We start from the raw sequence: 144,179 nt of genomic DNA, 5'->3' as shown, positions 1-144,179 counted from the left end.
AAAGTCCCCTTCAAGAAATGACTTTAACAATCATTACTGGCTTAAAAATACGAGTATAGTAAGGATATTCGACATACTTAAGTTTTAATGGAATCAAAATCTCTCTACCAAATTTTATGTGGATAGGTCTACAATTGACCCTACCTCCCATATAAGGTCCCCTTTGAAAAATGACTTTAACGCTCATTTAACGCATTCCTTTAACGGCATACAGTTTGATGGTGGGTATATGAGATTCGGCACAGGTTTCTTATAAGCCATTGATAAATTTGATATGAAATTATACAACAAACCTAACAATACTAAATGAAATAGTGCTAAAACCATAAATTGAAAAAATATTCATATATTTTATCCAATGATCAGCAGCAATGTTGCCTGCAAGTGCTCCTTTTTAATTAATTATATAAATAATTTTATGCCAAAAAGCCTTAAGGTTTATTGGCTTTTATAAAACCAAACGAGCCATGACTATAAGTGTATAAATATTTTAATAATACTTAAAAAGGATTGTTATAGCGGCTCTAGGGTAGAAAATATTATTTCATATGCAAAAATCGCTTAAAGAGACGCAATTAATAATTAACAGCAATAATATGAACATATTATGACGACAGTTATTTTCAAAAAAAAAATAATAATTACTTGATCGTTTAAGTGGTTAAATAAATTTCTGTCAATTCATTTATCACAAAAAACAGAAGAAAAGAAACCATTACAAATACAAAAAAATTATATATATAAAGACATTTGGTAATTTATTTTTTTTGTAGTTTTTTTGTTAACCAAAGTGAAATCGTGTTAAAACAGTACTCATATGCATGAATTATAATTAAATGTTGATTTTTTCATTTAATTTTACTTGCGAGTACTTAACTACATTTACGCACATATACACATATGTAGCTGCTACAAAACACACATAGATACTTGCATACATCTACAACTACAATGTTGACTTAAAAGTTGGCTAAAAGAGTTTTAAAAACGACAACATAGTGTTGTGGTATGAATACCAAATGGAGATTATGGTGTCTTATTCATGTGAATGAAAATAAGCCAAAGCCAAACTTTGCCATAGAGTGATTTCTGTTTTTTTTTTTTTTTAATTTTAGTTTTTAAAGAATGTTCCCGATAGAGTTATTAAATGTTGGGGGAAAACTTTTCTATAACATTTACGTTATTTAATATTTTAAGACACTGAAACTACATTTAATAATATTTAAAAGTTTTTGTGTAATAACACTTGAAATTCTTCGAAAATTTTCATAAATTTTTTTTATGGAAAAATGTTGAAATTTTTATTGCTGCTCAGTCTTTTTTATTTATATACATGAATGTCCGGGATAATATGTATAGACAAGCTTATAATAACTAAATATTATATTTTAAATATGGCATCAGAAACCCAGTTAGCTGATTGTTTATTTACTCTTTCTTTCTTAATATTATTTCAACAATTTTAATTTTATGTTGCTAGAGTATACTATGCGTGCGACATAGTGTTGTCTATAACATTTATGTTTTTGCAACAAACTTTATCAACTACAAACATAGACACATACATACACACATACTCTGTATGTACAAACAAACCAAGAAATCGAACTAAATGAACAAACTCAACCAACATGTTCTACTTGATTTTATGTAGTATGTATATGTGCATTGTTGTTGTTGTAGTTTTAATTATATTTCTTACTCTATGACTTTTTAATGGATCATCGTTAGACATATAAATATACTTAGAAAATTTTATTTACCTAATATTTTCAAAAGTTGTGGTACAACCGCACAGTGGTATAGGAAAAAAAAAGAGGGAAATAATTCGGTAACTTCTAAACGGTTAATCCGATTTTAATGAAATTTGGTATGCACAAAAAGGAGGTGTTGTCGAGTTTAGGTTTTGAATTTGGACCTTATAGGCCAACCAGGGGCCCGGCGGGGGGTCCTCAAATTAGGACACCTCGGCTATGTTAAATTTTTAAAACGATCTTATTTCTTCATTTGAGTTCCGATTTAAAAAAAATTTCGTATATAGAATCTTCTCATCGAGCACTATAAAAAATGTCGTCGTAGCAGTAAATTATCTCTTATAGTTTAGGAGATATTCGCATTTGAAAATTAAAATTTTAAAATTTTTACCGTCCTTACTTTAGTTTTTTGATAATAGCGGGTCCAAATATTCCCGATTTTCGCCATTTTTTTTTTATTCGCTTAACAACAAGTCTATATATCAAGCAGTGAAAGAATTATGTAAAAATCATGACTGAGTCCAAAGTTATAGGCATTTTAATTTAAAAAATTAAAAAAAGGCGATTTTTTGCCATTTTTTTGGGAAAATAGTATCTTTTTCTTTTTAAGTTATCTAAAAATTTCTAAGAAGATGTATATAGAATTTATACTTTTTGAAAAGCTGACTTTACACAAAATACGATAAATGAAACAAAACCTAAAAATTTTTGATACCGAGGGGACCAGATCCATCCAAAAAAACCCTATTTTTTATATAAAATTCAATTTTGAGCAAAAATTCTCAAATCGCATAGTCGATATCAAATTATAGTGACCTGTTTTATATGACCCAATATGTTCTTAATCATTTTGTAACGGGTTTCGATAACCCCGCCCCTGGTATGGATATAATAGGCAAAAAACCAAAAAATCCCATTTTTGGGATTTTTTAAAACTTTTTTGGGAATTCCGGGATTTCTAATAAGAAAATTCGAAATTTTTATTTAATTTTGGATTTTGAGTAAAAAAATCTACCTAACTGTAAAATTTCATCAAAAAATATTCATAAATAAAATTTTTATTGCAATTTGAAAAATTTGTATCTTCGCAAAAACTGAATAAAAAACATTTTTTAATTTTTTTTAAAAAAGTATTCCGCGAATTTTTTAATTTTCAATTATATACAGTTTTGAAAAATAGACAAAATTACCTTTCCATTGATATATAACATGCCTACCTAATGTTTTTTAAGTGACAAATTAATTAGGGAAAACTCAACATCTTTTAGAGAATTTACCTAGTGCTATTATTTTCATCCATACATTTGTTAGGCATGTTTTACTACCTAAATTTTTATGAATTTTTACAGCCACTTTTTACGATTAATCTTTTATTCTTTATCCCTAAAAAAAATTAACAAGTATTTATTTTATATAAAAATAGTCTTTATTTATTTTTTTTTTTATAAATTAATATAATTTTGTAAAATAATCGGTATCACAGTAGTCCATATCTAAAAGATAAAGTAAATCTTTAAATTCATGAATATTTTCAAATGCTAACGTTTTGTAGCAAATCCAACGTTTCCTTATAGTAGATAAAACAGGATCAGAAGATAGAATCAGATTATTAAAAATATCTTCATTTTGAGACTGCCTAGAACACTTCCTTGAGCTAAACTGATGAATATGCTTAAAGTCTCTATTCCTCGATTCTTGGGGTTCTTCTGTAAGCTCTCCTAAAGGCAGAATATTATGTTCTATGATGACCTTTCCATGACATAATATCTTGTGAACTGTAGGTGTCATTTCTTTCCAGGGATATAATTCCAAAAGTAATTTAGAAACTTTTGTAGAATACTCTCCAAATTTTGTTGCGTTCACTTTATGCTTGCTATTTATCGCCATTAGAATAATATTGACCTTTTGCAGTAAATCCATACTAATTCCGGTTATTTCGGAAGTAGTTTCAAAATGTTTAAAAAAACGTCTAGCGGTATTACCATCGTTTGTGCTTCCATATCCTGTGAGTGGTTTATCAATATTTAATCCCATCCGCTTTTTAAATTCCTCTTGAATTCTTCGTTTCTCACTGGCTCTCATTTCCATTAACTCCTTATTGTTATTTGCACTTTTGTTTGCATTTTCCGGTATGCTTCTGTACTTTAAATCATATGCTAAATGTAGAAAATGTTCCAGAAATTGTATGCGAGCATGTAGGGGGGATATTCCAAATTGTAATGTTTCCTCATTTATTGATCTTTGCTTGGAAATATTCGAAAATTCTGATTTTTTATCACCACATATGTAGCAGTACCAAGTAGATGATGTTCCTGTAATGGCATTTCCAACTTTCCCATCAATCATTGTAAGTTTTAAATCATAGGACATGTTAAACGAATAATTTTCTATTTCGATTGTTATAGGTTCCAAGTTTTTAATTTCTGCTTCAATACGATTTATCAAATCTTGCGTTGTTGTTTTGGATTCCTTTATATACTCAAAGCTTATTGGCCTACAAAAAGCTTTGGATCCTGGAGTCGAATTCTTCCAAATATCATCGAAACTGGTTGATGGAGAATCGCTGTCAGCATACTTTCGAATTTATACTCGGAAGATGATTCACTTGTGTTGATTTGTTTATATTCCGAGAGTGCTGATAATCCATCACATCCCCACTTACAAATGAGTTGAAGATCACAAGAATTTATTTTTTTTAGTTGGTCTGAAGAAAAGTCAGAAGCAATCCTTAAAGCAGTATTTTCGAGTAGAGCGCCGAGTCCAATAACAGCCTTCCGATCAGTTATTTCAATAGGAGGTGGTATAATGCTTTTCTTCTTTTCATTTATTTTGTCATATGATGGTAAAACATCCACTCCTTTTTCAGATAGCGCCTTTCTTAACGTTATGTAGTTATCACGACTTAATCCCAGCTGCAACATAAGCGCAATAGCTTCTTCCTCAGTGAACGTTGTATCAGATGATGGTGTGGGTATACTCTTTACAATTCTTTTCAGTCGTCTTGGTGATGCGGTTGGAAGAATATTTGCAATTTTTATGGCATCCAAAGGCTGTTTTTCTTTTCTTAACATTGCTTTAAAAGTGTCCGAAACTTCTTCGTTAGATAAGGTTTCTAGTGAAGTTGATAACCTTTTCCTCTTAGATTTTAAGCTCAAATCCTCATACTGCTTACAGGGAGCACCAACAGTTGATACGCAAATAGAAACTTCTACACATTCATCCAGCCAATCAGAAAATTTCGATCGAAATTTAGCAATGGAATACCGAACACTCTTCAGTTTTATATCAACTGATTTTATAAAATTTTCAATTTTACATATATCAGTTTTATCCACTTTATTTTTATGTGCAGTTTCAATATATTTCAATAAGAAGTTCACTTTATCTTGAAAAGGAGCTGAAGAGTGTTCAAATAAAATGGAGCACAAATCATTTTTTTTTAGTACGATCGCCATGGTTAGAAAATTACAAATAATTACAAACAGATATAAACCTGTCTTATATATTAATTACAGGTATTTAAATTAAATTATTTTTTAAAGGGTTATGATATTCTACCTAATATGTCTAACGTATCCTTATGTAATGAATTTTTCCTCAATAGGTCACTTTAATAAGCTACCTATTAAAGTGACCTATAGGGGTAAAAATCATTACAGTTTAAAAAATAATACCTGAAAATTTTTTAATATATGTAACAAATTTAAGAGTTAACGTTATGGATGAAAATAATAGTGCTAGGTAAATTTTCTAAAAGATGTTGAGTTTTCCCTAATTAATTTGTCACTTAAAAAACATTAGGTAGGCATGTTATATATCAATGGAAAGGTAATTTTGTCTATTTTTCAAAACTGTATATAATTTTTGAAAATTAAAAAATTCGCGGAATACTTTTTTTAAAAAAATTAAAAAATGTTTTTTATTCAGTTTTTGCGAAGATACAAATTTTTCAAATTGCAATAAAAATTTTATTTATGAATATTTTTTGATGAAATTTTACAGTTAGGTAGATTTTTTTACTCAAAATCTAAAATTAAATAAAAAGTTCGAATTTTCTTATTAGAAATCCCGGAATTCCCAAAAAAGTTTTAAAAAATCCCAAAAATGGGATTTTTTGGTTTTTTGCCTATTATATCCATACCAGGGGCGGGGTTATCGAAACCCGTTACAAAATGATTAAGAACATATTGGGTCATATAAAACAGGTCACTATAATTTGATATCGACTATGCGATTTGAGAATTTATGCTCAAAATTGAATTTTCTATAAAAAAATAGGGTTTTTTGGATGGACCTGGTCCCCTCGGTATCAAAAATTTTTAGGTTTTGTTTCATTTATCGTATTTTACGTAAAGTCAGCTTTTCAAAAAGTATAAATTCTATATACATCTTCTTAGAAACTTTTTAGATAACTTAAAAAGAAAAAGATACTTTTTTCCCAAAAAAATGGCAAAAAATCGCCTTTTTTTAATTTTTTAAATTAAAATGCCTATAACTTTGGACTCAGTCATGATTTTTACATAATTCTTTCACTGCTTGATATATAAACTTGTTGTTAAGCGAATAAAAAAATGGCGAAAATCGGGAATATTTGGACCCGCTATTATCAAAAAACTAAAGTAAGAACGGTAAAAATTTTAAAATTTTAATTTTCAAATGCGAATATCTCCTAAACTATAAGAGATAATTTACTGCTATGACGACATTTTTTATAGTGCTCGATGAGGAGATTCTATATACGAAATTTTTTTTAAATCGGAACTCAAATGAAGAAATAGGATCGTTTTAAAAATTTAACATAGCCGAGGTGTCCTAATTTGAGGACCCCCCGCCGGGCCCCTGGTTGGCCTATAAGGTCCAAATTCAAAACCTAAACTCGACAACACCTCCTCTTTGTGCATACCAAATTTCATTAAAATCGGATTAACCGTTTAGAAGTTACCGAATTATTTCCCTCTTTTTTTTTTCCTATACCACTGTGCAACCTAGTGGAAGGATCTACCAAACAAACTCACTATAACACAAGAAATTATAATTGGTCATGACCGACCATATGATACTCTACACCAGTTTTGAGTTTAAATGTTGTTTGATATACATAGGTACATTAGGGCTACAACATTTATACAATTTTTGGAAATTTCAAATCGGTCCTATCCATTCCACAAAAAGCATAAAAATATACGTCGAAATGTTTATTACTTTTTCCCGAGCGTTAAAAAGTTTCCGCGGCAAATGCCTTGAAGTTTTCGATATTTACTCTAAACAAAATTAAATACAAAACTGCAAATTTTCGATATAAACAGGTGTCATTATTTGTCTATGACATCTATACGGAGAAAAGTCAAGGATAGGGGCACGAATGTCGAGAGTTTAAAGTGAACACCTGCCATGACGGCCTAATTTTACGGTGGTCTTTTTCATTCACTAGGTAGACTAGAGACGGTCTACCACGCGCCCCTGAATTCTTCAATGAAGAACACCCCCCTTTTAAATTAGCTTCCAAAATGTATATTATATACAGAGGAAAAAAGAAATATACACGCCTGTTACCAAATTGACACCAAACTGTTTATAATTTTCCAATATTATTCGTTGTCAAAGTATATACATACATACGTACGACAACACTATTTAATGTTGACAACATTGCAACAATTCGTTGTCGAAATCTAAATTTTATACACATCCGTTGTCCAAATGTTAACAAACGTGGTAAGCTCACTATTGACAAACAATCCGTCGTTATTGAAAAATTATAGACTCCATCCATAAATAATGGAGATATGAGCAAAAATACGAGTCAACTTCTAAAAATTTCATCAAAAAAAGACAATTTGTTGCATGCATTGACAGCAAAGCAACAACAACATTGCTTATTGAAAAAAACGTATGTTTAAACGTGTGTTGGTTTTATAGCTTTGGGTATTTTGTTTTCTTGTATGTTTTGCTTTGTTTGTCGTTGTTGTTTTGCTTTCTTATCGCTAAAGTAATGGTAGTGTCGGGAAAAATGAAATAAAATGTATCTTTTAAACACACTATGGTGAAGGGTATATAAGATTCGTGAAATGCAAATATAGGTACCTGTCACAGAATTCCATTCCAATCGAAAGTGGAATTATTTTTCCTAATTTTCTTCTTTAAAAATGGAAAAATTACAACTTTTCGGAATGAAAACACCTCAAATTTCCAACGTGGAGTTGACAATAGTTTAAAGCTATTATTTTTTAAGTTTTTATCGAATTATTTACAATAATTACTTTCGATCGCAATGGAATTCTGGGACAGACCTGATAGACTCCTTACTTGTTTAAAAGGGACTTTTTATGGAAACTAGCTTCAAACATGGAACAAAAATCAGTGAAAATGTGCCAAATTTCGTAGCGATGGTAAAGTCATTTGTATGAGAAAAATCAGCAGTATGAGTGTGAGTGCTCCTCGATTTTTGAATACTTTTCGATAAATATAGTTAGCACATTATTGTTTTATTATTATTATAAGTATTATAATAATTATTATAAGTATTATAATCAAATCGTTGCAAATTGGACTTTGTCAAATTTATCAGTCTCGCTTAAGCTACATCTCTCATAGTTTAAACTACCTGGTTAAAGCTCATTGAGCTTTCTATCTTAGAATCGAAGGGGCACTTTCTACGCTTCTTATATGGATCGGCAGGGTCCTAGCTTTCTGATTTCGAATACCCTACCGCATCCCTCATCCATATACATAACTGATTAAGTAATTTCAATAAGTAAAGCGGGAATGGGGACTCGACATCTTTTCAGAACTTTGAGCAAAATATACTGGTTCCAAGGCTAAAATTTATGCCATCAAAATGGCCTTGAAAATAATCCACTTACATAGTCATGCATCTATCTAGGCTCTCAACTATATCGAAATAAGTAGATAATATCTCCTCAATTGAATTCACACCCTGTATATGAATTATACGTATGAAATTGTTTCAGAAAGAAATATTAATTTGTACGCCCCTGGACGCGTCATAGACGTTGTGCGACAGAAGTAAAATGAACCACGAATAGTGTTTCGTTTATAATATTTTGTTACGATTTTATAACAAAAAACAACTTGTACAAGAACTTATGAAAGTATTAGGAATATACATACATACATATTTATAGATTTAAGTATATACACTGGAAGTTTGTTTTGTTACTATTTTCAAGTGTTAGTGTTTGTATGTAATTACTTTATATAAAATCGTGTCGTACATTAGTTGGTAGTCCTGTTTATACTCCTAAATAATTCACATCCACACTTGCTTAAACAAATCCACACATGAAATACGAGAGGTTTCAAAAAATGTCCTTTGAAAATATAACTTTTTAGCTTAATATTAGGACGATATTTGTGATTTCCAGAAATGTACGTCGAGCTAATTTGAAAGTTACCCAGCAAAAACTGGGTAATAGCTTTCAATTGTAACTACTTACCTAACAATATACTTTTCAATGACTACTACATATCGTCTGGATTACATAGAAGTAGTCTAATAAGGCCTTACTAATAATGTATTATATAAATACTTTCTAAATCATAAGTCATCTTGCCAGTGAAGATACAGAAGCTGTATACGTTTTTTCAGGCGATTTTCAATGACTACTTTTTCACCGTGTTAAAATAATGACTTAAAACGCTATTGTGTAAGTAAATTTTGGCATTTTAACCGCTTACATGGTAATGAAAGTTTTTACTGGGTAGTTACCTTTCAGGGGTCGGATTAAATTACATTCATTACATTAGATGTATGTATAAAAAAGGGTAATTTGCCTAAATAAGTTTTAAATGACTTTTTCATTTGCTCTCGTACCAAACAAATATCAATTAAAAGTTTTATGTGCGACAATAAGTGTTGATGATGATAATAATAACAACCATTATTATTAACCAGGCAAAAGACGTCTACTTTCTAAAAGAAACAAAAAAAAACGCAAATAAGAAAAATACACTAAACTAAACTCAAGAGTAAACGAGAAAACGTAAAAAAGACTAAAAATCATTATGTGTAGTACGAATAGTCTTTTATTAACAGATTTTAATGTGGATGAAAATAAATATAAAAAAAAATTCAATTAAACTATTTTAATTACATCTTACAGTAATAAAAGTCTTTGTAAGTGTTGAATAAGAAGAGTTTATTTAGGTATTTTATTTTCTCTACATACACTAATAATAAGCATTTTATGTAAAACCATTATATATGTATGAGTATTTAAGTAGTTACGATATAGAAATGTTTTCCCTTTATGAGGGTTGATCTTAACCAAGTGGAATGAACTTTAAACCTTAACACACTATTATATTTAAATCGGCTTAATTAAAGAGATAACTGCAGTTTAAAGCAATTGTTTATATAATTTAAGTCTACAGAGGTAAAACAACAGTAGTAAAGAAATACATATAGAGAATATTGTAATTTTTCTTATACTTAGAAGAAGAAGGTCTTATGATATAGCACATTATAGAATAAGACTTATTGTTACCCCATAAATCCCCGATATTGTGGCAGTTATAACAAGAAATTTAATTATTATTTAATCTTTGTTTAAAAAGGAAATCTTTAATATAAAATCATCAGAAATTCTTTCATTATTCCACACATTATAAGGAATTATTATCATTAAGTCTGCAACTATGAAAACATACTTAAGTATATTTTCAATATGAAAACTTTAAAAATAAACAAACAACAGCTTAAATGTAACATTATTGTATCAAACAAACAAAAGAGCTCACAATAAATTGTTAAAATGGGACATGAAATTAAATTAAAATGCAAAAATTTATAAAGAAACGATGAATAAAGTAGAATAAACACATTCACAAAAAAAGGCAAATTGGGAGGAATATGCCACAATATTCTATTGAAACGCAACCATAAATAACTGACAATCGACCCAACCGCCCACAAATAATAAAACATTAAGAGACAAACACACACGCACGCACACACACACCTCACACGTAAGTGAGACGGCAGTCATTAGTGTCAATACACAACCAACGTCAATTACAAGAACTGAAAACCAACAACAATAATAACGAATGCAATGAAATCAACAATAATAAAAAAAAATTTAAAGTCACGGTTCGAACCGCAACGTTTTACGAAAATGTTGTCGAATACGTGAAAAAATTCATTAACGTTAAAATAATATTGGTAATAAGATCCAACAAATGCTGTCCAAAAATTTTCAGCTAAAATATCACACTGTTCAGTTTAATAATCATACAAAATTATATACATATGGGGATTTTCATGTCAAGTGACCCAACTCAAAAAATCGGTTTCTACGAAATTTGCACTAGAGGAAAGAATGAAGAAATAGCTATTTGAACTTCTTTGGACAATTTATGCTAGGACCAATAGGTGAAAAGATACGCTCATTTCAATAAAACCCTGTATGACCAAAATGTCTAACTTTGACCCCCTCTGACTCCTACAGTTCTTGACCGATAGAGCTGAAAATTTGTGTCCGACCTACTATTCCATAGTACGAAATTTCCCATATGTATATAAGTATGTATGAATATATATAAAAAAATGTGCGGATACAGAAACTCGAATTAAAGAAGAAAGAAATTTTCCATGTTGGGTTAGTAAAAGTGTTCATAGTAGTGTTTGAATAGGAGGCAAATGTATAAACAGGATAACAGTATGATTGAAGAATATTTTAGCATATTTAAAGGGAAATTCTTTAGAATATTCACTTTCAACACAAGATAAATTTATTCGAGAAATTAGGTAAAATGTTGAATTTATAGAATATTGTGAAATAAAATTAAATAAAATTTATATAAAAATAATGTGAATAAAAGCTTACTTCACGATTTGAGGATTCTAGCTCTAATAGTTTTCCAGATAATGATGTTTATACCCTACACCACTTTAGTGGGGAGGGTATATTGGATTTGTGCTGATGTTTGTAACATACAAAAATATTCGTCCTAGACCCACCTTAAAGTATACCAATCGACTTAGAATCGTTTTCTGAATCGATTAAGCTATGTCCGTCCGTCTGGCTGGCTGGCTGTCCATGTAAACCTTGTGCGCAAGGTACAGGTCGCAATTTTCAAGATAATTGGATGAAATTTGGCACGCACGGTTTATTTGGCCTAAGGACGAAGCCTATTGAAAATGGTTAATATCGGTTCATTATTTCACCTAGCCCCCATACAACAGAACCCCCCGAAAAGGGCTTCTGAGCTCATAATTATGTTAAATATACAGATATATCGATAAAATACGGCACAACTAAGTTCTATAGAAGTCTTGATGACCCTGCCAAATTTCATAAAGATCGGGCCACACTTGACCCTAGCTCCCATACAAAGTCCCCTTCAGAAAATTACTTGAATGTCCCAAATTAGCTTATAAACACAAATATCGCGATGAAATTCAGCACAATAAAATATTATGTAAATATAAATATATTCACAAAATTTTATCGGGCTTGGTCCATATTTGCCCCTAGCCCCCATATAAAGCCTCTGTCAGAAAATTAGTTTTTCATCCATAAATTGCTTAAATGTATCGGAACAAGGGAATATTGAAGATAAATGCTTTATTATGAAAAATAAATCACATTTAATATTCGGGCCACACCCGACTATACTTTCTTACTTGTTTTGAATTAACTTCTCCCACTGTTGTAAGTTCGCTTTTTTTTTAAACGTAAATTTGAATAATCTAATAGTTTCCAAGATATACGAGTTTTCTCCCAGCCCCCTAATAAAAGCTCCACCATTTTCCACAAAATGTTCAGATGGATGTTAAAATTCTTTGTGTTAAAGTTTTAAGCCCATATCGGAGGTGCCGCATACCTATTGCTAGTGCGCCCATTTTGTTTGTCTTAACTACTAATCTTGATAATAAGGTGGTTCTTTTAAGATTTTCTTTGTATATGGGATGAAACGACCATTATTCACACTGTACATGGATAGATTTTGGATTTAAACAAAATTTAGATAAAATTTCATTTTTATAGAAACATAGCTATGTCCAGAGCGCTTCGCTACCCTAGAAACAATATAAACAAGTAAGAGTGCTATATTCGTCTATGCCGAATCTAATATACGCACCATCAAACCGTATTGCATAAAAGGAATGCTCTAATATAAACATCAGGGTCATATTACTCATCAAATTTACTGAAAAGGACCTTATATGAAAGGTAGGGTGAATTATTGACCGTTTTTATATCAGTTCCCGACATTTTCCGGATTAAATTCGGTTCACATACAATTTAGTAGAGAGGTTTTGGGTCGTCATGGATTTACTTAAGTCAATTTCATGACTATACTCATATTTATTAAGCCAGTAATGAGCGTTAAAGTAATTTTCTGAAGGGTCAATTATGGACCGATCCACATAAAATTTGGTAGAGAGGTTTTGGATCATAAGTGACTTACTTATGTCAAATTTCATTGCTAGTATTTTTAAGCCAGTAATGAGCGTTATAGTCATTTTTGGAAGGGGACTATGGCCGATCCACATAAAACTTGATAAATAAATTTTGGCTCGCATGAAACTTAAGCGTGTCGAATTGCGCCGCTATATTAGTATTTTTAAGCCAGTAATGAGCGTTATAATCATGTTTTCAAGGGGACCTAATATGGGGGGTAGGGTCAATTATGGATCGATCCACATAAAATTTGGTAGAGAAGTTTTATATCATAAGAGACTTATTTATGTCAAATTTCATTGCTATACTAGTGTGGGGGGTGGCGTAGGTTCTACTATGGACCGATCCACATAAAACTTGATAAAGAGATTTTGACTCCATTAAAACTTATGTGTGTCGAATTTCATCACTATACTCGTATTTTGAAGCCAGTAATGAGCGTTAAAGTCATTTTCTGAAGGGGACCTTATATGGCGAGTAGGGTTAATTGTGGACCGATCCTCATAAAATCTGGTAGGGAGATTTTGGATCACATGAAACTTATTTGTGTCGAATTTCATCGCTATATTCATACTTTTAAAACAGATATGCCCGTTAAAGCTATTTTTCGGGGGTCTACTTGTATGGGGGCTATCCGAAAACGTGGACCTATATTGCCCATTTTCAATACCAAACAAACTCATTCAATCTAGCTCATTCCGTTCGGACTCAATCGTGCTTTCAACAGACAGAAAGACAGACGGACGAACAGACATGGCATGATCGTCTTAGAATTTAATAAGGACCCAGAATATATATACTTTTGTGGGTCTATAACCAATATTTCGATGTTGGTTTTGATGGTGGGTATAATAATATCAGAATTTATTTATAAGGGAACATTCCTCTCACGGTATATGATTTGATGGTGGGTATATAAGATTCAGCATAGCCGTATATAACACTCTTGCTTGTTTTTAGGCTCAAATCATATCCTTTAAGAGCTTTGTGGGATGTATTTGTAGAATTTTGGTATATGTATGCATATTAAAAAAATGTTGGAAACTGGTTGCGGCGTTATTTTAGAAAGATTTGGACCTATATATGTTCAATATTTCGTTACGATATCTTTATCCGTCGTTTAAATTTAATTATTTGTATAAAAAATTTCTTTTAAATATTAATTTTATAAAATTTTCTTTTGGTAGATTTTTTTCGAAATACTTTTTGCACACACTGTACAAATCCACAAACATACAAACATTTATGAACAAAATTTACATTTAAACATATCCAGCCACATAATGTGAAACGATAGTAAACCGTACAAGCGGCAAAAACATACGAACAAATGAATGGATACATGGACGAACCAATGGTCATACATATGTACGTATGAGTGTGTTCACACCAAAATGTATAACCAAACTTTGTCCATACAACAGACTTTACGACCATTCGTTCATTCATTCAGTTATTCACTAGGCGAAAAAAAAAATCGGCCCATGACAATGACAGTGTCAGTGACGACAACAACAACAGCAGCAACATCCTCAACAGCAACAACAACAGAAAATGAAAATAGCCTGGACAACAACATGTACACAGCAATTGCGGTAACAATTGAAACCTAATTTATTCATATTGTACGAATACAGTAAAACTTTTTTTTTTACTTTTGGCTTATTTTGAAAATACTTGTTGGCTTAAAAAGAGCTTTTATAGACATTCGCATTTACAAGTATTGACATTTGGCGCTAGTATCGGGTGCTGTTGTTGTTTTTGACACACGTACAGGGAGACATGCATAATATACATATGTATGTTTGTATATATTTGTAAACAAAATTTTAAGGGAAAATGTGATGTAATTAAATTTGGTAGATTAATCTTGAATAGAACATGATTTAAGTATTTCACTTAAAATGATCTCATTTAACGATCATAGAATTTTGAGTATCAAAACTCACTTTAAATATCTTTAAGCCGTTACTTATTTAAAAAAGAAATGCTTAAAATAATTGGGTCATTTAACCAGACGTGTGTATGGGTAGAAAAATTTAACTTCCAGAACAACACAAAAGATACCAAATTTAAACGTACAACGGCATTTATGTCCATATAAATATGAATGTTTGTATTTTAACTATAAAGTCATGTTCAAATAACAATACATATTTACAAGTACTATTTAGGTACAACAAAAAAAAAAAAAAAAACAATAATAAAAGCGTTGGTATATGAAAATGAAATTAACACCAAATAATATTCTAAGCACAGCTTTGTGGTATGGCATGCCCAACTGCCATTTGGCTTTCCAACACCGCAAGTGTGCGTGGATATATCATATACAGTCAACCAAACTTGCGTATAGAAAACCAGACATACCTACAATGATACATACCTATAAATTTGAATTATTTATTTATTTACATAAATAACTTAAAAACCATTTTTGCATTTAAGTGTTTTCATTTCATATTTACTCCGCTCGATTCGGTGCTGGTGCTGCGTTGCTAAATGCCAAATATTATTGGCATTATTAATTTAAAGTTTTCACTTTACGTTCCTAAAATTTTCAATTTCCTTTACATAATAAATACAAATCTATATACATATGTACATACAAATGTACATTCATTATACATACGTGTATAATGAAAAGAAAGTTTTGGAATTTTTTCATTGATTTCCATTGAATATTTTACTTTTATTTCATGATTTCCATTTACATGACATATATATACATACATATATTTTTGTTCATCGAATTAACATTGCACCCACTAATTAGAAACCTCTAAAGTAATAGAAACAATAAATAAAATATTTTATATGTTCGATGATGTCTAAAGCTTCTAGCGTTATGCAAAAAATACATATATGTTTTGGCTTGTTTGTGGCAATGTGATAATTACATGTTAAGTAGTTTTTAGAATACGCAGGATTTTGGTTTTTAGTTTTAAATTGTTTTGTAATAAGCTGAACTAGGTGTAATTAGTTAGCTTCAAATATAAGGACAAATTATGTGGACAAACTAGGTTAATTTAAAAAAAAAAAAAACTATATGATACCCTACCCTATTTTATAATAAAGCATTTAAGTTGTTTTTTACTTACATATATTCCGAGGACTTTGTATTGGCGTTAGCTCTAATGCCTTGTTATTATATAAAGTACGGTTGTATTGGGGCTTCGTCGTTAATGTGCCATATTTCATTAAATTAACTTTAAAATGACGACGGATAGACTGATATTGCTTAATTAATTCAGAAAGTGATTCTTATTGTATACTTTAAGGGTTTTACAAAGATCAGTACAAACGAATAACAGTTATAAAAAACAAGCGAAACCAGTCTGAGAACTATTTTTTTACTCTCTGCCTTTCGCTGCTATAAAAGCACATAGGGCTATTTGTTCGAAACCCAGAGCCTTTTCAATTATCGACGTAACATGATGTATAGTAGTCATCGTATAATTGCCGGATTGGTAGGCAAATTGAATCCGGTGAATTCTGTTCATTTGAAGATAAGTTTCCCTAATGTAATTGTCAAATAGCTTTTTTATTGTCTTCAGGAAAAATAAGCTTAAGCTAAAACAAGCTTAAAGCTCCAGTTCCGTTCTATTTTAGTTCTAGTTAAGTTCTAGTTCAGTTCTAGTTCAGTTCTAGTTCAGTTCTAGTTCAGTTCTAGTTCAGTTCTAGTTCAGTTCTAGTTCAGTTCTAGTTCAGTTCTAGTTCAGTTCTAGTTCAGTTCTAGTTCAGTTCTAGTTCAGTTCTAGTTCAGTTCTAGTTCAGTTCTAGTTCAGTTTCTAGTTCAGTTCTAGTTCGTTCTAGTTTCAGTTCTAGTCAGTCTGTTCAGTTCTAGTTCAGTTCTAGTTCAGTTCTAGTTCAGTTATAGTTCAGTTCTAGTTCAGTTCTAGTTCATTCTAGTTCAGTTCTAGTTCAGTTCTAGTTCAGTTCTAGTTCATCTAGTTTCTAGTTCAGTTCTAGTTCAGTTCTAGTTCATACTAGTTCAGTTCCTAGTTCAGTTCTAAGTTTCAGTTCTAGTTCAGTTCTAGTTCAGTTCTAGTTCAGTTCTAGTTCAGTTCTAGTTCAGTTCTAGTCAGTTCTAGTTCAGTTCTAGTCAGTTCTAGTTCAGTTCTAGTTCAGTTCTAGTTCAGTTCTAGTTCAGTTCTAGTTCAGTTCAGTTCAGTTTCTAGTTCAGTTCTAGTTCAGTTCTAGTTCAGTTCTAGTTCAGTTCTAGTTCAGTTCTAGTTCAGTTCTAGTTCAGTTCTAGTTCAGTTCTAGTTCAGTTCTAGTTCAGTTCTAGTTCAGTTCTAGTTCAGTTCTAGTTCAGTTCTAGTTCAGTTCTAGTTCAGTTCTAGTTCAGTTCTAGTTCAGTTCTAGTTCAGTTCTAGTTCAGTTCTAGTTCAGTTCTAGTTCAGTTCTAGTTCAGTTCTAGTTCAGTTCTAGTTCAGTTCTAGTTCAGTTCTAGTTCAGTTCTAGTTCAGTTCTAGTTCAGTTCTAGTTCAGTTCTAGTTCACTTCTAGTTCAGTTCTAGTTCAGTTCTAGTTCAGTTCTAGTTCAGTTCTAGTTCAGTTCTAGTTCAGTTCTAGTTCAGTTCTAGTTCAGTTCTAGTTCAGTTCTAGTTCAGTTCTAGTTCAGTTCTAGTTCAGTTCTAGTTCACTTCTAGTTCACTTCTAGTTCACTTCTAGTTCACTTCTAGTTCACTTCTAGTTCAGTTCAGTTCAGTTCTAGTTCAGTTCTAGTTCAGTTCTAGTTCAGTTCTAGTTCAGTTCTAGTTCAGTTCTAGTTCAGTTCTAGTTCAGTTCTAGTTCAGTTCTAGTTCAGTTCTAGTTCAGTTCTAGTTCAGTTGTAGTTCAGTTCTAGTTCAGTTCTAGTTCAGTTCTAGTTCAGTTCTAGTTCAGTTCTAGTTCAATTCTAGTTCAGTTCTAGTTCAGTTCTAGTCTTTAAGATTTTGGCAGTTGTTCAGATATGCCACCGGCCTTTGGTATTATGACCACTTTAACTCCATGCCATGAGTTTGGCACATACCCTTTTTGAATAATCTTGACAGCTGTGCTAAAATGATGACAACAAATGTTTGTAAAAGGCAAGGGAAAATGCCATCAGGTCTACGAAATTTACATAGATGGGCTTAAAGTCTAAAGTACCCGTGATAGCCTTTCTACCCTGAATATTCTTTCAGCCAGACCACTTATCCCTAATGGTCAGCAAAGGTAACCAGGAAATTTATGGAGTTATATTTTCTGGTCGAGAACATGGAAAGTGGGTGTCCAATAGAAGTTTACAGATCTCCACCGACGATTCCGAGGCGGTACCTCACTCCATTTGCCCCAAAGAGCGACAAAACGATTTTAACCAACAATCAGTTTGATATCAGCATCTAAGCAGTGGCTATCATATGAAGATAAAGTTACAACAGATAGATGTGGTTGCTTTTTGGGGAGAAACATCCTGTGTGACTCGCACTTAGCTGCTTCTAGCTGACTTGCATTTCGTAATATTGGATGTGTTTGTTCTCGAAAATTTCATCCAAAGAGTTTCTCAAGTCTGTAATAACGCAATGGTATATATTACTACTCTCGACAAAATTCCTTTAACTTCAACTAGATGGTGAATAGTTAATATCCCGATATCTGGTAAAAGGTAGTATTAAAGAAGGCAAAATACCAAGTTCAACATTCAGTGCCTATTTTATTTTATCATCAGTATCGGCTGAGATAGCGAGAGATTTTGATGATATTTGCACCAAGGTTAGTACTATTGGATAATATGCCAGACACAAATTTCAGCTCTATCGGTCAAGAACTGCCGCAGTCGATTTTTTTAATGTGGGTTACTTTGTGCGAATAATCAGTTACTAAACTATGTCCTAGGATTGAAATAATTTTTATTGAACATAAGGTTTACATTGTCCAGATACGCATTTCCAGCGTAACGAATAAGTAGATTCGATTTTAATTTATAAATCTTTTTCAAATCAAAAGTTTTTTATTCCCATGTAGTGGTAAAATTCCCTAGTTTTTTTTCTAAATATTTGTCTTAAAATTCAATTTTCAAACCAAAAGTAGGTTACATTGTATATCTTTTTTATAATAAAAAAAAACAAAACGCTGATTTGGCTTAAAACAAATCACAGAATAAAATTAGTTCTTCTTCCCCAAAAAAAAAACTTGTTTACGAAAACGTTAATACGAAGAAAAAAAATTAAATAAACATTTGTATGCTGTAACTATAGGCACATACCAAAACTAATCATGCACTCATAAAAAAAGTGACCATTCAAGAATCAATAAAAAGAAAAAGTTGTTTATCAAACACACAGATACACACATCCACAGACAGACATCTGAATACACTTTAATGACGCTTTTACTTTCAACGGTCAATATTATCACGAATTAAAGTTGAAAAAAGTAAATAAAATTTAAAAAGAAAAAAATACAACGAATTCAGCCTAACCCACTAAATCGAAGAGACACGAGCGAGCAGCACAGGAAGGGAAAGCGCTTTTTATAAAAATTTATTTTCGTTCGCTGTAGTTGAGTATCTGTGTGTACGGTTGAGTATCCGTTTGTAAATGTGTGTGTGTGTGTGTTTGGGCAATTTGTTGTTAAACTCTAGTCAGGCGTGAGTTACAACTTAAAGAAAAGCAAAAGTTTCTATAAAAAATTTCTGTATTTTTTTCGTTCGTTTAAACATAAAAACGTTCGAGTTATAATCACAATAAATTGACATTCTTTACACTTTTTTTCAAATTTTTTTTATTTCATTTCTTCGATTGAAGTAAAAACTAAAACTTGCTAGGGGCACTTTCTCTTTCTTTATGTATGTGTTTGTGGGTAAATTAATATTTTTATATATGCCAGTGTATATATTTTATCATATATGTATGACTTTTTTTTTATTGATAAATATCATCACGATGTTGATAATGATGATGTTGTTCATCATAATTATTAATGTTTAAGCTGTTTAGTCTTCTTTAAATTTATTTACTTTGATGCTGCCTCTGTTGCTTTTTAATTTACAGATTTGTTATTTGTGAGTTAAAAAAAATATAATCCATTTATTAAATGTGTTTTTGTGTTAAATCGAAACTCTTCCATAAAGTCTTGTTGTTTATTAACAAATTTATCATAATGTGTAATAATAATAAGTAGATGTATATTTTTGTTTTATTAGCTGATTATTTTGAAATAATAAATAAACGTTGTTTCTTTGGAAATTAAAGCAATATCGTCATTTATACGTCATCGATTTTTTTTGGGGTAAAATTTGTATTGTTATAATTTTTATAGATAATTTGGATATTGAATAATAATTAAGATAAAATACCATGAATCATGTTATTCAAAATGATCGATTTTAAGATAAAACCACAAAATTTTGCAAGTATTTGTATTAATTAATTTTGGAAAGCAATATTTAGTTTGATGCTGGAAGTTCCGAAAACTACATTTTTTTCTAAGAATTATACTCATGAAGGTTGATTCAAAATTTCTATATACAAAAGAAGCCTCTCGGATTCTCAGAATTTCGATTAACTGAGATTGTGTATCGCTATATGTAAGAGTTTATTTCAGTGCTCTGTCTCTTTCCGTTCGAACCCTATCATCTTTGAATATAATAAGGACCATGAATAAATATACTTTTATTGGTCTCAGGCCAATATTTCGACCCACTTTACCTACCACTTAGGGTTACACCTAGTCACCTACTATCCAAGTGACTAGCTATTTTAACACGTGCCTGTCCTACGATGAAGCCAATCGTCAACCCATAGATTACAAAGAGACAGACAAAAAACTTACAAAGGGGACACTGAAGGGACGATTATCTTCACCCTCGTTTACAAAGTGTACATCCGTGACGGAAGACGAATTAGAGCCAACCAGGTGGTTAGACCTTTATGGAAATTACTATCTTTTTCGGATGCATTGACTCTTTGTCGAACTGCTGGGGATGTGTTAGAAATGGAATGACAAAATCAATATTCCACTATCTATTTTCATGGTGGTTAATGATACGTTTGTATGGGGGCTAGGCGAAATAATGGACCGACTTTAATCATTTTTAAATGGCTTTGTCCTTGAGAAAAGAGTATGTGTCAAATATCATCGAATTATCTCGACGGACGGACAGACGAACGGACGGACGGACATAGCTTAATCAACTCTGAAAGTGACTCTGAGCCGATTGGTATACCTTGTAGTGTAGGAACAATATTTTTGGATGTTACAAACATCAGCATAAAAGTATAATACTTCTCTCTCTTAAATATTTCATATAAAATAATAATGAAATTTAAAATTTTCTCAAAATTAATGATTCATTTTCCTCGAAACAATTTAAATTATTGGCTAAAAAAATATATACATATTGTTATTAATTAGGTATATTTGCGGTTCATTAATTTACATTTATAACGGTCTATTTGAAATTTGTTATTTATTAAGGTTTATACAAATTTTATACAAAATTGTACAAACATATATAAATATTTATAAAATCACGTGATATTATAAATGGATGGTTGTTTCTAAAGCTTTATTTACGAAAATTTTATTGACGTAAAACAGCAGGACAGCAAGATGTTCGAACTGACTAGTGGAGAGATTAACTTATGAACTAGGCTAATTCTAGTAATCAAGTAAACAATTGATTAGATATCACATAGAGGGAAGTGAGATGAACAAAACTTCGATTGTTTGGACAGTTTGGTTTCTGCTGGTGTTACAATCGATAACTCCTATAATCAGATTAAATTCCATAATGTCAAAAATAAAGTATATAATTCATAAGTTCTTATATGAATGAAAAAGATACGAACACAACTATGAGATAACACTGGCTTAAGTGCTCTTGGATTGAAATGTGGGATTAAAATGTTTCTAGCACGTCGAATTTTTGCCGCGATACCTGGTCCTGGTGCATTTATTGAAAGAAAAACTTTTGGATCTTCATTGCATTTTTTACAATTTGTATACAAATATGGACATTTTTTTTTCTTCTTTGAGTGTTTATACCTTCCAGATGGAATCACACTTGGTCTTGAATTTTTTCAGGTATATACCCTTAAGTGCTATAAATATAATAACATCAAAAAATAAGTAAGAATTTAAAGTCGGGCATGGCCGAGCCTGTGATATCCTATACCAGTAATTATGTTTAAAATTTGGATTATTTTTTTTACCCTCCACCACCATCAGTGGTGATAGAGGGTATATATAAGTTTGTCATTCCGTGTGTAACACATAGAAATATTCATTTTGACCCAACAAAGTATATATATTCTTGGCCCTTATCAAATTCTGAGTCAATCTAGCTATGTCCGTCCGTCCGTCTGTCTGCCTGGTTAAAATACGCTCAACCAAATCAACCAAATTCACTGAAAATATTCATTGTTGTCCTAAGCAGTCTGGTATTGAAAATCAGCAAAATCGGTTCACAATGTTAAATGTTATAAGTAAAAATTTCAGACTACCTCGAAAAAATTAAGACTTTTTCGTTTTCTCAGAAACTATAAAAGATAATTCGATGAATTTTGTCATACATTATTTTTTTATGTGGGTATTAATTGTGTTGAAAATCAAAACAATCGAGTTAAAACTTTCCATAGCCCCCATACAAAGGTACATATATCCGGAAATGTATTTATGTAAAATTTTGCACATATCTATATAATATAAACAGAAATCATACTATTAACGTAGGTTTGTATCGGTTCACAATTGGTTATAGCTCCCATATAAGGACCACTTCCGAAAATCACTAAAACGTGCATATTTCAGTGATATATAAAGCTATCGAGATAAAATTCGAATTGAATATGTTTTGTATACATACAAATCACTCTACCAAATTGTTTCCGGATCGGTCCATTAAGGTCAACTTCTGAAAATCACTTAAAGGCAAATATTTTATTAACTAATAAAGCTATCGGTCTGAAATACGACGTGAATATGTTTTATATAATACAATAAAATATTAAATATATACAATATTTTTCCCGGATCGGTCCATAATTGATCACACTTCCCATATAAGGACCATTTCCGAAAATAAATTAAATGCATAATTTCACATTTAACATATTTATGAGCTCGAAAGCCCTATTCGGCGGGTTTGTTTGTATGGGGGCTATGCAAAATAATAGACCGATTTTAACCATTGTCCTTGGGTCAAAAGAAGAGTATATATGCCAAATTTGATCAAATTATTTTGAACATTGCGACCTGTAGCGTAAGCACAAGGTTTACATGGACACACAGACGGACTGATAGACAGACAGACAGACAGACAGACAGACAGACAGACAGACAGACAGACAGACGGACAGACATACAGACGGACAGACAGTTAGACATACGGACGGACAACAGACGTAGCTAAATCGACTCAGAAAGTGATTCTGAGCCGATTGGTATACTTTAAGGTGGGTGAAGTTGGAAATCAATCAAACGTAAGTATATCTAAAATCGGTATTTATGGAGAGCTACACACATATATGTATGTGGAAGCAATATTTCAATATGGATCTCCAAAATGTGGTAGATATTGCATGAGCCCTCGAATTAAGGAATTAGAAAGCAATTTTAAGATGTTTAGATATATGACTCCTGTCATACATGGTGAAAATATATAACCCTTTCATTTTTAACTCGAAGAAAGATAAAATCTAGCAAATTAAAGATATATATTTATTTCATAGAACAACATGTTTATATTATTCTGCTGAACCTCTCTAATATTTAAATAATATATTGAACATGTGTTGATCTATTAATTGTTTATGCTATCAAACATTAATTTGTGTTTTAATTTTAAATTCTAAATAAAAGATATTTCTAGCTAATTAAGGTATTTTGCAAAAAAAAGTTAAACTTGTTACCATTAGAAATTAATATTTATGATCTTAATGACAAATGTTTGTATAATTAGGCATTTAACAGAATAAACTCTCAAAACTTCCCGTTTTTATGCAAAAATTTGCAAGGGTCAAATAAAGTCAAACTTTTAAAGATATATTAAGTTGAATTTTGTTTGTTTTAATAAAAATTATTTTAGAACTTTGTTTAATATGGGAGAAGTAATAATTTATTTAAAACATTTGAATAACTATACTATATTCTTACAAAAAATAAAAATTCTAAAAACCAAAATTGTACTAAATTCTACTTGCATTAATAAATGTTTGTAATAATTTTCAATTTCTTTTCTAACCCACAAATTTAATGCTTAACATATATAAATTTTAATTAATTTAGAAACACATTTCTTTACTAAATATTTTTCTCTTTATTTTATTATAAATATTTGCATATTAAATTACATACTTTTTTGTTATTTCTTCATTTTTTTTTTTCAATAAACAAATCTAGTTAACAACAAGAAATAGAAAAAAACTTTTACTATTTTTACAGTTTGAATTGCTATTGCAACAACAATAACAGTGAACACAGTTTCAAACACAGCTACTATAGACCCCACCTTCTCGGTACTTCGTTTACGAGTATTCTTTGGTTTGTTTTATTATTCTTCAACATTTTTGGAATATTTTTTTATTCATCATAATTTCAGTACAATAATGGTTTGGTTGGTGGCATAGATTTGCTTTTGTTGTAATTTTTTTTTTAACTTATTTTATATGGATAACGTTTGTATATCGGTTTATGAGTGAACACTGGGGGTTCGTTGAACGGGTTAATTGATTTGGTGAATGTTTAAATGGTTGATTTAGTAAGTAGATATGGGACCTGTTCGGAAATGCATCCCAAATGAACTATTTTTTATGTATTTGTAGCTGCTGAAACTGAATCTGATATATGTTTTTTATATAACCCACCATTTTTTTTCGCAAAATGGCATTGAATATTTTGTTCATATATTACGGATATTTTATATACATAATTTTAAAAATATAAGTACGTTTAAGGGTTAAATTCATTTTTTCGATTTCATTATAAATATAGGCCTTTATTCTATATTTTCCAAAGTTTCTTTTAAATCGGTTGAAAACAAAATAATATTTGATTATGGTTTCAACAGAATTTCCCAGGATTGCATAGCATAAGTTTGACATTTACAGTTTATGGGTTAACAGTATTCGATTTTACTAAAACTTCAGATATACCTATGTGTCATATTATCTTAAATTCTATTATCTGAAATAGTTTTATATAAAATGCATAACAGTAAAGAATAAAGACTGTTTTTCAAAAATTTTAACAAAAAAATATTTTATCCAAAATCCTCAAAATTAAAATCGTAGGTACCGCTAATATGTGAAAGTTATGACCTGAAAATTTTAAAATTTGCTTAACAAAATTGCTAAAAGTTTAAAATTGGATTTTGAAACTGCCGTCTCAAGGGTTTCCCATTGATGACTATACCCCAAATACGGTTTACGCTATTGAATGAGGATAAAAACTCTCATTAAAGTTAAAACGAATATATTTAATATAATGATATTATTAGAATATTTCCCATATTTTTATATTTCTCATTTAAGTGTTTTGTGACACTAAATCGATCGATCGAGGTTCCACGCCTACTTATTAAATAACTATTAAAAGTCATATATCTTGGGCGTGGCACCTTCCATATTAAGAAAATATTAAATCAGTATATCTCGGAAAATGTAACAGTTAGAGCCCACAAATTTGGTCGGAGCTACATAAGTCTCAAAATAATTGGTTAGGATAAAAAGTGGGCGGACTAGCAGCAGCATATGAATTAAATACAACAAAATATTTTATCTAAGAAACTAATAGAACTAGATTCCTAAAATTTTTCCAAAAAGGACTTTCATATTAATCTGAACATTTTGGGGAAAAAAGCGGACTTTCTATAAGGGGTGGCTTGGAACTCCCATATGAATTATATAGAAACATTTTTATATCTGAGATACTGTAGAAGGTAGAATCTTCAAATTTTACATGAAGAACTTTGAGGGGGATTGGCCCCTCCCATATGAATTAAATACAATATTATTTACATTTTTCATAGCATACATTAAAATCCTTATTATCGTACGGAAAAATTGCAAACTTGCAATAATTTGAGTGGCATCTCCCATGTGTATGTGTTTTTTTTTTTTTGCTTTTAGGGTAGCAAAGCACACTGGGTATAGCTTGTATTATATAAATATAAATACATTCAAAAAACTTTATCGGGTTTGGTCCATATTTGCCCCCAGCCCCCCATATAAAGCCTCTTTCAGAAAATTAGTTTTTCAGTCATAACTTGCTTAAATGTAACGGAACAAGGTAATATTGAAGATAAATGCTTTATTATGAAAAATAAATCTCATTTAACATTCATAACTGGTGTAGGGTATCATATGGTCGGTCACGCCCGACTATACTTTCTTACTTGTTTTTGAGATCCATTTAAAAAATTGGTGATATGGACAATGGACAAATTATACTGAAGTCAGGATTTTCAATCGCTGGAAGTGAACTGAAGACCATTTTGATTAATCGATTTAGGACTGCTTATTAGATTTAACCTTATAACTCATAAATTGATCTTCTCAGGGAAGTCTTCTATGTGGTAATTTAAGTAATTTCAGAGAAATTTTTACCAAATCTCTCCGGCCGTTAAACTTGTCATCACTTTATAACTTTTGGGCTTGGAGTTTTAAAATTAAAGGTGGCATTTTTAATATTTCTCTTTTCTGTTTTACGTTAATGTATTTTCAATTCAATAAATATGCAAATATATTCTTAAAATAGCTCAAAAGAAAATGATAAGTATTTTGTATGTATGTAGGTGATAGTGTTGTGTATAGTTTTTATTTTTCATCTACAGCAATAGTAACCGAAGTAATGTCTATGTCTTCTACAAGTAAAAAGTTATGAATCAGAATGTGTTTATATTTCTATACGTTAGATAGAAGAATGACCTTTATTTTTATGCTTACTATCTGATATGTATGTATATAGTTAAGAGTGTACAACTTGTGCCAGTAACACAAACACTTGTGCTTTATTTTTACTTTTATAAGTTATGAATATCTGTGGTAATGCTGCAAAATAACCTAAGATGACTTAAGTGATTTTTATACCCTACACCACGGGTATAAAAAGTATAGTCGGTATAGGAAGTATAGTCGGGCGTGGCCGACTATACTTCCTATACCGACTATACTTCCATACCTTGTTTCTTATTGATTCATTCTTCGTTATTTGATACATAATAAGACTTCTAGTGTTTAAATCTTATTTGTAAATCCTTAATAGTTTATTAACTTAAGTCAACTTAAGATCATTTGTGTTTAGCTAAAATCAAGAACTTTGAAATCGTAAAACTAGAAATTTCAACTTAAGTTATTTCATTATACTTGCACAATATTCATATAGTTTTAGTATGCAGGTACTCGTATACTTTAGTGTTTCCCTATATAGAAATATTTTGTAAATTCAAAGTACTTTCATTTTGAATTTCTTTTAGCTGATTCTTATACGTTATGAACATATTGATTTTTATTTACAATAAATTCCCATTCAATAGAATTAAAAAAAATACAAAAAAGCAACAAGAAAGAAAACAAAAATAAAGTAAAAATTGAAATAATGAAATTATTCCAGCAGCATATAAAGTTAACGACCAGGGGAATGATATTTAGAAACAGTCGATATTATGAATAAAATCAAATTAAGAATCAGTACATTTCTTACATTATTATTATTTTCAATTTGATTCTCTTTGATGCATACTAAAAAAAATATTCAATATCAAAAGTATAGATGAAAAATATTGAAGTGTAAAAGTGTTTTCATAACTACATAGAAATATATACTTCTATAACCAGGTACATACATATATTGATATAGGTATTAAATTTGTAATTTGTCAGTGTATCTTATGTTCCCTACATAATGTACACAAGGTTACGACGATGGATTTAAAGACATCTACCAAACAAAGACTTGTTAACTATTAGCATACTTTTCATTGTCTACCACATATCGTCATATTATGTGGTAGACAGTAGTAGTTTAATAACGTCTTATTAATAATGTGTTATATAACTAGTTCCTAATTCATTAAATCTTCTCAGTGAAGCTATAGAAGCAGTACACGTTTTTTCACCCGATTTACTTGTAATGAAATCATTTAGTTAGTATCTACCTAACTAATGACATCTTAAGGCTCAAGATCCATCTGTACATGATCTTTCCAGGGACGAAGCCTATTGAAAATGGTTAAGATCGGTGCTTTATTTCATCTAGCCCCTATACAACTGAACCCCCGAATAGGGCTTGTATATCTTGTAATCAAACTACAGGTAGCAAATTTGGAGATTATCCAATGAAATTTGGTACATGATCTTCTATGGTACCGGAGATGAAAATGGTTAACATCGGTCCATTATTTCACATAGCCCCCATACAACTGAGTTATTTAGTTAGTTTGAAAGGAGGATGTATATACATCAAATCCGAAGAAATACACCTAGGCCTCTATCGGGCCTGTTGTGCGCTCCTTAACCTCAGGTGGGAATCGAACCCACCACCTCCGGTCTACCAGACTAGAACACTAACCACTAACCTACCGGAGGCCCCATACAACTGAACTCGCCGAATAGGCCTTTTAAGTTTATGATTATGTTTAATATACTCCTATCTCGACAAAAAGCTGTAAAACCAAGTTCTATACTAGTCTTAATAACCCTCATGAATTTTGTAACTATAGGGCCTCATTTGACCCTAGCCCCTATAAAAAGCCCCCGTTCAAAATTTGACTTAAATGTTCACAATTATTATTCAATGGCTTAAGTATATCTGAGATATATGAAAACTAAATAACATTTTATTTTTGTAACAGGTGTAGGGTATTATATAGCCGGCTTCGCACGACTATAATTTCTTACTTGTTTGGCCATGAAAATTTTTTTCTTTTTGAGAATATATTTTCTAATTCACACAATTTCTCTTTTGAAGGCCCTTCTTACCACTGTTATTGGTTTATCGAAACTACTTATTTAATATACATATTCTGATTCTAAACTTTTTTCGGCCTCACCTATTTTTGATCATGATATTTTGCATAATTTCTCCTCCTCCAAGACTTACTGTAATCGTTTCCAATCCTTATCAATATCATCTATCATCTCCGGAGTTTTTGATATATTCGTCGATAAATTGGTGTGAAAGTTGACTGCGATATTCGGGTCCTTAAGTCTTTCGTTGTCCCATTTTCATGCTATGCTTATTGGCAACGGTGGAGATTCTCTGTCTTATTTGCACTTTTACCAGGTAATGGTCGCTAGCAATAATCGCGCTCCTGCACGTATAAACGTCCATGATCGAGGTCATCCCTCGTTTGGATATTAGAACGTGATCAATTTGGTTCGTGTTGTTCGTTCCCGGTATTCTCTATGTCCCTTGTATTGATTCCACAAACACAGGCCGTTATCGGATGATATACTGTATAGTGAATGTTAACCACTGCCACTTTCCGGATAAACACTTCCGCACCAATTTTGGCATTGAAATCACCTAACATTATCAAAGTGTCGTAAGGAGCAGTATTCATGAAAAGATTCTCTAAGTCATTGTAGTTGCTGCCCTTGATCAAATCATCACTTTCCTTTGTCGGGGCGTATACTGATATAAATGAGATGTTGTTAAATTTTCCTTTAATCCGAAGTTTGCACATTCTCTTGATACTAAGAAACCTGGTACATTCCATCATGATGTCAGGCTCGTTCCACTGTAGAATAAACTAAAACAATCTTTCCTTATTTCACCGCTAACGGCCTAGCGTAGTTCCTTTATTGCGAGTGTATCCACGTGCAGATTCTCCATCTGTCGGGCAGCTTCCTGCATAGACCCTGCCCTAAGCATAGTTCGTACATTCCATGTTCCAGTGATTAAATCATTAGTTCTTTTTCGTTGCCTTGGTCTGCATAGGGTATTCGTGCTAGTTCTCTTTATATTTTGATCGTTCTGAACAGCTTATATAAGTACTTACAAATAAGAAGTTAAAAAGTTGTTTTGCTTTAAAAACAAAAAAATTGCACACACAGAATACGAACCTGCAAGTGCGTAATACAATAAAATGTACAAATAGAACGGGAAAACTCGAAATAAAGTATTTACTTATCCGATTATATGTAAGTCATTATAAGAGTATTTAAAAGTAATGCAGACGTTTGGTAGTAGTCATTGAAAACTAAGTGATTATGTAAGTACAAACCATTTTTTTGCTGGAAATAAACATTACAAGATTATCTTAATGTTTACAAGGAAAAACAATATACAACATACATATGAACTTTATGATAGCTATAGGGTACTAGATGTACAATGATCTAACCGATTTTTTGTATAAATATGTTTATACTATAAACTTTATATGGATTCTCAGTGCACATTTGTCTATAAAATAATCAAAATGTTCAACTGTTTTAACACAATAATTGTATAAGTGTGTTTTGTCTGCATATCTAAATGAAAATTTTATTTGTTTTTAAATATTAAATAAATATTATAAACATATCCATTCTGACTTAAATAACGTTGACCTTATAGATAAATATTCTACATATAAAATAATAATAAAAATAGACATATCTATTATTAACTTCTTGTATTCTTTACACACGCTTAAACACTTGAACTGAATGAAGAATGTCTGCATTTTTGAAATGGATAGTGTTTTCTTTACAAACATTAAATATATCTGCATATAGCAGATGAAGTCTTGATACTTGTAATTTGAATCTTATATTTTTAAAGCATATGTTATGGCTTAAAGAAAAGAAATATATGTATATATTTCGGAGTGTGTTACCAGACAATTAAATGAAATTAACAATTAAAATCCCACAGTAAAATGTATACCGAATGAACTAAACAAACTAGTCCTATGACTAGTGAAAAAACAACAAAATTATTGTTTTAGAAATGTGGTTACTACCTTGCTCTTCAGAGTGGTCTTCACTACAAAATGATAGAATTCATTTGATCTTGAAATTAGATAAGGACACTAGATTACTTAGTGTTGACCGACTAATCGCTAGATTACTTAGGGAAACTAACATACATACACACCCAAAAAATGTATGAATTTGATTCACCAAATGATTAGAGTGATACATAGTCTTCCTGAAAAACTGTTATATTTAGAATTAAGACACGAACATAACAATTCAATTGAATTAATTAGTAAACAAGTGTGTATGGCTTTATTCAAATGTTTATGTTTTCTCTCTGTAACGTTAGTAAAATACAGTTATTCGTCATTATTTTTTCTTTGTTTCCTATTATCAATAATAAGGGGAAATAAAGTAGACATTGGTTCAATGATTTTTGTTTTCTTTGAAACATTTGGAAGATTAAACTGTTGCTGTTATTGGCAGATGACATATTAGAAATACTTCCGAATGAAAAAAAAAATTCTTTGAAAAAATGATAAAAAAATTTCAAATTTTCAAAAATGTTGCAGAAAATTGTTTTCTTATTTTAGAAAAATCTCCAAAATTTCTCTTATAGAAAATTTATGAAAATTTCACTTTCACAAGATTTTCGAAAATTTTTACAGAAAATTTTCAGAAATTTCATTTCTTTAGAAAAAGTTCCAAATTTCACTTCTTTTAGAAATTTCTCATTTTATATACAGTTTTGCAAATTTCTCTCATAGAAAAATTTAAAAATTTCTTTTAAAGAAAATTTTCAAAAAATGTCTATGAGAGAAATTTTGCGAATATTTCACTTATAAAAAATTTTCCTTTTTATATAAAATTTTCGAAAATTAAAAAAAAATATTTATTTAAGAAAGTTTTATATAATTTCTCTTCTTAACGAAATTTTCAAAAATTTTACTTTTTATAGAAAATATTCGAAAATGTCTATTTTTATAAAAGGTTCGCGAAAATCTTTCTTAAAGAAAATTTGCAAAAAAAGTCCCTGCTTATAGAATATTTTCTTTTAGAAAAATTATTTTTATAAATTTTTTTCTTAAACAATTTTGAAAGATTTTTCTTACAAAAACCTATGTTTTCATAGATAATTTCGAAAAATATTCTTTCTAGACAATATCTCACTTTTTCATATTATAAAATTTGCATTTCTACATTAAAACTTTGTTGAATATATTATTTATTATCCAATTGGAAGATTTCAAATTATTTTTGTATTCGAAAGACTATTTAACAGATTGAACAATTCTGGGTTTAGGTCAGTAACATAGTTAACATATATGTGTATATGTGTGTACGTATGTATAAATTTCCCCATTTTCTCTAAGTATTTTCTATATTATTGATTTTTCTTCTCATTCACTTATTTAAACATGCTGAGTAAATAAATAATAATTAAATCAATTTCTTTCGTTTTCTTCCTGATATTTTGATTGAATTGCTTCCATGTGTTGTGGTCGAGAGTCCAGAGTGAAAAGGTCATGTTAAGAGCATTACGTACATAAGGATTATAACCTTATGTTAAATTTAGATTGAAATATATACTCTAGAGTACATACTGAAAAAAATATGCAGACAGTTATGTATAAAATAAACATACAAATACACACTTACATACATAGCTAAAAAAAAAACACATATCCTTTGAATTTTTGTACACCTTGAATTGGAAGTGAATGTACTTGCATATATGCATATGTATGTGCATGGATATATTGACTATTTTTATAGCAATTTTACCAGGTTTGCTCTTATAAAACCTTTTTCAAAAATATTTTTTTTATTCATATGAATATTAATATATTGTTTGGGATAATAAGGTCCACAGAATAATCAACAGAAACATATTAAATCGCTTCCACAGACTGCTAATAGAGTAGACCAATTATTGGTCCATATACTGTATTAAAAGCTGTATCTGGACTAGTCCATTGGGTATATAATAGACCATAGAATAGTCAATATACAACTCTATAGGCCTGTCAATGGACTAGTCTATTGCTTATTCCCCAGACTAGACATTGGACTATTCCACATACTAATAGACGTGTCAAATTTTCACTAGATTATTGCATAGACCAATCATTATACTTCACGATAGACCAGTTAATGGACTAGTCCATAGCCCAGTCCATATACTAAATTATTGACTAATCAACAGACTAGACCACGAACAATTCAACAAACTCGTTCACAGCTTTTCCTTAGACTAGCTTTTAAGAAACTAGTTGACAGCATTATTCTTAGACTAGAATATAAACTGGTTCATAGGCTAGTCTATAGACTAATCATTGGACTAATTTATAAACTAATCCATTGAATTTTCCATAAACTAGTTAATAGGCTGGACTGTTTCAAGGAATAGATAATACAGTCGCTAGTTATGGTAGTCACCATGGTTTAACATGATAATTCCCAATACTAGTCAGTATACAACTTGATAGACTAGTCAATATACTATTCGATGGACTAATCATATAACTATAGTCTGATGGAAAAAAAGTGGAGCAGGCCACCACTCCACCACTTCTCTGGACAAACTTTATCGTCTCGTCTGGGTCTCTATTACGGGGCCATGAGAACATGTCCTACATATGTATGTATGCCATTAGGGCTATTCTTCACATACTACCTTTGGATATTCTGATGTTTCTCCAGTCTAAGAACAGCTGACCTGAAAGGGCATATAAGTATATTCAAATTATTCATCAACGACCAATATATCCGCGTCCATGATTGTGGGTCACCAACTTTGGTTTTTGACCGTTCCTTCGAGGTTACGATAACTGAAAGGAACAAATGGTCCAATCAAACATGGTGGAAGCAAGATGTTGATCTAGTATGGTTTACTGACGGGTCCAAAAACACAGATGGTGATACTGGAGCAGACATTTGTGGTCCTAACTTCCAGAAGGCAATCTCCATGGGAAAATATCTCTCAATTTTTCAGGCGGAAATCTATGCGATCTTCATCTGTTGTAGAGAGTGCGTGAGGAGAAGGTTGAAGGGATCTGAGTATTTCATAATGTCAGACAGCCAAGCAGCACTCAAGGCCTTACTTTCGTATGATGTTGGGTAGGGTGTTGTGATGGACTGTGTGTCCTAATTGAAGAAACTGGTTAAACACTGGTTGGGTACTCGGTCATGAAGGTCATTTTGGTAACGAACGGGGGGACTGCTTATAGAGGCGCTTATCGCCCACTTATCGGCCCTGAATCTTTCTTTGGTATCCCACAAGGTTACGTCAGACAATGATGCGTATAGGGCTTAGACAGACAAAGAACGGGACTTCTCACGGGATACTGTGGTATCAGATATTATCAATTCATCCTAGAACACGCCATATCGAAGCTATGCAGATTTTGTGGCTGTCAGGAGGAAAACTCTGAACAAATGTCTAACACTAAGGACTAGTCGAGAAAGAATCTTAGGTGCTACAAAAATAGCCCCGAAGGATATATTCAACCTCTCGCCAATCAAACCTGTTATTTTCATATGTATGTGAATTAAACCTGTTATGGTAAACCCATGGGCTTCACAAAAGATCCAAAATAGGGTCGCATTGCTTAGGGCTTTCTCTAATCTAAATCTAATCATTAGACTAGACAAGACCTTTAAAATGATATGAATATGTCACGATCCGATAATTTTTTTAGGTGTTTTCAAATTTGACACAAACATGCACTTCGAAAGTAAAATCGTGGTGCCTGTGTTTTCAATAACCTTCATGGCAAAAATTAAAGGTTAATTTTTAGAAATACTCTCCCCCGCAAAAAGCAACAATTACTACATTTCAATAGAAATTTCAATTTAAGTTCTTCCTGCATTTCTCCCCATGGAAAATTTTGAAGTTACAACATTTCTAACATTAAATTATCATTATAAGTACTTAATACAAGCTTACGTACATGTGACGGCCTTTTCACGTAGGCCGTTATGGTATGCGTGAACAGTATTTGTCTAATGATGAAAATATTTTGCTAAAAAACGTAATTATCTTGTGGATTTGATTATTCCATAATTATTATTAATAACAATTTTTTGTTGATTATGCTTCGTAAACACTCAAGTTCTACTTTATTATTTTTTGTTGTACATTTCATAGCATTTGCCTGGCAAACTTATTTTTTTTTTCTTGTTTATTCGACTTACTATTTCAACATAAATTCGTAAACAATGTCCTTTATCCGATGTACATCATTTAAGCTTTACGTTCGTTCGTTCGTTCGTTCTCTAATGGAGAAATAATTTGTTTAGGGAATTGTTTAGTTATGATAAAGTATGTACATAAAACTCAAGTAAATTACGGCTTTTCATAGCTTAAAATCATTTTGAGTGCTATCGATGGACGTTTACTGTAACTGAGGGTTGATATTTGTTACAACACACAAATCAAAATACACGGGCACGTTTTAGTTGTGGTTTGGGTCAGTAGAGTCGTTTAAGGAATCATTTCAGTTGGAAATGATTTTGTTGAGAGTTTTTTTCTTGATTTTGGCGAAATGTGATGGAAATTTGTTAATGTAATAATAAAAAGTCCTAAATAGAAAGAAGAATGTTTATTACCACTGAAAGGGAAAATATGTTTTTCTATGATTGATAGATGTAATGGTAGAGGATAAAAAAAAAACAAATGATGGCCTTGGTTTGAAAACAATATAAGTCATATTAAAAGTCAATTCTTTTTAATTCGAGAAGGTTTGTTAGTCATAAATTAGGTTCGAGAAGTGTTAGGTTACACAGGGCCGAGAGGCCTGAATGTTAACCCGGCGAAGGCGGAAATCTTTTCAAAAGAAAGACACAAATTTCTACATATACTCAAGCTTGCTTCCTGGACAAGAATATTCTGGTGACAGACAAAGTTAAGGTGTAATCCATGACCGGAAATTAAAATGGGATCAACAAGTCACATCGGTGCTGGGCGATATGTACGAGAACTATAGGCATGAAATAGGGTCTTAGTTCTACTGTGACAAATTGACTTTATAAAAGTGTAATTAGACCAATTCTAGCTTATGCTTCAATAATCTGGGGGACTGCTTTAGACAAAAAGTATAATATCAAACTACTACAGGGAGTTCAGAGTACATGCTGCTTGGGTATAAGTGGTGCCAAGTGTACTACTTCAACCAAGGTTCTGGAAATGCTGCTAGATATTCCACCCATTGAAACATATTTAAGACATGTGGCGGCGCTTACAACCGAACGGGTCTTTACTTTAGGCTGATCTTTACTGGACACATTGGAAGGTTATACATAATCAGCGGACGTGCCTGATCCCATACCTGACACAGAATATGTCGAAAACTTTGAAACCCTGATCCCAGATAGAATGTCTTGGTCAAGCGGAACATTAGAGTAAATACCAGTAGGAATGCGTTGTTACACGGATGGCTTTAAATTGGGGGACAAATTGGGGCTGGGGTTCTATATTGAAGACCCAGAAACAGAAATATACCACCGTTTACCATGCAATTAGGGCGATATCAGGTTATAGTATTAAATCTAAGACCGCATTGGATTGTAAGAAAACATTAACTGAGGCCATTCGGTAGTAGTCAGCAACGAAAGAGCGAATGTAATAGATTTAAAGGGAAGGGCGCTCGAGGCAGCTAACCTGACAACCGCAAAACCATTCGACGTAACAAAAGCTGAATTAAAAATATGGATGAGAGAATGCCATATGGCCTCTTGGTTTAATGAAGTGGTGGGTAGAACCACAAAGACCCTATGGGGTGACCCTGATGAGAGCAAAACGAGAAATCTCCTCAAATTGGAGTTGAAGTCTGCAGTTAGTATGATGGTACGTATTTTGATTGGACACACAGGATTACGAGCACATCTATGTAAAATTGGACGTGCGGATTTAGACGAATGTAGAGCATGTGGAGAGGACAGTGAATCGCTGGAGCACTTTCTTTTCCACTGTCATGGAATTCGTCGAAGTTAGATCCAAGTATCTTGGAAGTGAAGTTATTCCGATAATAACATGAACATTTTTTTCATGAAAAGGAGCACACAACAGGCCGAATAGTGGCCTAGGTCCTATCAACCTAACCTACAGAAATTTATCTTCTTATAGAAAATTTTCCAGTATTTCTCTTTTTATAGAAACTTTTTCAAAATTTCACTTCTTATAGAAATGTTTCTAAAATTTCTCTTATTATAAAAAATTTACCAACATTTCTCTTCATATAGAAACTTTTCCAAAATTTCACTTCTTATAGAATATTTGCCAATATTTCTTTTCTTATAGAAACTTTTCCAAAATGTTTACTTCTTTTGGGGAGTTTTTGCAAAATTCCTTTATTATGGAAAATTTTCTAAAAATTCTTTTCTTATAGAACATTTTCGACAATTTATTTGTTTTCATGTTTCCTTCCGAAAAAAAGTGATGTTGAACGACGACAAACCTATTGGCCTCTAGTGTTGGTTACCAAAAGCAGATGAAGATGACATCGCTTTAAATAGTTTAAATCATTCTGCATATAATTAGATCATACCATTACAATGGTATATGTTTTATTTGTAATAACGAGAGCCATAAAAAAGTGAAACAATGATTATTTTTCCTTCTCTTAATATTCATCTTCCTTAAGTTTATTTGGCTTTGTTGAATTTGGTCGTATTAATAACTGTGTGTTTGTGTGTATTTGCATTACAGAAACTAAAACTGTGTAGAGTATTCATTGAATCTGTGGAGAATGGTGGCATAACAAATGTTATGATTATGAGATTTCATTGGAGACATTTTTTTTTTTTTCATTGTTCCTTTTTGTAAGTGTGTCCTTCTTAACGTTGATTACACATTTAAGGCTCATTGTTAGATTGTCGCAATATTTTGCCGAGTCAAGGAATGTAATACGAATGTGTATGGGTGTGTGTGAGTCTGTTTGTGTGTGTATTTAAACATTTAACTTGTGCGCGCCATTTTTTTTCGTTTTTGGTTTCCGTTGAATTTCCTGCACTTTCAGTGATTTATTTAGGAAATCTTTAAGGATTAGTAATGTTTTCGTTTAACGTTACATTTTATTTTTTTAATTTTTCAAAAATGAAAACTTAGTTTCCGCGGTTAGTGTACTTTATAATGATTTTCTTTTTAAAGCGACATTACGTTTAAATTGCAATTTCCGTGTGATTAAAATGTTTAGAAAAAAATGAATATTATGTTTTCTTAGTTCATGCTTCAGTTACATGAAGTGATTGCTAACGAAGAAATTTATCAGCATTGTGATTTAGTAATTAAGACATTATTATAAAAAATTACAACAAATGTTGCAAATACTTGTTTCTTTTACCCTCCAATATGAAATAGATAGATTTAAAATTTCATTAATTTTGTTTTTGCTTCACACACAAAAGATATCCATTATTAATCAAAATAGAATTTTGTTTATCGAAAAAACACATTGTACTTTTTTATATCCAGTACTTTTTTTCATACAAATCCTATTTATTTAACAACAATGGGACTTACACATGGATACCTACTTATTTATGCAAATGTGTTTGAAATACAATTATCTATGTATATCTGATTTAAAATCAACTGACAGTTATCAAATAAAATTTAGCTTAAATTTAAAATGACATTTCTTTATTAAGTTAAATGTCAACGTATTTTCAAGATGAGTTTTACAACTGAATGCCTAGGAAAAATTGGTAAAAAAAGCTTAAATGGAAAAATCAAATGATAGGTGCGAGTGTTTAAGAAAATGGGTTTATAATATGATTTATTTATACCAACTATGGAAAAAAGAGTTAAAGTTCATTTAATTTGTTAATTCATGAGAAATGTATTGTTATTTTTCTCATTAATATCCAAAAGTATAGACAAATGTTTTGTAATAGAACATCCTTAAAAATTAAACTGTAGCTTTACTAATCAAGTAAAATTAAATATTACTCATACGTATAGTACCTGACATACTCCGTGCTACTTTGAACACATTTATAAATTTTAACACTTCATTTCTATATTGAAAATAAGAGTTAACAATAATTTAAATACATATATAGAGTTCGTGTTTATTTGCAAACTATCACCACGTATTTAGTGTCCTTTTATTTTCCCGTTTTCCACATTTTTTACTATACAAAATTAAATATTTATTACTGCAGTAGAATCAACAATAGGTCAGTCAACGGCAATGGCAGCAACTACAAAAACAACTATGTACAACAAAAATGACACCAACACTAACAACAACAATAACAAAACAATAAACACTTGACATTTATTTGTTTAGCTATATGGTCAAATATTTTGTTAGATGAATGTCCCCTTTGGCAAATAAATCAATTTGGCATGATTTGGGCTAAAACTAGAAATACAAAAAACCAACCTAGAAGCCATTTTATACTTCTATTCATATGTTTTTAAACTCCACATGCAAAAACTACTGCTAGCAGTTAAATATACTACTAGTACTACACTTCCGTCCGTCCGTCCGCCCGTTCAAATGTCCATCCTGTCCGTCCGTCTGTCCATCTGGTTAGGACGAGTATTGTCCAATTTAGTTCATATTCATACACATAGCATAGCATAGTTTAAACTGCAGACCAACAAGTCAATGTTAGCCATACATACTCATACACATAGACATTTACATCCTTAGTAATCAGTTCAGTTCTGTTCACTAGGCTGGATAATAATCGCACCAACTCTGCATGTTTAAGTGTTAGTTGGTGTTCGGTTGGTATTGTTTTAAAATACCCAAATCCCTTGAGAAGCATTTAGGAAAAAATAAAACTTTTGTTTTTGTTTTCAGTTTTTTTGCTTTTACTTTTTTTGTATAGGCTTTCAAAAAGTCAAATATATGTGACAACCTTACGAAATGTACTTAAGTGACTGGGCAAATAAAATTCAATAGTGTCAAAATACTGTATGTACCCTTCTCTTTTTCTCTGCAATATGACAGTTTGTTAGTGTATGGGAACTTTTGTTCTTCTAAACAATTTTCCATTTGAACTTAATTTTTTTAGTTTTCTTTGGGCTTACATTACACGCAACTTTTATGTCCGCTATTGTTATAGTTGTATACTATTATGTGGTGACTGTTTGTATTGTAGTAGAACTTTACATATTCAGAATGTATGTAGGTATGTTGCTGTTACATATACATTTACACAATGAATGTCTTGAGGTTGATATGCAGAATGAGCAATATGGATATGAAAAAGGGGGGCCAAGTTTAAATAGGTTTCACTACTTTTTAATAACTAAATAACTAACTAACTAACTAACTAACTAATCTAACTAACTAACTAACTAACTACTACCTAACTAACTAACTAACTAATCACTAACTAACTAACAACTAACTAACGAACAACAACGAACGAACTAACTAAAACGAACAACTAACGAACGAACTAACGAACGAACGAACGAACGAACGAAAGAACGAACTAACTAACATAACGAACTAACGAACTAACGAACGAAACTAACTACTAACTAACTAACTAACTAACTAACTAACTACTAACTAACTAACTAACTAACTAACTAACTAACTAACTAACTAACTAACTAACTAACTAACTAACTAACTAACTAACTAACTAACTAACTAACTAACTACTAACTAACTAACTAACTACTAACTACTAACTAACTAACTAACTACTAACTACTACTAACTACTAACTAACTAACTACTAACTAACTAACTAACTAACTAACTACTACTAACTAACTAACTAACTACTAACTAACTACTAACTACTAACTAACTAACTAACTAACTAACTAACTAACTAACTAACTAACTACTAACTAACTAACTAACTAACTAACTAACTACTAACTAACTAACTAACTAACTACTAACTAACTAACTAACTAACTAACTAACTAACTAACTAACTAACTAACTAACTAACTAACTAACTAACTAACTAACTACTAACTAACTACTAAACTAACTCCTAACTAACTAACTAACTAACTAACTACTAACTAACTAACTAACTAACTAACTAACTACTAACTAACTACTAACTAACTACTAACTAACTAACTACTACTAACTAACTAACTAACTACTAACTAACTACTACTACTAACTACTAACTAACTAACTAACTAACTAACTACTAACTAACTAACTACTAACTAACTAACTAACTAACTAACTAACTAACTACTAACTAACTAACTAACTAACTACTAACTAACTAACTACAACTAACTAACTAACTAACTAACTAACTAACTAACTAACTAACACTACTAACTAACTAACTAACTAACTAACTAACTAACTAACTAACTAACTAACTAACTAACTACTAACTAACTAACTAACTAACTACTAACTAACTACTAACTAACTAACTAACTAACTAACTAACTAACTACTAACTACTAACTAACTAACTAACTAACTAACTAACTAACTACTAACTAACTAACTAACTAACTAACTAACTACTACTAACTAACTAACTAACTAACTAACTAACTAACTAACTAACTACTAACTAACTAACTAACTAACTACTAACTAACTAACTACTAACTAACTAACTACTAACTAACTAACTAACTAACTAACTAACTAACTAACTACTAACTAACGAAAAACTAACTAACTAACGAACTAACTAACTAACTAACTACTAACTAACTAACTAACTAACAACTAACTAACTAACTAACTAACTAACTACAACTAACTAACTAACTAACTAACTAACTAACTAACTAACTAACTAACTAACTAACTAACTAACTAACTAACTAACACTAACTAACTAACTAACTAACTAACTAACTAACTAACTAACTAACTAACTAACTAACTAACTAACTAACTAACTAACTAACTAACTAACTAACTAACTAACTAACTAACTAACTAACTAACTAACTAACTAACTAACTAACTAACTAACTAACTAACTAACTAACTAACTAACTAACTAAAAACTACCTAACTAACTATACCCTCCCCGCTGTAGTGGTGTAGAATATAATTACACACGCCGACAAATTTTTTACTCCGTGTTAAGATGTTAAGCCTGTATTTTAAAGATGAAGGAATGGACTTTCAGATAGCATACAACATTTTATAAATAAAGCTGTCTTGGCGCTGTTATAACGTCACAAAAAGGCCCAAGATTGCATTTTTTCAAACTTCAGGTCGCGATATCTCAAACCCCAGATGTTTTCAGAGTCGGATTTAGCGCAGCTCAATTCTTTATAATACTGCAACTTGGACTCATGGTTTCACATTTTTGAATTTTTTCGTTCTTCACCAAATGCGAGCCCAAAAATGATTGCCTATGCATCAATTTAACTTCAAGAATATGAATCCTTGAGATTAATATCCAAAAAACGATCAACAGAAAGATTTTAGTTTGACCTGTAATATTATTTTACTAAACCTATTTTGAAAAACTCAAAGCTGAATTTGCTCTAGTGCCAACAATGGCACATCACTTTCATTTCATTTAGTCATTTCTAACCAAAAACCCCATTTAGTAAGCGTTTTTTTCATTTGGTGTTAGTATTTAACTTCAAATACATGCATAAATACATGTGTATAGTATGTATATGTATGTATATGAATGTATATTTACTTCATTTCATACTTTTCCCAGCTGATATATTGGCTTGACCCTTGTCAAATAAACATATCAAAACACATGATTTTCTGGAATACGAATGTTTCAGAATTTACTGTTGTTGTAGGATTTTGAAAAAACCAAAATTAACAGAGCCCAGTAAACGTATGTATGAGAGTATGTGTGTGCTAGCACAGACATTTAGACATTATGACTCCACAGCAAGAATAATTGGATTTCAAGTGCTAATATTATTAGGATTTAGTACAGTGGGCAGGCGTCGACTTAGTTTCTCAGATTTCTGACAGCATATGCTACCCCAAAGTGATTTATTGCCATATGAGTATTTGTGGCAGCAGCATAAAACAATAAAATGTAAGTATTTCATTCTTAAACGTTTGTTGTTTCTAAGTGACTGAATGCGTTTCATTTCATTTCTTGACTTTACTTTTCTTTTCTATTTCATTTAACACTTTGATTTGGGTTATTAATTGAAAATGTCCAAAATATATTGAAAACGTATTAAAAGTTAAACATATTTTGTGCAAAGAAAAAAATATGTAAAAAAAGGAAAAAGAAAACTTTGTTTTAAAGTTTGTAACATTTGACACTAAATAAAATTACAAAATGAAATTTAAAGAAAAATAAAAACTTAGCTTTTATTTATTTGAATGTAAGTATGCTTGGGTGTCATGAAAAAATTAAATAGAAGAAAGTTTGTTATTAAGTTCTTGAGTTGAAGCAACACACATACATACATATTTATATTGAAAGAAACTTGTAAAATTAAATAATTTGATTTAAATAAATAAAATAAAAGAATATTTATTTATCTATCATCGTATTATCTGATTTTGACACCCTACTCAATTAGATGTGTATGCTTATTTCCGAATCTCACATATTAGGGCTTCGGGGCTAAATATTTTCGTCATGATATCACATAAACCTGATGTGATGGAAAAATTCTGATGAGGATTTAGCTATTTACTTACTTAACTATTCAATCCTTTAGAAAAGTATACCTTGGTCTCTGGCTCTCAATACTGAAGCCAGTGAATGCTCACCAAAGCTTAGGGTGAATGTATTCCATCGATACATACATCTCCCAGATCAACCGTAAATTAGGTATCAAACGAATTGAAGCAGAGAGTCCTTGAAAATTGTTTGTTCATGCCCGAAATGCAGTTTGAAAGGAATCGTTACTTGCGATAAAAAATAATCCATTACGATAACCCGAAGAGTAAGAGATTCTATGTGGCGCCATGTCGAGCAGCCGATTCAACACCAAACTAAGTCTTTATGGCTCAAAGGTAATGCTCTGTATTTTGTGGGACCAAAACCTCTCGTTGGTCGCAACCTTCCGCCATCATAACTTTATCAACCACCTCCTGTGAAGACACACCTTGCTTGCCCTTAACCACCAACAGCCAGAGGTGAAACAGCAGCAGGAACGCTGTCGGCACTGCTGTCAGTTGTGTTGGTTGGCCACCATTCCCCAAGACCTCCAGGATACCCTTTATACGCTCGTTCTCCGCCATTAAGTTGAAGTCTAACGCCTCAAATTTCGCAGTATTTTCCAACCCTTTCTTAGTCAGAATGTGATCGACGCCGTCGAGGTCCATTATCGCCTTAGCATTGCAGGCGGAGGAGCCGAAACTACTCGCAACAGTAATTACCTCGCTCAACTTAGGCACACCCGATACAGTACTAGCAACAGAAGCGGCAGCAGCAGAAGTGGCAGCCCTTGCCAGAGCTACTGGCCATCTCCTCCATCTCTGTGCTGAACAGCTCACTATTAGTATGCTGACCCTACGACCTCCCCCGGGTGTTACCTTGGTGAAATCTCCATCTTGGTGTTATTGCAATATCCCGGGGAAAAGAGGTGCTACCAATACCTCTAGTCTGCCGGGAATATAAAATGTTAATGATCAAATGTATCCTCGGCCTTACCTTGGAGTGATTTGACATGAGGTCTAACCAGAGCACCATATAATCCGGCACTACGGGTGGCCCGCAGGACTTGTCCTGGCCAGCCGGTTGAGGTTTCTTCGGGGAGAGAACGTTTGCTCATGGACCGAATGCCATATATTTCTGGATTCTCTCTCCGGTGCTGTTGCCATCTCAACAGATGTCAATGGGTGATGTGACAAAGCAACTTATGCTGGATTCCTGAACCCGTTGAGTATCTCTTACTCTACTCGTAGTAGTGCGCCAGTATACCGTAGATCGTTCTTTATGGTCTGAGAATGGAACTGATGTAATTGGTGAACGATCGGGAAAGACTCCTCTGCCTAAGAGACTAGTACTGAGTTAGTAGACCTTGTACTTTAGGAAAGTTCTCGTTGCTGTTGCCATCTCAACAGGATTCATATTGTTTCATGCTACGCGACTTATGGTTTAGGTCCGATCCCTCAACTCGTCGAGTCTATTATTAGGTTCGAATTGACTTTGGAAATTCCTACATCTTTTGTCATATTATCTGACATACAGAGGGATCCTGATTTATTGTCATGTTAAGCACTTAATCATCTTGACCCTACGACCAGACCCCGGTGGATCCACATTAACTGCCGTCGTGTCCGAAGCATCATTATGATCAGTTGAAATCTTACCAAACCAGATAGATTTTGGTCCATTGCGGAGCTAAGACCATCTAATGGGTCTATTGCATTGTATTGCATTTCCTAACTAATACGTCTCCCATATTATATAAATCGTTGGTGTTGTGTGTCTTTATATCGGGCATGTTTATTCATTTTTAAAACCTTTAAAATATTTTTTACTAAAGATATATTTTATATTCTAATACCTTAATAATCAATATAATATAATATTTATGTTCTTCAATGTTAAGAAATACTTATTATTTATTTATTCCATTTTATGCGTATGACCATATTTGACATTTGTCATAAATCAAACTTTGTTATTCTCAATAGGCAAATTCGATCAAGAAATAAAAGATAAGAAACAAAACCAACAAACAAGAAGAAAGTTTGACTTCAATTTAAACATTGAAGTTTTATACGTTTTTTTTTCGCCATACCGGACAAAAAAATGTTTATGATTACTTTAAGCCCAATGCTACAGGTTAAAACTTTTAGATAGATTTATTCTTTTTTTTTTTCGTTTTTATCTTGAGAATGAACATTGTTGTCTTGCTTACTACATAACGAGCTGATAGTAACATTTTGTTGTTGTATTACTTAATCGTCTTTAGAACTTTTCGCGGAATAAACTAGAAAATTACTTATATTTGTGTGTATAGAAATATATATTAAGAAGTAAACCTTTCGATAGCACTACGAGGACTATGGAAGTTCAAATATGAAACTGTTTTTTATTCGCTGTGTTTATCCATTCACAATGTTAGAAGTTAGTGGTGGTGCCCTTTCTATAGACGTGAAAAGTTTTCCTTTTTTAATATTTTTCTGTTAAATTGCCTGTTGCCATTAAATGAAATGAAAAAAGTAAAAACTCAAAAGTAGCAACATTTTAGCCGTTCAAAAATGTACAGATGAAAATATTTTGAAAGAATTTTAAAGGAATTAATTGTTAAAATAAAACTTAGATCTTTTGTATTTATGTATTTGATCCATTTGAATAATTTTCCCAATTCAATATTGAATTCCACTAAATTATCGTTTAAAATACAACGAAAAACTTTTTTATCTAAATTGTCCCATTGATAAATCTAAAGAGATCTATGAAGATATATAAACCGGATTTAATGATCCCCTCGACTAAATGACACAGCACAGCACCTCGACTAAAAGACACACACAGCACAGAAGATCAGCATTTGTATTGATTTGCATTAGAAAAAATTAGGGTTCTTGATAATCACCTCGATTAATCAGATTGCACTTCTTATAAGTTTAGTTTATTGTAAATTATATAAAAAACGATTCAATTCCTTTAAACAACATTTTATCCCAATACGTTCAGCATCACAAATAAACGTAGAAAGTAAAAAGAACAGGAAAATTATATAAATTTAAGTGGTTAAAATATATTGGCGCTTGGGGCATACTTTCGGCTTGTGTTTAACGTTTTTATTTTATTTCATTTCATTTTTTTTACTCTTGCCATTACTTTAGGGTTTTCAATAATTTTTATCTAATTGAAAGTTTTCCGCCTTATTTCAAAAGTAATTTTTTGTAAAATCTTTGTACTTAATAATTGTATCTGTGTTTATGTGCGAAAAAAAAGAATTACAGTTTTCAGTTCAACGTAAATAAAGATTTAAATTATGATTAAAACTACAAAAAAAGAGCAAAATGAAATAAGTTAAAAATATTTTTTAAATGGTTTATTTAATTTCTAGTTTTTGAAAATTATGCAGCAAAAACCAAAGAAGACCAAAAAAGTTTTGATGCAAAATAGAGAAAAAAGAAAAAAAAAAAGAACGTATTTTGAAAAAAACATCATAAACACAACAAATTTACGCCAAAAAAACTACACAAACTTGTATACAAAATATTCTATCTGCCCTCAAGGATTTTATGCAAAACAAGAATTTTGACCTAATTACATAACTATGTTGCTCCTCTGCCAAAGTACAACAAATGCTCCTCTATATACCCAAAAAACGCAATGCAAAAAATTAAATTTTCGTACCCAAAAACCCAAACAACTACTATGTATAATTGCATGTAGTATTTATGTATGAATATATAAATAAATGAATATGTAGTCGTATGCTAAAAACCTTTATTATTATGAGAAATATATGTGTACATACGAAATATACGTAGCATTCAAAATATTTGAATGGTCGGAAATAAATTACTCAGACCAACAACTTCTAAACTTAAGCCATACTAATGAAAATCATGTTTAAGTTATGAATGAAGTTACAAAACAAAATTTGCACATTTTATAGTATAGAGTATGCACAACTTTAATGTTTACTAAATATGCATTTTATGCCACTACTATCTCATATGGTGCCAATAAACCAAGCAGGGACGTGTAGATAGATAGATAGATAGATAGATAGATAGATAGATAGATAGATAGATAGATAGATAGATAGATAGATATGATAGATAGATAGATAGATAGATAGATAGAATAGATAGATAGATAGATAGATAGATAGATAGATAGATAGATAGATAGATAGATAGATAGATAGATAGATAGTAGATAGGATAGATAGATAGATAAGATAGATAGATAGATAGATAGATAGATAGATAGATAGATAGATAGATAGATAGATAGATAGATAGATAGATAGATAGATAGATAGATAGATAGATAGATAGATAGATAGATAGATAGATAGATAGATAGATAGATAGATAGATAGATAGATAGATAGATAGATAGATAGATAGATAGATAGATAGATAGATAGATAGATAGATAGATAGATAGATAGATAGATAGATAGATAGATAGATAGATAGATAGATAGATAGATAGATAGATAGATAGATAGATAGATAGATAGATAGATAGATAGATAGATAGATAGATAGATAGATAGATAGATAGATAGATAGATAGATAGATAGATAGATAGATAGATAGATAGATAGATAGATAGATAGATAGATAGATAGATAGATAGATAGATAGATAGATAGATAGATAGATAGATAGATAGATAGATAGATAGATAGATAGATAGATAGATAGATAGATAGATAGATAGATAGATAGATAGATAGATAGATAGATAGATAGATAGATAGATAGATAGATAGATAGATAGATAGATAGATAGATAGATAGATAGATAGATAGATAGATAGATAGATAGATAGATAGATAGATAGATAGATAGATAGATAGATAGATAGATAGATAGATAGATAGATAGATAGATAGTAGATAGATAGATAGATAGATAGATAGATAGATAGATAGATAGATAGATAGATAGATAGATAGATAGATAGATAGATAGATAGATAGATAGATAGATAGATAGATAGATAGATAGATAGATAGATAGATAGATAGATAGATAGATAGATAGATAGATAGATAGATAGATAGATAGATAGATAGATAGATAGATAGATAGATAGATAGATAGATAGATAGATAGATAGATAGATAGATAGATAGATAGATAGATAGATAGATAGATAGATAGATAGATAGATAGATAGATAGATAGATAGATAGATAGATAGATAGATAGATAGATAGATAGATAGATAGATAGATAGATAGATAGATAGATAGATAGATAGATAGATAGATAGATAGATAGATAGATAGATAGATAGATAGATAGATAGATAGATAGATAGATAGATAGATAGATAGATAGATAGATAGATAGATAGATAGATAGATAGATAGATAGATAGATAGATAGATAGATAGATAGATAGATAGATAGATAGATAGATAGATAGATAGATAGATAGATAGATAGATAGATAGATAGATAGATAGATAGATAGATAGATAGATAGATAGATAGATAGATAGATAGATAGATAGATAGATAGATAGATAGATAGATAGATAGATAGATAGATAGATAGATAGATAGATAGATAGATAGATAGATAGATAGATAGATAGATAGATAGATAGATAGATAGATAGATAGATAGATAGATAGATAGATAGATAGATAGATAGATAGATAGATAGATAGATAGATAGATAGATAGATAGATAGATAGATAGATAGATAGATAGATAGATAGATAGATAGATAGATAGATAGATAGATAGATAGATAGATAGATAGATAGATAGATAGATAGATACATAGATAGATAGATAGATAGATACATAGATAGAACGATTAGAACGGTAAATAAATAGTCCCCGCTATACTGCTGGGTATTCAATGCATACATTGACGAATATTTACATTACACACAATACATACAGCAAGATGACCAACAAAATTTTAAATAATTCAAATACTAAATTTGATTTAACCGATAAAACAAAAGTTGAGAAAGAGAAATTATGTTTCTTGCAGCATAGTATTATACGAGCTACAGTGCAGTAAAAAGTAAAAACAAATTTTAACTTGCAACAAACTTTTTTATATGTTTCAATACAGAAAAATAGGACTTATTTACTTTTCTATGTGGAATTCATGTTTGTTTAGCAACAAAGTTGCGATTTGTTTGCCATAAATAAGTTTATTGAAGTTAAATAAAATACAAGAATATATTTTATTATTTGTATATGAAAGAGGCTATTTTTAAGTTTAAAATGTGCATAAAATGTACTAATATCTAAATAGTTTTAGTTAAAAGATTAATTTATGATTAATTTTTTATCCATCCATTTAATAATAAATTTCGATATTGTTATAACATTGAAAGTGGGTGTTGAGTTGGACTTAGACTAAAATTTCCTTCTGTTGTAAGATTGGCCCTTAACTTGAGTTGTATCATTCTTAGAATGTACTCCATTAATGGTCCTTATATTCCATGAATTGTAGTTAGAAAGTAAGAGACTATAACAACCTAATATTATTATATTATTAACCTGAACTAATGTTTTTGCACTAGTATGTGAATAAAATATGTTTGTAATTGAAGTCCTTAAGATGTCACTTCTTTGTATATGATGTCTTAAAAATATTTACTTTTGCTTAGGGTAATGTACATAAATTCCTTATGTAATCAATTAAATGTTGTTATTTGTGTCATAATACTTTCAGAAATCTTTACTGGGTCTATATGACTTGACAAAATAAATGAAAATTGTGTACATAGTTCTATATATATGGAAAATACCCTATGGAAAAAATAATTTATACATTTTGCTTAACACTATTCTAAAGTACAATACTATAGAGTAGATGAAAATATCAAAGTAGTGTACAATTAACAAACCTTTTGTATTCAATAACAATTAAAAATTTTACTTAACATATCAAAGATGTGAATTCTATACATTTTCCTGAAAACATTATTGACAGAGGTTTTGAAATAACCTGTGGGTTCATATATGGAATATTTTCATATAAAATTGTGTTAAAGCAGTGTGAGTACATACCCAGCAGTTCGACAAAGAGTAAATGCATCCGAGTGAAAGACAGTGATCACTAAAGTCTAATCACCTGCTTGGATCTAATTCGTCTTTTGCCACGGTGGTACTCTTTGAAAACTAGGGTCAAGATAATTATCACTGTAAGTGGACACTTAGAAAACAGACTTAAGCTGTTTGTCTGTCTCTTCGTAATCTATGGGGTGACGATTGACTTTCTCGTAGGACAAGCACATGTTAAAAAGCTAGTCAATTGGACAGTCGGTGTCTAGGTGCAACACTAAATGTTAGGTTAAGTAGGTAGTATGGGACTGTCCAACCGAACTGCTGGGTACATGTTATATTGCGTGTGTATATAAAAATACATGTATACAGCGTTCCTCTGTAATACATATTTTAAGATTCCATTGTAACTCATATAAGTAGTATTTACATGCGAAAATAAAACTTCATTTAAACGTCAAAAACATTTCATTAACATGTCATTTGACATCTGTCAAATACAATGTGAAATACTTAATAAACATAAGAACAATTTGATGAGTATAGGTATGTATATATACGTATGTACATATGTATGTGTTTGAACATTTTTTGTTTAACATTTATCTATTGTTTTTAAACATCAAGGATGCTATAGAAAGCATTTTAACATTCTATTATATATTTTATTCTTTTTAGTAAATTATGTTCCCTACTTCCGATAAGATAAGTTAGACATGTGGAATAGTAAGAAATGATATATGAGATTGTTATTCAAGGCCGAAAATTCTTGATTGATTTGATTAAATAAAGAAAAATGTGTATTTTCGAATGGCCAATGATTTGATATTTGGATATTAATACGCCTCGATTAAGAGGTATTTTTACATAAAATTCTTAAAAAGCAGATCCTTCAGACACTCTAATGATCATTAATATCCGTAAAAAGTTCTGCGGTTTAGTTTTGTAGATGAGAGAGTAAAGCAGCTTTCCAAAAATTTTTTACAGTCACAAAGCTATCGATGATGCAAGTTAAACCGACTTCATTTGCGTGCACTTTAAAAACACTTATTCATTGCTGATATTATTAAGACAAGTTCTTACTAAACTTTAAAAGTTCTTACTAAACTTAAAACTTACTTAAAGAACGTCACAACTCAAATTATTAAAAAGTTGTTTTTAACTAGATAATTTCTGCTAAAAAATCTAATTTGAATTGAGAAGTAGGTTAAATTGATAGGAGGATGTATCTACATCAAATCCGAAGAAGTACACCTAAGCCACTATCAGGCCTGTTGTGCGCTCCTTTTCATGGAAAATGTTTGTTGGTAGAAACTCAGTTTTCTGAACGTAATTCCTAAAATTTTCAGTGTTCGTGAGGGATATTATATCCGGAATAATATCACTACCAAGATATTTGGATCAAATTTCGGCGAAAGCCTGACAATGGCAAAGAAAGTGCTCCAGAGTTTCACTGTTCTCTCTACATGCTCTACATTCGTTTAAATCCGCACGTCCAATTTGGTATAGGTGTGCCCGTAATCCTGTGTGTCCACTCAGAATACATACCATCATACTAACCCCAGACTTGTTCATTTTGAGAAGGCTTCTTTCTAGTCCTGCTCTCGTTAGGGTTACCCCATAGGATCTTTGTGGTTCTACCCACCGTTTCATTATTCCAAGCGGCTTTATGGGTTTCTCTCACCCATAATTTTAATTCTGCCCTCGTTGCGTCAAATGGTTTTGCGTTGAAAAGTAACTTCATACATTTACATTAATTTGGGAGTTATAACATTCAGCCAGTAAATGAGCATTAAGTGTGCTGCTTAGTTTAATTAAGTACCTTGTTTTTCACCTATTTTGTTTTGTATTTTCGTAATTGCAAAAAATAAATAAAAGAAATAGAAACAGGGGCATTATAAATCATTCTTAAAAAATGCATTGTTTCTCATATACATACATTAGTTTACGCATACATAAATATGTTTATATACATATGTAGATGTTTCTAAATGTTTACATTCCCAGCAGTTCGACAAAGAGTCCCAGCACGACAGAGAGTAAACACAGTCATTTACACTAATATTTAACCACATATTTTCCTCTAATTCACAACGAATGTACTCTTTGTAAACGAGAGTGAAGACAGTCTTCATTTTAGTGTTACCTTTGAAAGCGAGAGCGGAGACAGTCGTCACTATACAGTACCTTAGTAATCTAGAGAGTGGACACTTTAAAAACAAACTCAAGCAATAATTTTCATTTCCATGCACTGTTAATCCTAAGTAGTAGGTTAAATAGCTAGTTCGGGACTGTTTCACCGAAATGCTGGGATTAGTATGTATTTACATACGTTGTATGTAATACCGTATTACATCAGTGTTGATGAAGTTGGTGGTTGTATTTGCTTCAGTAAAATAATATAAGGAAAACATCTCAAAAACATTTAAGTTTTATGTTAACAAATTACTGCAATGTATTGTGTAAATGCATAAACATATACATACATACCTGTCCCTGCAGTTTGGGATAAGGGTCTTAAAATAGTGATCTTAAATATCTGTGGTTATCCCTTTTGGTGGCATAAATATTCTTTTGATTACATAAAAACACTAATCTAATTGAAAGTTATAATGGTTAGTGTTCTAGTCCGGTAGACCGGAGGTGGTGGCTTCGATTCCCACCTGAAGCACTGTTAAAGGAGCGCACAAAAGGCTCTATGGAGGCCTAGGTGTATTTCTTCGGATTTGATATATATACATCCTCACTAGTTCGACAGCTACATACATATGTGTGTGTTCGACATTCCGCTATTTGTGATGAGCCCTTGAGTCCTTTTAAAACAGTTGGGTTATACTACAAACACATAAAAAATCCCTATGTCATATAGAGTGCGAGTATATTTTTCTACAATAAAACAGACAATTTTCAAAACAAAACAACTTAAACTCATACATTTTTATGCAGTGTGAAAAGAACACAGAGGATTTGTATGACATACTAAATTGTATTGTTTAACAAATCCTTTTACAGACGTAAGCTGTATAATAGCAGACCATTATAAAACACTTTGACATAGTAGTGAAGAAAAAAATCTTTAGAATTGCTAAAATATTTATAAAGTGTGTGAGTAAGCGCATTTTAGAATTAAGATGTTCTAACCTAAATTATAAAAGAACATGATAACGTGATCACAAAAAAAGCTTATTTATCAATTTAAACATGTTTTAAGGAAGTTATAAGCGATTTAAGATTTCGACCAAAAAAATCGATTTTTGAAGTAACATATGAGTGATCACAAAATAAGCTTATTTTTCAATTTAAACGTGTTTTAACGAAGTTATAAGCGGTTTAAGATTTCGAGCAAAAAAATCGATTTTTGAAGGATAATACGAGTGATCACAAAATAAGCTTATTTTTCAATTTAAACGTGTTTTAACGAAGTTATAAGCGATTTAAGATTCCGACCAAAAAAATCGATTTTCGAAGGATAATATGAGTGATCACAAAATAAGCTTATTTTTCAATTTAAACGTGTTTTAACGAAGTTATAAGCAATTTAAGATTTCGAGCAGAAAATCGATTTTTGAAGGAAAATATGAGTGATCACAAAATAAGCTTATTTTTCAATTTAAACGTGTTTTAACGAAGTTATAAGCGATTTAAAATTTCGACCAAAAAAATCAATTTTTGAACGATAATATGAGTGATCACAAAATAAGCTTATTTTTCAATTTAAACGTGTTTTAACGAAGTTATAAGCGATTTAAGATTTCGACCAAAAAAATAAATTTTTGAAGGAAAATATGAGTGATCACAAAATAAGCTTATTTTTCAATTTAAACGTGTTTTAACGAAGTTATAAGCGATTTAAGATTCCGACCAAAAAAATCTATTTTTGAAGGATAATATGAGTGATCACAAAATAAGCTTATTTTTCAATTTAAACGTGTTTTAACGAAGTTATAAGCAATTTAAGATTTCGAGCAGAAAATTCGATTTTTGAAGGAAAATATGAGTGATCACAAAATAAGCTTATTTTTCAATTTAAACGTGTTTTAACGAAGTTATAAGCGATTTAAGATTTCGACCAAAAAAATCGATTTTTGAAGGATAATATGAGTGATCACAAAATAAGCTTATTTTTCAATTAAAACGTGTTTTAACGAAGTTATAAGCAATTTAAGATTTCGAGCAGAAAATCGATTTTTGAAGTATAATATGAGTGATCACAAAATAAGCTTATTTTTCAATATAAACGTGTTTTAACGAAGTTATAAGCAATTTAAGATTTCGAGCAGAAAATCGATTTTGAAGTATAATATGAGTGATCACAAAATAAGCATATTTTTCAATTTAAACGTGTTTTAACGAAGTTATAAGCGATTTAAGATTTCGACCAAAAAAATCGATTTTTGAAGGAAAATATGAGTGATCACAAAATAAGCTTATTTTTCAATTTAAACGTGTTTTAACGAAGTTATAAGCGATTTAGGATTTCGACCAAAAAAATCGATTTTTGAAGGATAATATGAGTGATCACAAAATAAGCTTATTTTTCAATTTAAACGTGTTTTAACGAAGTTATAAGCGATTTAAGATTTCGACCAAAAAAATCGATTTTTGAAGGATAATATGAGTGATCACAAAATAAGCTTATTTTTCAATTTAAACGTGTTTTAACGAAGTTATAAGCGATTTAAGATTTTGACCAAAAAAATCGATTTTTGAAGGATAATATGACTGATCACAAGATAAGCTTATTTTTTAATTTAAACGTGTTTTAACGAAGTTATAAGCAATTTAAGATTTCGAGCAGAAAATCGATTTTTGAAGGATAATATGAGTGATGACAAAATAAGCTTATTTTTCAATTTAAAAGTGTTTTTACGAAGTTATAAGCGATTTAAGATTTCGACCAAAAAAATCGATTTTTGAAGGATAATATGAGTGATCACAAAATAAGCTTATTATACCCTACACCACTTTAGTGGGGAGGGTATATTGGATTTGTGCTGATGTTTGTAACATACAAAAATATTCGTCCTAGGCCCATCTTAAAGTATACCAATCGGCTTAGAATCGTTTTCTGAGTCGATTAAGCTATGTCCGTCCGTCCGTCTGGCAGGCTGGCTGGCTGGCTGTCCATGTAAACCTTGTGCGCAAGGTACAGGTCGCAATTTTCAAGATAATTGGATGAAATTTGGCAAGCACGTTTTATTTGACCCAAGGACGAAGTCTATTGAAAATGGTTAAAATCGGTCCATTATTTCATCTAGCCCCCATAGAACAGAACCCCCCGAAAAGGGCTTCTGAGCTCATAATTATGTTAAAAATACAGATATATCGATAAAATACGGCACAACTAAGTTTTAAAAAAGTCTTGATGACCCTGCCAAATTTCATAAAGATCGGGCCCCAATTGACCCTAGCTCCCATACAAAGTCCCCTTCAGAAAATTACTTGAATGTCCCAAATTAACTTATAATAACTTATAAACACAAATATCGCGATGAAATTTTGCACAATAAAATATTATGTAAATATAAATATATTCACAAAATGTTATCGGGCTTGGTCCATATTTGCCCCTAGCCCTCATATAAAGCCTTTTTCAGAAAATTAGTTTTTCATCCATAAATTGCTTAAATGTATCGGAACAAGGGAATATTGAAGATAAATGCTTTATTATGAAAAATAAATCACATTTAATATTCATAACTGGTGTAGGGTATCATATGGTCGGCCACGCCCGACTATACTTTTTTACTTGTTTTTCAATTTAAACGTGTTTTAACGAAGTTATAAGCGATTTAAGATTTCAACCAAAAAAATCAATTTTTAAAGGATGATATGAGTGATCACAAAATAAGCTTATTTTTCAATTTAAACGTGTTTTAACGAAGTTATAAGCGATTTATGATTTCAACCAAAAAAATCGATTTTTGAAGGAAAATATGAGCGATCACAAAATAAGCTTATTTTTCAATTTAAACGTGTTTTAACGAAGTTATAAGCGATTTAAGATTTCGACCAAAAAAATCGATTTTTGAAGGATAATATGAGTGATCACAAAATAAGCTTATTTTTCAATTTAAACGTGTTTTAACGAAGTTATAAGCAATTTAAGATTTCGACCAAAAAATCGATAATATGAGTGATAACAAAATAAGCTTATTTTTCAATTTAAACGTGTTTTAACGAAGTTATAAGTGATTTAAGATTTCGACCAAAAAAATCGATTTTTGAAGGGAAATATGAGTGATCACAAAATAAGCTTATTTTTCAATTTAAACACGTTTTAACGAAGCTATAAGCAAATTAAGATTTCGAGCAGAAAATGGGTTTTTGAAGGAAAATATGAGTGATCACAAAATAAGCTTACTTTTCAATTTAAACGTGTTTTAACGAAGTTATAAGCGATTTAAGATTTCGACCAAAAAAATCGATTTTTGAAGGAAAATATGAGTGATCACAAAATAAGCTTATTTTTCAATTTAAACGTATTTTAACGAAGTTATAAGCGATTTAAAATTTCGACCAAAAAATCAATTTTTGAAGGATGATATGAGTGATCACAAAATAAGCTTATTTTTCAATTTAAACGTGTTTTAACGAAGTTATAAGCAATTTAAGATTTCGAGCAGAAAATCGATTTTTGAAGAATAATATGAGTGATCACAAAATAAGCTTATTTTTCAATTTAAACGTGATTTAACGAAGTTATAAGCGATTTAAGATTTCGAGCAGAAAATCGATTTTTGAAGGAAAATATGAGTGATCACAAAATAAGCTTATTTTTATACCCTCCACCACCATCAGTGGTGATAGAGGGTATATATAACTTTGTCATTCCGTGTGTAACACCAAGAAATATTCATCTGAGACCCAACAAAGTATATATATTCTGGGTCCTTATGAAATTCTGAGTCGATTTAGCTATGTCCGTCTGTCCGTCCGTCCGTCCGTCCGTCCGTCTGTCTGTCTGTCTGTCTGTGTAAAACACGCTCACGTTAAAACGAAGCGATATAATTTAACCAAATTCACCCAAAACATTCATTATTATCCGGTACAGTTTGGTATTGAAAACGAGCAAAATCGGTTCACATCGGGAAAAATTATGAATCAAAATTTAAAACAACCTCGAAAAAATAAGCATTTTTTACACATTCTGATGTAATTTTCTTGAAAACTATGCAAGATAATTCAATGAAAATCACCATACGTTCGTTTCTACACAAGATCTTGATCCCTGCTGAAAATTGCTAGAATCGGTCCACAATTTCATATACCTCCCATACAAAAGTACATATTCCCGGAAAATGGCTTTTTTGCTAATAACTACCGTCACAATGAAGTTATCTTCACAAAATTTTACAGATTAAAATGTTATATCAATAGAATTCATTCAGAGAAAAAATTTTCTGGATCGGTCCATAATTGGACATAGCTTCCATACAAGGTCCCCTCTCGAAAATCACTTAAACGTGCATAACTCATTACTTAATTAAGATATCAATATAAACTTTGGTACAAGTATTGCCCGTATGCCTAGAAATATTGCTGTGAAAGTTTTTTCCGATCGGTCCAAAATTGGTCATAGCTCCCATACAAGGTCCCCTCCCGAAAATCACTTAAACGCACATAACTCATTACTAAATTAAGATATAAATATAAATTTGGTACAAGTATTACTCATATGCATAGAAATATTACTGTGAAAGTTTTTTCCGATCGGTCAATAATTGGTCATAGCTCCCATACAAGGTACCCTCCCGAAAATCACTTAAATGCGCATAACTCATTACTAAATTAAGATATCCATATAAAATTTGGTACAAGTATTACTCATTTGCCTAGAAATATTACTGTGATAGTTTTTTTCCGATCGGTCCATAATTCGCCATAGCTCCCATACAAGGTCCCCTCCCGAAAATCACTTAAACGCGTATAACTCATTATTAAATTAAGATATCCATATAAAATTTGGTATAAGTATTGCCCGTATGCATAAAAATATTACTGTGAAAGCTTTTCCGATCGGTCCATAATTGGTCATAGCTCCCATACAAGGTCCCCTCCCGAAAATCACTTAAACGCGTATAACTCATTATTAAATTAAGATATCCATATAAAATTTGGTACAAGTATAGCTCACATATACAGAAATATTACTACGAAAGTTTTTTGCGATCGGACCATAATTGGTCATAGCTCCCATACAAGGTCCCCTCCCAAAAATCACTTAAACGCACATAACTCATTACTAAATTAAGATATCCATATAAAGTTTGGCAGAAGTATTGCTCATATACAGAGCAATATTACTGTGAAATTGTCACAGCTGCTACAGAAAAACACTTAAAGGCACATAACTCATTACCAAATAGTGATATAAATAAATACTATTTTTATACATAAATACTATTTTTGTACACATAAATGTTAAATTTTTTAACGATCGGTATATCCTTGGTCATAGTTCTATACAAGGTTCACTCCCGAAAATCACATAACTCATAACCAAATATTGATATCCATACATTTAGCAAAATCATTGCTCTTATATACATAAATTACACTATAAAATTGTTTTACGATCGGTCCATATTTGGTCATAGCTCTCATACTAGGTCCTCTCCAGAAAATCACTTAAATGCACAGTATTTATTACTAAATAATGATGTAGATATGTAGTCTTTATATACATAATTGGTCATAGCTCCCATACAAGGTCCTTTTACGAAAATCTCTTAAACGCACATTACTCATTACCAAATAAAGGTATTATTACAAAATTTGGCACAAATATTAGTTTTGTATACAAAAATTCTATTTCAAGATTTTTTCACGATCGGTTCTTAACATGGTCGGTCCCATACAAGGCTCCCTTCAGAAAATCACTTAAACACATTACTTATTACTAAATTACTATATAGATACAAAATTTGACTGAAATATAGCTTTTATGTACAGAAATTTAGCTTACAGATTTTTTTACGATCGGTCTATATTTGATCATATCTCACATAGTAGGTCCTGAACCTAAAAGCGCTTTAACCGTGTTTAACTTGTTGCATTATCAATTTGTGTAGAACAAAATTATATATATGTATTTTGAAAATCCTTAAATCTTTCACACACACACATGCATACATACAAATTACTAAATATTGCTAAGCGCTATAAAAATATCAAAGTGATCACAAAATAAGCTTATTTTTCAATTTAAACGTGTTTTAACGAAGTTATAAGCGATTTAAGATTTTGACCAAAAAAAACGATTTTTGAAGGAAAATATGAGTGATCACAAAATAAGCTTATTTTTCAATTTAAACGTGTTTTAACGAAGTTATAAGCGATTTAAGATTTCGACCAAAAAAATCGATTTTTGAAGGATAATATGAGTGATCACAAAATAAGCTTATTCTTCAATTTAAACGTGTTTTAACGAAGTTATAAGCGATTTAAGATTTCGAGCAGAAAATCGATTTTTGAAGTATAATATGAGTGATCACAAAATAAGCTTATTTTTCAATTTAAACGCGTTTTAACGAAGTTACAAGCAATTTAAGATTTCGAGCAGAAAATCGATTTTTGAAGTATAATATGAGTGATCACAAAATAAGCTTATTTTTCAATTTAAACGCGTTTTAACGAAGTTACAAGCAATTTAAGATTTCGAGCAGAAAATCGATTTTTGAAGTATAATATGAGTGATCACAAAATAAGCTTATTTTTCAATTTAAACGTGTTTTAACGAAGTTATAAGCGATTTAAGATTTCGACCAAAAAAATCAATTTTTAAGGGAAAATATGAGTGATCACAAAATAAGCTTATTTTTCAATTTAAACGTGTTTTAACGAAGTTATAAGCGATTTAAGATTTCGACCAAAAAAATCGATTTTTCAAGGATAACATGAGTGATCACAAAATAAGCTTATTTTTCAATTTAAACGTGTTTTAACGAAGTTATAAGCGATTTAAGATTTTGACCAAAAAATCGATTTTTGAAGGAAAATATGAGTGATCACAAAATAAGCTTATTTTTCAATTTAAACGTGTTTTAACGAAGTTATAAGCGATTTAAGATTTCGACCAAAAAAATCGATTTTTGAAGGATAATATGAGTGATCACAAAATAAGCTTATTTTTCAATTTAAACGTGTTTTAACGAAGTTATAAGCGATTTAAGATTTCGAGCAGAAAATCGATTTTTGAAGTATAATATGAGTGATCACAAAATAAGCTTATTTTTCAATTTAAACGTGTTTTAACGAAGTTATAAGCGATTTAAGATTTCGACCAAAAAAATAGATTTTTGAAGGATAATATGAGTGATCACAAAATAAGCTTATTTTTCAATTTAAACGTGTTTTAACGAAGTTATAAGCGATTTAAGATTTCGACCAAAAAAATCAATTTTTGAAGGAAAATATGAGTGATCACAAAATAAGCTTATTTTTCAATTTAAACGTGTTTTAACGAAACTATAAGCGATTTAAAATTTCGACCAAAAAAATGAAATTTTAAAGGAAAATATGAGTGATCACAAAATAAGCTTATTTTTCAATTTAAACGCGTTTTAACGAAGTTACAAGCAATTTAAGATTTCGACCAAAAAAATCAGTTTTTGAAGGATAATATGAGTGATCACAAAATAAGGTTATTTTTCAATTTAAACGTGTTTTAACGAAGTTATAAGTGATTTAAGATTTCGACCAAAAAAATCAATTTTTGAAGGAAAATATGAGTGATCAAAAAATAAGCTTATTTTTCAATTTAAACGTGTTTTAACGAAGTTATAAGCGATTTAAGATTTCGACCAAAAACATCGATTTTTGAAGGATAATATGATTGATCACAAAATAAGCTTATTTTTCAATTTAAACGTGTTTTAACGAAGTTATAAGCGATTTAAGATTTCGACCAAAAAAAAATTTTTTTGAAGGAAAATATGAGTGATCGCAAAATAAGCTTATTTTTCAATTTAAATTTAAACGTGTTTTAACGAAGTTATAAGCAATTTAAGATTTCGACCAAAAAAATCGATTTTTGAAGGATAATATGAGTGATCACAAAATAAGGTTATTTTTCAATTTAAACGTGTTTTAACGAAGTTATAAGTGATTTAAGATTTCGACCAAAAAAATCAATTTTTGAAGGAAAATATGAGTGATCACAAAATAAGCTTATTTTTTAATTTGAACGTGTTTTAACGAAGTTATAAGCGATTTAAGAATTCGACCACAAAAATCGGTTTTTAAGGAAAATATGAGTGATCACAAAATAAGCTTATTTTTCGATTTAAACGTGTTTTAACGAAGTTATAAGCGATTTAAGATTTCGACCAAAAAAATCGATTTTTGAAGGATAATGTGGGTGATCACAAAATAAGCTTATTTTTCAATTTAAACGTGTTTTAACGAAGTTATAAGCTATTTAAGATTTCGACCAAAAAATCGAATTTTGAAAGAAAATATTAGTGATCACAAATTAAGCCTATTTTTCGATTTAAACGTGTTTTAACGAAGTTATAAGCGATTTAAGATTTCGACCAAAAAATCGATTTTTGAAGGAAAATATGAGTGATCACAAAATAAGCTTATTTTTCAATTTAAACGTGCTTTAACGAAGTTATAAGCGATTTAAGATTTCGACCAAAAATATGGATTTTCGGAAGAAAATATGAGTGATCACAAAATAAGCTTATTTTTCAATTTAAACGTGTTTTAACGAAGTTATAAGCGATTTAAGATTTCGACCAAAAAAATCAATTTTTGAAGGATAATATGAGTGATCACAAAGTAAGCTTATTTTTCAATTTAAACGTGTTTTAACGAAGTTATAGAAGGATAATATGAGTGATCACAAAATAAGCTTATTTTTCAATTTAAACGTGTTTTAACGAAGTTATAAGCGTTTTAAGATTTCAACCAAAAAAATCGATTTTTGAAGGAAAATATGAGTGATCACAAAATAAGCTTATTTTTCAATTTAAACGTGTTTTAACGAAGTTATAAGCGATTTAGGAATTCGACCAAAAAAATCGATTTTTGAAGGAAAATATGAGTGATCACAAAATAAGCTTATTTTTCAATTTAAACGTGCTTTAACGAAGTTATAAGCGATTTAAGATTTCGACCAAAAATATGGATTTTCAGAAGAAAATATGAGTGATCACAAAATAAGCTTATTTTTCAATTTAAACGTGTTTTAACGAAGTTATAAGCGATTTAAGATTTCGAGCAGAAAATCGATTTTTGAAGGATAATATGAGTGATCACAAAGTAAGCTTATTTTTCAATTTAAACGTGTTTTAACGAAGTTATAGAAGGATAATATGAGTGATCACAAAATAAGCTTATTTTTCAATTTAAACGTGTTTTAACGAAGTTATAAGCGTTTTAAGATTTCAACCAAAAAAATCGGTTTTTGAAGGAAAATATGAGTGATCACAAAATAAGCTTATTTTTCAATTTAAACGTGTTTTAACGAAGTTATAAGCGATTTAGGAATTCGACCAATAAATCGATTTTTGAAGGAAAATATGAGTGATCACAAAATAAGCTTATTTTTCAATTTAAACGTGTTTTAACGAAGTTAGAAGCGATTTAAGATTTCAACCAAAAAAATCGATTTTGAAGGAAAGTATGATCACAAAATAAGCTTATTTTTCAATTTAAACGTGTTTTAACGAAGTTATAAGCGATTTAAGATTTCGACCAACAAAATCGATTTTGAAGGAAAATATGAGTGATCACAAAATAAGCTTATTTTTCAATTTAAACGTGTTTTAACGAAGTTATAAGCGATTTAAGATTTCGGCCAAAAAAATCGATTTTTGAAGGAGTATGAGTGATCACAAAATAAGCTTATTTTCCAATTTAAACCAAAAAATCGATCGATTGGCTGATTGAAGGTCTTTGAGAGTTTGTATATGTGTTTATGTATGAATACAGAAAATAACTTTCAACCACAATATTTGTGTAATTATTACTATTATTCTTTTTTTTTCTTGTCATTAATGAAAGGAACGATATTTGATAGTATTACTTCCTTTATATTATCTTTAATTATTATATCGTTAACTCACTTAAAAAAAACGACTCAAGGACACAGCAAAACACATAGATACATACATAAGTAATTATACACAATAAATTACCGCTTGAATAATGATGACATTTGACCAAACACATGTAAGAATGGGGATCAGATAGCAATTAGTTTGACAACTTACTTCAAAACTACAACTTTTTTCCCAACCAATGCAGTATTGCGGTAACATTTATCAATAGGACGAAGGAAACAAAAAAGATAAAGTATTAACTTTATCATTGTTTCTTCCACTTGTTTTATGACTAAAAGTATTTCTTGTCAGCAGTTACAGTTACAATTGGTTGTCAAGAAAGTTGTTACTAAAGGTTTAAATGAGTTGTATAAAAGTTTAGTGTGTCAATAGAAAATGAAAACATAATTATACAAGAATGACTAAACTTATCCCTTTCTCATTTAATTATTGGAAAACCAAAAATAAAATATGAAATGAAGAAAATTTTGTACACTTTTAAAGTTTCCCTTTTTGAAATTTTAATTATGACAAAGTGTCTAATTTCAATTTACCATAAATCAAATTAATGTCTTGTTTACAAGTTTATTTCGCTATACGTTAGAAGATTTCTTTTAAGAAAAACGACGAAGATGACAAGAAGAAAAGTTAAAATTTTATTGCCTTCAGTATGACATCAACAATATCCGCAAATAAATGTCAACTGTTAAAGTTTACTTTATTTATATTTGGGATTAAGATTTAAATAAAATATTTGTCCTTTTTCTAGGAATATTTTGTAGCGGTTGCAATTCTGGGAAATATTTTGCAAATTAAATCATGTAAGTTATTAAAGTGATTAATAAAATTATGTAATTAGTTTTAAAAAATTGTATTTTTAATTTACAGAAATATTAACACTTTGAAAATATTTTGGTATTTTCACATTTCATTTAGCATTGTTGAAATATTTAACTTGGTAATTAATAAAAAAAAATATGCAAAAAAAAAAAAAAAAGTAAAAAGCTCTAAAACTAAAATCTAGTTAGTGACAAAACCTCAAAACATAAACATCCTTAAAGATGGCCAACGAATTTGTATTAATTGTTATACCCTACACCTGTATATTGGGGAGATACCCTCCCGTTTGTGCTGAAGTTTGTAACGCACAAAAGTATTGGTCCTACACCCACCTTAAAGTATACCGATCGACTCAGAATAACTTTTTGGGTCGATTAAGACATGTCCGTCCGTCCGACCGTCTGTCCGGCTGGCTGTTCATGTAAACCTTGTGCGCAAGCTACAGGTCACAATTTTCAAGATATCATAAAATTTGGACCATATATTTCGGCACAAAGACGAAGCGTACTGAAAATCGTTGTTATCGGTCCATTATTTCATCTAGTCCCCATATAACCTTCCGATTTGGGGTTTATACCATTAGTATAGCGATGAAATTCAGCACAACTCCCCTTTATATAAAAATACATCCCTCCTCCCAATTTGTTAAGGATCGGCCCATATTTAACCCTAAGATCGGAATTAAGGTAAAACTCAACATATGTAAAAGTTTCTTTATGAAAAATAAATTATCTGTAGTAGGTATCGGGCCATGCCCGACTATACTTTCCTACTTGTTTGTAATTTGTATTTATAAATAAAAACCCTCTAGCATCTCTCATTCGGACCCCATCGGGTTTTCAACAGACAGACGGACATCCGCACAACATGGCTACATTGTTGTAGAACCTAATATAGACCCAGAATAAACTATGAATTCCGTTTATAGCCGAGAATAATTAACATTATTGATAACGTTTTTTTAGAAGAACGAATAAATCGGCAATTATGGATCGATCCTCATAAAATTTAGTATAGAGTATAGTAATGAGCGTTAAAGCCATTTTCTAAAGAGGTCCTGATATGGGTTCAATCCTCATAAAATAATAGAGAGATTTTGATTCATATAAAGCTTGTCTATGTCGAATTTCATCGCTAAAACTGTTTTTTCGGGAGACCACTTGTATGGGAACTATGCGAAAACGTTGACCGACATTGCCCATTTTCAATGCCAAACAAACCTTACCCATAGAGAATATTTATGGAAATTTTCAACCCTTCAGAACTTTCCGTTCATACTCTAACATGTTTTCAACAGACAGACGGACAGACATGGCTAGATCGTCTTAGAATTTAATAAGGAAATAGAAAATATATACTTTTGTGGGTCTGTGACGAAATCAATGGTGGTTATAGAAGTAAGTACATATAGAGTTATTTGTAAGTCATTACTTACTAAAAGTAATGCAAACGGTATGTAGTAGTCATTGAAAAGTTAGTAGCTGGGTAAGTACACCCAGTGATGCTCTGAGTAAGACAGCGGACTATGTCGCATGATGCCCGAATTTGTATCCTGTGTCGGCAATATAATTTTTCTTCGCCTAAAACCAAACAACTTTTTAAGTACTTTTTTGTAATGAAGTCCTTCTTTGTAAGCGAGCGTAGTAAAATCACCGCTGTGTTGAAATAATTATATAAAATTGCAATGAGTAAATAGTGAAAAGTGGTTTTATCAGCCTTTTTACTCATTACTTTTAAATGTAAGTTTTTCCTGGGCAAGTCACGATATTTCTGATTTATAAGGAATTAAATTTTATTTTTCGGAATAATAATTACAACTGGTAACACTTTTTTTTATATGCAACATGTATGTCAAAACTGTTATACAAGAAACTTGTTTATTGATTAGATGGTTTGTGACTGTGCTAAGTTTATAATTGAGAAGCATTGCCAACATCAACGACCGTTAAATTAGAATTTTTAATACACACCATCAAAAAAGATTGGGTTATATGGATTTTCTTATTCCGTGTGAAACACATCGACAGAATATAGTATTTGATCGTTGAAAGAATGCACCTAAACGAAAGAAGGTATAGATCTAGAAATGTTCCCATATTGATATTACTAGCCCACCGACAAAATATTTTATATATGTATGTAATTATGTATATAGAACATTTTATAGACAACTTTATAACTTACATATATGTATTATATATATTTTATTATAAAAATATCTTAAAACTTCTTTAATATATAAAGATATAAAATAATTCTCCATTTATTTTATATAAAAATCTTAAAACTACAAACAATTTTCAAAATCTTAATTCATATTTTTTTAACCACTATTATATATTTCTTCAATTTTATGTTCTTTTACTAAACGCAAATCCTTTACACAAAAATCAACTGGAGTTACCACACATAAGGGTTTTTGGCCTTTAAAATATGGACTATGTGATCGAATGTATGATACGTGGCGAGCATCTAGCCACTGAGTCATTTCTTCCCAACATGGACATTGCCAGGGATTTCCCTCTAAAGAAACTTTTTCTAGTTTTGAAAATGTTGCTTTTGAATCGGATAGAAATGATAAGCGATTTTTATCCAACAGTAATTCAGTAACATCCGTTAGAGATTCCAAAACATCAGAAGGTATAGTCTCTAAAAGATTATTACCCAAATGTAGTTTTTCCAAACGTCTCATGGGAGCAAACATGCGCACATCTAAAGTAGACAACTGATTGAGACCCAATGAAAGATATTGCAGAAAGGGTAAAGAGGCAAATGTTAATGGTTGTAAAGTTTTCAAGCTATTAGATTTGAGTAGAAGTTTACGTAGACGAGGTAACGTATGGGAACCAAAGGCTGCTGAATCTATATGTTCTATTGAATTATATGATAAATCCAAAGTATCTAATGCTACTAAATTAGCAAAAGTATTGGCTTTAATTTCTTCCATATCATTTTCATAAAGATACAATTTGCGCAAATTTACCAGGTTATTAAAGTTATTTGAGTCCAGGGATTTTAAGGCATTGCGACTTAGATCTAAATATTGTAACTTGACCAAATGTTGAAACTGTAAAGGCTGCAATTCTTGAAGATCATTTGAATTCAAATCTAATTGTATTAAGCGATTGAGACCAGTAAATATTTCAGGTGATAATTTTTCCAAACTATTGGCAGAGAGATTTAAATTTTTCAATTCCGTCATACTTTCAAATGTACGATCATCAATGTGTTTGATGGAATTGGAGGTTATGATTAGTTCGTCCATGGATTTTAGCTGTTTGAAGGAGTTTGAAGTCAACTGAAAATTAAAAAAAAAGATAAAATAAGATTATTGATTCCAAATTGAACTTATTAATAAACAAAAATATAACAAGCTGGAGATTATAGTCGGTGGTGGACCTTGTAAGGGGCTCTGTTCGGTTATTAATCAAATACATCACAAATTGTTTCAACTTTGAAGCCTCTCTTTTTGTTACTAAAGGACATACTCTCTTTTTCCGTGAAAATAAATAAGCTTTTCTACAGAAGAAAAAGAAAAACACTTTCTATAGAAGAGAAATGTAGTTAATTGAAAAAAAGACGATTCTCCATAGAATATGAAAAAACTTTTCCATAGAATATAAAGAGACTTTCTATAGAAAATAAACTTTCCTCGAAAAAGACGAAACTGTTCTATAAAAAGCGAGACATTTTTCTTTTGAAAAAAAAGAAAATTTTCTATAGGAAAAAGTAACTTTTCTGTAGAAAAAATCAAAATATTATATAGAAAAGGAGTGGCCTCCGGTAGGTTAGTGGTTAGTGTTCTAGTCTGGTAGACCGGAGGTGGTGGGTTCGATTCCCACCTAAGGCACTGGTTAAGGAGCGCACAACAGGCCCGATAGAGGCCTAGGTGTATTTCTTCGGATTTGATGTATATACATCCTCCTTTCAAACTAACTAACTAACTAACATATAGAAAAGGAAGAAACTTTTATAGAATAAAATTTTGTGTAGAAAAGGAAAACACTTTTTAATAGAAAAGCAACATACTTTCCTATAGAAAAGGGAAACTCTTTCCTATAAAAAAGGGAGAGTCTTTCATATAGAAAAGGAAAAAACTTTCTTGTAGAAAACTAAGAGACTTTTTTATAGAAAAGGGAGAGACTTTTCTATAGAAAAGGGAGAGACTTTTTTATAGAAAAGGGAGACACTTTTCTAAAGAAAGGGAAGAGACTTTACTTTAGAAAAGGAAGAGACTTTCTTTAAAAAATGAAGAGACTTTCCTTTGGAAAAGGAAGAAACTTTTCTTTGGAAAAGGAAGAAACTTTTCTATGGAAAAGGAAGAGACTTTTCTATGGAAAAGGAAGAGACTTTTCTGTAGAAAAGGGAGAGACTTTTCTATAGAAAAGGGAGAGACTTTTCTATAGAAAAGGGAGAGACTTTTCTATAGAAAAGGGAGAGACTTTTTTATAGAAAAGGGAGACACTTTTCTAAAGAAAGGGAAGAGACTTTACTTTAAAAAATGAAGAGACTTTCCTTTGGAAAAGGAAGAAACTTTTCTATGGAAAAGGAAGTGACTTTTCTAAAGAAAAGGAGAAGACTTTTCTTTAGAAAAGAAGAAGACTTTTCTTCAGAAAAGGAAGAGACTTTTCATTAGAAAGAAAGAAACATTTCTATGGAAAAGAAGAAAAGACTTTAGAAAGGAAGAAGGTTTTTCTGTTAAAAATGGATGAAATATTCCAAAAAATAATAAGAAATTTTGTTCTAGAAAATAAAGAACAGTTTTTCTATGAAAAGGAGGATTTCTTCTTATAGAAATATGAAGCTCTCCTATTGAAATATTTAATACTTAAACTTATGTATACTTACCCTTTCAATTAAATTGTCACTAATTGTTAATATTTCCAATTTCTCATAGTTATTTAGAATAATACTCTTTAGCTCATTGAAGTCCAAATGAAGAATTCTTAATTTTGTATTTAGGTCATCAGTTTCCATTAACTGAATTTGATTGTGAGAAAAGTTGGCAATTTCTAATTTCTGCAATTTCTTTTGCAATTGCTTATTTATTGTTTCCAAAAAATTCCAACTAATATCAAGATTTTCTAATCTATTGTTATCAGGAAACTGTGTATCCTCTAAAGATTCCAATTGACAATGTGATATATTTAAGGCTTTTAAATTTAACAACTTATCAAATCCGGTTTGTGGTAAATTTAAAGCACCAGCTTGAGAAATATCCAAATGTTCCAGATTTATAAATTCATCAGGAATAACTAAATATAAAAGAAAATTATGTGTATACTATTTGCAAAGCATTTTTGTTGGGTTCACCTTACCATCCCATTCGAATTGCGTTTCGTTATCATTTATAATTTTCAGGTGTTTCCAATCACTTTGTCCCATTCCCCGTAAATCTTTCATATACTGCACATTCCTACATATAAATTCTTCTTTATTCACTATATTCACTGAACATTGTGGTATAGAATTTACGATACCACTTGCCAAACATACTACGACCAATGTCAATATTAAAATCATTTTAATATGAATTGTGCATGCAGAACATTTAATGGCAATAAAAATTGATACCGAACCGACTGAGTTGGTGTTTAAGATGAGACTAAAGTCTGAAGTATCAAGTGCTTTTAATAAATGAACAATTTTAGTAAATATAGTTTCTCTTAAGTTTAGGCAAGAGAAAGAAAAAATGCTCAATAAAACAGAATTCTGATTAAATCCAATATAGTCATCTTGTTAATTTTGGCTTAATGTGACCAACTATCTTTGTTTTGTCACCTTTAACATACCTGATTAGCTGTGCTTAAAGAGTAGTGTGAGGAACTCTCTAATTAATATGAGTACTCTGAATTATTATATTTAAAATTTGTTAAAAATGTACTCACTTGCAAAATAAACGCCAATAATCAGATAAGAGAAGACGTTTTTCAATAATCACTTATTAATAGCTTTCTCAAAGTTCTGAGACATTTCCGTAGTATTAAAGCTGTCTTTGCATTATCAGGTTATCATCTAAGTTGAATGCCAAGTTCAACAATATTGGTAAACAGTTGTGGCTTGTGATCACAAAATCACGAAATTTTTTTGGTTGTGTTTTTGGGATTCCCCTTTAATTTGATGATGAATTTGAGAATTCACATTTTGGTATGATATGAGAAATGAATAATAAAACTTAAAAGTAAAGCTAAAAGTACAAACTTTCAAAACATTTTGTGCTGTAATATGCAACTTGCATGTTACACACTGCGCGATCCAAGCAAGACAGAACTGGTATTATTCACAACAAAGTCCTAGATTCCAATCTTCAACCTGCCGCAGTTGAACTGCGAAATTCATTTATCAAACAATGCTAAATATCTAAAAATAATCCTACATATTTATATGAAATGAGATGGAAACTTATCATCCATCACAGAGACAAGAAAGCAAGGGTTACCTAATATACCTGTCATAAAATGTTTGGGATGAATTGGGGTCTTAGTTCCAACATAGTAAAATGGATGTATACAACGTCCTATTCTTACATACGGATCTCTTGTATGTAAACTTCAACCAAGAAGACATTTGTTGTAGACCAATTATATAATGTTCAAAGATCAGCACACATTGGAATAACACGTGCTCTTAGAACTAGACCTTCAGAAGCTCTGAACGCTATAATGCACATTCTATTTATAGATCTTTATATAATGACCATATTTGTCTGCAGCGCAGTAAGGTTTAGCTCATCCGGAAGTTGAAGATCAAGAACATATGGATATTCTAAGATCTTGAGCCTACCATCTGACTATATTACCCAACGTACGGACAGAGTTTTCAAAGTTAGAGTTCCAGGAACGAGTGGTGTAGGTCCTATTCTTATATACGGATCTCTTGAATGGGAACTTCATCTAAAAAAAATTTGTTCTAGACCAATTATACAAAGTTTAAAGATCAGCATGTATTGGAATAGCAAGTGCTCTAAGAACTAGACCTTCAGAATCTCTGATCACTATATTGCACATCCTATTTATAGATCTTCAAATAATGATAATATTTATCTGCAGCCCAGTAAAAAGTCAGAGTTTCAGCTACTCGTTGTGTGGGGGATCTTTAGTAGGATCTTTGCAAATGGTTCTAAAATAAACTGTGGTATTAGTTCTGGTATCTTCTGTGAAGAAGCTGGTATAAGTACCGTTTTCCCAACAACTTTAATGTCTTTCAGGCTGAAATATTTACGATTATGTCAGCCTGTAGGATACTATATGACCTCAATATTCTCTACAACATAGGCATTTTTGTCGAAAGCCAAGCGACACTTCTTTCACTAAACTCTTACACTAGCACTTCTCTATTAGTCAGACAATACAAGAAGGATTTCTCAAGACTGGGTCGCCTGTATGACATTACACTTGTTTGGGTCCCTGCGCATAGGGATTACAATAGAAATGTACAGGCAGATTAGCTAGTCAGAGTTGCATCTTCTCTGGATATTCCCCCGGGGGTATGTTACCTTGTTGAAAGACACCATCATGGTGTTATTGCAATCCCGGGGAAAAGAGGTGCTACCAATAGTCTGCCAGGACTATAAACTGATGATCAAATGTATCCTCAGCCTTTCCTTCATTTCAGTCAGTTGTTCCTTCGATATCCACGTAGTGGCTGAACCCAAATCCTCGGGAAGAGAATGTCGGTTAAAGGACTGATGCAGGGTGAAATCTATAGTTCGGTGCTGTTGGCGAAGTCTACAGATACCCCACAGAGCAGTGACTGTGGGACTATGCGTTGAAAATGAGTTGGTGTTAAATGTATGTATATGAACCCGCCTGTTTACCTAGAGTGGGCGTGTCGGATGGTGTTTTTTATGAGTGTGTCGGATGATTGAGAAGTGTGCTGGGTTGAATGATGATACAAAGGAAACCATTGAATTTTCCTCTGTTAGTAAGAACTACAGAATACGTCACTAGGTGCTGTTGCCGACTCAACAGAGGCCGGTAGAACCATGTATAAAAATTGCCACTCTCGTGTAAGATACACAAAGGGGCGTTGGTGAGTCGTCACAAAAGTTCACCCTGTGAGTGAAAAAGACCACCGTGAAATACGGCAGGTGTTCACATAAAACACTTCGACATTCTTCTCTGGATATCTCGAACGCCGTTTTAGTAGCAACTCCGTTATGTTTTATCAAAAGCAGCATTCTCAGGTTCCTTCTTCTAGGTTGATCGCAATAATAACTGTACACTGGGTGCTAAGCCGACATGAAAGGCGGCTCCCCTTCAATGAAAAAGACCACGGTGAAATTAGGCTTATACGGCAGGTGTTCACATAAAGCACTTCGTCATTCTTCTCTGGATATCTCGAACGGTGTTTTAGTAGCAACTCCGTTATGTTTTATCAAAAGCAGCATTCTCAGGTTCTTTCTTCCAGGTTGATCGCAATAATAACTGGACACTGGGTGTTAGGCAGACATGAAAGTCGGCTCCCCTTCAATGAATACTGTCGCAGTTGCAAAGACAGAGAAACAGTTTTCTTGACAATTTCTTCATATCAAACCTTGGTGATATACATATCTGGATTAAAACATAATGACCTCCTAAGATTTCTTACGGCTACAGGCTGGATATAATACTACACAATACTACACCTGACGAGTGCCAGGACTACTCTGTCAAAAACGAAGTCGGCTCTACATGACTGTTCGCGATCAGTGAAAAACCAATTTGAATTGGTAAATTGCAGAATATAAAATGTTGTATTAATTTCTAAGAGGATTGACCCAAGTCCATATATGGTTACCAACCGAAAATTTATTTAAATTGACTGAAATTTTAAATTCTACTGTAGATATGTATGTAAATAAAACAACAATTCATGATTATATATATTATTTGTTTTATATATATATTTGTTTTGTATATATTTCAAAAAGTTATATTTTGAAAATAATCCAAAAAATAATATTGATAGATGCTACATTATTAGCTTAGCTTGTTTGGATGCAATTAAAATTACATTAATTTGAATGCTTAATTTTCACTTAAACGTAATTTAAACAAAACGAATAATTTCAAATAAATATTTTTAAAAATTACAAATCAGTGAGTATATTTATAATAAAATATTTAAATATGTTTAAAGTATACATAGGTGCAATTATTAATTGCTAACTAACAACAAATTTTAAATAAGATAATAAAACTTAAAATTTAATCAATATAAACTAATAATTTGTAAGTAATACTTAGATAAATAAGATCTTGCTAATAGTTGTTGTGTTACGGCTAAAACTTAAAAAGGAAATGAGAACAATTTTTACCAAATTTAAAAATATAGAAGAAGGACTAAATGTTTTAACATTTATGTATTTGGGGTTTTAATTGGACATTAATTGTTTAATGTTTTTTGATTTTTTCTTGTTACTTGATTAAATGGGGGATTATGTTTTTTTTTTTTTGTTTTTTATAAAATATTACATACATACGTTGTAAATATACTGTTTGTATTAGTAATAATAATAATATGAATTAATAATACTTATTTTTCATTATTATTTAAATATTTTATGTTTTATTCTCTTTGTTGTTTGTGAATGTATTCGTACTATTTATTGCATCTAATGAGTTTTTTATAATATTTTGTATGAAAAAGGCGAAATTTGTTGCAATTGGCTGGGGATTTTATTTTTTTTTATTTAAAAAGGCTTAAATTTCTTTTGTAAATTGTATTATTTATATAACAGGTTTTGTGTTGTTATTGTTTTTATGTTAATTGTTAATTTTTTTTATAGTTTGATAAAATATTAATTATATTAAAATGTGCGTTAAGTAATAATAAGAAAAACAAACAAAGAGATTTGGAGAGAGTATAATAACAATAAGTTCAGGTTTTCAGAATATTTGTTTAACAAATAAACTATGGATTTTAGTTGGGTTAAATTGCGATAATTATTTTTTGCATATACATAAATATATGAAGAGATTCAAGTTAAAACGAAAATTCAGAAGAGGAAAAAGTGAACCGGTAACCGTCCCAACAAAAATAAAACGAAGCACTTCCAAAATAATAACATTTATCACCACATCAAAAGTAGCACTAAGTGAATTTTTTCACCTTTTGTGGAAGTGAAGTTTAATGACTTCCGAAGAAACCTTATTTCCCATATTATTTAAGTCAAATTAGTTGTCTTCTATAAATCAACAATTTTACTCCCAAATAACTTCCAAAAAAGAACATAAAAATTACTTCTTGAGAATAAATTTGGAATCAAATAATAAGGACATCCATCCTACAACAAGCCTGTGTTAAAACCATTACTTTTGCAGGTCTTTTTCATTACTTCCATAGAGTAAATTCTACTTCTTTTCCGCTTCTTTGGATGTTCTTTTTTACTGCTTGCAAAGAAACAAAGTAAAGATTCAATTGAGAATCGAACCCTCGACTTCTACCAGACAGGTAAAAATACCACACTTTGATTAAACTACAGACAAATATTTAATGACTGAACCTCAAAATAAAAACATCTACGAATGTGTAGTCGGTCATGGCCCACCTTATGATACCCTACACCAGTACGTATGTTAAAAATGTGGAATTTTTCTAATAAACAATCATTTAAGTTGTTTTTTACCTCCGAAATATTTCATGATAGGGGCAATATGAGCCTATGCTTATAAATTTTAGTAGAGGGATTTACATTTCCATTAAATTTATTTATGTAGAATTTTATAATAATACTAGTGTTTACAAGTGGATTGATCTAGAAGTCATTTTCTGAAGGTGTATTGAGACCCGATCATTATAAAAATCGGCAGTATAATTTAGACCTATATAAAACTAAATTTGTCGATTTTTGTAGAGTTATTACAACATTTTAGCTAATTATAAGCCCTATATAAAAACAGGCCCTATTCGGAGGGTATGTATGGAGGCTAGCCGAAATAATAAACCGCTTTTAAGCATTTTCAATAGGTTTCGTCCTTGGATCGAAGAAAGATTATCTGCAAAATTTCATCAAATTATCTTGAAAATTGCGACCTGTAGCGTGCGCACAATCTTTACATGAACACACAGACAGACGGACGGAGTGACGGACAAAGCTTAATCGATTCAGAAAGTGATTCTGAGCCGATTTATATACATTAAGGTGTTACAAAAGTTAACACAAATGCATAATACCCTCCCCACTATAGTGGTGTACGGTATAAATAGGATTAATTAAGCATGTAAATTGATCTTTAGGTTTCATTAAACGTTTCTCTGCCAAGTCCCATAAATCTGCATAAATTATGAACTTTGATAAGACATCTGAATGACTTAGTCCGGGGAAATATTACCTTAAATGGAACTAACATGAATCATGTGGTCTAGTAGTTGAGAAGATTTTAAGACGTCGAGAAGTTAAATGTCACAAACGGACGGACAGATAAGAGTACAAAAATGATTAGATAGGCTGAAAATCTGATAAGGACCCAAAATATATATAATCTTGTGGATCAACGACCCATATGTCGATATCTTTAATAGCTGCATTAGAATAGAGGGTCACTTAGCAATACGACTTAGTTTTGGGTCTTTTGTAATGAAAAGAAATTTACATTTCCAGATCCAGAGTAGAATCTGTTAATTTTTGCCAAAGAAAGAAATACTTAAGAATTTTCAAATTTTTAAAAGTCCCTACAGGGACAGAGAGTGCCATGAACATTAGTAAATTTTTTAACTATGAAACTCTTCATATGTATGTACATGTAACTACCTAAGTAGTCTAGGTAGTTACATGTCCCTTTCAAACACACAATTTAACGACTTTCGTTGAAAACTTAATGATTTGTTTAAAAAATGTAACTATATTTTTCTTGATCACTAAAAATTATATAGAAATATATATGTATGTTAGTTTTTTGTTGTTGTTAAACTATAGTAACTGTTGGTTTTAAATTATTGTGTTGATGTGATGTTGTTTTATAAAATTGATGCGACGACTGTTGATGCTGCTGAATATTTGGTTGAATATGATGATGTTGATGATGATTATTATTATGAAGATGATGTTGTTGTTGTTGCTGTTGTTGATTATTACTACGTTGATGCTGTTGCTGATGATGATTTTTTGTTTTTATTTCATTTGCCACCATTATGTCCTGCAGACGATGATGATGTTTTGAATTTAATATTATATTATTATGGGTATTCTCTTGTTGCATTAGTGTTGGTTGTTTATTATTAATATTATTATTATTATTTAAATTTGTATTAATAAAATTTTTACTAAATTCTTCATCTTTATTTTTATTTAACGAATTACCCTCACTCTGCCAATGTTTCAGGGGGTCACCAATGAGTGTTATTTTAACGGGCTTATATGATGGAGTCTGCTTTTCCCAGGCAATTGATGCTCTGCGTGGTGTTTGACGTGGCGTTGATAATTGTTGATTATAATTTGTTAGTGTAGTAGAAATAATAGTATGACGTCTAGTTTGATTATTCGCCAAACAACCAGCGGGATTTTGTTGATGATGTTGAATTATGGTTGTGGAATCACTGCATATTGCTGGGAAATATGTGGTATAACTGGTGTATTCTGGTTTACTTCTAATTGGAAATTAAAATGAAACAAAAAAAAAAACAGAAAATGGTATATAAATTTGTTACTAATATTGTTTTGTTTTTATGTTTAAGATTTTTTTTCGATTTATGAAAAATAATATTTTAAATTTAGAAAAAGCTGTATTTTATTGCATGCTTGTTTTTTAGATGTTTTTTAGTTAAATACATACACTTCTTAATTATAATGTTATTAGTAATTTTATTATTAAAAAATTTACCTCAAATTTCTATTTGATTTTGCAGCATGCAATCAAAATATTTGTATATATTTAAAAAAATCTTATTTGTAAACATATAACATAAAGTAGTGAAATCACATTTAGTGGACACTTAATTGTTAGTTTTTGAGCCAACAGAGATTGATTTGTTAGTAATTTTATTTGAATATTTTCTTTAATTTCTAATTGAATATTAGTCCATTATAAAAACTTAATTATGGTCTAAGCTATAGTTCAAACTATTCTGTACTATATTTCAGACTATATACAAGTCTATACTCCGGACTAGACTATAGTACCGACCCAATGTAGACTATACTATAGGTTTGCATGGACTATATACGATAATGTAGTTCAGACTATAGACTAAACTAAGCTAGACTATACATTAGTATATAGTCTGGACTTGGGTCTTGTATATAGTCTGGATTATAGTGTAGATCATAGACTAAACTATAGTCTATGCTCATACTAAGCTGTAGTCTAGACCATAAAGTAGACTGTAGTCTAGACCATAGACTATACTATAGGCTGGACCATGAACTATACTATATGCTAGGCTGTAGACTAAACTATAGTATACTTTATAGACTAGAGTGGACGATAGTCTAGTCTCTAGTTTATACTATAAACTAGTATATAGCCTGAGACTAAACTATAGTCCAGGTCTAAGCTTATTGTACAATCTGGACTATAGTCTAGTCTATATTCGGGACTATAGTTTAGTTATGATCTAGACTATAATTTAGTCTATAGACAAGACTTAGTTTAGTCCATAGTCCAGACTATACACTAGACTATAATCCACTCTATATACTACACTATATATAGGCTAATCTTAATTCTGAATTATAGTATTGTCTATAGTCTAGCCTAGGCTGTATACTTGACTATAACTAGACTATAGTTTGGATTATAAACTAGTCTATAGTATGGACAATAGTCTAGTTTCTAATCGGACTAAAATCCTAAGCATAGATTAGACAATACTCCAGATTATAGACTGCATACTAAACTATAGTTTATAGACTAGAGTGGAGGATAGTCTAGTCTCTAGTTTATGCTATAAACTAGTATATACTCTGAGACTAAACTATAGACCAGGCCTTAGCTTAGTATATAATCTGGACTGTAGTCTAGTCTATATTCGGGACTATAGTTTAGTTATGGTGTAGACTATAATTTAGCCTATAGTCTAGACTTAGTTTAGTCCATAGTCTAGATTATATACTAGACTATAATCCAAACTATATACTACACTATAGTCCAGACTATAGACAAATCTTAAGTCTGCATTATAGTTTTGTCAATAGTTTGGACCATAAGGTCAAGCCTAGACTGTACACTTAACTATAACTAGACTATAGTTTGGATTATAAACTATTCTATAGTATACTAGACAATAGTCTAGTTTAGATTAGACATAGATTAGACAATACACCAGATTATAGAATAGACTTTGTGATTGTTTCTAGACCAGATGAGCACCTTGAGATATTCAAATATACTCCCTGAATAAAGTTACAATTAATTTCCTTATAAATGTTTACACTACAACGAGCTTAGTCCCAAGAAAGCTTAAGTACGATGGCAATACGTTCAACAACAGGAACACATAGATTTAACGGACTAGTGTGCTTCCGACTACTTGGAGATACATATACCTTAGAACTTTATTTAAAACCACAAATGGCAACCATCTACATATTTCTATAACTAAGGGCTAACATTCCTATTTAAAATCTGTTTATAATTATTTCTTAACACTAACACATAACTACTTTTATAAAGTTTCTAAACATTCAAAATTAATTTCTTGAATACAAACTACAATTTTATATATTAGGACATTAGTTTTTATAAATTATCAAATTTCAAATCAATCCCTGTTTTTTTTTAAATACTTAATTACACATAAAACTTAAAGCTAAAAATGTATTTCATTTGAAGTATTGAAAATCATGAAGAACAATTTTTAACACATGTATTATAACTTAAATGTAAAATACAAATAATGTTAATTGCGCTTAATAATATAACAGCCAAGAAAAAATCACAGTATAATACCTTGGGTTCTCCATATTGTTGTAGTCTATAGTTCAAAATATTATAAAATATTGAGGATTAATTAATAGCAAACCATACCATTACCATTTTGTAAAGTGTTAGCATGAAAGTATAGGATTAAATTTATTAAATTTATATTCAAATTTACTTGTTGTTGTTGTTTAAGAAAAAATAAAAACTCACAATTACAAAAAGAAATGTTAAAAAAAAATAAAATTTAACCTAAATTTATTGTTGTATAAGAAAATTATTTGATTATTTGCGAAAGTTTTCTTGTTTTGTATTTTTTTTTTTTGATCAAGCCAAATTTAATTCATTTTAAACATGCAATCACTGCAGGTATTATGTTTTTCATAGTTGTTTTCTACTTTTTGCCAATAGTAACAGGTATGCAAATGTAAAGAGTTTAAAACATGCATTTTTGGGAAAAAAGAAGTTATGAAAAATTCAACAAACCGTTAAGATTGTTAAGGAAAAACACATACAATTAGTGAGATTTAAAGAGCAGAACGTTTAAGCATTCATTTGTAGGGGGGAATAGAAGATATTTTGAAATAGTTAAATATTTTGAAGAGATTAAACCATTAGCATATATTTCATATAACAGAAGTTAATAAAATTCTAGATTATTCAGACCGCAATATACTAAATCCTCACACTTTAACTCTGAAATTTGAAAATTGGTTTTTATGGAAAAATTTTGATTTTTTAATCAGGCATGACTGACTACCTCGATTGTTCTGATAAAAAAAATGGATAATGACACTGCCTGTAGACCTAAAACTCTATAGTCCAGACTATATATCAAAAATAGTCAAGACTAGATATATAACAGGTTATGGTCCAATAGATCATAGGGTAGATAGATAGTCTAGATTTTAGCTATAGCCAATGCTATAAAATAGACAATAGTCCCAGCGATATTGTAAAGTGTAGTCCTATCGATGGAGCATACAATAGTCCGTACAGTATACTACACTATATTCAAAACTGTAGCACAAGTAATTGTCCTAACGTTACTGTACTAAATTTAGTCCAGACTATACTGCAATTTATAGATCAGGCAATAGTCCATACTATAGACCAGAAATTACTCCATACTATAGATCAGACTACTTACTACACTATAATCTATACTATAGACTAGATTATAGTCTATAGTGTAGACCAGACTATAGTCTATTGTTTATGCTAGACTAAAATCTATAGTAGAGACTAGACTAAAGTCTATAGTATAGATTAGACTATAGTCTCTAGTATAGACTAGACTATAGTCTATAGTATAGACTACACTATAGTCTATAGTAAAGACTAGACTATAGTCTATAGTATAGACTAGACTATAGTCTTTAGTGTAGACTAGACTATAGTCTATAGTATAGACTAGACTATAGTCTAGTCAGACTAAAGTCTATATTATAGACTAGAATATAGTACAGACCAGAATATAGTCTATAGTACAGACTAGACTATAGTCTATAGTATAGACTAGTCTACAGTATAGACTAGAATATAGTCTATAGTATAGACTAGAATATAGTTTATAGTATAGACTAGAATATAGTATATAGTATAGACTAGACTATAGTCTATAGTATAGACTAGACTATAGTCTATAGTATAGACTAGACTATAGTCTATAGTATAGACTAGACGATAGTCTATAGTCCATAGTATAGACTAGACTATAGTCTATAGTACAGACTAGACTATATTCTATAGTACAGACTAGACTATAGTCTATAGTATAGACTAGACTATAGTCTATAGTATAGACTAGACTATAGTCTATAGTATAGACTAGACTATAGTCTATAGTATAGACTAGACTATACTCTATAGTATAGACTAGATTATGGTCTATAGTATAGACTGGACTATAGTCTATAGACTAGACTATAGTCTATAGTATAGACTAGACTATAGTCTATAGTATAGACTGGACTATAGTCTATAGTATAGACTGGACTATAGTCTATAGTATAGACTAGACTATAGTCTATAGTATAGACTAGACTATAGTTTATAGTATAGACTAGACTATAGTCTATAGTATAGACTAGACTATAGTCTATAGTATAGACTAGACTATAGTATAGACTAGACTATAGTCTATAGTATAGACTGGACTATGGTCTATAGTATAGACTGGACTATAGTCTATAGCATAGACTAGACTATAGTCTACAGTATAGACTAGACCATAGTCTATAGTATAGACTATACCATAGTCTATAGTATAGACTAGACCATAGTCTATAGTATAGACTAGACCATAGTCTATAGTATAGACTATAGTCTATAGTATAGACTATAGTATAGTCTATAGTATAGACTAGACTATTGTCTATAGTATAGACTAAACTAAGTCTATAGTATAGACTAGACTATAGTCTATAGTATAGACTATAGTCTATAGTATAGACTAGACTATAGTCTATAGTATAGACTATAGTCTATAGTATAGACTAGACTATAGTCTATAGTATAGACTATAGTCTATAGTATAGACTAGACTATAGTCTATAGTATAGACTAGACTATAGTCTATAGTATAGACTAGACTATAGTCTATAGTATAGACTAGACTATAGTCTATAGTATAGACTAGACTATAGTCTATAGTATAGACTAGACTATAGTCTATAGTATAGACTAGACTATAATCTATAGTATAGACTAGACTATAGTCTATAGTATAGACTAGACTATAGTCTATAGTATAGACTAGACTATAGTCTATAGTATAGACTAGAAGTATAGACTAGACTATAGTCTATAGTATAGACCAGACTATAGTCTATAGTATAGACTAGACTATAGTCTATAGTATAGACTAGACTATAGTCTATAGTGTACACTAGACTATAGTCTATATTGTAGACTAGACTATAGTCTATAGTGTACACTAGACTATAGTCTATATTGTAGACTAGACTATAGTCTATATTGTAGACTAGACTATAGTCTATAGTATAGACTAGACTATAGTCTATAGTATAGACTAGACTATAGTCTATATTATAGACTAGACTATAGTCTATAGTATAGACTAGACTATAGTCTATAGTATAGACTATAGTCTATAGTATAGACTAGACTATAGTCTATAGTATAGACTAGACTATAGTCTACAGTATAGACTAGACTATAGTCTATAGTATAGACTAGACTATAGTCTATAGTATAGACTAGACTATAGTCTATAGTATAGACTAGACTATAGTCTATAGTATAGACTAGACTATAGTCTATAGTATAGACTAGACTATAGTCTACAGTAGAGAATAGACTATAGTCTACAGTATAGACTAGACTATATTCTATAGACTCTACTATAATCTATAGAATAGACTAGACTATAGTCTATAGTATAGACTAGACTATAGTTTAAAGTATAGACTAGACAGTAGTCTATAGTGTAGATTAGATTAGACTATAGTCTATAGTATAGACTAGACTAAAGTCTATAGTATAGACTAGACTAAATTCTATAGTTTAAACTAGACTATAGCCTATAGTATATTTAGACTAGACCATATTGACTAGACTCGACTTTAGTCTATAGTACATATAGACTAGACTATAGTCAAGTCGATATATGGAATATATCCAAAGCGACAGAGACAATAGTCCAGTCGATATACCAGACTATAATTGTAATTATAAATCAGACTATAGTCCATTCTTTGTAAAAACATTAGTTACTAGTATAGACCAGACTATAATCCATGCTATGGATTATATACTAAACTACAGTCCAGACTTCAGACTATTCAGAAGTCTGGACTATGGTCTGGGCTATAGACTAGACTGTAGTATAGTCTCTAAACTATAATGGAGTCTACAGTCCAAACAATAGACAAAACCGTAGAACAAACGATGGTCCAGTTAATAGTCCAGGCTATAGTGAAATAAGTTAATTGAAATATCTTAAAAAAAATAACCAATATTTTACAAAATCGTTACATCCAAAATTTAACAGAAAAATATTTAATGTGTTTAAAATTAATAAATAAAATAACTAATATCCATTTATCTTACAGTGCATATTAACTTTATTTATAAATTATAAAGAATTATAACAATTTAAATAAAATATTCAAATAGTTTTAAAATAATAAATGATTTACTATAAAATATAAATCAAATTTATACTAAAACGATTTCGATTTCTTACCTCGACAAACTTTCTGTGCCAATAGTTAAAGGTCGTGTCTGTAAAAAATAATAGAGAAAAAAAAAACAATTAAAACTTTCAACATTTCTTTAAATAAAAACTTTAAAAAATAATTAATGAAAAAACACAATAGATTTAAACTCAAAACAAATAATTAATTAAAACTGTACAAAAGATGGAGATAGAAGAAATATAAAAAAACGTACCCTTTCAGTTTGTGTTGCTGTATCTACACACTCCTTTGTGGTAATTTCATTAGCAGCATGTGGCGCTTTTAGTTTTTCAGCCTCTAATTTTTCAATGAGATTTTTTTGCAAACGTATTGTGCGATCACGATCATCAACTTGACCCTGTTTGTATGATGGTTGGTTGGTTTCGTTTGGTTTGGTGGTACGTTATGAGTGTGCCAACAATAAAATGCGTAAATAAAAATTACGAAAAAAATGAAAAACAATAAAAAAATAAAGAAGAAAAATTTTAAATTAATATTTTAATTAAAGCGAATTGTATGCAAGGTAAGAGGAGTTATTTGATTAAAAATAATAGAATAATTAAAATACAACATTCAATTGTGTTTAATATAAAGTAGTCGTATAAGAATAATAATAAAAAAAATAACAAAGAAATAAAATTTGTTAATTAAAGTTTTATTTCATGTTATGCAAAAACAATTTATGACTCATACGTTATGTTGTACTAAGTATTTAAAGATGTATGTATATTTTATATAGAACTTAAATATGTATTTATAGAAATAATATTTTAAAATAAAATTGTTTCAAGTGTACAATGTTTATGGGAGTATTTTTGTTACAAATATTGTAGTTTATATTTTTGATCGTATAAAAAATCAACTCAGTTATATACATGGACCAAAGCAGAGCCTCTACGCTAGGAAGCTCTAAGAATCTTATCCATAAATAATGTAATATTTTATAACAAGTGGAAGAAGTAATAACAACTCGGCCTTACAATACTACTTCAAAGGAATCAGAATTGTTTGTTATGCTGCTGCTATTTGTAATGCTCACAAAAATAATAGATGCACAGCTTGTAAATCATAAAGTACCATAATCGACATTATTAGGGAGTATACTGCAAATTAAGGCAGAAATTGAACAGTATCGCCATTAGAAAATAACTTAAATCCCACTACTTAGTTGTAGAAGCATTGTTCCGAATTTGATCTTAGCTGTCATATATGTATAAAGCCTCCTTACTAAATCTGTTAGTCATCAATATATACGGTTACGTAGTATTTAAACATATATGTGGTTGAATTTATAAAAATCTTTGAAATCGGATGGGAAACAAAAAGTCACATGCCTACTTAACCTCGAATATTCCTTGGCTATGCATATCTTACTTGTCGTCCCGATCGGACCAGACGTTTATAAGCGTCAGATTTATTTTCAAAAAATTTCGATTTTGTTCCACAGTGAGGTGGTTATGAGATCACCGAATTCTATGTTTAATTTTGTTATCCTATATCGGTAGTAATATGCATATTAGGGTACCACTGCGGAGTGTCGAGACCGCCGAATTCATATGTTCGTTATCGTGTACGGTTAGAATTGTGCATATTAGGGTGATTTTCGAAATACGACCTTTGAGAAGGGTTTGAGTCATGAACCAATCTCTAAAGAACTTGAAAAAGAGATTATTGATTTGAAAAAACCTTTTTGAAGAATTATACCATAATACTTAAATGTTTAAAAGATTTATTGAGAAGTGTTATTTGTAAGGGATAGGGTTAACTATGAACCGATCTTGAAGAGTTTTTTTGAATTCTTTAAAAGTTTATTATATCAAATTTCATCCCTATACATGGATTATAAAGCAAATTATGAGCACTTAAGTGATTATTTGAAGTGGACCTTATATGGGGTTTTGGATCTAATATGGACCGATTCGTATGAAATTTCCCAGAGTAAGTTGAATTTCTATATAAATTGTTTAGGATCAATTCTTTTGCTATACTGGTATCTTCAATAGTTATGAGCGTTAAAATTATTTTCTAAATGAAACCTTACACGAGGGGTATGGTCAATTATGGACCGAAGATTTTCGTTTCTATAAAACTTGTTCCTATAGAATTTTATAGCTAAATCATTTTTGACAGGGTAGCTTATAAGTGGAGTAGAAACAATTATAGACCGATTCTTATAAAGTTCATTAGGTAGTTTTTAGATCGCATTAAACTTGTTCATATCGAGTTTTAGAGGAGGAGAGAGGGATCTTATATGAGAGGTAGGATCAAATATTGTCCGATTCTCATAAAATTAAGTGGGAAGATTTTGGGTTTTTTGTTGTTTTGTTAGGCCACTTGTGAGCATTAAGGGGATTTTATGGGGGTAAGGTCAGTTGTCAATGTAAGCCATACTTTAGGGAATAGTTTTTGGGTAGAGAGGAATCTTATATGAAAGGTAGGATCAAATAGTGTTCGATTTTCATAAAATTAAGTGAGAAGATTCCATTAAGGGGGTTTTATGGGGGGTAAGGTCAGTTGTCAATGTCAGCCATACTTTACGGAATAGTTTTTGGGTAGAGAGGGATCTTATACATATGAGAGATAGGATCAAATAGTGTCCGATTCTCATAAACTTAAGTGGAAAGATTGCGGTTTTGTTGTTGTTTTGTTAGGCCACTTGTGAGCATTAAGGGGTTTTATGGGGGGTAAGGTCAGTCGTCAATGTCAGCCATACTTTACGGAATAGTTTTTTGGTAGAGAGGGATCTTATATGAGAGCTAGGATCAAATAGTGAACGATTCTCATAAAATTTCCGTTTTTATGTTGTTTTGTTAGGCCAGTTGTGAGCATTAAGGGGGTTTTATGGGGGGTAAGGTCTGTTGCCAATGTCAGCCATACTTTACGGAATAGTTTTTGGGCAGAGAGGGATTTTATATGAGAGGTAGGATCAAATAGTGTCCGATTCTCCTGGGGGGATCATTGTATGGGGCCTATGTGAAAGAGTGGACCGAAATTGCCCATTTTATACCAAACATTTTAGTGTAGAATATTTTAGAAAAATTTCATCTTCATAGGTCTATTCCTTTGGTCTCAACCGTGCCTTTAAAGACAGACGGACATTATCATCTTAGAATTTCACAAGGCCCCAGAATATGCGACCGATATTTCTACGTGTTTCAAACGGAATGACAAAAGAATTACAACATACAACGATACTACACAACTACTCCGATTATATATTTCGTTTTCCATTATCAGCTCTCATATTCCTTTTAAAGAGATACGAGAAAAAATGTGTGTATGGAAATTCAAAATTGTACAATTTGGACTCATCATCTTTAATATTTTCAAAATAAATGGAACTTAGATATAATTAGGAGTTGGGAAATTCAGAAGTTCACATTCTTTTATTCAAATTTCGTCCATTACGTCAATTAGAAAAACATATTTCGAGAAGTTTGAATTACTGATATGACCGATTGCGAAACATGTAAAAATGTTCAAAAAAACAATTCATTCATGGATTATGTAAATGTATAAGATATGTAAAAAATGATATTTCATCTACATTAAGTACTAGACCAGCTTTGAGTATTTCCTACAAGACCGGCATAATCCAAAAAAGTCGTTTTTGGATAAATGTTTTTGAAAGTTTAATAAAATTTGACTATTTTTTAAAAAAGTCAAAGGATTTTAAAAATTAAACCTGAATCAGATAGTAGGGTTTAAGCCCCCTTCACACGAGCACACAAGTAATATGATCTGTCAATATTTTGTGTAGAAGAGATCGGATGGGATCGTCTAAACGCAATATGTAACGAAATCATCATACATTGAGAAAAATACGGATGGAAAATTTGACAGTCGTATGGCTGTCTTCATTTTTTGAAATGATTTAAAAAAACAAGCAAGTCGCATTAGATCAGGGATGTATTTTTTATGTAAACACATACAAAAAAAAGTGAAACAACTGTTTCCATCTTACTTTTTAATTGTTTTATAACAATCGTGTAAAAACAAAAGATATAAATCATACGACTTTTAATCTCTTTTTTGTCATACTGAGCAATTTCATTTTACTTTTTCATTAGACTCGTCGTACGAAGGGCCCTTTAATATGTTTCTCATCTAAATTGAAATGTAAGTTTTATTTAGCAAATATTCGTGGAACATAAGATTAAAATCGATCTCACACCTTATAGACATATTTGATATTTAATGAATCCTTAAGTTCAAAAACACAGAATTTTGGATTATGACACTCTTGTAATAAATAAGCAATATCTATGTATGTATATTATAAAATTTTAAATGTTCTGCTATTTAATGAAATACTACTTGTAAACCTTTAAATTCTAATATAGATAACAAAATCAACAATTTCAAAATTAATATTTCACTACCACCACGTGAATGTAAAGTTTATATGTAGATGTAGAAAAATATATACTATTATGTAAAATAAACATTTTCTTAGATAAAACTATTTTGTAAATAAGTTTTTTTTTACATACGACAACAGAAATATTAAAAAGCAACATAAATTCAGACTAAAACTTCAGCAGAATAAAATAAAATCTCTCATAAAAGTAAAAAATATGTAACTGAATATATTACAATACACAAAAAATGAAGGAAATTTGCTGAACATGCTGTGTAGTGACATCTTTTTTGTTCAAATATTTGTCTGAGTAAGTTAGACGACAAAAAAAAAAAAATATAGAAATGAAAGGTAAAATAAACGAAAAGATATACAAAGAAAGTAAGAATATTTAAACAAAACTAACATTTATATATGTATATAAAATAGATTTAGTATATGGCAGTTCACAGGATATTTCGTTTATTATTTTGAAATTTTACCTTTCAAAAACAAACTAAAATTGAACTGCAACTAAAGTTTATTTTAGTATCTTTTTTTTCTCTAGATTTTTTTTTTCTTTCATTTCATTTATTATAGGCTGACCTTTTATTTGGGTTTTCTTTGTTTAAATTTTAATAAATTTTTTCATTTTTTTTTGGTTTTTGTAAAAAAACTTTAGCATTTATAATAGTTGTTTAGAAAATCAATAAATTGTACACAAATTGCAATCAAAAATGAAGCAAAAGTAAAATTTCAAATAACGTGCAAATACCTGAAGATAAACCACCTGTCTTCGTAGATCCGCCAGCTCCTGTATGGGGTCATCGGTTGTTGATGATGTCAAACTGGCCAAATCGATGTCATCTAACAGCTTGCTGTCTAAACCGCAGGATGTAAATAGTTGTCCATTATCATTTTCGAATGGATTGAGAGTTTCGGTCTGTAAAAAGTAAAAGTTTCATTAATTCATTCATTAATGCTTTGGGGAATTTTTTTTATTAATAAATGAAATTAGTAATTTATATAGAAATGTTTAATAAAATAATAAATTACATTTTATAAGAGTGTTTTAGTAAAAACTATGCTTATAAGTGTAAAAAATAATAGTATGTAAAAAAATTATTATTTGAAAAAGTAAAAAGTTTCAAAAATTTAAGCTTTTCAAATAAACTAAGAAAGTTTTATAAGACTAATGTTTATTTTTCGTAAAAATTATTTAAAGAAAGTTCATTAAAAAAGGTTATCAATAACATTTAAAACTTTTATTAATATATTTTAAAATTTTTTAAAAGCTTTTTCAAAATATTTTTTTTTTAAAGACAGCTTTAAAAAATTGAGTAAAGCTTTTAGTTAAAATAGCATTTTGTTAAAATTTATTAAAAAAATATTTCTCTAGAAGTATGTTGTATGTGGATGTTAAGAAAAGCTTTTTCTTAAAATTTCCTTTATCATAACTAAGCTTTTTTAGCCAATGTTTAATAAGGTTATTTATAAGATATCATTCTTATAAAAGCTTTTCATAAAGCTTTATCTCAGAGGGAAATATTATAACAAGCCTTTTCATTAAAAAGATTTTAATCTAATTTTTAATAAGATTATGTTTGCATGAAAATATTTCTTATAAAAGCTTTTTCAGAATAAGCTTTTTAAAAAGATTTTTTATCAGAATATATTTTATAAAGAATTTTTAAATAAGAGCTTTTTTTTATCATAAAAGCTTAATCACATAATAATATTTTGTGAGAACATTTATAAGAACTTTTATCTTCAAAAGAGCTTTTTAAATTGAAAATGGTTTTTAAAAATTATCGTTAAACTTTTTATAAAAAAAAAACTTTTACTCAAAAAAAGTTTTATCTAAAAATATTTTTGTAGAAAATACTATTTTTTAAAAAATATTTCTCTCAAAATGTTTATTTTATAACCAAAGCTTTGTAACTTTTTAAATTAGAAGCTTTTTTCTGAAAATACGAAATGATTTTTTCTAAATAAATATTTTGTAAAATTATATATATATATATATATATATATATATATATATATATATATATATATATATATATATATATATAAATAAGTAAGAGCTTAAATTAAACTCTATAAAATCTTTTTTTTGTTAAAAATAAACTTTTCAAAATAACAGCTTTTTTATATAAGCTTTTACTAAAATATAAAAAAAGCTTTTATTATCCATATCTTTCCAGGAACAATTTTTTTTTATAAAAAATATTCAAAATATGCTTTATAAGAAAAGCTTTGTGACTGTTTGAAATGAAAAGCTTTTTTTCTGAAAAAAGCTGAATAGCTTTTTCGAAAAAATGAGATTTAATTTTCCTGTAAAAACCTTTTATATAAAACTATGCTTTTTTAAGAAGAGCTTTATCTGAAATTAAACTTTTTAAAAGCTTTAATATTAAAGAGCTTTTTCTCAGAATAAAGTATATATAGGAAGACTTTCTTAAAAAGCTTTATCTTAAATATTACTATTTAATTGGAAATAATAAATTGACATAAAAACATTTTTCTCAAATAGAGTTTTTTGTGTTTAAGAAGAGCTTTATCTTAAATTAAACTTTTTAACAGCTTTAATAATAAAAAGCTTTTTTCTCAAAATAAAGTATACATATAAAAACTTTCTCAAAAAAGCTTTATTTTTAGATAAGCTTTTTCAGAAATTTATATTCTTTAGCGAAAAAGTATTCTTGTGTTCTTAAATCAAAGTTTAAATACTTGTTCAATAGTTTTATTATAAGAAAAGTTTTTTTAATTAGTATGTATAATAAAAAAGTTTTTTTTTACAATTGGTAAATACATTAAAATAAAAAAATATTTAGATAAATAAATAAAATTAAAATTCAACATACCCTCGTCAAACAATTTTCATTCTTCCGAAAGAAAATCAAACAAAAATTCCAATAAATCAGAAATAGTATGTGTAAACGAAACGAAAGGAAGTGGTGGTGGAAGAAGTATGAGTAATGTGCATTTTTTGTGCAGTTTGTGGCAGTAGTTTTTTTTTTACAAAATAGTGCCAGAGATACAAAAAAGAATGCAACAAATGTGATGATAAAATAAAGTAAACAAAAAGAAATAAATTAAAACAAATACATTTCTGAAAATCGATCAGAAATCTAAGAGACTGAACACAACAAGAAGAAGGAAGACGCAAATAATGCAAAAAAAAAAAAACTTACCTCCTGCAGTATTTTACGTAAACGTAACAATTGTTTTTTGAACTGCAACACATCTTGAATCATGGCATTCCTAAATGATTTGTCATACAACATGAGATCGTCCGAAGAACTGTGCGTATCGCGTTGATGGAAACTAGACGATGATGATGCCTGATGATGATGGTGATGATTATGATGATGTGAAAATTTACGTTGCAACGATGAATTTGCTGAATTGTTGTTGCTGTTGCTATTATTATTATTATTGGTAGACGATGCTGTTGAGGTGCGTGAAGATGTTGTATTCGTACGACGTCGACCCGTCAAAGGAGATTTAGTACTATCCGAATCGTCGTTATTTAAAGTACAATGCTGCTGCATGCGAGAACGATTCAATAGACGAGTAGCACGTGCAGGCAAATGTGCACTGTAAATAGAAAAATACAGAGAAAATGATGAAAAAACCATCTATGCAGATTTTGTTTTCCTCGTTTAAAAATCTATCTACAAATAATTGAATTTTAAATTAGTTTTGAATTTAAATTAACAAGACATGAAGGCAAGCAAACCACCTTAGATATGTGGAGCCCTCATGGGGAGCACTGGTCGAGAGTATACGTGAATCATCTACTACATGTTTGGCTGCAGTCAATATAAAATTACTACGTTTTAAATATTTTCTTGTATTTGCAACAGTTGTCGCTGACGTTGTGGCTGTTAATGCCATTGGTATATTTGAACTTTTACCAGAAGTTCTTTTACTTTTGCCAGTAACACTTGATGTTGTTGTAGCAGTGGCAGGGACTGTTGCTGTCGGTTGTTTTGATTTAATACCGCAGTCTGTTAGCTTTTCATGGGTGTAGGAGCGACCCTGTAGATATAAAGACTGTTGTTGCGGGGAAGAACATGCTGGTAGTGTATTATGCTGTTGTGACCTTAATTTAATATTTATGGGTGACGTTGTTCTTGAACGTGTTGGTCCAAACGTAGATGTCAAGTAAACATTTTGTGAAGTTTTCAAATCAGTGCGTACACGTCTTGCACTATTTGGTGGTATAGACTGTAAGGTTGTTGTAGTTGTTGAAGATGTTGTTTGTAAATATGACATTATTTTAAGAGATTTTTTGGGGTTTTTTAAAGGTTCTGTTTAGTTGCTTTTTTAATATAAGACACTTTAAGTTATTTTGTTTTATTGGTTTAGTTTAATATTAATATATTTCTTTAGCAAATGAGTTTACTCCTTTCCTACAGCTGTTCATTTTTTTAACTAAAATCTTTTTGTAGTCCTTTTTTCACATTTTTATAATGGTATGACACAATCAAGACTTGCGCATTACTGAACATGAGCCATAACAGTTTGTGTCTTATTATTGGTACAACTTCCTACATTTGGTAGCAAAGAGAACAAAACTGTTGTAAATGTTGTAAATAACGAATTTTGTATACCCTATGGCAAAATATATATGTAAAAAATATCAGAACTTTTAATTATTCAAACTCCTTCAACTCAAGATTAAAAATAAAATACACGAATATTTGACGAATGGCAGAAATTTCTCCTGATCCTGGTGAATTTGTTTTAGAAACGAATTTGCTTTATTAAAGATATTGGATGTATAGAAAAGCTGGAATATTTCCAAGGCAGCGCTACATAACAAAATTGATGTCATAATTGATTCCTTAAGTTTTTCATTCTAATAAAGAGTTACGCGATTTAAAACCGCTGAAATATTTTCTAAAGGAATTTGAAATGATATATTCGATTCGTATTGTACAAGTCATGCTGAAAATCAGATATTACGGACAGACAGACGGATGTTGTTAAATTATCTCCAAACATACTTTTCACATACATTAAGAGGGATGTGCGATCAGTACTTTTTTATAGGTTATACAAGATAATACATTAAGTTATGCTGCATATAGGGTACTAGTCCCAATCAAACAAATGAGTTGTTTAGCACGTTTTTCTAACGTCGCATATACTACTTTATAATTTAGTGTTGCCATATGTACGAAAAATTTAAAGTATGAAGAAACTTTCAAAGAACTTTTGATCAAACATGAACGCTTTTCGTAAATATTCGAAATTATGCAGAAGGTACTAACAAAATGTATGTGCAAAACTATTTTTAAGTAAAAAACCTAAAAATTTTTTGTAAATAGTTTTTTTTTCAATATGGCAACCCTTATGCTTTCAAATTCTTGAAACAAATCTTTAAAAGTTGTATACATGACATTTGAAGTTTGATATTTATTAAAAGATATTTATGTAGATACAATTTTTTTCTATATTTTCATAAATGAGATCATACAAATTGAAATATTTAATTAAAAAAAATTGATTGAATAGGTAGCAAATATTAAAAGAACTATTATGACGTAAAAATGCCCCTAGAATAAATTTAGTGTTTAGGCGTTTAAAAGACAAGCAGAAAAATAAATAGTAGGAAAGTATAGTCGAGCATGGCCGACCATATAATACCCTACATCATGAGTATAAGGATATATTTTTAAATAATATTTAGTTATGTTGAGTTTCATTGCGATACAAATGGTTACAAGTCAATTTTAGACGTTTAAGAAATTTTTTGAAGGGGGGTTTGTATGGGGGCTATGGGCAAATAAGGGCCGAACATTACGAAAATCTGCAGTGTCATTTATACTTATATAAAACTTATTTGTGCCAATTTTTAGAGAGATAATAGTATATTTGACGTAATTATGGCATAAAAAGCCCAAATCGGGAGGTACAGGTGAAATAATGGACCGATTTCAACTATTTTCAATAGGCTTCGTCCTTGTGCCAAAAAACATGCTTGGTCCAAATTTCATCAAATTATCTTGAAAATTTTGGCCTGTACCTTGCGCACAAGGTTTACATGGACAGCCAGCCAGCCAGCCGGACAGACGGACGGACATGTCTTAATCAACTCAAAAAGTGATTCTGAGTCGATGGGTATACTTTAAGGTGGGTGTAGGACCAATATTTTTGTGTGTTACAAACATCATCACAAACGTATAATACCCTCCCCACTATAGTGGTATAGGGTATAAAAATCGACTTCTTTGTTAAACTACTTATTTCTTTATTATTTACTTTTCCTAAATATTTCGTTTAACGAATACCTTGCTTAATGATAGTTCTAGTTTAAATACCGCCGCAAGCGCATTTTAATTGCCGCATTTTTTAACTACTTAGTTTTTTTAAAGATACTTCTTATGCTTTTAAGAAGATGTTAAAAATGTTTAAACAAAATCTGACAATAAAACTATTTTAGCGGAAGTAAATAAGAAAACAGTTTTTTTTTTTTTTTAATTAAGAAGATCAAAAGTTAAACTTGGCCGAAATAATTGTTTAGCATCAACTTTAAATGTAAGATAAAAAGAATGGCGCTAAAAACACAGGGCAACATATTAAAAGAATAATAATAAAGAAATTTAGACAACTGAAGAAAACTTAAAGCTCATAAAAAAAATTCACTAACAATTAATTGTTTTTATCATTACTTTTAGAAGCTATTTACACACGAATATGTTATATTCTGCATCTATAAAAGAATCTAAAACGATCTAGCTACTTTCGTCCGTCTGTCTGCTGAAAACTCGATGGAGCCCAAATATAGGAGAAACTAGAATTTTTATTTTTGTTTGACATTATTTTACACTGTAAAATCCCATTTAACAGTAGCCCCCATATTATATCACCTATAAAAAATTACTTTAATATTTAAAAATCCCGAAATAGCTATGAAATTCACAGACAAGTTTTATAAAAAACAAATCGGTCCATATTTGACCTTACCCCCATATAACCCCTGTTAAAATACAAATTGACTCAAAATAATATATATGTATAACCTGTTCCCAACTTTCTAGCATCATATGGATTCCAAGACAAAAGTGCAGTCTGAAGCCCTGTTTTGAAGTCAAGTGTATTCAAAAGAGAGGGAGAGTTTTGCATCGATCGATGTGGCAGCATATGGATTCCAAGACAAAAGTAATACTCATCTTTTGAGTCTGTAGCCAAGTTCGTATACCATGTTTTGAAGTCAAGTGTATTCAAAAGAGATAGAGAGAGTTCTGAATCTATCGATGTAGCAGCATATGGATTCCAAGACAAAAGTACTGCTCATCTTTTGGGTCTGAAGCCCTGTTTTGAAGTCAAGTCTATGCAAGAGAGAGAGTGAAAGTTCTGCATCGATCGATGTGGCAGCATATGGATTCCAAGCAGTGTTACCATATGTCAAGTTTTCCCTTTTTTTGCAAGTTTTTTGAGATTCAAAAAAGTTTTCAAGTTTTATTCCAATAAAAAAAGTTTTTTGAAAATTTATACAGTTTTTCAGTTTTTATTTTATTTAATCAATAAATAAGTTTAAAATAAAAAAACAATGTTTACCATTAACAAAATAATAATCGCGCATGAAGATAAATGGATTAATCGGTGAGTGTTTGAAGATATCATCTGGGTCTGGGTAAGACAAAATCTTCGTGTTTCGAGTTCCCAATGACGGGTAGTTACAAAAGTTCAGAGGTTTCCTCTTGTAGTACACAGAATCTACATAGATTCATCATGACATTTCAAGTGTAAATTTATGGTGTCTAAGACCACAATATCCAGTAATTCCTTGCTACTGATGTTAAGGAAAAGTTCTGTACCAATTATCATTAAGCTATTTAAAATTCCCCAATTTGCTAATTTTTTCACTGATTTTTCTTGGGTATTTTGTAATTTTAGTACAAAAAAAAGTTTTTTTTGTTGAAAAAAAGTTTTTTTCATAAAAATAAAAAGTTTTCTTCAAAAAATATATGGCAACACTGATTCCAAGACAAAAGTACTGCTCACCTTTTGAGTCTGAAGCCATTTTCGTGTACCATGTTTTGAAGTCAAGTGTATTCAAGGGAGAAAGATCTGCATCGATCGATGTGGCAGCATATGGATTCCAAAACAAAAGGAACGCTCATCTTTTGAGTCTGAAACCAATTTCGTATACCATGTTCTGAAGTTAAGTGTATTCAAGAGAGAGAGAGAAAGAGTTTTGCATTGATCGAAATAAATAATAAAATGGCCGTTCAAGGTCTCAACTATAAGACGCGTGAGGTTTCCCACTACATAGTTTTTAACTGTTATTGCAACATGTAGTCGAGAGTTGTCATGATGGAGTATAACACTTTCATGTCTGGTCAATGCTCACATTAAACGAATCAGTTGCATTCGGCATAGGTTCTCTGTAAAGATCTTTTCAGATTTCAAGGTCTAGTGTCAGTTCGGTGGATTGGCAGGCTTCACATACATACGTTCTCTTGCACTTTACATTATCGTAATGGATTCATTTTTCACCATAAATACTTGCTTGGTTAGGTGTAATTTTTTTCTGTTATAGCATTTAAGCAGAATTTCGGACACGCAAAATTGTTTATCGACTTCCATTCGTATGGTTCCGAATTTCCCTGCTTTGGAACGAATCCTGCAGTTGAGTTTCACATGAAGTAAAAACTTCAATTCTAGGTCTTTCCATTTTTGTTGCTGCTATGTTAAAATCATCACTTCTGAACCAAACATACCAACTCTCGCACGTTCAAATCAATGGAACAAATTTACAATTAGCTCCGATAAGCAATCGGTGTGCTTCAGTGGTACTTTTGATCACTAGATCTAGTATTAACGGGAATTCAAAAGGAAGTATTTCATAATATGCATATACATCAAAATATTAATTGTTTCTTTATCCCATTGACTACTTGTTCGGCTTAATATTTGTATTAGTTTCCCATTACAATTATTAGAAAAACAGTTATTTGCCTGTTTGAAATCAATACCTACTAGTGTTTTTTCCTGTGAAAACACTTACAAATTTTTTATTATTTATGACACATGAATATTAAACCAGTACTTTTGTTATACCTTCACTGATTTTTAACCACAAAAACCAGATAAATAAATAACGAATGATAGAGAAACAAAAAACCACATTTTAAAGAAGGCGTTTGTTTTACAACACTTTACATAAGACGTCACAATTTACAATAATACATCGATAACCCACCGAACGATCGACCACAAATATGACTTCACAAGTAAAATGATATCGAAACAGGAAATTAAATTAATTACCATGAAACTGCATTAGTTTATGACATTTTCAGACGTCAATGGTAACAATTTGTTGTTTTGTAAATGAAATGAATTTTATATCAAGAAGATAAAGATAAAGAAAATACAAATATGTAAAATGAAAACTAAAACCAACAACTTTAAATAGTCGTACTTGTTATACCCTACACCACTTTAGTGGGGAGGGTATATTGGATTTGTGCTGATGTTTGTAACATACAAAAATATTCGTCCTAGACCCACCTTAAAGTATACCAATCGGCTTAGAATCGTTTTCTGAGTCGATTAAGCTATGTCCGTCCGTCCGTCCGTCTGGCTGGCTGGCTGTCCATGTAAACCTTGTGCGCAAGGTACAGGTCGCAATTTTCAAGATAATTGGATGAAATTTGGCACGCACGTTTTATTTGACCTAAGGACGAAGCCTATTGAAAATGGTTAAAATCGGTCCATTATTTCACCTAGCCCCCATACAACAGAACCCCCCGAAAAGGGCTTCTGAGCTCATAATTATGTTAAATATACAGATATATCGATAAAATACGGCACAACTAAGTTTTATAGAAGTCTTGATGACCCTGCCAAATTTCATAAAGATCGGGCCACATTTGACCCTAGCTCCCATACAATGTCCCCTTCAGAAAATTACTTGAATGTCCCAAATTAGCTTATAAACACAAATATCCCGATGAAATTCAGCACAATAAAATATTATGTCAATATAAATATATTCACAAAATTTTATCGGGCTTGGTCCATATTTGCCCCTAGCCCCCATATAAAGCCTCTTTCAGAAAATTAGTTTTTCATCCATAAATTGCTTAAATGTATCGGAACAAGGGAATATTGAAGATAAATGCTTTATTATGAAAAATAAATCACATTTAATATTCATAACTGGTGTAGGGTATCATATGGTCGGCCACGCCCGACTATAATTTCTTACTTGTTTGTATTTATTAAAATTAATGGAGTTTTTTTTTTCTTAATTGGATTCTTTAATGCTGCTTAAAGATACAGATTTATTCATTCGTTCATATGTTTATTTGGAACTAGTAGTATCTGTGTGAATATAATATTACTCTGCCACAATACAAAATGTTTAGTTAGTTGATTTGTTGCTGCTTTAATACTTTTAGATCGTACATTTTTATACCACAAATAAACAAACATACCCCATCTATAATATATTACGTTGGTAAACCGGCTTCAACTTGAGATCGTAATAATCAAGATCAATGTACTTTATGGCTTTCGTTAAAAAGATATTCTTTTCTTTTTCTTCTGTAGATTTTTATATTTCTTTGTAAATTCACAAAAAAATAACAAACTGACATGCTATTCATTCTGACAAAGAAAAAAATAGTTTAAATGTTAAAAGAATTCTACTGCTTGATATGTTGTAAGATCTATTCTCGTGTGGAGTTCTGTTCCTTTTTCAATTAATTTAACAAATATGTACATATGTAAGTGTGTATGTACATACGTATGTATGTATGTGTTCTTGGCTAAAATATATAAGATACATTTTTCTATTTGTAAGCATTTTTGAAATGTTCTATAATCAATCGTTTTAATATTTTCAAGACAAGTTTTTTAGGTTATTTCCCAGCTAACATTTTTTGAAATTTTTGATCACATTCGAGTCATTTATGACTGCACGATTAAAATGATAATTTTCTGATCATAAATGATACATTCGTCGGGAGAAAATCGTACCCTACCCGCGACTCTTCTAAACGAGTCTTTTATGAGCCCCACTTCTGATCAGTTCTGACTCATTTTTTAATCTTTTTTGAGTCATTAATGAGCAGACTTATTGGTCGTTTTAGAATTATTTTCGAATCATATTATAGTCATTTTTGAGTATTTTCTGAGTAATTTTTATGTTTGTTACAGACAAATACAATACAACAGAAAACACTTTTTGATCTTCCGACTGCTCGAAATGTAACTACAAAATAAATTTATAAACAATCAAATTTCGAACACCTGAAAGACCTATTTGTGATTGCTGTACATTTTGTTATTGTTTTTCAAATAAATCAGATTTTAAACATTAATTGGAATTATTAAGACTTAGTTTAGTGATTAGTCACCCAACTATCTTCCGTAGAAGATCATTAAACATATAAAATTATTATAATTAAAGCATAATATAATTTCAATTTCCGTGACAGAAAATCGACTTTATAAATATTACACAAATTGAAATACTTATACATTTAGTTTTATAAACGAAATGAGAATTATATCAACTTATTTTAGGCCACACAAACTTTTTTGCCAACTCTTCTAAAAGTGCCTTTTCTCAGCCCATTTTCTAATCAGTTTCGACTCATTTTTGAATCGTTTTTGAGTCATTTTTAAGTGTAAGTGTTGCTATTCCATTGCAAACAAAAACAATTACATAAGAAACAATTTTTGATCTTTCAACTGCCCGAAATATGATCAGAAAATAAGTTTTTAAAACCATCATATTTTAAACACCAAGATGATCAATTTATGATTGCTATACATTTTGTTATTGTTCAAATAATCAGTTTTCAATCATATATCGGGATCATTTTCGAATCATTTTTTAAGCGCTCAACTTATTAATCACGTTTAGGTCATCAAAGGGAGTCAAAAATGAGTCAGTTTACTGATTAATCATCCAACAATCTTCCAAATGCTAACTGGGTTTCTAGATATAAATTGTTACGTATTCGAATAATCGGTTATTCTTTATTTCATTATTTACTTTTAAAAATTGACTACTGTAATATTTAATTATTTAATTACATGTTATCCTATTGCCTTTGGCATGCCATCATTTAGGTTCAACTCTATAATTAAACAAGTAAGAATGTATAGTGAGGTATGGCCGACACTATGATACCCTACACCAGTGAGTAGTGTGTAAAAAACGTCAATTATTTTAAATAAAACAAGTAAGCAATTAATGGACAAAAAAAAACTAATTTTCTGAAAGAGGGTTTATATGGAGGCTAGGGGCAAACATAGACCTATCCCGATACAATTTTGTGATTAGATTTATATTTATATAATATTTATTTGTGCAGAAATTCTTCGCAATATTGGTATGGGAATTTTTATGGGAGCTACGGTCAAATGGGGCGTGATCTTTATGAAATTTGGCAAGAACATCAATGATTGTATAAAACTTATTTGTGCCGCTTTTATCGAGATACAGGTATATTTAACATAATTATGAGCTCAAAGGGCCTTTTCGGGGGGTTCTGTTGTATGGGGGTCAGGTGAAATAATGATTTTAACCATTTTCAATAGGCTTCGTCCAAAAGAGGCGCGTGTACCAAATTTCATTCAATTATATTAAAAATTGCGACCTGGACAGCCAGCCGGACGGACGGACATAGCTTAATCGACTCAGAAAATGTTTCTAAGCCGATTGGTATAGTTTAAGGTGGGTATAGGACGAATATTTCTGTGTGTTACAAACATCAGCAGAAACCCAATATACCCCTCGACTAAAGTGGTGTAGGGTATAAAAATATTTAAATTGTTTAATGCCTTAGATCCGATTATTACGAAAATCGGTGTTCAGACTTATATAAAACTAAGTTTTGCCGATTTTTGTAGAGATACAATACAATTATGAGCTCAACCCCCTATTCGGGGGGATACGGTTTTATAAGAGCTAGGCTAAATAATGGACCGATTTTAACCATTTTCTAATAGATTTCGTCCTTTCGTCAAAAGAAGAATAAGTGTGTGCCAAATTTCACCAAATTATCTTGAAAATTGTGACCTGTAGCATGCGCACAAGCTTTACATGGACACTCAAACGGACAAACAGAAAGAAGGACGAACATAGGAATTGATTCTGAGACGATTGGTATACTTTAAGCTGAGTGTAGGACCAATATTTTTAGGTGTTACAAACATCAGCACAAACGATCAGCATTAATGATTGATGTTTGAGAAATTATTTTCAAAACGATAACTCCTTTTAAACACGACGCAAATATTAGTTAAAATTAAACGGATGAAGTGAATATAAAACAGTTTTTAAAAACTTTTGGGACCGTTATAACATGACAAAAAATAACATTTACGATTCGAATATAAGCTCATATATAATTTCGAATTTTTAAACAAATCATAGATTTCATAAGCCAATAACTATTTGAAAAAGTCAAAACTAGGAGAACTCTTTACTCAGAATTTCCACATCGCATTAGGTTTTTGAGATATCAAAAAATAAAACTGGTTTTTACCCATATACATATGTAACGTTTAAACAGCTTGCGGATATCTTAGTTCTAATCTGTATGCTTTAAATGATCGCCAAAAATACTTTTATGATCAGAATGATAATGAAAAGTTCCAAATCTTTTTTATACCACAATAACACTTTGTGGGTAGGGTATATTATGTTTATGCTGATGTTTATAATGCCCAATAATATTGGTACTACGTAAACCTTAAAGTATGCCAATCGACTTAGAATCATTTTCTGTCTGTCCGTCCGTCTGTATGTCCATGTGTCCTATCCTACACCACTACAGTGGAAAGGGTATTATGCGTTTGTGCTAATGTTTGTAACACCCAAAAATATTGGTGCTACACCCACCTTAAAGTATACCAATCGGCTCAAATCACTTTCTGGCTGTCCTTCCGTTTATCTGTCTGTGTGTTCATGTGTCCTAGATAATTTTATGAAATTTGGCTTATACTCTTCTTTCAATCCAAGGACGATCGCTATTGAAAATGGTTGAAATCGGTCCTTTATTTCGCCTAGCCCCCCTACAACCGTACCCCCTGAATAAGGCTTTTGAACTCATAATTTTGTTAAATGTTCCAGTATGTCGACAAAAATCGACAAAATTTAGTTCTATAGAAGTCTAAATCACATTGCCGATTTATGTAATGATCGGGCCTCTTTTAACCTTAGCTCCCGGTCTATTATTTCACCTAGTCCCCATACAACTTAACCTCCCGAGCTTTTAAGCTCATAATAATGTTTATTATACTCGTATATCGACAAAAAGTGGCACAACTAAGTTTTATACTTGCCTTGATGACCCCGAACCTCACTTAATCCTAGCCCTCATACAAAGACCCCTTTTAGAATATCACTTAAATGTCTCTGATTCGCTTATGAGTCGGACCCATGAAAAGTAAAATTTTCTTTTGTGAGTCTAAATTTGTTACACTGATTCTGGTGCAACATCTTAACCCATACTTGCCTTTTCTCATTTTTACAAGAATTTTTCTTAAAATGTTTTCATTTTAATCTTAAACATCTACAAGTATTTTCCTAGGAAACACAGTTCACAACGTTTTAATTAAATTCTTGTCGTGGAGTTAACATTTATGTATCTATATAAGGCCAAAAGGCGTCTAATTATAAATGTAAACAATCAGACGAAAAGATTAATGGAAACAAGAATAACTCAATAATTAAGACATTTTCAAAATGAGAAAAAAAAAACTACAAGAAAAAACATTCAGATCATTCGTATAGATAAGGCATGTAAAGAAAACTTCTTAATTACATGAAATTTTTAACTTGAATTACATAAATAATTCATACGTGTAAATAATGTGAGAAATAAAAGTCAAGTTCAATGGCTTATTATCATTAACAAATCAAAACTAATGACGTTTACACATGTCTTTCAGAGGGGTTTTAGATGCATGCAAGTGAAGCGTTATATTTGTGTTAACATGTTAAAGAAATAATACTTAATAATCAATCATTAGTTCAGCTAAATTCATTTATTACATGTTGTAATGTCATTGATTTTTATAGGTTTTTTTTTTTTCTTTCTTTCTTTTGTCGGTTTAAGCAAGCATGATGAGTTTTCTGCTGCTTCATCTGTGTGTGTAAGTGTGTGTAATGAATTTTTTCAAAAAATTTAACTTAATTTTTTTCAATTATAATTAAACATTAAATTACTCCCCAAATAGATTAACTTTAAGTTTATAATTTTTATTGTTGAAAAAGTGGAGATGTATTAGCTAACACGCAATAATATCACTTTCACCGCTAGTAACATCATAAGCATGAATTTGGTAAATGTAATTAAAAACAAAATCATTATTAATATTTAGGTATCTTCATAATCATTATCATCTTACAGCAGCTTTTAAATAATTGTTTAATGAAGAAATTTTTAAAATTGTATTTTTTTTAAACATGAATTATATAATAATTTTGAGTAAAGATTATCTAATGTGTCAATTAAGTTAAGTAAAGAATCTATCTCTGGTTTAGAAAGAAAGAGTTTGAAAATGTTTAGATTGCATGACGGATATAAGCAGAGGAAATTGTTGAATAAATCTATTAAAAATTTTGAGAATTTCATTTAGAGTTTCCAAAAAAAAAAAATTGTTCACTGAATATGTTATTTTTCAATGTTCAGAAACTCAGTTTCCTGGACGTAATTCCTAAGAATTTTCCGATCAGTGTTAGTCACGAATGTTATTTCCGAAATAACATCACTTTCAAGATACTTGGATCTAATTTCGCCGAATGCTTGACAGTGGCAAAGAAAGTGCTTCAGAGTTTCACTGTCCTCTCCACATACTCTACATGCGTCTGAATCCGCACCGCCAATTTTGTATAGATGTGTTCAGTTAAAGCTATCTTACAATCCAATATAGTCATAGATTTAATTCTATCACCTGATATCGCCCTAATTTCCTTCTGGATGTCGTTTAATATATTAAAGGCTGTGGGCGCTATATTTATTCTAATCCTATTTACACATTCCGTTATTGCTTGGACTTCTGCCTGGAAGTTTGTGTTATTATATTTCTGTTTCTTGATCTTCAATATACAACCCCAGGCCCACTTTATCCCCCAATTTAGAGCCTGCCGTGTAACAACAGATTCCTACTGGTATTTGCTCAAGTTTTACGCTTGACCAAGACATTCTATCTGAAATCAGCGATTGTGTATAACCTTCCAATGTGTCCAGTATACATTGATGACGTGTCCTATAATGGCTTTTGGCTAGTTCGCCTAAAGTAAAGAGACCTTCGTCTGTAAGCGCCGCCTTATATCTTAAATATGTTTCAATGGATGGAATATCTAGCAACGTTTCCAGAGCTTTGGTTGAAATAGTACACATGACACCACTTACATCCAAGCAGCATGTACGCTGAACTCCCTGTAGTAGTTTGATATTACACTTTTGTCCAAAGCAGTTTACCAGATTATTGAAGCATAAGCTAGAATTGGTCTAATTACACTTTTATAAAGCGAATTTGTCATAGTAGGACTAAGACCCCATTTTATGCCTATAGTTCTTCTACATAACTCCCAGCACCGATGTGCCTTGTTGATCCTATCCTCTATGTGGGGTCTCCATTTTAATTTCCGGTCGAGAATTACACCTAAGTACTTAACTTTGTCTGTCACCGGTATCTTCTTGCCCAGGAAGCAGGAAGGTTCAATATACGTAAAAATTTTTATCTTTCTTGTGAAAAGACAGATTTCTATCTTCGCCGAGTTAACATTGAGGCCTCTCGTTTGAGCCCAGCTCTAGGCCGTATTCAGAGCCTCTTCAGCTCTTCTACACAAGTAATTTGGTTTCTTTGCCTTTAAAAGTATTACTACATCGTCTGCATAGCAGCCAGGTCTAAGTCCATTCTCAATTAGGGTCCTTAGGAGGCTATTAATCGTGGTAACCCAAAGTAAAGGTGACAAAATGCCACCCTGTGGTATACCGCGGAATACCTTTTTACTGATAGTAATATCGTACAACTCGCAGCTTGTCCATCTGTTCCTTAGCATGTAGTTGATCGAGTTACGGAGCACCCGGTCAACATAAAACTGGTCTAGGGATTGAATAAGAGTATCAGTGTGCACGCCAGTGTATACAGTTTGCTATAGAAGTATTCGCCTATGTAGAAAATTATAGTAACATTTCTAGCATAAATAATGCATCCAGCCTGAGACTACCGAAACACTAGCTAACACAGAAAGCTTAAACATGCAAAACCCACATTTTAATGTGACCACAATTAATTAAAATTACTGCAAGTCTATTAAAAACTACTTTCAAGCTACTGAGCTTCATAATACGACTATAGCTCTTTTTGTAAGCATTATATTAAAACGTAAAAAAAAAGTTTTTGCAAATTTTCCTAAAGTTATTTGCAATTTTAATAAATGTCATTGTTGTCTTAGAGACGGCAGTAATTTAAATTCAAATGAAGTTTCTTACTGCAGCTTTATAGAGTTTTATACTTATGAGATTTTTATGAGCATATTTGTTAATTTTTTTTGTTGGCATTATTTTTCTTTTCTTGACTAATGATGGCAAGTAACAAGTATATAATTTAATTTGTATTATATTGTAATTTAAAATTTTTATCATTTGAATGATCCAAATTTTTTTTGAGAGAAAAAATAGAAGATGATTTTAGTTTTAAGATTTATGAAGACATTTTAAAATTGCAATCATAACACATAACATGCAGTATTAAGATTTTTGTTTATCAAAATCAGCATTATTTTATGATGACATTTGCATGAAAAATATTTTGAAATCTAAATGATGAAAATTATGTAAATAAATAAATTGAGCAAAAAATTATTTCATAATAAAAATTTTTCTATGAAAAATTTAGAAAATTTCGAAATTTTTCTTTAAAAAAATTTAGCAAAAACCCCGAAATTTTCATTAAAAGAGAATTTTGTGATAATTTTCTATAAAAAAATTAATATGCAAAAATTTTTATAAAATATCTTTTGTTAAAAAGGAAATTTTCCGAAAATTTTCTATAAAAAGGAGACATTTTTGAAACATTTTTATAAATGAGAGAATATTTTGAAAATGTTCTATAAAGAGGAAAAATATGTATATTCTATTGAAAGGGTAGGCTAGCTGGTAGTGTGCTAGCCTATCAGTCTGGGGGTTGTGGGTTCGATTCCCACCAGAGAAACTGGTCGGCTTCACTACAACGGGCGTATGATCATCGTCAACCTGCTCGGTAAATTAGTTTAGAATATAATTAGTAATTTTGGTGTAATGGACAAATAAATAAATATTCTATTGAAAATTTGTCAAAATTTAAAAAAAAAAAAAAAAATATATATAAAAAATTTACATTTCAAAAAAGTTTTTAATTTATAGAAAATTTACAAAAAATTAAAAAAAATATATAGAAAATTTCCCTAAAATTATCTTTTTAAAGATAATTTTTTAATAATTCTCTTTTTATAAAATAGTTAAAAACTTGTCTTTCCAAGAAAAGTTTCGAAAACATTTTTTATAAATTTTTTTTTTTGTATTTTTGATAAAATTTATTTTTATAGAAAATTTTGGAAAAATTTTCTTTTTATTGCAAATTTTCGAAAAGAAAAAATTTTAAAAAATAAATTTTAATAATGAGATATTTTTCCGACAATTTTCTATATGAAAAAATTTCTATGAAAGAAAAATTTTCTAGTAGAGAAATTTGTTCAATCTATTTAATGAAAATTTCCAAAAAAAAAAAAAATGAAAATTATAGAAATTCTTCGTATTTTTTTTTTTCGAGATAGTTTTGTCATTCCGTTTAATTTGATAAGGATTCAACAAATTACGAGTACAGCGATGAAAAAAGACAAAAAAGTTTATACTTAGAAACATAATTCTTCATTCCGAATTTAATAAGAATTGATCTGTAACTGACCCTAAGGTTTTTGCTTATTCCTTATTTAAAAACACGAGAATATTGATGAAAATCGACATACACAAGTTCTATAAAAATTAAGATCTGTGTACAAAATTTTATGAGCGGTTCATTATTGACCCCACTCGCATATAAGATCGATGAAATTCAAAACAAATAAGTATTATACGAACCGAAACCTTTCTATCAAATTTAACGACAATCGGTACATAGTTGACCCTACTTACTGTTCACGGTTTAAAAATTTAACAAAAATATTTTGTTTTCAAAAATAAATATTTTGTTAATTCAAAATAGTTCGGTCCACTAATTGACTTAAGCCATATTACCTAATGTTTATGGGGCAGCATTCTTTTCACAGCATACGTCTTGATGATGGGTATATGAAATTCGGCATAGCCGAAGAGAACTCTCTCACTTGTTCAAGAATTAACTTTTTCGAATAAAAAAAAAAAAATTGATTTTTAAAGAAAATTTACGAAAAAAATGATTTTAAAAAATTAACGAAAAATTTTCTTATTATAGGATGTTAACGACCTCTTTTTTTATAGATAGTTTAAGACAAATTTTCTTTCTATAGGAAATTTTCGAATACAGTCGCTTTTAATAGATTTTTAAACATTTTCTTTAAAGAAAATTTATAAGAAAATTATATGATAAATTATTTATAAATTTAAATTTTTGAAAAATATAAAGAACCTTTTCTTTTTAAATTTTACAAAACATTTACTTAATATTCAATTAAGATTTTTAATTAAAAAAATATTTGAACAATTTATAAAAACTTTTCAAAGCTTTTCTACAAAATATGATACATTTATTTTGATATATATAACAAAATGCAATGATAATATCATAATAACACAGGACATGGTATCTCGAATTCAGCATGACTCAATTTTATAGTACAACTTGGATTCAGCGTTTCGAATTTTTTCAACATTTTGTCTGCGTGTGTAATCAAAATTGTTAAATCTTACAAGCCACTTATGAACCCACTGTCAAATAATTTCTAAAATTATTTTAATGAGATTACTGCCATAAATTGGAATTTAAAATTAATTATTTCAATATATTCTGTTATTTTGTAATATGTTTAACACTGAATTAATTTGACTACCTAAACAAATTATTTTTTATTAACATAAATATTTCAACTAATACTATATAAATAAAATTTTTGTAACATACACTTTAGCCCCAATAATATTCAAAGATTTTACCACCATGGAGGTCTTGGACAATAAACACATAATCACGATTTAATAAAATGGTCATAAATTTTACCTAAATTCCCATAAACTTATAATTCATTATATTAGTTTTGTTTTTTTTTTTTTTGACTCTTCTTATTAACAATAACCTGCAAGATCATATTTTACTTTTAACTAAAATAAAAGTGAAGGGAACCCATAAAGCTATCATGCCATTAGACTTAAGAAAACAACAACAACGAAAGAAGAAAAACTATTATTAAAAAAATAAGAATTAAGTTTATGCAAATGTGAATATTTCCGCTTCTTAACAACCCATTTTTTTTAATATTAATGTTGGTATATTTTTTTATTTCATGTATTAACGTTTACACAGTGTTTTTTTTTTAGTTTTAGATACAATGAGCCAAGAAAATACTAAACTAAAGCAAAAAAATAAATAAAATAAATATAAACAATGAGAATGACTGGCCCCTTATGACACAGTTTTCAAAAAAAAAGTTAACAAGAAGAAGTTTAATGTAAGTATATTATTACAAACTATTGAATTACCAATGAAGAGGTGGAGAAGAATAAAATAACGAAGTACATTGTTTTTTCAAAAATTCTTAACATTAAAATACACTAATACAAAGTGACGTTTTAGTGTTAAAGTTTCAATACATTTAAGGAAGAAACGGAAATTATAACTTCCCATTTTAGTTTTTTTTCTAAACATGTAACCAAGTATTTAGTAACAACAGTAAACGGAACATTGAACACAAGTTTACATACAAGTACTGAAACACTTACGATGTACATAAGTACTGCCGCATGTACGTACGAATGTAAAAAGTAAGTGAATTTACAAGCTACAAACTCACATATACGTACAGTGCGTTATAAAAATACTACCAAATGCTAATTTAAATCAAAGATATTTCTAAATGTGTGTTAAACTTTTCTGTAAAACTTGAACATTTTTCAACAAAATTACTAAAAATTATGAAACATTTTAAACAGAATTTCTCAGAAAATTTAAAAAATAGTAAAAATTTTCTATAAATAAAGTCTTTTTTCGAAAATTTGCTAAAAAATAAATAATTTTACAAAGGATGAAACTTCTTCACTATAGATATAACTACGGCCTTGATTATAGACTATAGTCTCGTGTATAGGCAATACCATAGACCGGAGTATAATATAACTATAGATAAATCTATGGTCTGGACAATAGACAAGACTAAAAACTAGAATATAGGCATGAGTACAATCTCAAAGATACCCACGACTATCGTAGGAATTATAGACAAGACAGTAAGCCCGACTGTACTCAACTATATGAATGACTTAAGACTACAATCTCGACTATAGACAAGTTCACAGCACCCACATAAGACTACAGCCTCGAATATAGATAAGTCTAAGTCTTAACTAAAGACAATACTGTAGTATCGGCTATAGACAAGATCACAGTATCTACTATATACAGTATTGACTATAGACAATACTGCAGTCTCGACAAGACTACATTCTTGACTATAGACAAGAATACAGTCTCGACTATAGACAAGACTACAGTCTCGACTATAAAGAATACTACAGTCACGACTATAGACAAGACTACACCTTGACTATGGGCAAGACTACAGTCTCGACTATAGACTAGACTACAGTTTCGACTATAGACAAGACTACAGTCTCGACTATAGACAAGAATTCAGTCTCGACTATAGACAAGACCACAGTCTCGACTATAAACAAGACCACAGTCTCGACTATAAACAAGACTACAGTCTCGACTATAAACAAGACTACAGTCTCGTCTATAAACAAGACTACAGTCTCGACTATAAACAAGACTACAGTCTCGACTATAGACAAGACTACAGTCTCGACTATAGACTAGACTACAGTTTCGACTATAGACAAGACTACAGTCTCGACTATAGACAAGACTACAGTCTCGACTATAGACAAGACTACAGCCTCGACTATAGACAAGACTACAGCCTCGACTATAGACAAGACTACAGTCTCAACTATAGACAAGACTACCGTCGCAACTATAAACAAGACTACAGTTTCGACTATAGACAAGACTACAATGTCGACTATAGATAAGATTACAATCTCGACTATAAACAAGACTACAATCTCGACTATAGACAAGACTACAGTCTCTACTATAGACAAAGACTACAACAGACAAGACTACAGTCTTGACTATAGACAAGACTACAGTCTCGTCTATAGACAAGACTACAATCTGGACTATAGACAAGACTACAGTCTTGACTATAGACAAGACTACAGTCTTGACTATAGACAAGACTACAGTCTTGACTATAGACAAGACTACAGTCTTGACTATAGACAAGACTACAGTCTTGACTATAGACAAGACTACAGTCTTGACTATAGACAAGACTACAGTCTTGATTATAGGCAATACTACAGTCTCGACTATAGACAAGACTACAGTCTCGACTATAGACAAGACTACAGTCTCAACTATAGACAAGACTACAGTCTCGACTATAGACAAGACTACAGTCTCGTCTATAGACAAGACTACAATCTGGACTATAGACAAGACTACAGTCTTGACTATAGACAAGACTGGAGTCTCGACTATAGACAAGACAGCAATCTGGACTATAGACAAGACTACAGTTCCGACTACAGACAAGACTACAGTCTCGACTATGGGCAAGACTACAGTCTCGACTATGGACAAGATTACAGTCTCGACTATAGACATGAATACAGTCTCGACAATAAACAAGACTACTGTTTCGACTAAAGACCAGACAGTAGTCTCGACTATAGACATACACAAAAGACTATAAACAAGACTACTGTTTCGACTAAAGACCAGACAATCGTCCCGACAATAGTATTGACTATAGAAATGACTAAGGACTCGACTATAGCTAAGATCAAAGACATAAAAACATTATCTCACTTTTGCTGCACACTGTAACCAAACAATCGCCTGTAAGTGTCTGCTGTAAATATAATTTGTATTGTGTGTGTGTCTATAGTTTCTTCGCTGTTGTTTTTGTTTTTTCTTTTTTGTTTCTTATAAAACAAAAGAAATGAAGAAACAACATTTTCATACATGCAGGTCTAATCGTAAGCAACAAAATAACACATTAAACACAAAAAATATGCAAATTAAATGTAAAATGATACACGTTGGATTGTATTGCGCATGCGCTCATAGATGCAGAACAAGTTTCCATCCACATGTTGTGTGTTGTTAGTTGCTGTTGCTGCTATTACTATTGTTGTTAAGTACTTGCTGTGCTGTGCTGTGTGTGTTGTTGCAGGTGTTATGAAAGTCAGCAACAATAATAAAACACTTAAAATTACAAATGAGCTTCTGCTGAATAAAATAGCCAAATTTAGCAATGCTTTGTTTGCTTTGGTTTATTATTGAATTATTTTTTTTTTACGTTTTAAGCATTAAATTTTATTTATCCTTATACTGGACAATTTAGCAATTAGAGAGTGAATTCATTAACACTTTATAGTTTATGAGTCATAATAGATAAGGACTTTTTAGTCGTTTGTTTTAGTTCAGTTAGTTAGCTTACTTCATCGGATATAATATATCCGTAGGTATGTTTTTGATAATTTTTGTAATCAATAAATTTTGTTGAATTCGATATTTATTTGACTAGACCCTTATATAGGGCCTTCTTCAAAAGTAATGTTTATGCTCACAATCACATATTGATATTGATTGAGTTTTTGATATAGACAAGGACATAGTATCGACAAGACTATAGTTTTGACCATGTGTATGAGTTTAGTACGCTTATGGATAAGACTATGGACTACACAAATGACAGGAACATAGACTTTTCTATAGACAGGCTTGTATTGAAGAGACAATATTGATTAAACTTGGGAAAAGCTTCACATGCATGTTTATATGCATGTATTCGTATCTTGCCGTATATGTCCGCTTACAACTTCATTATTAGTGATTAAATTCATTACTTTTGAAGAATATAGAAAATATTTTATAATTTTTTTTAAATAAACCATTTTCTCCAGGAATTTAAACATAATGAAAAAATTCTATTATATGTCATAACAACAACAAAATAAAGTACTTATAATACTTATAAACAATACACAACTTTTGGTCTTTTGATCTATTTTTACACATTTTTTTCTAAACACAAAACATTGACACCTTTCTACACAGACAGGTCACATAAACTACTTGTATTTTCCATGGTCTAGCATTTGCTATTTTTATTTAGCGGTGCGTAACAAACACTACAACCACCGGTGGTTACAAACCATTTACGATGAGTATTCTAAAAATTTACTTTTTATTTTACTATTATTTTTTTTTACCAAGTTATGCTTTCTGTTTTAATTTGCTTTGTTTGGTATTTGTTGAAATATATTTTCTTTTGTATAACTATGTAAATTATATTATTTAATATGAAATACTAACATTTTTTCTATAATTTTTTAATAATTCTATTTTAATTTTTCATATTCGAAATATTTTTTTATACATTTATTTAACACGTTTTAGCGGTTTTTATTCATTCACGTTTAAGGCACGTTTTTACACTGTTAGATCTGTTATTAAACTGCTGGCTTCTTGTTTTCATTTTACTTAACAAATATGTGTTGGAACACAATGAAAATTGAAACATTGTGATGAGTACAATGAAATATATGTATGAATAACCCAGCAAATAGTAGGAGTATTGTTTTATTTACAAGACTTAAAACTTCATTATAGACAAGACTATCTATTACCTATATGTGATCGAGATTATAGATATAATTAAAGTTTTAGTTAGAAAATGCCATAGTCTTGTATACAGACAACTATAGTCTCAACTATAGACAATATTATAATCTTGACTATATTATTTACTATAGACAAAACTATAGTCTCAACTAAATACAAGAGGATAGTCACTATATTAGACAACACTATAGTCTCGACTAATGACAAGAATACAATCTCAACTTTGGGCAATTACATAGTCTCAATTATAGGCAAAACCATAGTTTACAGACAAGACTATAGTCACTAAAACAATATCGATTATTTACGAGACTATAGACAAGAATATATAGTAGTAGAGACTATGAAATCAACTACAGACAAGACAATAGTCACGACTATAGATAAGACTATACACTATAAACGAGTCTATAGTGTGATCTATGGACAAAACTATAGTCTTAGTTTTAGACAAGACTATAAGTTGACTCGTCTATAGACATTACTATAGTCTCGACTATAGACAACACCATAGTTTCATCTATATGTGTAAGACTATATCAGAGCTTGTAGACAAAACTATAGTCTCAAGTCCATAGAGTCTTATATGTACAAGATTATAGTATACAATACTGTCTATATACTAAAGACAGGACCATAGTTTCGCCTATATATAAGACAAAATACTAGACTATATTTTCAACTATGGACATGATTATATTATCGCCAATAAACAAGTCTATAGGCTCGACTATAGACAAGACCTACAAATATATAAGACTATATATAGTTGAGACAAAAAACAAGACTATAGTCTCAACTGGACTATATACAAGACTATAGACAAAACTATAGTCTCAGCTAAACTATGGACACTACTATAGTCTCGCCTATATGCCTTCCTATAAGACTTTAGTCGAGACTATACGCAATATTATAGACAAGACAAAATTTACGACTATAGACAGGACAATAGTCACGATTGTAAATAAGACAATAATCTAGATAATATAAAAATCTATAATGTAGACTACAAACAAGAAAAGACATGATAATCTTGACTATATATATTACGTTTACAGATTTTTTATAAATTCGGAGTAAGAAGTTTTGAAAATGTTTTAAGAGAAATAATTTTTTTTACTTTGCTGCAAATTGAAAAGTAACCCAGCAAAAACTAGGTAATGGCTTTCATTTGTAATTACTTACCTAACAATATACTTTTCAATGACTACCAGATATCGCCTGGAGAACATAGAAGTCGTCTAATAAGATCTTACTAATAATGTGTTATATAAATACTTTATAATTACTTAGTCATCTTGCCAGTGACGATACAGAAGCTGTATGCGTTTTTTTCATGCGATTAACAATGACTTCTTTTTCTAATTACTTGTAATCATTTGTGGTAAGTACTTGACTCCAATGATATCACCGTGTTAAAATAATGACTTAAAATGCTATTGTGTAAGTAAATTTTAGCATTTTAAACCCTTAAGGAAAATCTTTACTGGGAAACTGTTGATATATTAAATTATTTGCTTGGTTATTGACTCTTTTTTTGTTTAAATCCCCAACTTAAGAAAAATTCTCTTCAAAGCTGAAGTTTGCCGCGCTGGTTCACGTGTTTGTTTCAATTCCAACATATTTTCGAATACAAACGAGAGTAAACAATCATGACGCATACCAGTCTATGCAAATTTACCTTTGTCATACCTTAACATAATACTATAGAATTTTTAAGCGTTGGACTCTGATGCATCGTCTTTTGGGAACTATTTATTGAATCAGGGTAGTAGTCTATTGCACTCCAATTAGTATATAATTTATCATATCAGTCTATGCAAATTAACCTTTGTCATACCTTAACACAATACTATAGAATTTTTAAGCGTTGAACTCTGATGTATGGTCTTTTGGGAACTATTTATTGAGTCAGGGTAGTAGTCTATTGCACTCCAATTAGTATATAATTGACATTTTTGTTTAATAAAAAAATCAAATAAGAAAAAACATGTTAACACAATTAATTGAAGTTAGTACATAGCAGTTTATATATAGACATATAAGAACTAAATACTGTGATTTTATATAATTTGAATGTTAATTGGTTGTATAAATTTGAAATCCGAAATTATGTTCTAACGATTCGAGGTCATGACTTTTGGAAGAAAATCTTGTGTACACCATTCAATTACTATAACAGCACAAATCAATTTTTTTCTTAGCATAAAATATAAAGAAATCAAATAAGAATTTTTGAGGCTTTGCTACAAATTCCAATCTATTAACTAGAACTTTGTATAATAAGTTTGTTTGGTTCCATTTCACTAAGTCAGTCTTATAAATAGTTTTTTCATCAGAAGAATTAAGAGATTTTTTTCCCTATGCCGATAATGCAGTTGAAAACTTACTAAAAATATCATTGCTCTTAGATAATAACAATTTGTTTAACTCTCTCTCTCTCTCTCATTAACTTTAACATTCTCTTTTAGCCATAAAAATGCCGATAATTTTGAACATGATTCATTACCATTTCATTCCTCCCTTCATAAACTCAAGCTGTTTGCTTTTAATTTGGTTAAGGAATGAATGAAGTAAACCCACAGGTAAGTATTTATAACGAATATTTTTGTAATGTAGTTTTCTGTCATTGTCGTTGTTGTTAATGTTCAATAATATTTAAAAAAAAAACATTATAAAACAAATAAAAATAAAGTATGAAAACTAGTAAAATACCAACATAAATAATAAACAGGTTCACCATCGACTTCTGCACACAAAACTGTTTTTTTGTCAGATACCCAACAACAGACAATGCCAAGTGATTGTTTACCTTTTTTTTTCTCCCAACTTCTTCATCCCAATCATCTAGAGTCACACTAGTGTATGTACGTCCAAACAATTCAATATCATTTGGCTTTTTGTGCGCCAAAAGTTGTATAATGATTTGATCGTTCCGTTTGAAACATCTTGAAATATATTTTTCGTACAACCCAGAAATATGTATTCTGAAAAACGGAGAACACACATCTAGTTGTGTTCCATCGACTGTCTGTTGTTTAGAAAAGTTTGTGAAGTATTGTAATGCTTCTCAAAACCAATGGAAAAACCTAGAAATGATTGCTAGATAAGACTCAAAAATTATCATCAAAACATTTTTCATCGGCCCACCATAGAACAAAATGTCCGTCCATCTGACTGTCATCATATGAATACCAAAAATCGGAAGAAATCTAAAAAGGAAATTTAGTATAATATTTTTGAAGAATTTTAAGCCCACGTGGACTTATAAAGCCTTACTGATTAAGCCCTTAAAAGGTTTTGAATAAAAATCTGAACATAAAAATCGGGTTTCTGTTATAATTCTCACACTTATCATAGTTGTTGGAATGTATGTATATCGGAATTATATATTGACGTTGGGTATATAAGATTCGTTATAGTCGCATATAACACTCTTACTTGTTTCATTTTTGATTCCTCTGCCAAACATGTTAATGAATGTTGTTGTTAACGACAGACACACACAACAAACAACAATCCTAGCACCAAACAACAGTAAGAAAAATGTTGCCATGACGAAAAGAATGCGGCACTTGTATTTTAAACATATAATAAATATGAAACAGACACAAAAAATATATAAAGTCAAACAACCAAGTTGGAGTTTGAGCTCACAGGAAAGCAAAAAAGATCTGCAATATATATTCCCATTTGTTGTATCACAAAAAAAAGACACAGAAACAAGAAAAAAACATTCAGTAAAGCAAATATCAAAGTGAGGTTAAATTAACCCATGTTAGAATCTCATAATAAAATTTTTGGTATATATAATGATTGTAACGATAAATTGTTGATACTTGTTCCCGGATTCACAGTTTTTTCTTAAGTTCTGTAAACTTCGGATAATTTTTTACTAAATCATTATATTCAAGTCTATTGATGGAACTGACCATACAGAGAGCCAATGATATAAAAATTTTTATAAAATTTCATTAATTCTATGAATGAAAAACTTACATTACCATGTAAGGGGTTAAAAATGCTAAAATTTACTTACACAATAGCATTTTAAATCATTATTTTAACACGGTGATGTCATTGGATGCAAGTACTTACCACAAACGACAAGTCTTTATAAAATGTTGTCATTGTAAATCGCATTGTATACAACTTCTATATCTTCACTGGCAAGATGACTAGTGAATTAGATAGTATTTATATAACATATTATTAGTAAGACCTTATTATACTACTTCCATGTAATCCAGACAATATGTAGTAGTCAGTGAATAGTATGTTGTTAGGTAAGTTATTACAATTGAAAGCCATTACCTAGCTTTTGCTGGGTAAGTAAACACCCCTTACCCCCATAACGGGTTAAATTTCAACTTATTAGATACATTTAATACATATTTTAGCAGATACATTTTTTGTATATATATTTATTTTCATTATTCTATGTACTTGTCTGTCGCTCGTTTAAAGTTGGTTTGAAAGTTTGCACGTTCTTGTTATAGAGAGAATAGGAATTTTGCTGTAACTGGTGTAAGAAATCAACACACAAAAAATATGTGTATTTATAAAACAAAAAAACGTCTATATCTGATTGTTTGTTGTCTGAACCATGACAACCACATGAACTCATACTACTATGGCAATTTTTTCGTTAGTGGTTAAACTATTTTAACGGAACATTTTCTATATGTATTTATGTGCAATTATTATCTTAATAATATCAAACTGCAAAAAAAGAAATAAATACATATATGGGTATCCATAGTTAGAAGTTTAAATTATGTAGCGACAAACGAGGTGCATTAATACATATGTATGAAAAATAAGTGCATAGTGCAGTAACTATAGATTAATGACTACACATTTTCTTCATTATTAAGCTCAGTTATAAGAACTATGATCCTAAATGTTTTTAAATTATAGGCCAATATTTTTTGTACATTTACAATTTTGGATTTGTTTCCGAAAAGATCAAATATTAAAACCCTAAAAGGGTATATTGCAGCTTCGACTACATGTTCAAGTCACTATAGGTCGCAACGAAGAGATCTTAAAAGGACAAACCTAGATCTATAATATTATTTTTAAACTAAAATCTTATCTTTTGACTATTTGAGCAATGAGGTAGTTGGACCAACAGCAGCCAAATTTGGGTACTTCAGCTATGTCAAATATTAAACACATCTCAATTTCTTGTACCATATGTGTAAAATCTACCATTGCTGTCTCGATGTATAACTTCCGAATAGGTTCGGAAACATCTCTTACGTTTACAAACACGCAGATGCAATGGCTTCTAGTGATACGACAACAGCACCCAGAAACTTAATTGGTAGACCAAAGCTTAAATGCATCCAATCGTCAAGACAAAGTCTTATTAACATGTCAGTTTGGCATATTTATACCAGGATAAAGAAGGGAATCTAATCGATAACACACAAACAGGAATATCGTACATCTATCACCATTCAGTCCATCATACAACCAACTCCTTCATTTGGATACGTGGGTGAGTCTCGCCTGCGGTGTAGTTTTGACATTGCGGCGATGGTACCGAACTTATCTCGAAATATGAGTTTCACCACGCATCAATTATTTAAACAACATTCTATTTCCGCTATTTGGGTTCTACAAAGTATCGTCATAAGAATATTAAAAATTTTGATCTCATTACTATCGTTACAAAAATTAAGCAATCTTTTCGAAATGGTTCTCGAAATGGTCTCTCCGTAATTTTGAGCTGATTACAGAAAAATAATTATAAAAATGCTTTTTATCGAAATACATGAAAATATTTCCAAAAATATTTAACATTTGTTTCGGTCCATTTCAGAATATTTTAATGTAAATACTTTTAATTTGATATAATCGAGGAAAAAATTATATATTCGAAATAATGTATCCGATTTTATTCATATTTGTTACAAATTATTCAGATATTTTTTGTAAAAGAGTTAAAATCGGTCCATTATTTCGCATTGCCCCCATACAACCGTAACCGCTGAATAGAGTTTTTCATCTCATAATCTAAATGACACGGCCCTTGTCCCCATACATACTCCCCTTCAGAAAGTAATATGAAGGTCAAAAATCTGCTCGAATTTGAGTACTGAATTCCATTTAATCTCATTATTATTTACAGAACCTTAGTACCTGTTTGCAGACATAATGCCCTGCACAACTAGGGGGGTCATCCCCTGAATAATATTCCAAGAGAAAACAAAAAATTGATTCATGTTATATTTTTAAACACTTTACAATCCCGCTTTAATTACAGCTATTGTTGTTGATGTCTTGTATACAATCATCTAATAATAACTTCATAAAATATTCATTACCCTCATTATCATTTCGTTGAAAACTAAATAACCAATACTTAATTTACTTTTACCCAAAACAAAATACCTTAACTAAACAAAAATAATAAAAAAAGTTGAAAATATTTTTCATGTCATTCCACTATAACCTTTTCAACAATTTCTCACAATTACTTTACAAAACTTCCCACATAATCAAATAAAACTAAATAAAAAACGAAAAAATAAATTCATTTACAACAAAAAAAAAAAAGGCCAAGAAAAAAAGTAATCAATTATAAGAAAACCACAAAAACAAAAATAAACTATTAAATCACTGATGAAAAAACACTGTTGAAAAAAAAAGGAAAATAAAATATTGGGTTACCACAGATACAAACTAAACTTAACATGTACCAGCACTGACCTTTCACCAAATTTATTTCATTTTTTTGGAAATTTTTTTGCAGTTAAAAAACTTCAAAAAATACAACAGACAAGACAATCAATGGTAGATTCCATTCATGTTATGTAGCTATATAGACTGCAGTAAAATTGCCTTGGGTCTGACAATTACAACTGTAACCACAAAGACAAAGTTTGGTATTGAATTTGTGTTTCTGTTTTCGGCAATAAACTACATCTGCATACAATATACATGAACTAATAGAAATCTCCAAAAATAAAGGAAACTTAAATTCGTACAAGTGCAAGTACGAGCAACTACGATTACAGTTTTTAACCACCCAGCCTGCCGGCCGGCTAATTGTATTTATTTAAACTTTTTTTTTTAATTTTTGTTTATCAATTTAATGCCATGCAGTCAATTGCCAAACATGTTAATGGTTTTAAATATGTATGTCGACCATACTTCCATGTTTATTAGATTGGCTTTAGAAAATCGGAAAATCAAACTGATACTCTCGAAACAAGGCCGATAATTTAGAGAAACAAAGTTATATATACATTTCATTAAATTAACGATTTGAAAGAAGTAGCTTTCCTATAGCTTTAAGATACAAATTCGATTTTTTTTTTGACAAGCGTTCCTTCTCATTATGCCCTCTATAGAATAAAGATTTTTGAATGCCTGACTAATGTAGATTTACTATGTTGGGTTTTATTTCTAAACAAGTGCATTTAAATTTTAAAAACTTTTAGAAAGGCGTTTTAATTTAGCCAGAAGTTAGTACAATTGTTAAATTACATTTGGGATATTTGAAAGTTTTCTAACTCCTTTCACTTCACAAATCTAGTCAAACTCTTTTTATAGCCTACACCACTATAATAGGGAACATAGTAACACCCAAAATTATTTTTCCTACAGCCACCTTAAAGTAAACCTTGTTAAAACCCAAGAACGATGCTTATTGAAAATGGTTAAAATCGGTCCATTATTTCGTATAGCCACCATGCAACCGTACCCCCCGAATTGGGCTTTTGAGCTCATAAATATATTAAATGTTCTTGTATCACTGCAAAAATCGACAAAACTTAGTTTCATATAAGTCTTAATGATTCTGCTGATTTTCGTAATGATCGGGCCTCCCACACTAAGTCAACTTCAGAAACTTGATGGTTAAAATTTACTTATAAACACTAATATCACGATGATATTCTGCATACATAACTGATGTAGGCGTCAATCCCTCTAACATGATTTATAAGAATAGGACCATATTAACCCCCTGGCCCCATATAACCCCTCTTTTAGAAAATCCCTTTTTTGTCAACAAATTGTTAAAATATTTCTGAAACTGAAATTAAATAATTTATTATTAAAAAAATAATAAAAATTTGTAACATAATCATTGGTGTAGGGTATCATGCCCGACTATAAATGCTTACTTGTTTTGAAAACTAAATTTATTTTTTCTGCATAAATATTATTTTAAGTTATATGAAATAAATCCGAGATTTATCTAACCAAAACTTTAGCGCAAACCATTAATATCATAGAATTAGAATCAAATTTTAAGGAAACTTTTTGGAACGTACAAAATATAGAATAGAAAGAAATACAATCAAAAGTACTCTAGTGTTATATTTATATTTACTTCAGTAGTAAGGAACTTGGATAAGGTTATTTATAGTTTGTATCTGATAAATTCTATAGCAAAATTTATAAATTTTCAGTTGAACATACAAAGGTATGTACAATTCTATAATTTGAGATTATGGTTCCTACAAATGAAGTGGGTCATATATGGGGTGAAGAGTCAATTATGGAACTACAAATAAAAATATATTTTTTTTGGTCCTCAGTTCCCTACAAGTAATTGAAATTCCTGACCTCACTATAATGTGTGAAAAAAAATATCTAAAATTTGTTTTAAAGTATTAGGGGAAAATAATTTTAAATTTTTTTTAGAGTATTTCTGGTCGATAAAACGGAATTCGAAATTGTGTTAACATTGTACAGAGATCAAAATTTGCAATCGCTGGTAAAAAATGCTTTTCGAAAAGCGGTCACGGGACACCCTACTATACAATACAACATATTAATGGAACATTTTTGGGACTTTAGCTCTTTTCTTTCGGACTCTAGCGTATATGTAACAGGCAGGTAATATCTTCATTTTATAATCTAATAAAGACCTGAATATATGTATGTACATTTGGGGGTCTTAGACCAATTTTTCGATGTGTTACAAATGGAATGACAAAACCAATATACCCCCAACTTTTTTGATGGTAGGTATAAAAAGATAGTATTAGTGGTAATTTTCAGTCATCTGGCGCCGTTCGCTGGGGTTTTATATAGCTTTTTAAATGCAAATAAATAGATAGATAGAAAGACAGATGGACATGGTTAGATTATCTTAGAATCTTTTAAGTTCCATAGGAAAAAATCAATGTACCCAATGCTGGGTTTAAAGATAACATATATAATTGGGTATATAACTTAAAAATGCTGATATTTTTTTACTTTTCCCATCTCTCTAACAACATATGGTTTCCGCGCTAAGAGATCTGCTCATCTTTTGGAGCCAAGAACTAATTAAGTCTATTTTGAATAACCTATTCTGAAGTGAACCGCATACGAAGAGTATGTTCTGCATCGGCATAACTTCTCAATCTCCTCTTTCAAAATAGTTTTTAACTAGTATAGAATTATGTGGCGGAACGTTATCATGATGAAATATTACATCCTTATATCTGTCCGCATATTCATGGAGTTTTTCGGCTAATACTACAAACGACTCTGTGACACTCGGTACAGGTTCCCAGAGATAGTCTGGTTAGATTTCTGCAGCTCTTAATAGCCAAATACGGAACATTACCATAGAGCCATGGATATTGGGCTTTAGTGTCGATTCGGCTTACTAGCAGTGCTACACATAAGATCTCTTACGCTTCGAGTTATCGTAATGGAATAATTTTTCACTGCAAGTCTCTAGGCTTCAATTCATAAGCTGCTCAATATATCTGCTTTTAAATGAATTCTGATGCTCGATAATATTTTTTAATTACTCGTGTTTAGAATGGTAACAGTCTTAGTGGAATAATGTTTCCAATTCTTGGTAGTAAATTTTTTCTGTGACCTATTCCGTGACAAAAACATCACTTCTGAATCGTACAAACCATCACTTGTTCTTTGAAACCGAGGGAACTCCTTTTCACCAGTCCTTCTCTTTTTATTAAAAACTTTGTTGGCCCGAATTTCGACATTTTTTAGCGTACTTTAAGTATTTTAGCTTTAAGATTCATTATCCGGAAAAACTTTAGGGGGTGGAAATACATAAGAATCTAACATTTATGTGAAAAAGCTAAACCCCCAAATAATTTCACATTTAAACACAAATAAACACTTTTTCTTTCAACTAAAACTTACGTGATATCCTTGTCAGAACTCTTTTGAGAGCGTGTACGTAATATCGAATTTAATTCCCTCATAACATCACTGCCCTTACGATCGAATTCAGAGAACAATTCATTATCATCGATATTATTCAAATCAGAACCACTGCGACTCTTAATCGAAGCAGATCTTAAAATAATAAAAATACATATGCTAAATAACAAAACTACACATTAGGTACTCGAAATTCACTCACCTATCTATAGAATCCATACTGCTGGCAACATCAAAATCCATCATTAGATCATCCGAACAAATGGATTCACAAGGTGATAGAGTATCTAAAGATTCTGCTCTTTCCATAACGGCTTTGCGTAAAGATAAAGGTGTGCGCAAACTTAATTCCATAGCTTGATGCAGAGCACTGCGTGATTTATTTATAGAAGCACGCATTGAACCCATACTTTCCATTAGTGTAGGTGTATCGGTTCTATCCCGGCGAGAAGTGCCACTCTCAGCACCACCATCTTGAGAGTCTTGGTTAAATAGTAAAGCTGGCTGATCGGCGATTTCATCATCAATTAAGTTACCACAATCGGAGAGGGATAGGGAATGTGAAGCATGCGTAGGGGTGCCAGGCGATAGAGGACTAGCCAAATCCAATTCGGGTGATATCTCATCAATATCTTTCTCTTGCAGTTCTTCATTCATTTTATGTTTCTTTTGCTTACAAGCCGCTTCCTCCGACTCGGTACTACTCACTAAACTATCTGTGGGCGAAGTCTCATCTTCCAGTAGGAAAGTGCTACCCTCTAAAGCCATTTCAGCGAATTTAGTTTCATTAAGAGTATCACAAAATGATTTTGGACGTTCAAACTTATCGGTCTCACTTTCAAATATAGCCAGAGTTGTGTCTAATTTTGCAGCATTGTCAATTTCATCATTTATATTGAGCGGTACAGGTTCTGTGAGTGAGGCTAAATATAGAAACGCAATTTAATTAATTTCCATATTTTAAAGAAAATATCCAAGGTAATTGTACTTACATATTGTGCTAATGGGTACATCAGTATTTAAAGTAATCAAATCATCATCATTTAGATCAAACGATAATTTATTTTCAATTTCCTTGCGATTATCTTCCAACTTATTGTCCTGTTTGTTACTGTCTTCACTACTGCTGATACTCAAATTACTGAAATCATTTGCAGCCAATGATTCGCCCGCATTACACCAGGATGATATAACTGAGCTACCGGGAGACGATGTCTTACTGGAGCAAGTGTTAATGTCCTTAAACTGACGTTCCTAGAGAAATGATAAGAAAACATAATTGAAAACGAATTGTTATTTTCAATTATTTAAGATTTACCTTCAAACCCTTTTCAGTGGCTGAACGATCCAAATGTAATTTTTCCTCATCTACCGATTCACTGTCCTCTTCTGATGATTGACGGCTGATTAAATTTGTAATGGCCTGATGTAGAGGTTTAGCATCCGCTGTAAATAATTTTTATTAATAGCTTCAAAGTTTTAACTTTTCGCGTTCTGTAAACCCACCTTCTGCGGAATTTTCCTTATGTTTGGCAACTGAGTTCCTTAGCTCATATGATTCTCTACTTAAAACCGTATTGGAGCGTATTAAACCACTTAAGGGTAAGGGTACCGTTTGATTTTCAGCCGGTAATTTAGGTAAAGCTAAAGGCTCCACAATCGAACTACTTTCACTGGATAGTGAATCATCTAAATCCTTCACCTCAAATCTACCGCGACCATTCATCACCATTTGTAAATTACGGGGACGACTGCGACTACGTTTAGGTGAAGATGTACGTTTCACTGATCCCGCCCCACTAGATGTGGAACTATCCAATGCCATATCTATGCTGGCTATGCCTGAATCTGCTGAAATCTCTCGACTGCCACTAAATGTACGTCTTGTGCTATTTGTCATATGTTTGGCCTGTTTGGCATCCATACGCTGAGCTCCCTGCACAGATGACTGTCCCACCATTACTGGATGACGACCAGATGAATGTTCTCTTGTACGCGTACCCGCACCCAATGCCTGCGTTGCAACATACGAATTGTTGGCTGGTGTTGTAGGTGTGGTAGCATTAATACTAATGGCCACAGCAAATTCAGGCTTTGGCAAGCTAACAGTTTGTAAAGTGAATTTTGAATATGCTGTTGCCATTGCTGTTGCAGCTACTCTGGGTGTTGGACGTACTCTGCATACAAAAGGAAAGGGGAGAAATATTTATAATTGAATTTTAAGTGTTTAAGATTGTAAATGTATGTCTATTTTTAAAGAAAAGTAAGTACTTACATGACATTATTGTGGTGTAGTAGGCCTGTTGCCATATTATGGTGGCTGGCACGATAATTCATGTTGCCACTTGTTGTTGTTGTTTGTGTATTTAGTGCCGGCTGCTCAAAGAACTGACGTCTATCATACTCTATAGTGCTATTTTGTTTTAAATTGAATGTTATCGTTTTTGTTTGAGTATTTCTGGGTGCTGCGCCTGTTTCGGTATCGCTTTCATTTGAAGACGATGTTGTTCTGCCAGCATGTGCACTCTTTGAACGACGTTTCACTTAAAATTGAAAAGATAAGTAATGTGTATATTAATAATTAAATTGTGTACGATAGGGTGTATGTTTTAATATCAGGTGAAATAGTAAATATTAAAGGTCGACTATGAGTAATAACTATAGAAACCAGAATTTTTACTATACATATATATAACTAGTAGTGGAAATAATGAAACTAATAACGTCTGCAAGTACATTGTCATTATATATCTTTGTTTTATATACCCTATACCACTATATTGGGTATTATACATTACTTTTTATACCCACCATCAAAAAAGATGGGGGGTATATTGATTTTGTCATTCCGTTTGTAACACATCGAAATATTGGTCATAGACCCACAAAAGTATATATATTCTGGGTCCTCATTAAATTTTAAGACGATCTAGCCATGTATGTCCGTCTGTCCGTCCGTCCATCCGTCCTTCCGTCTGTCTGTCTGTTGAAAGGGTTGAAATTTCACATAAATATTTCTTATAGGTAAGGTTTGTTTGGTATTGAAAATGGGAAATATCGGTCCACGTTTTTGGATAGCCCCCATACAAGTGGCCCCTCGAAAAGCAGCTTTAACAGCCATAACTTGTTTAAAAATACGAATATAGCGATGAAATTCGACATAATTAAGTTTCTTGTGATCCAAAATCACTATGCAAAATTTTATGATCGGTCCATAATTGACCCTACCCCCCATATAAGGTCCCCTTCAGAAAATGACTTTAACGCTCATTACTGTCTTAAAAATACTAGTATATAGATGAAATTCGACATAAGTAAGTTTCATAAGAGTCTAAATCTATCTAAAAATTTTTATGAGGATCGGTCCATGATTGACACTACCCCCCATATAAGATACCCTTCAGAAAATGACTGCAACGCTCATTAATGGCTTAAAAATACGAGTGTAGCGATGAAATTCGACACAAATAAATTTAATACGAACCAAATTCTGTCTACCAAATTTTATGAGGATCGACCCTTCAGAAAATTACTTTAACGCTTATAACTGGTCTAAAAATACGAGTATATAGATGAAATTCGACATAAGTAAGTTTCATTCGAGTCAAACGAGGTTTGATGGTGGTTATATAAGATTCGGCATAGCCGAATATAACACTCTTACTTGTTATAATTGTATTTTCTGTGTCGACTGGCTAAGACCCCTCGCTTACCGAACTGTCCACGTAATTGCACTACGAATCGAAATTTAGTTTGATAGTTTGTATAATATTAGACCCAATAAAATCCTGTATTGATTTTGGTTCAAATCGTCCATGTTTTGACATAGGCCACACACAAATATCCTACCGAAACTAACCTGAAATACTTATGCAGAACCGTAGTCAAAATTTGCGTAACTATCGGAAAGCTATGGCCCATTCATAAAATCATTTGAACATTAATAATTAACTTTTTAATACAAATCGTCTTTCAATATATCTCGGCTTATATTCGTATAGTTAAATTACCAAGTTAAAATATATGAACGAACCCTACAAAATTATATATAAATATTTTCCCCCAAAAGCTTTTCTTGCTAAATTTGAAAAAAATGAGGATTTTAGAATTAATAGTTTTTCAGATATTTGAATTTTTGCCCATTTTTTTCCCTCACATGTCCATATGGATGTTAAAGTTCATCATGAAAAATTTGAAGATTCTAGGCCTAATAGTTTCCTGGATAAACGAATTTTTGTATTTAATTCATATGTGAGTTTCTCCCCTCTTATTGCTAGTCTGTCCATTTTTTTGTCCTAAATATTCATGTTGATTCTAAAGTAGCTCCAACTAATGTTATGACTATAACTGTTATATTTTCTCAGATATACTAATTTAAGATTTTGTTATATGGGAAGTGTAACGCCCACTATAGCTAGTCGGCCGATTTGTTCATATGAATGTCATTTCAAAATTTGAGGACTCTAACTGTTGCAGTTTCTGAGATATGTAACTTTTAATACTTATTTTGTATGTGGTCTTGTCACCTCGCCCACTATAGCTATCCGACCGATTTGTTCATATGTATGTCAAAGTTGTCCCTATAAAATATGATAGTATCCTGGATAAACGAATTTTTGTATTTAATTCATATGGGAGGTGCCTCGCCTCCTATTGCTAGTCCGTCCATTTTTTGTCCTAAATACTCATGTTGATACTAAAGTAGCTCCTATAAATTTAAGGACTATAACTGTAATATTTTTTCAGATACACTAATTTAAGACTTTGTTATATGGGAGGTGTAACGCCCACTATAGCTAGCCGACCGATTTGTGAATATGTATGTCAAAGTTGTCCATATAAAATTTGAGGACTCCAACTGTTGCAGTTTCTGAGATATGCAACTTTTAATTATTATTATGCATGTGGGCGTGAAACCTCGCTCACTTGAAATTTCGAAGTAAAAAGTAGCCTATAGTTCCTTACAGACTTCAAACAAACCCACAAACAAACAAATAAAACAGTCAATTTAACAAATGGCATTTGTATAGGTACTGCAGTCAAATGAGGTCGATCATAACGAAAATCAGATAGATTTAAGTTGTAGAGATTCTAGCACATGTAACATACATAATTATGAGCTCCAAAATAAAATTTGGGCGTACGGTTATATGGGGGCTAGCTGAATGGTATTGCTCTATATTGGGTGGGACTAAAAGGACATATTACGGTGGCTTGAACATTATTATATTATTTTTTAATTTTATAAACAAAAGAGTTCTTGAATATAATTAGAAAATCCGTTCATTTGTCATCATTCAAAACTAATTTAATTATATCTTTCCTATTAAACTAAATATAATTTTAATTTAATTAAATATTTTTTAATTAAATAACTATCTATTAAAAACATAATTAAATCTATTGTTAAAAATAATACCAATCAATAGGCAGCTCGTCCTCTAATGGTGCATATTTTTAAACCGATATATTTCCAATACCTACACATTATGGATACTGCTAAATACTTATTAAATGAACATATATTTTCAAACTTACAATTGCTAACCAGCACACCTTTAGTATTATTTCCATTAGCGTTGTAATTATTATTTTCAATATTATCATGGGATTCTCTCTGTTGGCGTGATGTTATGTCCGTAGACGAGGGCCTATATGTGCCACGGAAACCAAAACGACTTCCAGCGCCCGGCAATTTAACATTAGCAACAGCACCACCACCAGCGCCAACACTTGTATTCTGATTTGTTTGTATAGTCGCAGCGGCTGCTGCTCCCATTTTTTCAAAATACACATTGTTCAGCAAATCTAGTTAAATAAATAATAATACAAGTTATTAAATTAACAAAACTACAGGAAAAAAGGTATAGAAAATAAATAAACCAAACACCACAAAAAAAACTAACTAAATAACGTCATAACAAAGAAACCCCATTAGGTCATTTACACTCACCTGCATTTCCATTATCATCCCTAGTGACTAGTTTGTCTGTGCAAATTTTATTGTTTGTATCTATCACAGTATCTGTTCTATAACTATTACCATCCCCCGTATTTAGTCCATCGCCAGCAATCTTGCCACCACCACCACTACTACCGTTAGTTTTTTCCGTATTATCACTATCGTTGGCATTATATTTATCCTGTTTCTTGGAATGTTTGCTGTTCTCTCCCTTTATTAGTTTCTTTAGTTTTTTTGGTGTTGTATTTAGGTTTTTGCGAAAGCCGAAAGACATCGCTGTCCCCTTCGTTTGGATTTCACCTGCATTGTGCTGTTTCTTTGAGTTCTTTTTACTTTCGGCTTGACCCTAAAATAAAATTAAAAAGATAAATTAAATAAATGTTATTTAATGTCTAAATAAAGTAGTTTGTTTGAGAACGCAAGATTTTATCTGCATTAACTTATGCCACGCATGTTAGAAATTGTGTAATTAAAGTTGTTCGCAAATGTACTTATACAAACATTATTTCTTATTTTATTTCATATCTAGAAATTAAATATATTACTTTTATGTTTTCAACAAAACTTATAGGAAATATAGATTTTGTCATTCTATCTATAATACGTTTAAATGTTATTTCCTTGGTTTTAAGAATATCGTTCATTTAATTTAAGAATGAAATCATCAAACCCCCTTAATAGGAGTTTTATGGGATGTGGGGACAATTATGGACCGATCCCCATACAATTTTTGGTAAAAAAAATGGTTATTTAACTTTAAAAAATTTATTATTGTATAATTTTAAACCAGTAAACCAGTACCCATTCATAGTCCCTTTAAGAAATCATTTGAAGGCCTGTGAGCATTAGAATCACGATAAAAATTCGACATCAAAAACTATTGTATAAATATAAATTTTTTTCTCCAAATTTTATGAGTTCCCCATATTTTACCATCGTATAGGGCCCATATAAGGCCTTTTTCGAAATACCAGATTTTCATAAAAAAATTACATTTCGGAGGAGGAACTTATATTGAAAGTAGGGTCAATTATGAACCGATCCTCATTATATTTGTCAGAGAGATTTTATAGTTGTTATAAATCCGTTTTATGATGAATTTCGTTTTTTTTTTACATTTTGATGCAAGTAATGAACCTTATAGTTATATATTGGTAGTAGGGTCAACTATAGACCGATGATAATAAAAATTGACAGAGTGATTTTACTTTCTATAAATCTAACGGCATTGAGGGGAACTTTACATGGGGGGTAGGAACAATTATGGACCGATCCTCATAAAATTTTGAAAATATTTGGCGTTATAAGTGACAATGTAGTTATGAGAGTTATGAACATTTTCAATGAAGGACCTTATATGGATTAGAGGGTCAATTATCCTCGAATTTTGTTGCTATATTGGATTTTTTTTAGCAAATTGGAGTGTTTAAGTAATTTTCTGAAGGGACTTTACATGGGGGACATTAGGTGCCGATCTACATAAAGTGTTAAAAAAAGTTTTTGTTAAATCGTGGACCGATAATTCAATAAAACAAATGCAAACAAACAAAAAACATTTTGGCAAAATTTCAATTCTCGAGCTTGTCTGTCGGTCTGTCATGTTTTCGACAGACAGACGGAAGGACATGGCTAAATCGTTTTAGAATCTACTGAGATAGATTCGGATACAAATCTTTCTTAGTCAGCAATGTAATCTTTGTACAACTCTCCCTCCCCCCGGGGCATGTTTCCTTGATAAAAGATCATCATCTTGGTGTGTTATAATCCCTATGGTAAAGAGGTGCTACCAGTACCTCTAGTCTGCCGGGACTATAAAATGGTGATGTGACTTCACTCCTCGGCTAGTCTTTGGAATGATTTGACATGGGGTTTAACCAGAGAACTATATAATCTGGTACTATGGGTAGTCAGTTACCCGCAGGAGTTGACCTGTCTGCTTAGCTGGTTGAGGTTCATTCGGGATCCACGTAGTGGCTGTAGTTTAAACCTTAATTCGCAGGAAGAATGAGTTGCTTTCAAAAGACTGATGTACTGTGAAATCAATATTTCAGGATAAGTTCGGTGCTGTTGCCTATTGACAGCAAATACCTCACAGAGAAGTGACTGGGGGACTAAGCGTTGGAAATGAGTTGGTGTTAATTGTATATATTACAGGATGAATGTAGGGTTATACGAAACTTATCCGTCCGTATACCTAGAATAAGTGTGTAGTATGTTGTTCTCTTATGAGTGTGTCAGATAAATGGGAAGTGTGCTGGGTTGAATGGTGACGGATGAAAGCTATCTTATACAAGTGATACCATTGAATTTTCCTTCCATGTCCAGGTATGTTCAGAGAAAACTCTGTTCATACCAGAATTACCACAGTGTGTCAGTGTGAGTTAGAACAAAGTCTGAGCTTACTTATTTGATGGCTTTGTACTTCGGTCTACCGGTTACGTCTCTAGCTGCTCTTGCCGACTCAACACAGGCCATCCCATCTGCGTGGTAGTAAACGGAAGTGATGTTTTTGCATCTCGGAAGTTATGCTACGGGGCAGCAATGGTCAGAGATTAGATAGCTCATGTACTTGAGCAAAGTGCACGTATACTGGACCGGAACTTCCATTTACGTAAATTGCCACCTGTGTGTAAGAAGCACAATGAGGCAGTGGTGAATCGTCACATAAGCTCACCCAGTGGTTGAAAAAGGCCACCGTGAAATAAGGCTGGTGTTCACGTATAGCATTTCGACATTCGTTATCTTTGTACCCTATCATTAAAATAATTTATTACTCAAAGCCTTCTCAATCAATTTACTAATGAAATAAGAAAGTATAGTTGGACATAGCCGACCATATGATACCCTACACCAGCAATGAGTATACAACTTTATTTATTTTAATAGCACGAATTTTCAAATATATGGATGTTTCAGGAGTCGTAAGAAGTGTACCTGTGAAGTTTAAAATTTGTCCGATAGATAGTGTCGTAACTTTTAAAATAACAAGTCCGAAGACCTGTTTTAACCATTTTCAATATGCCTTGTTTTTAGGTAAAAAAAAGCGTCAAATTCCAGACGGACGATCATGACTTAATTGACATAGAAATTGATCAATAGTAGCATTAGAATCAATAGTTTAGTTAATTATATACACACCCCACTATAGTCCTGTAGGGTATAATCAAAATCTTTTAAAACTAAGGTTCAATAAATGTATTATTTATTTAATGTTTTTGATCTTTCCGGAAAATACATAAATATTCTATGTATTTTAAAATAGTATGTAAACACTTAAAAAAAGAACATTAAGAAAAATAAAACTATAATAGTTATACTGCCAAAATTTTCACAAAATATTATAAATGACATGACAACCTTCAACTTAGCCTGCTAAAGTGCAAAAATATTGTTGCATTTGCAATGACCCCAGCGGTTTTAACATTCTCACAAGAGGCTTAAATATATATTACCGTTGACAGAAATTTAAAAAGAATTCATTCACAAAATCAGTCAACCATAGTCAATGGACAATAATTGTATATATAAATAGAATTGTATGTGTTTGGAGAAATCAATATAAAGTTTCGTATTTGCCAAGTTATCGCATAATATACGTAATAGTTTTATAGTACATATGTAATTTAAGTTCTTTTTTTGGTTTGGTGTTATTATACAATAGTTATTATATCGAAATCAAAAGAACTATGTAATAAAAAAAAGCTAAACAAGTTACTAAACTTAGAGTTTTATTTGCAACAAATCGTCAGTGTGGCGTCACACGTCAAATCCTGCAAAACAAATGATGACTAATCATCGAGCCCACGTTTACGTTTCGGAAAAAAACATATGGTGGAACACATTCATACTCCAGCGGCATAAAAATGAAAATAAAAACAAAAATAACAAAAACAAAAACAAACACTGAAACTGAAACAAGAACACAACTTGTCTTCAGGTACTGGAATAGGACTTTAAGGGATAATTTCTTGTTACAAAATATTGCACTTGACATAATCCACAAAAGAAAAAAACCCGAAACAATGTAGCAGCCAGAAGAGGTTTCTCAATGTGGATTGTAAACTCTTCACGAGATGTGTGTATACTATAACATGCAAATAATCACAAGTACTATGTACTATAAGTATTATTTCCATTTTTATTTGTTCTTTTATATTCTTTTACGTTTCTTTTTTTTTGTGAAAAAAATGCCTTTAAGCCGGATAAGACTAGAATTGTGAATGTGAATTATTAATCAAAGTAGAAAAAAATAAATTTACCATTTCGTCTTCTTCTGTGTCAAGTGATGCTGTTAATTCAAGAATTTCAACGTCGTTATCATTTAATAAATGCTGCTGCTTAATATCAAGCGCCTCGTATTCTTCTAGATCGATGACGAGGTTTTCACATTCATCCATCTTGTAGGTAGATATTTCTCTTGTAGCCCCCTGTGTAGGCGGGCCTTGATATATTGAATTTTCAACCTTGCAGCCGTTTTTCACTATTACAAATTTTTCTTTCTTAGTTTTTATTTCTTTTAAAGAGCTTTACAATAGTAATTTGGTTAACAAAATTTTAAAATTTTTTTCCATTTAAAAACTAAAACAATTGAGCTTTTTGTTTAATAAAACATTTCACTTTTTTTAATTTTTTCCAGCTTAATAAAACTTAACAAAAAAGTCCTTGACTTGTAATAACTTTTGCGTATTATTTTTTTGCATATAATTAAAAATCTTTAGCAATTTTCTTTATGATTTCTTAGTTAATTTTTAACAATACTACTAAAACATTTTTTCTTCTTAAATTTTCTTGCCACAGATTTTCACATATATTTTTCACAATTTTACTTATATTTTCTTAATTTTACTTTTTTTACAGCGACCGTAACGTTTTAATTCTTCTGTATATAAAATGTTTGTGACACTGGAAATTCTGGGATTTTCTTAGTACTGCAATGTCTGCCTGTGTGGACTGCATGATTTTCCACAAAACATGCGCAATATCAAGAAAAATCTCAAATTAAAAATAAAAGTTGACATTAAATTTTGGTGGTTGCTTTTTCATAAAGTCTGGTATTAAGGGCGACATCTGTGGACTTCAGTTTGGTAGTAAATAGGGGTTGATGTCAAGACTTTGTTATTGAAAAATTTTTGTCAGGAAAATGTTTTTGTTTAGAGTTTTTACTAGAAATTTATCCTTTCGATAAAACTACTGGTTTAGCTTTCGATAATGTATTTAAGGACTTGTAAAGCTTTTTAACAAAAATATGTATTAAAAAATATACACCTCAAGCTTTATAAAGCCAAAGAAGCTTTCGAAACTTTAATTTGTTTGCCTGTAATATATTTAAGATTTTATTAGTGTACAAAAATGCCATCCTTTACAGGCGATGACTTAAGGCCCTCAGCTCATCTTATTAACTGAGCTATGACAATAATAGCGTTGTTAGATTTGCTTAATTAAGTGTCTATTAGTGGTTCTTCTGGTCAAGCAATGCAAATGGAACTTTTAATATTTTCCGTTTAATATTCTTGAAGGTGAAATATTAGTGATTAATCCGGCAATGAATATGTGAAGGTCAAATATATAAGTAAAAGTTATAATCGAATAACTGATAGTTATGCTGCTTTAAAGATCCTGGTTAGCAGGCGTTCTACCACTTTCTTCTCAACCACTGGGTAAGCTTTGTTGCGACTCACCACCGCCCCCTCAATCTTCAATGAAGAAATGGATAAAGCCGGTCCATGTTCAAGCACTTTGCTCGAGTATTTGAGCTATCTAATCTCTGACCATTGCTGCCCCGTTGCTTAACTTCCGAGATATAAAACATCACTTCCGTTTACAACCACGCAGATGGGATGGCCTTTGGCTACAGCTCCTAGAGACGTAACCCGTTTTTTTTTTATTTATTCTAGGTAAACGGGCCACTACGTTGATCCCGAAGGAACCTCAACCAACTGACCAGCCAGTACATAGTCCTGCAGGCAACTGGCCACCCGTAGTACTAGATTATGTGGTTCTATGGTTAGACCTTTTTCCAATTTATGCAAGGACTAAGCCAGGCAGTAAATTGTAAACACCAATTTATAGTTCCGGCCGACTTGAGGTATTGGTAGCACCAAGATGGGATCTATCATCAAGGAAACATGCCCGGGGGGCGGCATCTCAGAGAAGCTATAGTATGACCGAATATTAATATTATATTTTTGTCCCGCTGTGAAAACACTGGGATACCCATTTTACTTAGATCTCTCGATTCGTCTTTGATTTAAAGTTTTTCTATTATGTTATGTAGTGTCAGAATTGTTCTTTGGGGTATATGTCAGGCAAATAATTAGGGTGATCGGATAACGTTAACCGATGCCGCATGTAATAATAACACAGGCCATAGATTATAAAGCTTTTTAAATAATTTTCACAAATATATTGTTTGGTGTGCTGATCTCGAAAATGACTATAAAAAGCCCTATCACCGATAAATTTTCCATATTTTGAAAATTTAGTCCCCCTATATACTTGTGTCTCAAATATTCAATTCTTCAATTTTACAGAAGTTACGAATATTAATCTTTACCTCTAGACTTAAACTCTAAGTTATAAAAGTTTTGGTAGATAAGTGGTTTGTGTTCTAGTCTGGTAGACCGGAGGTGGTAGGTTCGATTCCCACCTGAGGCACTGGTTAAGGAGCGCACAACAGGCCCGATAGAGGTCTAGGTGTATTTCTTCTGATTTGATGTATATATGTGCATCCTCCTTTCAAACTAACTAACTATAAAAGTGCATTCTGGAAAAATTTCGGAATATAGGACGACTTTTACTAGTGGAGCCACGGCTCTGAAGCGGAAAATGTTTTTTTTTTTTTGAAAAAATTTTACTACTTAATTTATATTTTTTAATCTTAACAGCAAATAATTGAAATATATATACATCGTGCCAATAAGATATAAAGCACAAAAATTGGTCAAAATTTTAAAAGTTATTACAAATTCCTCAAATCATTTAGTGTCACAAAATACTAAAATGAGAAATACTTCAAAAAATTGAACCCATTTTGGGAAATATTCCAATAAAACTATTTCATTATATTAAATATATTCCTATTAACTTGAATGTGAGTTTTTATCTACATTAAGATGCGGTAACCGTATTTAGGGTATAATCATAAATGAAAAACCCTTCAGAAGGCAGTTATAAAACTCCAGTTTAAAACTTTTAACAATTTCGTTAAGTAAATTTTAAAATTTTGACAAATCTCCTTGCGACTTATGCACAATGAAGCAGAGAATAAAATAGTAAAGAAATTAATTCAAGGTCTCACACAGATTAGCATTATTTTGAGGATTTTTTGGTGATATTTATGAAAATTTGCCTTAATTCCTTTTTTTGTGCGAAAATCTTTTCAGAATATAAAATTAGAGATAATTACAGTAGTATACATACCCAGTAAAAACTTTAATTACCATGTAAGGGGTTAAAATGATAAAATTTAGTTACACAATAGCATTTTAAGTCATTATTTTAACACGGTGATGTCATTGGAGGGAAGTACTTACCACAAACGATTACAAGTAATTAGAAGAAGTAATCATTGTAAATTTCATGAAAAAAGGTATACAGCTTCCATATTTTCTCTAGCAAGATAACTAATAAATTAGAAAGTATTTAAAAAACACATTATTAGTAAGACCTTATTAGACTACTTCTATGTAATCCAGACGAGTTGTAGTAGTTATTGAAAAGTAAGTAATTACAATTGAAAGCTATTACCTAGTTTTTGCTGGGTACATATACACCTGAAGTCTTATTAAAAAAATAATGTTAACCCATAAACTGTGAAATTCAAACTCGGTCTATGCAATATTAGAATATTTTCATAAATCCATACTGAAATATTATTTCGTTTTCAACCGATTTAAATGAAAGTTGTGAAAACTATATAAAATATCGATAATGATATCGAAAAAATTAAAATTGTATGAAATATCCGTCATATAAATAAGTATGAACTAAATATTCAAAACCATATTCCGAGAAAATTGTGGGTGATGAAGAGAAATAAGATTCTGATTCAGCACCTAAAAATATATAAAATCACTTTAAATTTTGGCTTGTGTAATTCTCCATTTGACTGCTTTTATGTAATTAAAATGGTTATCAAGAAATTGAAAGTTTTTGTTGCTTTCTTTATAATAGCTTTTAAATAGTAAGAGTATCAAAAATATCTAATATCAAAAAAATCTAGTAATGACAGCAATATATTTCTTAAAAATTTTAGTTTTCTTCATAGAACTCTTACCTTAATATGACAATCATCATACGTATCCATAGGCACATCGTCATCAGGTGCTAATGACTGCTTTGATTTTTTCTTAACTTTATGTTGTTTATTACTGAGTTTTTTCTTATTCAGATAATAATCTATTAATGAAGCAGTTTTAGGTGTTGGACTAGCAGGTGGCTGATGCAATTGCTCTTCTTGTTGTTGTTGTTGATATAAAAGCAGTTGTGCCAGGTAGGGAGGTATTTCAGCATAATAATTATTATCCATATTATTCGCATTATTGCAACTAATGTTGGTATTATTACAAATGTTATTACAATTGGCAAGATTTATATCAGCATAGATGATATTTTCTTGAACAGTACCTCCATTATCATTATTGCTGTTGCTGTTGTTATTATTATCACTACAAGACGTTGAACATTTAATAATGGTTATATATTTGTCTTCATCATCATAATCATTATTATCCTCGGAGACATACTCATCGTCATCACCATGGTCGTTTTTATAAACTAGCATAGACTCAACGACGTCACCATAATCATTGTTATCTTTTTTGTTGCATTCGCTGTTGTTGTTTTTGCTGCCGTTGTTTGTGTTGTGGTGTACATCATCAACTGCATCATTGCTCTTGTCATCATTGTTAACAATCTGCTGCTTTTGTATACTTTTTGTAACTGTCCAATGGTCCAATGAATGTAAACAAGTGTTTTCTTCTTGAGCAAAGTCGTCTTTACAATTTTGTTCCTGCTGCTGCAACTCTTGATACTGCCACCTTTGTTGCTGTTCTTGTTGTGGTTGCTCCGTCTTTTGGCTAGCATTACAACTACTACTTGTGCTACTGATGACAACAATGTCGCCACCATTTGGTGTACTCTTGACAGCATAGTACTCGCATAATTGATTCCTATGCTCATCCTTAAGTGCAACATACTCGGAACTTTCAGTGAATTTACTTAAAATATGGCTGGCTGTTGCCAAATCTTTTTCAGATAATGCAATCGTTAAACTTGTAGGATTTTTCGATATACACTTGCCCATAGATTCTGCTCTTTATTATGATGTGCTCAACTCCACTATTCTATTTCAATACGGACTAAACTAATGATAATGTTAAAGGTGTCGCCCTGAAAGTTAAAAGGTAAGTTGAAAGATATAAAGACAATTTTGAAGAGTGTGTACATATGCATGTATGTGTGGATGGGTGTTTTTGTCTCAAAATTGCAATCAACTTTTATTCACTTGTTTGCTTATGAACTGATTTGAGTTTAAACGTAATGTTGCACAGTGGTACAGACTAGATTAAAGACTGGACTATAAACTAGACTATAGACTAGAGTATAGTCTAAACTATAGACTAGATTATATACTAGACTATAGACTAGACTATAGACTAGACTATAGACTAGACTATAGACTAGACTATAGACTAGACTATAGACTAGACTATAGACTAGACTAGACTATAGACTAGACTATAGACTAGACTATAGACTAGACTATAGACTAGACTATAGACTAGACTATAGACTAGACTATAGACTAGACTATAGACTAGACTATAGACTAGACTATAGACTAGACTATAGACTAGACTATAGACTAGACTATAGACTAGACTATAGACTAGACTATAGACTAGACTATAGACTAGACTATAGACTAGACTATAGACTAGACTATAGACTAGACTATAGACTAGACTATAGACTAGACTATAGACTAGACTATAGACTAGACTATAGACTAGACTATAGACTAGACTATAGACTAGACTATAGACTAGACTATAGACTAGACTATAGACTAGACTATAGACTAGACTATAGACTAGACTATAGACTAGACTATAGACTAGACTATAGACTAGACTATAGACTAGACTATAGACTAGACTATAGACTAGACTATAGACTAGACTATAGACTAGACTATAGACTAGACTATAGACTAGACTATAGACTAGACTATAGACTAGACTATAGACTAGACTATAGTCTAGTCTATAGACTAGACTATAGACTAGACTATAGTCTAGTCTATAGACTAGACTATAGACTAGACTATAGACTAGACTATAGACTAGACTATAGACTAGACTATAGACTAGACTATAGACTAGACTATAGACTAGACTATAGTCTAGTCTATAGACTAGACTATAGACTAGACTATAGACTAGACTATAGACTAGACTATAGACTAGACTATAGACTAGACTATAGACTAGACTATAGACTAGACTATAGACTAGACTATAGACTAGACTATAGACTAGACTATAGACTAGACTATAGACTAGACTATAGACTAGACTATAGACTAGACTATAGACTAGACTATAGACTAGACTATAGACTAGACTATAGACTAGACTATAGACTAGACTATAGACTAGACTATAGACTAGACTATAGACTAGACTATAGACTAGACTATAGACTAGACTATAGACTAGACTATAGACTAGACTATAGACTAGACTATAGACTAGACTATAGACTAGACTATAGACTAGACTATAGACTAGACTATAGACTAGACTATAGACTAGACTATAGACTAGACTATAGACTAGACTATAGACTAGACTATAGACTAGACTATAGACTAGACTATAGACTAGACTATAGACTAGACTATAGACTAGACTATAGACTAGACTATAGACTAGACTATAGACTAGACTATAGACTAGACTATAGACTAGACTATAGACTAGACTATAGACTAGACTATAGACTAGACTATAGACTAGACTATAGACTAGACTATAGACTAGACTATAGACTAGACTATAGACTAGACTATAGACTAGACTATAGACTAGACTATAGACTAGACTATAGACTAGACTATAGACTAGACTATAGACTAGACTATAGACTACTAGACTATAGGCTAGACTATAGACTAGACTATAGACTAGACTATAGACTAGACTATAGACTAGACTATAGACTAGACTATAGACTAGACTATAGACTAGACTATAGACTAGACTATAGACTAGACTATAGACTAGACTATAGACTAGACTATAGACTAGACTATAGACCACTGTACTTCGAAATACATTCTCTTATCTGCCTGCATCGATGCTCGCAAAATATTTTATTGTTTTTGTTTTGCTGATACAGTTCTTGTGTGGTTCAGACTAAAAGGTTTCAGTGACTAATAAACAATTGTTTCATAAGATGATATCACATACATTTGAAAAACACAAACAAACATACATACATATAAACTGCCAAATAATATAGAAATCGTTTTTGTTGAGTATTTGCTGAACTGCTAAAAAGAAGAAAAAACTCAAAATGAACAAAATATCGAAAAACTAAATAAAAATATAAATCCAAACTAAGTAAAAATGAAAATGTTATTTCTTTTAAGATTGTACAAGTATTGTTTAAATATTTTCTTGTTCTGTATTTGTTGTATATGCATTCAATTTTAATGTCTTGAATTTCAATATTGGCGCCTTTGCAACATAAAAATAAAAATAAAAAAATAAACACCGATACATGCAACTAAATATGTATCAGTAGATGTATTTTATAGTTTCAAGTTGTTGTTTGCTTGTGTGGCGGTTACTTGTTGTGGTAAATTGATAAGAAATACATATATACATACACATACAGATAATATTTATATTGCAGTTTGTATTAAGTATTGGTTTATTGTTATTTGCCAAATACTTGAAATTGTTCAATTTTAAATTTTACCCACATGCTTATGTGTAAAATTTGAAACGAGGAAAGTATTTTGGCTTGTTATTCCCAATGAGAGATTTTTAATTTATTGACCAAATTCTGTAAAGAAAAAGAAGTAGAAAAAAACTGTAGTTAATATCAGTTACATTTAAGTGGTCAACATATTAATAATATAGCTACAGTTATAATAGAGTTGCTTAGATAAATAAAAATACATATATGTATTTATTATATGTGTTATATTGTTTCTTATATACATATATGTATATATGTATATATGACAGACATACACACATATATGTAAGTATGTCTGTCATCTCAAAATCACTTTCTGAGTCGATTTAGATATGTCTGTCCATCCGTCCATCTTTCTGTCCGTCCGTCCATCTGTCTGTCCGTCTGTTTTAAATCAATAGCAAAGCTCCTTTGGACATTTTTTGCTAGGACCAATAGGTGAAAAATTACACTCTTTTAAATAAAACCCTGTATGACCAAAATGTCTAACTTTGACCCCTTCTAAGTCCAGTAGTTCTTGATCCATAGAGCTGAAAATTTATGTAGGAAGACATCGATTTTAAAAGTTGGATCAATTGGCACGAAATTGCCCATATTGTATATCTAAGCTGAAAAATGAAACTCTTTTGATAATCAATGTACAATATGAAAATATAAAAATTTCCTTTTAAATTAGTCGCTAGTACATTAGTAAACCATTTTTTTATAAATCAATATAAAAATATAAATAAAGTACTTTCTCATACAACAATAACGTGGACCAAAAAAATATTTTTCAATATTGGCTTTAAGTATTTTTCAATATTTTGAGAGAAATGCACAAATATGTATGACTTAAAAGATAATATTTAGATTTCAGAATATTTTAATTAAAATTAAATACTTTTTACCGATAAAATATATAGAGGAGCCTCCCTACTATACATAGTTAAGTATACATTTATGTTTGTTATGTTATTCGTCTAAGACATACAGAAACTTGTACAAGAAAATTGTTTAGTAATTTTCTCTACTGATGACAACTTGGGAAATCATTGCTGTCCCAATATACATAAATACCCTGAAGATATTACATAGCATGTGACATATGTACATGTCCAAGGAGGAATTTCGTAATTCGAATGTAGTGTTTTTGTTTTTTTTTTTCGCTATAAAATTGAAATAAAGGAATGCCCTATAAATGTTAGGGTATTGATCAAATCGCAGAATTCAATGAAATGTTTTGTTTATAATCATAGAAAAACTACACTCAAGTTATTTGTAAAAATGTCCAAAATAGGTTCATACAACTATGTATTCATCAGAATATGGCCCGATTTAATCTACAAATACATACATATTTACATAGGTTTTTAATTACTGGTAATATTAAAAACCATAAAAGAAATCTTTGTAGACTACAGTCTATTATGTAGTCTACTGGTAATATTAAAAATATTACTGGTAATATTAAAAACCATAAAAGAAATCTTTGTAGACTACAGTCTAGTATGTAGTCTAGTCAATAGTCCAGTCTATAGTCTAGTCTATAGTCCAGTCTATAGTCTAGTCTATAGTCTAGTCTACAGTCTAGTCTATAGTCTAGTCTATAGTTTAGTCTATAGTCTAGTCTATAGTCTAGTCTATAGTCTAGTCTATAGTCTAGTCTATAGTCTAGTCTATAGTCTGGTCTATAGTCTAGTCTATAGTCTAGTCTATAGTCTGGTCTATAGTCTAGTCTATAGTCTAGTCTATAGTCTAGTCTATAGTCTAGTCTATAGTCTAGTCTATAGTCTAGTCTATAGTCTAGTCTATAGTCTAGTCTATAGTCTAGTCTATAGTCCAGTCTATGGTCTAGTCTATAGTCTAGTCTATAGTCTAGTCTATAGTCTAGTCTATAGTCTAGTCTATAGTCTAGTCTATAGTCTAGTCTATAGTGTAGTCTATAGTCTAGTCTATAGTCTAGTCTATAGTCTAGTCTATAGTCTAGTCTATAGTCTAGTCTATAGTGTAGTCTATAGTCTAGTCTATAGTCTAGTCTAGTCTAGTCTATAGTCTAGTCTATAGTCTAGTCTATAGTCTAGTCTATAGTAGTCTATAGTCTAGTCTATAGTCTAGTCTATAGTCTAGTCTATAGTCTAGTCTATAGTCTAGTCTATAGTCTAGTCTATAGTCTAGTCTATAGTCTAGTCTATAGTCTAGTCTATAGTCTAGTCTATAGTCTAGTCTATAGTCTAGTCTATAGTCTAGTCTATAGTCTAGTCTATAGTCTAGTCTATAGTCTAGTCTATAGTCTAGTCTATAGTCTAGTCTATAGTCTAGTCTATAGTCTAGTCTATAGTCTAGTATAGTCTAGTCTATAGTCTAGTCTATAGTCTAGTCTATCTATAGTCTAGTCTATAGTCTAGTCTATAGTCTAGTCTATAGTCTAGTCTATAGTCTAGTCTATAGTCTAGTCTATAGTCTAGTCTATAGTCTAGTCTATAGTCTAGTCTATAGTCTAGTCTATAGTCTAGTCTATAGTCTAGTCTATAGTCTAGTCTATAGTCTAGTCTATAGTCTAGTCTATAGTCTAGTCTATAGTCTAGTCTATAGTCTAGTCTATAGTCTAGTCTATAGTCTAGTCTATAGTCTAGTCTATAGTCTAGTCTATAGTCTAGTCTATAGTCTAGTCTATAGTCTAGTCTATAGTCTAGTCTATAGTCTAGTCTATAGTCTAGTCTATAGTCTAGTCTATAGTCTAGTCTATAGTCTAGTCTATAGTCTAGTCTATAGTCTAGTCTATAGTCTAGTCTATAGTCTAGTCTATAGTCTAGTCTATAGTCTAGTCTATAGTCTAGTCTAGTCTAGTCTATAGTCTAGTCTAGTCTAGTCTAGTCTAGTCTAGTCTAGTCTAGTCTAGTCTAGTCTAGTCTAGTCTAGTCTAGTCTAGTCTAGTCTAGTCTATACTCTAGTTTATAGTGTAGTCTATAGTCTAGTCTATAGTCTAGTCTATAGTCTAGTCTATAGTCTAGTCTATAGTCTAATCTATAGACTATAGACTAGTCTATAGTCTAGTCTATAGTCTAGTCTATAGTCTAGTCTATAGTCTAGTCTAGTCTATAGTCTAGTCTATAGTCTATAGTCTAGTCTATAGTCTAGTCTATAGTCTAGTCTATAGTCTAGTCTATAGTCTAGTCTATAGTCTAGTCTATAGTCTAGTCTATAGTCTAGTCTATAGTCTAGTCTATAGTCT

The 144,179-nt window shown here is 30.7% G+C and overlaps 2 protein-coding genes across 20 annotated transcripts; both read right to left on the bottom strand.

Moving 5' to 3' along the window:
* Nucleotides 1-66,796: 66,796 nt before the first annotated feature.
* On the bottom strand, nucleotides 66,797-70,156 carry LOC119606395 (insulin-like growth factor-binding protein complex acid labile subunit). The gene is made up of 3 exons (XM_037959846.1): nucleotides 69,874-70,156; nucleotides 69,404-69,810; nucleotides 66,797-67,853 (listed from the first exon to the last, which is right to left on the bottom strand). The coding sequence occupies exons 1-3, from the start codon at nucleotides 70,076-70,078 to the stop codon at nucleotides 66,879-66,881; spliced, it is 1,587 nt and encodes a 528-aa protein (XP_037815774.1). The 5' UTR covers nucleotides 70,079-70,156; the 3' UTR covers nucleotides 66,797-66,878.
* Nucleotides 70,157-73,458: 3,302 nt separating this feature from the next.
* LOC119606396 (dentin sialophosphoprotein) lies at nucleotides 73,459-140,982 on the bottom strand. Of its 19 annotated transcripts, none has more exons than XM_037959861.1 (19): nucleotides 140,871-140,952; nucleotides 140,478-140,531; nucleotides 137,250-138,364; nucleotides 128,966-129,320; nucleotides 128,551-128,820; nucleotides 125,288-125,555; nucleotides 124,519-125,189; nucleotides 124,331-124,458; nucleotides 124,005-124,266; nucleotides 123,215-123,935; nucleotides 122,992-123,147; nucleotides 91,134-91,539; nucleotides 90,804-90,824; nucleotides 88,727-88,879; nucleotides 83,812-83,955; nucleotides 83,606-83,643; nucleotides 79,426-79,450; nucleotides 77,359-77,367; nucleotides 76,917-77,125 (listed from the first exon to the last, which is right to left on the bottom strand). In XM_037959861.1, the coding sequence occupies exons 3-19, from the start codon at nucleotides 138,276-138,278 to the stop codon at nucleotides 77,120-77,122; spliced, it is 4,662 nt and encodes a 1,553-aa protein (XP_037815789.1). In that variant the 5' UTR covers nucleotides 138,279-138,364; nucleotides 140,478-140,531; nucleotides 140,871-140,952; the 3' UTR covers nucleotides 76,917-77,119. The 19 variants fall into 19 exon arrangements, with proteins under 19 accessions (XP_037815779.1, XP_037815780.1, XP_037815775.1 ...); XM_037959862.1 differs by having other exon boundaries at nucleotides 76,917-77,122; XM_037959857.1 differs by having other exon boundaries at nucleotides 88,712-88,879; nucleotides 140,871-140,950.
* Between the last annotated feature and the right edge of the window lie 3,197 nt (nucleotides 140,983-144,179).

Source organism: Lucilia sericata, unplaced genomic scaffold (assembly GCF_015586225.1).
Source record: "Lucilia sericata isolate MDLA Ls3-8-SP2 unplaced genomic scaffold, ASM1558622v1 Contig000576F_arrow, whole genome shotgun sequence".
Lineage (NCBI taxonomy): Eukaryota > Metazoa > Arthropoda > Insecta > Diptera > Calliphoridae > Lucilia > Lucilia sericata.
Note: the sequence above shows the minus strand (reverse complement) of the source record. Positions and strands in the feature narration are given on the sequence as shown.

Excerpts from the sequence above, each read along its gene's own strand:
- LOC119606395 (XM_037959846.1), bottom strand. The coding sequence starts at position 70,078 with ATGATTTTAATATTGACATTGGTCGTAGTATGTTTGGCAAGTGGTATC. Across the intron at positions 69,811-69,873 it reads AACGCAATTCGAATGGGATG|TTATTCCTGATGAATTTATA; the intron begins GTAAGGTGAACC and ends TTTTATATTTAG. Across the intron at positions 67,854-69,403 it reads GTGACAATTTAATTGAAAGG|TTGACTTCAAACTCCTTCAA; the intron begins GTAAGTATACAT and ends TTTAATTTTCAG.
- LOC119606396 (XM_037959849.1), bottom strand. The coding sequence starts at position 138,278 with ATGGGCAAGTGTATATCGAAAAATCCTACAAGTTTAACGATTGCATTA. Across the intron at positions 125,190-125,287 it reads CTACACCACAATAATGTCAT|AGTACGTCCAACACCCAGAG; the intron begins GTAAGTACTTAC and ends TTTTGTATGCAG. Across the intron at positions 123,148-123,214 it reads AGTATGGATTCTATAGATAG|ATCTGCTTCGATTAAGAGTC; the intron begins GTGAGTGAATTT and ends TATTATTTTAAG.